General features: G+C 35.3%; 8 protein-coding genes, 3 long non-coding RNA genes and 1 pseudogene across 93 annotated transcripts; 4 read left to right on the top strand and 8 right to left on the bottom strand.

Moving 5' to 3' along the window:
* Nucleotides 1-1,333: 1,333 nt before the first annotated feature.
* Nucleotides 1,334-12,084, top strand: LOC103935952. Of its 28 annotated transcripts, none has more exons than XR_007259068.1 (20): nt 1,334-1,787; nt 1,926-1,984; nt 2,973-3,015; nt 3,308-3,436; nt 4,096-4,395; nt 4,865-4,961; nt 5,073-5,299; nt 5,415-5,476; nt 5,611-5,699; nt 5,956-6,050; nt 6,419-6,484; nt 6,579-6,643; nt 7,178-7,655; nt 7,866-7,978; nt 8,405-8,515; nt 8,708-8,833; nt 9,568-9,633; nt 9,777-9,972; nt 10,559-10,616; nt 11,413-11,773. XR_007259068.1 is itself a non-coding variant. In XM_048586203.1 (14 exons), the coding sequence occupies exons 9-14, from the start codon at nt 8,433-8,435 to the stop codon at nt 11,888-11,890; spliced, it is 612 nt and encodes a 203-aa protein (XP_048442160.1). In that variant the 5' UTR covers nt 4,119-4,395; nt 4,865-4,961; nt 5,073-5,299; nt 5,415-5,476; nt 5,956-6,050; nt 6,419-6,484; nt 6,579-6,643; nt 7,866-7,978; nt 8,405-8,432; the 3' UTR covers nt 11,891-12,084. The 28 variants fall into 28 exon arrangements, 5 of the variants coding, with proteins under 5 accessions (XP_048442160.1, XP_048442157.1, XP_048442161.1 ...); XR_007259069.1 differs by having other exon boundaries at nt 7,125-7,655; XR_007259061.1 differs by having other exon boundaries at nt 5,956-6,070; nt 7,846-7,978.
* A 303-nt stretch (nt 12,085-12,387) lies between these two features.
* LOC125478343 (receptor-like protein 19) lies at nt 12,388-15,879 on the bottom strand. The gene has a single exon (XM_048586488.1). It carries the CDS (start codon nt 15,877-15,879, stop codon nt 12,388-12,390), a length of 3,492 nt encoding a protein of 1,163 aa, XP_048442445.1.
* A 14,228-nt stretch (nt 15,880-30,107) lies between these two features.
* LOC125467982 (uncharacterized protein At2g27730, mitochondrial-like) lies at nt 30,108-32,539 on the bottom strand. Of its 4 annotated transcripts, XM_048586206.1 has the most exons (4): nt 32,318-32,537; nt 32,038-32,115; nt 30,411-30,439; nt 30,108-30,301 (listed from the first exon to the last, which is right to left on the bottom strand). In XM_048586206.1, coding segments are annotated over exons 1-4 (267 nt in total). In that variant the 5' UTR covers nt 32,477-32,537; the 3' UTR covers nt 30,108-30,300. The 4 variants fall into 4 exon arrangements, with proteins under 4 accessions (XP_048442163.1, XP_048442164.1, XP_048442162.1 ...); XM_048586207.1 differs by lacking the exon at nt 30,411-30,439; XM_048586205.1 differs by lacking the exons at nt 30,108-30,301; nt 30,411-30,439 and adding an exon at nt 30,441-30,683 and having other exon boundaries at nt 32,318-32,539.
* A 4,291-nt stretch (nt 32,540-36,830) lies between these two features.
* LOC108865727 (receptor-like protein 19) lies at nt 36,831-53,064 on the bottom strand. Its single transcript, XM_048586388.1, has 2 exons — nt 50,380-53,064; nt 36,831-37,220 (listed from the first exon to the last, which is right to left on the bottom strand). The coding sequence occupies exons 1-2, from the start codon at nt 52,946-52,948 to the stop codon at nt 36,919-36,921; spliced, it is 2,871 nt and encodes a 956-aa protein (XP_048442345.1). The 5' UTR covers nt 52,949-53,064; the 3' UTR covers nt 36,831-36,918.
* LOC108865975 lies at nt 38,635-88,822 on the top strand. 28 transcript variants are annotated; one of them, XR_007259144.1, is made up of 14 exons: nt 38,644-39,012; nt 39,655-39,692; nt 39,807-39,883; nt 40,388-40,459; nt 40,730-41,062; nt 42,151-42,224; nt 43,752-43,785; nt 45,271-45,719; nt 47,130-47,173; nt 47,317-47,504; nt 47,724-47,830; nt 48,090-48,147; nt 48,942-49,005; nt 49,332-49,655. XR_007259144.1 is itself a non-coding variant. In XM_048586393.1 (5 exons), exons 1-5 carry the CDS (start codon nt 44,777-44,779, stop codon nt 88,474-88,476), a joined length of 660 nt encoding a protein of 219 aa, XP_048442350.1. In that variant the 5' UTR covers nt 44,593-44,776; the 3' UTR covers nt 88,477-88,822. The 28 variants fall into 28 exon arrangements, 6 of the variants coding, with proteins under 6 accessions (XP_048442350.1, XP_048442348.1, XP_048442351.1 ...); XR_007259146.1 differs by lacking the exons at nt 48,942-49,005; nt 49,332-49,655 and adding an exon at nt 49,024-49,294 and having other exon boundaries at nt 38,645-39,012; XR_007259141.1 differs by lacking the exon at nt 49,332-49,655 and having other exon boundaries at nt 38,645-39,012; nt 48,942-49,294.
* Nucleotides 63,375-66,047, bottom strand: LOC103929502. 4 transcript variants are annotated; one of them, XR_007259176.1, is made up of 4 exons: nt 65,820-66,047; nt 65,449-65,551; nt 64,198-64,292; nt 63,375-63,684 (listed from the first exon to the last, which is right to left on the bottom strand). It is a non-coding gene; the product is annotated as an uncharacterized LOC103929502 (long non-coding RNA). The 4 variants fall into 4 exon arrangements; XR_007259177.1 differs by having other exon boundaries at nt 65,449-65,548; XR_007259178.1 differs by having other exon boundaries at nt 63,375-64,292; nt 64,949-65,551.
* Nucleotides 71,848-109,373, bottom strand: LOC103929503 (peptidyl-prolyl cis-trans isomerase CYP40-like). Of its 3 annotated transcripts, none has more exons than XM_048586396.1 (7): nt 109,105-109,373; nt 74,948-75,082; nt 74,794-74,838; nt 74,155-74,648; nt 73,967-74,059; nt 73,384-73,488; nt 71,848-73,208 (listed from the first exon to the last, which is right to left on the bottom strand). In XM_048586396.1, exons 4-7 carry the CDS (start codon nt 74,551-74,553, stop codon nt 73,152-73,154), a joined length of 654 nt encoding a protein of 217 aa, XP_048442353.1. In that variant the 5' UTR covers nt 74,554-74,648; nt 74,794-74,838; nt 74,948-75,082; nt 109,105-109,373; the 3' UTR covers nt 71,848-73,151. The 3 variants fall into 3 exon arrangements, 2 of the variants coding, with proteins under 2 accessions (XP_048442353.1, XP_048442354.1); XM_048586397.1 differs by having other exon boundaries at nt 71,848-73,151; nt 109,105-109,370; XR_007259153.1 differs by lacking the exons at nt 71,848-73,208; nt 109,105-109,373 and adding an exon at nt 75,267-75,675 and having other exon boundaries at nt 73,230-73,488.
* LOC125478294 lies at nt 83,127-88,431 on the top strand. 12 transcript variants are annotated; one of them, XR_007259167.1, is made up of 12 exons: nt 83,128-83,393; nt 83,625-83,675; nt 84,224-84,280; nt 84,438-84,579; nt 84,708-84,818; nt 84,928-84,991; nt 85,090-85,171; nt 85,476-85,575; nt 85,799-86,295; nt 86,439-86,635; nt 87,224-87,281; nt 88,079-88,431. It is a non-coding gene; the product is annotated as an uncharacterized LOC125478294 (long non-coding RNA). The 12 variants fall into 12 exon arrangements; XR_007259165.1 differs by having other exon boundaries at nt 83,128-83,397; XR_007259175.1 differs by lacking the exon at nt 84,224-84,280 and having other exon boundaries at nt 83,127-83,397; nt 85,458-85,575; nt 86,252-86,295.
* On the bottom strand, nt 89,086-92,187 carry LOC125478342 (receptor-like protein 19). The gene has a single exon (XM_048586487.1). It carries the CDS (start codon nt 92,185-92,187, stop codon nt 89,086-89,088), a length of 3,102 nt encoding a protein of 1,033 aa, XP_048442444.1.
* Nucleotides 105,421-109,415, bottom strand: LOC125478341 (annotated as a pseudogene).
* A 16,631-nt stretch (nt 109,416-126,046) lies between these two features.
* LOC103929504 lies at nt 126,047-131,363 on the top strand. Of its 10 annotated transcripts, none has more exons than XR_007259160.1 (12): nt 126,047-126,319; nt 126,551-126,601; nt 127,152-127,209; nt 127,367-127,508; nt 127,639-127,749; nt 127,859-127,922; nt 128,021-128,102; nt 128,407-128,506; nt 128,730-129,226; nt 129,370-129,566; nt 130,155-130,212; nt 131,011-131,363. It is a non-coding gene; the product is annotated as an uncharacterized LOC103929504 (long non-coding RNA). The 10 variants fall into 10 exon arrangements; XR_007259159.1 differs by having other exon boundaries at nt 126,047-126,323; XR_007259158.1 differs by having other exon boundaries at nt 126,047-126,601.
* Nucleotides 131,364-131,799: 436 nt separating this feature from the next.
* Nucleotides 131,800-135,039, bottom strand: LOC103929524 (receptor-like protein 19). The gene has a single exon (XM_009338733.3). The coding sequence runs from the start codon at nt 135,037-135,039 to the stop codon at nt 132,001-132,003; it is 3,039 nt and encodes a 1,012-aa protein (XP_009337008.3). The 3' UTR covers nt 131,800-132,000.
* Between the last annotated feature and the right edge of the window lie 9,140 nt (nt 135,040-144,179).

Here is a 144,179-nt window from a genome sequence, read left to right as displayed (position 1 = left end):
TGTGCAAAAACATAAGTGTACTAAAATGTTTACCAAAATATTTTCTTTATTGTATGAGATACTTATAAAAAATTGGTGATGGTAAATACCTCCAACTAAAGCTAATTGATTTGAATTTCAAATGATATTAAAATGTACAATATTTTACCTAAAATGTAATTCTGGACACCATAAAAATTTAAAAGAAAGGGACATTAAATGCATATGCTAGATTAAATATAATCTAAGGATTAAAATCAACTTTTGATCTTGTATAAGACATTTTTCTTATTTAAAGATTAAAATCTAGTTTTCTAAAAAAAATTATATACTCCAACATTTATTGTTTTAGTCAGTTAAAAGGTTGAGGTTGTTGTAACTCAAGTAATTAATAACGTTATTCTATATGCAAACCGTGTATCAAAAAAGAAAAATATAGGGTTTTTTAGTGTTGTATAAATGCAATTTGTGCCGAAAAGCAATTATTTATTTGATTACTTCTAGTGCTGAACGTAATAATTCACAATTTCTGGTATCTTTAATAGTTTTGAACAATTCTAATTTGAAATGACGTTATCATGCCACTCAGTCACCACATAAAATGTTTAGTTGTTGAGCTAATGCTGGGTTATGCTAGTTGGCGAAGGCATAGTATCCGTCCTTTGTGTCCAAGTTCAAATAGCCTGTGCAATTTGGGGATGATCGGAGATAGTCGGAAACTCAGGTTTCCGTTCATCGAAACTAGAGCATGTGGCGGTGCGTGGGGGACTTTTGCCAATTGGATTTTTGGACAATGAGATGTCCTCAATGTTCTGGATCTGGTTTCAAGGTCCATTTGTTGAACATTATACAACGGTTCGATTACTTTGATTTAAAGGAAATTGTACTAGCATTCGAATTTAGTTGATGGCAATCTAACCGTTGGATCGATATGAAATTTTATATGTTATCATGTGTAGTATATGAGGACCGTAGAGACTTACGGATCGAAAATCTGATGTACGAATCTTTCGCATTGAAAAATCTTAGATTGTAGACTCTTGTACGATAGTCGATAATCCAACTATTGGATTGTCATCAAATTTTAGTATGTTATTGTACGTATTAGTTAAGGACCTTAGGAATCTACGGATCGGAAATCCGATGTATGGATTTTCCGGATTGAAGGAAATTGTAGATTATTTACCTTTGCAGTAGACGAAGATCTGCCTGTTCGATCATTATGAATTATCATATGTTGTTGTAGGTATCATTTGAGAACCTTAGAAATTTACAAATCGAAAATCCAACATCCAGATTTTCCCGAATTGAATTTGTAAGTTTGTCAAATTTATCAAATTATATATACATATACTAAAACCTAGTTTTTCGGTACTGTTTTGCACGGTTAATAAACAGTGAAATGTCGGAAACGCCCTTATTCTCTTCTCTGTTCTCCTTTGTTTTTCCTCCTTGGCACAGTGGATTTACTAATTTGTCCATGCTGCCCACGCGTTGATCATCGTCGACTGCTCCTTCCGTTTCCACTTATTTCTCTCACAAAGCTGGGCTTTTCATTTGCTTCCGGTCGTCCTCCATTTGCTACACAAACTCCAGTTCTCTCTCCCTATTTTGCACGAACCAGAACATATGCTCTCTATCCGTTCCGATTCGAAGAAATTCCTCAAGGGTTGTTCATGTTGTTCTCCTCACAACAAAACCAAAATTCCTTGAATTCGCCAAGTCCAATTCCACTCTGCCATACCCAGGAAAGCTTGCCTCCATTCTGATTTGAAGAAATTTTAAACCCAGAAAGCTTGGGTTTCCTGGTGAGTTCTCGGACATATTTGTTTCGGTTTGGTTTTTGGGTTCTCTTTTTTTTTTGTTCAAATTTTTGGGATTTTAATTTTAAAAATCTGGGTTTTTTGGTTCAATGGTTTGGTCCGTCTTATTGGCCTTCTCACCAGAGATCTCTGCCATCATTGTTCCACCAAACTCGCCAATAGCGTCCGCTCTTTCGAACCAGGTACGACTTCTTTCACTTTTTGTTTGTTTCCGGAAAAATGTAAGGCTCGAAAGTGTGTAGAGTTGTAGAACTAAAAAAAAAAGAAAAAAAGTCTCAATCTTTATGTTGTCCTGTACACAAAGAAATTGAATTTTTGATTTTGTGTTTCGGCATACCCTTACTGGAATTTTGTGATTTGGAAATTATAGAAGTTAGTACCCAGATAAAATTTCAGATTGGGGTTTTGAACATTGTTCTAGGTTATGGATTAGAACAAAAAGTTACCTTCTAGAAGAGACTTAAAGTTATGTAGTTTTCAGTGTATAAATTGGCTTTTAAACATTGTTCTGGGTTATGGGTTATTACCAAAGATTTACCTTCAAGAAAAATTACATTTGATTTATAAGAGGAGATCTTTGAAAATGAGGTCTCAGCTGGCCATGATTCATCATTATCTTAGAAGAATGGACGCGCTGACATATTTCTTAAACAATAATGTGTGACTTTTAAGCGAACAATTTCACCTTTTGTTTTCATGTCAAATCAACTTGCCTCACATATATGGTTCTGTTGTTAACATATATATTTTCTTCCAGTGGTTCTCAACAATGCTTTTATGTTACACCAGGGAAAATCTATTTGACGATGGGAATCATCTGAATCAGTTCTTGGATGATGATCCAACAATATCTCATTCATGGTTTGGATAGTTATTAAGAATATGATGGGATAATCGAGTTGAGTTCATGAATTAAACTAGGTCGGGTTAATTACACTTTCGCAGATATCTTTTTGACTTAATGTCAATTACTTGACGTTTATCATAGGCTTTATGTCCACAAAAACTTTTTGTTTTTTATATTGATGCTTTAGCAGTTCCCGTTGTCTACTCTATTCATGTATAAATTGTATCTATAATTTCAAAATACATGTTATTCATGAGAATGTATGATATTTATAAAATACTTTATGTTAGAGTCTAATTCTTTTTCCCTTCCCTTCACTGCAGTCCCGGCAAAAGTCCTTGCAGACTTGCAGCAGATGCAAACTCGGTACATAACTAAAATTGTTTAATATCAGGCCTTTCTTGGTTAGTGATTCTGGTATAGCTGATTAATGTGAATATCAATTATGTGTTTTGTGCTTCTGGGTTTGTGCTTAGAGCATTGTATTTTCTATATGTAAATTTTCTCCTTCAGTTCTATATGCATGTAGTTTCTCCCTTTTTCGTCTCAAGTATTTGGTTGGTTTTATTTAATAATTTTCTCGAATATAGAGAATCTTTGCACCAATATATTATTCTTGGATTTCCTGATGATTTCAAAATGAAATGTTTGCCAACAGTGTCACATGGTATCATGGATTGCTCAAAAAAGTCTCAAAGACGTGGAGAGATTTGTGACATAGCTCCGACTATGCGAACGATGAAGCTAGAAAACAATGGTGCAGAATTTGCTGTTTGTTCTTGCTAAGGTTTGTAATCCGATGACTAATAAGTATGTTCCCATATTCGGCATTTCAAATATGTCTAGAAATAATGTTATTTTTACATAAGTTAGGTTTTCCATTTTTCACTTCTTGCTATGTTATTTCTTTTTGAGCAACCTATTTCAGTCACCCTTCCAAGTTTGGAAATTCTTGAGTTGTGCAAATTGTACATTAGAGGGAATCCCTTGATATATTTTAGTTAGTTCTTACTAAAATTCGTGCAAAATGTTTTTGTTATCTTGAAGTAAAAAACCTTTTTAAGGTTGTAATTGGTTTTTCACGTGTGTAAATAATGTGTATCATGTATCTACATCATAACTTTCTACGTGTTTTATATGGTTTAGAAACCCGCAACAACGCGCGGGTACTAATAGCTAGTTATCATATATACTAAAACCCGTAGGGGTTGGTCACTGGATGACCAGTGATTTCCGATTTTGTCCTCGCCTATTCTTCTTTTATTTCAACTTTGCCCCTTTTGCTTTGCTGTCAGATTTATTTATCATATATACTAAAACCCGTAAGGGTTGAGTACTGTGGATGACCAGTGTTGTTCCAATTTTGCCCTTCAGTTGTTCTTTTAAGTCTTACTTTTTTGTCAATTACACGGTAAAATGACGGTTTTGACCCTGGATTGCCAATAGAAGTCTCTCGACTCCCTCAGAAACGAAATCCAAAAAGGAAAAACCATGCTCTGCAACACGATTGACGATTTCGATTCCGCTTTGTGGATGCCTCTGGAACTCTCCAGTCCTGCGTCCGTTCATCATATCGCTGGACCTTCCACTTCCAGTGCATCTTCATGGTTTTTTTCATCTCTCTTTCTCAAATTTCTGCTTCCGCCGTTCTCAAACTCACCTCTCTCACTCTCAAGCGTTCAGTCTCTCTCGCTCTCAAACGTTGCTGATCTGTCGAAACCCATATTCCTTTCCTCAAAATCCAAGGTACGGACTTCATGCAGCACTAAGTTTTTGGGATTTTTTTTATATTTTAGTTTTGGATTCGTAATTTTTTGCTCGGTAGATGAGAAAATGTGATTCCGTGTTTTAGTTTTGGTGTTTTTGTGATTTTGGGTTCGTAGGTGTTTCAAATTTTGGATGTTTGTTTGTAGGTTGCAAAACCCTTTGTTCTCAACGTAAGTAATTTAAAATTCTGGGGTTATTCTATTGAAAGTTTCAATTTATAGTTTAGTTTAGTTTTTTTATAATCAGAGTTGAGTTGGTATTTTGTTTGTGTTTGATTATATTGAAATCGGAGTTTCAGAGGACTTCTGTTTGGGTTTGATATTTTCCCACGATGTATAAAATGAGGGAGGGCAAAGCATTTAATGCACCAGATTATATTGGTTGTTTTTGTTATTTCAAGCTACGTATTGTAATTGGGAGATTAATCTGTTAATTTGTGTTTATGTAGAAATTGGAAGAAGCAAAGAACATGTATGCTTTTAGCACCACCACCTACACTGGATTCCAATGAACTATATCCGAAGAAGCATCTGAAAAATTCAAAGGTATGCATAGTAGTCAATTGCATTTGTGTTTTGCAGCTCATGGAATGCTTTTTGCAAGCTTAGATTCAGCTCATGAAAGTTCTTATTGCTGTGGTTGTGTTGTGGTTGCAGCTTATGGAATGATTTTAAAAAAATCAGGCCATAATCAGTTTGTACAGGAATACCAGGAAATCAGGGATTAGGATTAATCTCCCTGTTAACATGTGGCCAGTAACATGTCCAGGGCAAGCTTTGAATGCACCTGATGACTTGCCTAAGAATGTCACACGGACTTTGAATCAGGGCTCAATTCCCATGAGCATGGATTTTCATCCTTCACAGCAGACTCTACTTCTTGGGTTGTATTTTTTAAGTAGCTACTTATATTTATTTGTATACCTTTGGCTCTACAGTTTTTCCCTAGATGCTTGCTGCTCATAATTGACTGTTGATTGTTCTCTGTATATGCTTCAGTTGGTACCAATGTGGGGGACATAGGGCTGTGGGAAGTTGGATCTACGAAGATCCTCTGCATGGTAGTTAATAGATACTTTTCTATTTGAAAGTTCTTATTGTTGTGGTTGCTGTGTATTTACTTAGATTAATTATAAATTAGAGGTGGTTAAAAATTCAAAATTTTATTGATGCATGTTTTCTTCTTTCTTCCCAGCTATCAATTTGTTGTCTGAGGAGAATCTGAATAGATCAGATAGTACATGAAGAAAATGATTTTGGTAACGAAGAAGAAAGAAGAGTGAAGTAATGAGATATGAAGAGAACTTTGCCACTAAGATTAAAATAGAGATTGTAGTGAGCAAAGTCTAGGTATGAAGAGTCTGAGTTACATAATTGTTAATGGCTTTGAACCTTTCTAATTTTGTAAACCGTTAATACTATCTTAAAATTTAAATTATGAATCCTTATAATTGAAATGTCAATGATTCGAAGCTCATGACTGAATTATTACAGTTTTGTAAGATTTATTGATTACCTTTTTTCGAACTGTCTCTCGCAGCGGAATCACCGCCACCAACAGCTATGGCTACACAGTTCGTCGTCATCCAGTATTCCTCCAAAATTCCACCATCTCTCTTTCTTCTCTCCTACTCAGTGCGTCTCTATTCTTCCAGGTCCACCAATATCTATATCCCAAATGACTCTTTATATGTATCTATTTGTTAGAGAAGGCTTTTGCCTTTTGGGTTCAATTATATCTGCTGTCTGCATTGGATTTGATGTCTTCTTGGTCCCTATTTTTTTTTTTTTATCCAGCAATCGAGCTTGCATTATCACTTAAGAAATTAGCAAATGAAAGCTGCTTCACTTGCACACTGTAAAACATTCATTGTTATTGTATGATGTCTTTTTAATATAAGATGATTAGGCTTAGGTGATTATATTTTGTACCATCAATTGGTTCGTGTTGTGAATTAACAGTCTTACTATACTATGTTCATCCTTGAATTTACGACTAACAGGTTGCTGAGAAGAACAAAGATGTGCAATTAATAGATTTTGTTGAAATCAAGTTTTTAGCTGAGCAGGTCAGTCTTGATCTCTTCCCTTATTTTTCATCAGTTGGAAAGGTTCTACAGGGACGCTTGCATGATTTTTGATGTTCTGCTTTTACCTTTTTAGGTGGAAGCCTATCAGGAAAATATCTGAATATTTTGCTCAACTAAGGACACTTCACAAAGGGCACAGTAGGAACCCGTAATTCAATTTCATTGTCATCTTTATCACATGTTTAGTGTTCATCTTTTGAATATAACATTACTTATCTGATTTCATTTTCTGTTCCTTACTTGAGTTTCTCAAAACCTAATGCAAACAACTAATATGGCTAATCACATGTTTAGTGTTCATCTTTTGAATATAACATTACTTATCTGATTTCATTTTCTGTTCCTTACTTGAGTTTCTCAAAACCTAATGCAAACAACTAATATGGCTAAAATTAGTCCCTCATGTATTTTCCTCATCTGAATTGGGGTTTTTAAAGTTTATCAAGAAATTTGATCTGGGATTCTGAATTTTTTTTACAACTCAGAAATTTGTGGAGTTATTCTTAGGTTTTATCAAGAAGTTTGATCTAGGTTTCATATATTTTGTGACTCACATTGTTTTTTAGCATTTTTTTTTTTCTGATTTCTGCTTTCTTTTGATTTATGCGCCTGCATCAAGCTTCTGCCTTTCTATATTGATGAAATACTGATGGAAATGAGTTTCTTGCCAAGGCTCACAAGGCACTGAAATGCCCCTGCAAAGCTGACTTACAAAGTGGGCCCTATGGACTTTAGTTTTCAGAGGCTTTTCTCTGTTATCTTAAAAGCACGGTGGAAGAAAAGGGATCAGGCTGTGTCCATCCATTTGTAGTTTTGCAGAATTGTATTAAAGTTAATCCTTCTAAAGACAATTTAGAAGAAGATGCGATTAACAAAGATGACGACTACACCACTTTTTCTCTTTTCCTCATAACAAACAATGACCATTGATTTTTTTTCCTTTTCTTTCTTTTTGAAAAATACATGTCAATGAAAAAAAAAAAAGATCCGGATTGTTAGTCATTTATATATTTTCTTTTAACCACTAAGAACAACAACAAAAAAGTGATCTTTATTGTTTTGTGAGTGTGAAATGGTATCTTTAGATTTTCATGAAGTTGTGTTTTGCTTCCATGACTCAGAGGGTGGATATGGCGGCAGACAAGGACAGGTAAATAAATTGGTCTCACTATCTGCCGTTTTGGCTTAGCCAGTGTCCATATATCTTTGTTTAACTCAGTTAATGTTAGTTGTGATAGCTTGACTAGGCTTATACAACATTACTTATCTACTCTATTAGATAGTGCTTTGCATTCTTTTCCTTACAATTGATAGCGTGTTCTTTGACTTACAATTGACAGCGCGTTCTTTGATTTCCCAGATGCCACATCTTGCAACGAATTATGCTGCAGTTAATGCACTTATAACTCCTTGGTGGTGAGGCGAACTCTACAAATTTTTGCAGTAAATGAAACTTCCAAGCAGCGGCTTCAGGTTAGATATCACATTCAGTTGTATGGTTCTATAGTTTGAGGACATATATGTACGAGGATCATATCATTACCTTTGATATACTTTTACCGTGAATTACTTCTTGAATACATGATGGTGGAGAAATTGATGTCCGGCCTTGCTACACTGCGGTTTCTGGTAGTCTTTCTCTGTTCTGTTAGTTTCTGTTAGCCTCTCTATCTATCACACTTAAATGGTGGAGAAATGTACTTCTATTATTCATCTATTTTGAGGAAAATTGACGACACAATCATTTTATCTATTTTGATGGGCCCATTTTGATAAAAATGGGATTACGGAAGCTAAGAAAGCTACTGATGCACATATGCTATCGCTAATTTTTTGTGTTTGATTTGTGATTTTGAAAATAGTGGTTATTTCTAAGTGCGTGTTACTGTTTGGTTTAAGGCTTCTAAATCTAAGGTAGCTGCTAAGAATGGCCCAACTGCTGCTACAAAGAAGAAAGAAGTCTCAGATGAAAGCTCAGATGAGAGTAGCGATGATTCGGAAGATGATGATGTGAGTTTTTGGTTTTCCAACCTGGTGCCATAATTTTTTTTTTCCGTTGGGGTTGTTGCATGGGACATTCACCTGAAGATTGAGTCACTCATATCTGTATATTTGGGATACATTGTGTTGTGTATTTATTCTTTGTTAGATTGAGAAAGATACTTTTTGGTCGATAGTGATCCTCAACTTTTGTGTCCACAGGAAACCCCTGCAAAGGTTACTGCGCAAAAAGGCTGCTCAGTTGCAAAGAAAGGCTCATCAGTGGCTGTTAAGAAGGCAGACACTAGCAGCTCTAGATCTAAAAAGAGCTCTGAATCTGAAGATGAGGTGTGTGCTCATGCTTAAATATTTGTATCATCTGAAGGATATTCCTTTGATGATTGTTGAATCCTAATCTTTCTGAGCATGGTTAGGAAGTTATGAAAAAAGTAGAAAGGATGTTCCCTTGATGATTGTTCAGAGAAGAATTCTGGTGATAGTTCATAGAAAGTGAAGGTTTATGTTTTTTTTTAAATTCCAGTTGGAATGTGTTGCAATAATATCAGTCTTTGTGAGATCAAATGAATAACACCTACCTCTTTGCCTCTTTCTACATGTTTTATATAGTTTCAAAACCCGCAGCACCGCGCGGGCAAGCTTGCTAGTATATACTAAAACTCAGTTCCCTAACACTGTTCATTAACAGTGAACTCCACAGAATGCCCCAAAATTGCTCTTGGTTGTCCGGGTTTTCCACTTTTTGGCCAGTGAAATGGCGTCTATCATCGCTGATCCTTCTCCTTCGATTTCTTCGTTGCTTTTTCTTTCCATTCGCTTCTCTCTCTCCATCCTCAGCTTCTGCAAATTGTCTAATGTTTTTTCTCTTCCACGCTGGTGTTGTTCTTGGTGTCCACCCTTTGCAAGTTTCTCCGTCCGATTATTCACCTTTGTTTTTCTTCCGGAAAATTGCTCGATTCATGAATGGTGGAGGGGCTACAGATTTCTGCCTTTTTCAATTCGATTGAATTCTGTTTTTTGCTTGCGTAGTCTAACGTGTTCGGGTGATTTTTGCATTTTTTTAGTGTACGTGATTTCGTTTTTTAGGTGGTTCTCAATTGGATTCCACAGTAAAACCCAGAAACTTAGAGGTATGAAAATTTCAATTTTTTTGGATTCTTAATTTATTTTCAGTGTTAATTTTTGATTTATTTTCAGTATTAATTCCTGAATAAATTATTATTTTTGATAAACCCACTTAGAATCTGATCTGGGTTTTGCTTCGATTCCATAGTAAAAACCTTGAAACTTAAAGGCATGAGGCACCTCCACGCCTCCCAATCTGCCGACGTTAGAGCGCTCACCACATGTTCGTCATTAATCCTCAAACAGTCGAACCCACTTCTCTCTCCCTCTCCATCTCCGTATGCGTTTGCACTGTCGCACAATCTGTATGTCGTTAGAAACTACTTGAGCAGCCACGATCTCAGGTGATTTACTCTTTTGTGTGTATTGGGTTGGTGAGTTATTGATAAAATCTGAAATGACTTAGATTTGATTTGGGTTTTGCATGTTTGTAGTTTTTAAAATTATGGTTTGTTTTTGGGACTGGAATTTGGATTATACATGATTTAAAAAAAATTCATATATATCTGATTTGAGTTTAATTTGGGAAAATTATTATCTATGTTGTATATTTCGAAACTCAGTTATTGGTTGAATACACTCATTGGTTGAAGCCTGAAAGTAAAAGACTGCTCCAAGGCAAGGGAGAAGTGTCGCTTCTTCAGTGTTGGGAAGCTTTCTTTAAATAATGGTGTCAATGACCCTGAGTTGGTCTGTTTTGGTTTTGGTTATTTTTTTTCAATTGGTTTGGGATTTTTTTATGTTTGGAGTTTTTTGTTGTAATATTGTTTTCAATTCATCTGGAATTCAGTTTATGTTATGGGTTGCCATGTTTCTGCATTTAATTTGGTGTTTGGATGTTTATGTTATAGTTGTCATCGATTTTCTTAAAGAATTAATCCAAGTGATGACGCCATTTTTGATATATGTTTAAATGTTAACACTTTACAGATTTTCAGTTTCTAAACAATGAGATGATGCGACTGTTCAAAGTGCTTTTGTCATTAAGGTGAGTGATTTTTGTTTTTTGCTTTTAGCCTTTTGTGATTAAGAAAGTTTAGTCATTTGTGTACTGACTTATTAATTGGTGAGAAGATGAAACATTTTGCTGCTGGTTGCTAACAAAGTAATACAATCTCACAAAAGAGTTTTCGTTTTTTTTTCTTTGTTTGCTTGAATTATGTATTGTTTTTTTTATAAAAAAATTCGTATATAGTTTTGGAAATTTTTATTTGGTTAGAGAAAGGGGAAGAATATAGGAAGAGGGGAATTACATGCTTTAATAAAAATGCTGCATTCTTATTTGTGTAATTGGATACAGGGTTGAAAAAGGAGTTGAGTGTTGTTGTTTGTGTCTTCATAGTTTCGTCAAGATTTGAAAAACAGTGAAAAGATATTAAATTTATGGATGGAAGTAAAGCAAACAAAATTTTAACAAAAAATGCGACTGGGATGAGAGAGTATTGTAAGAGTTCATTATGGTAAAATATTGTTGTGCATGACAGTATTAAATAATCAGTTTGATAAATTAAAATGGTGTGATTAAATAAGATTATCTGTTGAGTGTACCTATATATGCTGAATAAATTGTTAATGAGTTTTCAATTTCATGTTATTATTTGCTCTGATGATTTTGTTTCGCTTTTGTATGTTTAAAATTGTCATGCTCTGTGTATTTGAGAATTTTTTTTTTAATTTAAATTTTATTTCTGTGTATGGTCCAATAAACTTCTGGTTCCCTAATCATTTGACTTAATTTTATTTCCACTTCTAAAAGTTTTTCCTGTAATTTTCTGTCATAAAAGGATTGTTTTGTTGCAAAAAGCAAGGCCAATTTGTTTAGGGCTTGAAGATTTCTACATTCACCGGGTTTATCTTCGACTTCAGGTACTTTGTTCCATTAACAACTTAAAGTCAGTTGCAACCACAGAGATTGGGTAAAATAAGCTGATTATCTGCCTATTTCATGAGGATATCAATAGGGACTATCTACCCAATCTTTTGTGTGTAAATAGTATGTAAATACACATCAAATATTATCTTTTGTATGTAAATTTGTAAAAGATGTGAATATTAGAACAATGGCAATAGAACTGCCAATCCATACCGTTGTAAATAGATTTCTGTATGTATATAAATAGTATTGCATATCATGTGCATTTAGAATTTTCTGCATGTTTTATACAGTTTTAAAATCCGCAGCATCGCGCGGGCACTATTGCTACTCATTTCCTAGGCTTGAAGAATTTCAAAGTTGAGCAAAAGTACAAGTTGCTCCTTTAGACAAAGATTTAGGATTTGAGCCAGCGTATGCGTATGACTCTGTATGAACTTGCTCCTGGAAATTCTTCCGGTTTTTTACCCAGTTAAATAGGGGTTTTCGGGCACAAACTTGTGTGTGAATTTTGTTTTTATGGACCCTTATTTATTGTTGTGTGAACGAACTTCATGTATGATTGTTTGAACCTTGGATTGCATCTACTACATATTAGAATTTTGGCAGTTAAAACTGTTTCTAATATCTATCTGTTGTTAAATTTGGGTTTACTTTCCATAGAATTATGAATTCTTGTTCTATTATTCCATACATAGCAAACGATTCTGCCCGGTACCAGTTTCACTTCATCTTACAGTACAATGCCGCCTCTCAGCTGGGTTTGTACCTTTTGTGGAACTAATATACCATATTACAACAGGAAGACATAACATTAAAAAGGAGTACAAAGAAATAATATAAAACAAGCAAAAAACAACACCAAATGCATAACCTTATAGCGGACTTATGAATTTCCTATCATCAGCTTGATGGTTTTAACAATCTCAACAAACCATTCACGCTTCCTTGTGATCACCACATCAGAAAGAACAACTCCCACCACCAACCCACTTCCGAGACCAGCCAAAACAAATTTCCAATCAAATTCAAACGAGCCTGAATCATTTTCTTCGGTTTTTGAAGGCGACTGGCGAGGAGCCTTAGGATCTCCGCATTTCTTTGGCAAAGGATCTCCACACAATCCAGGGTTTCCTTCATATGAACTGCTACCCATTGAAATAAGTTGGGTTCCATGCGGTATTGGACCTGTCAAGCTGTTGTTAGAGACAATGAATGTTTCAAGGAATGTAAGCTGCGCGAGGCTTTGAGGGATTTGTCCTGAAAGCTTGTTTTGTGAAAGGTCCAGTGATTCAAGCCACGTTAAACTCCCGAAAGATGATGGGATGGGACCAGTTAGGAGGTTACCAGATATATTGAATGATATCAGCCCTTTTAGGTTCCCAATAAATTCTGGAATCCTCCCTTCAAATTTGTTGCTTGAGATGTCAATCGCTACAAGGGCTTCTTGAATCTTCGGATAATATCTCTCCACACCTTTGCTAGTTATCGTGATTGAGTAATATTCCTCAAATAATTTACTAACGCTATTATTAGAATAGATATTTGAATATACCTCCATATATGTTGACTGGTGTCGAGGGACACCCCTCATGACATTCCCGGAAAAGATCTTTTGAGATGGAAATTTGCCTCTGAAACTATTAAAAGATAGATCCAGAATTCGTAACTCAGGGAAATATTCAACATTGTCCTGATGAGGTTCCTCCATCAGACCGTAGAACGCGTTCTGGTGCATTTTCAAAACTTTTAACTCCGGAAGAGCTCCCAACCAAAAGGGAAAAACATCGCTGAATTTATTGTATGACAGATCAATAAACTCAAGTTTCATGCAGTTCCCCAACGACCTTGGTAGTTGCCCTCGCAATTGGTTATGACTAACATCAATCACCGTCAGACTGCTTGTGCTGGTGTATATTTCAGGAAGAAAGCCGCTGAAAGAGTTGTTTCCAAGATATAAACCTAGCAGATCATCGCTGAAGTTTCCGAGACAGGGGGGAAGCATTCCACTCATATTGTTGTTGGAGAGGTCAAGGAACCGAAGAGAAGTCAGACTGCAGATCAACGGTGAAATTGCTCCATTTAGATTGTTATTCTTGAGCACTAAAACTTGTAGGTTAACCCAAGGAAAGGCATCTGAAGGCTGGACAATGCTTGAAAGGAAGTTGTCAGAAATGTCCATCTCCGCCAAAGTCTCTGTGCTTGTGTTCAACATCCATTTTGGTACTTCATGCAAATTGTTGGAGGAAAGGTCCAAGGACACCAATGTTTTTTGATACTGCAGGAAACTTGGGAACTCTCTTATGTTGCACGAACTCAATCCCAGAAATTCTAACTTTGGAAGTAGGCTTGCATTCGTACTTTCTGTTTCTGTGAAAATTTTCAAATTGGTACGAGATAATTGTAAATCGGCGAGCCCTTGTAACTTATGAAACACCATGCGGAACTCCACTGTACCAGTCAGATTATTATCAGATGCATCAAATAACTCGAGATTGATGAGATTGGATAAGGAATTAGGTAATGGACCGGTTAACTGATTCGAAGACAGATCAAGTATTATGAGGTGGGTGAGATTTCCTAGAGAAGGAATTGGACCGGTTAAATGATTAAAAGACAGATTAAGTGATATGAGTTGGATGAGATTTCCTAGAGAAGGAATTGGACCGGTTAACTGATTCGAAAACAGATAAAGTTCTGTGAGGTGGGTGAGATTTCCTAGAGAAGGAATTGGACCGGTTAACTGATTCGAAAACAGATAAAGGTATGTGAGGTGGGTGAGATTTTCTAGAGAAGGAATTGGACCGGTTAACTGATTCGAAAACAGATAAAGTTCTGTGAGGTGGGTGAGATTTCCTAGAGAAGGAATTGGACCGGTTAACTGATTCGAAAACAGATAAAGGTATGTGAGGTGGGTGAGATTTTCTAGAGAAGGAATTGAACCGGTTAACTGATTTGAAAACAGACAAAGGTATGTGAGGTGGGTGAGATTTCCTAGAGAAGGAATTGGACCGGTTAACTGATTCGAAGACAGATCAAGGCCTGTGAGGTGGGTGAGGTTTCCTAGAGAAGGAATTGGACCGGTTAACTTATTCGAAGACAGAACAAGGCCTGTGAGGTGGGTGAGATTTCCTAGAGAAGGAATTAGACCGGTTAACTGATTCAAAGACAGATCAAGTTCTGTGAGGTGGATGAGGTTTCCTAGAGAAGGAATTGAACCGGTCAACTGATTTGCAGACAGATAAAGGTATGTGAGGTGGGTGAGATTTTCTAGAGAAGGAATTGAACCGGTCAACTGATTTGCAGACAGATAAAGGTATGTGAGGTGGGTGAGATTTTCTAGAGAAGAAATTGAACCGGTTAACTGATTTGAAAGCAGAGAAAGGTATATGAGGTGGGTGAGATTTCCTAGAGAAGGAATTGGACCGGTTAACTGATTCGAAGACAGATCAAGTTCTGTGAGGTGGGTGAGGTTTCCTAGAGAATGAATTGGACCGGTTAACTGATTTGAATACAGATCAAGTTCTGTGAGGTGGGTGAGGTTTCCTAGTGAAGCCGGGATGTAACCGCTAAACTGATTAGAGAAAAGTGACAGGACTTCGAGCTTGTTGAGACTACTGAGAGCCGAGGGAATGGGGCCACTAAAAGCATTCATTCCAAGATGGAGCTCCTTCAGTTGGGTGAGGTTTGCCAATGAACTAGGGACTGGACCGCTAAAGTTATTTCCTGAAAGGTCTAAATGTATGAGCTGCCTAAGATTACCAAGTGAAGATGGATCCAAACCCGAGAACATGCAGTCTGCCAATTCCAGCGTGTTTAATAAATCAAGCTTTTCGATTGAAGAAGACAAATCAAGGGACGACAAGTTGGCCAGCTGATAAATTTGGGAAGGGATTTGGCCAGAAAAGGAAGAACTAGAGAGATTAAGATGCATGAGCCCAGGGAAATTCCCAATGCTACTAGGAATTCGAGAGGAATTGAAGTTGTTGTCAGCAAGGTTCAGCACTTGAAGATGAACAAGCCGGAAAAGGCTGCTGTTGGAGTTGATAGAGCCCAGGAGACAACTGCTACTAAGATCAAGGCCAATAACATGACCCGTCCTCTCATCACACACAATGCCATCCCATGCACAGCAGCTGACGTTTCGTCCCTCAGCTAGTTTCCATTGCAAAATCTTTGGATAAGCATCATCAGAATACGAGGCAGATCTGTTAATGATGAAGCTTTCCTTGAATTGCAGCAAGGCAGACCTCTCCTCGTCATGACAAGATTGCTGCAATGAGGAAACTGATGAGCTAACAACCACGAGATGAAGCAACACAACTTTTGAAAGTGTATAACACATATTGGAAACAAACAAGCACCGGCGGAATCCCATTGTGTTTTGTTCTGCACTCTTCGATATTAGCATGAGAGTGAGGTTGTGAGAGAGGTTTTTTTATAGACCGGTCGTAGGGGTTCCGCAAGTTAGTGTGTAAAACTTTTCTAATATCCCATCCAAGTTTCCCATCAAAATGGCCCCATACAGCATGTCAGCAAAAAGTAAATACAAAATAAATCAGCAACCCTTTTTCCTTTTATTCAAATAAATAACTCAATTTCTAGTAGACTCAAATTTGATGGCTAGTTCGAGGCAAATAATAGAACCACTTGCCCAAGCGTTTGCGGCACGGTCAGCACTTTTTTTTATTTTTTTAATAACCGGTCATTATCATGTGAAAGGGTTACGTGTTGTAGTGATGCATCCTCATGCGAAAGTGGAACGTACTTAAACTTCTCCTACACAAAAAGCAAATAGCCTAATTGACCATAAATGTAAACATAAATATTTAAATTTTCACCGGATGAACTAACTTAAAGATTTAAATTTTTATAAACGAAGAAATATACAATATTTTTCAGCCTAAGAAAGTTTTCACAGGGCATGCTAGAAATTTTCCATTATTAAACAAATACATGTTAAAATTGTAATTTGATTATGCTCTCCTTGTTCATGTGATTCTGCAAGGTGCGAGTGAAAACCATCCTCTCGGTGAATTAGTACAAGCTTGTCGTGAGTTGTTAGAGAGAGATTGAAATTGTGAACTCTGTCATGTTTATCATGAATTGAATTTTGTGGTTGATGAACAGACTAATTAACTTGAATTTGTCGTATTTTCTTGGTCTAGTTTATTCGAACAAGCTCCTACCTCTTGTCGACATATCTTAGTGTTGGACGCTGCTGGAATATCTAGACTTTGTGATGGTTTGCTTTAGTTTTCTCTTATGAGTGTTTAACCTTGTTTGCTTTAGTTATATCTTTAATAACATTAGTCACCTAAACAATGTTATAACATTAGTCACCCGAGTGTTGTAGAAACAGACGAATATGTTTCAAATTATTGGTGCTAAAATCAGACAGTCCATATATCATCCCAATATTTGTCCCGAATGTTTCTTTCGCTCAATGCCAAGAGATGTGATGATTACATGCCTATCATTCAGTAAGAAGCTATTACAACTCCACCTACGAGAAATCTAAACATTGAGTTAGAAGCTATTGCTGAATTAGAGTAACAATGATAGTTTCTTATAAAAAGAAATAATCCTGTTATGAAAAGTGTACAATTAAAATTCTAAAGTGTTAATAATAGTTTTTTATTAAAAAAAAAAAAAAGAATTTTCTTCAAGGTAGGACTTGCCTAACTTTCCATGAGCTTTCGCTTCGACGTGTTTATTAGTTGAACCATTCAAGAAGTCCAAGTGAAGTGGACTCTACCATTGACCCGCAAGAGGTGCTACCATGACTATCCCATCCAAGTTTCCCATCAAAATGACCCCTTACAGTATGCATGTCATCAAAAAAGACTAGGATTCTCTTCTCATCCTTTTTCATCTTATCCTCTCACATTTTTTTATTTTATCTTTTTTTTATTATAAAAAATTAATATAAGATGTTGACGTGACCGTTCAAATAGGAGGAGAGGGAAAGAAAGAAAAAAGAGAAGAGAACCCTACTCCAACAAAATATAAATACAAAATAAACCCCCTCTTCCTTTTATTCAAATAAATAACTCAATTTCTAGTAGACTCGAATTTGATGGCTAGTTCAAGGCAAATAATAGAACCACTTGCCTAAGCGTATGCGGCACGGTCAGCACATTTTTATTTTATTTTATATATTTTTAATTTTTTTTAATAACTTGTCATTATCACGCGGCATTCAAGTTGGTGCCTAAAACTTTTCTAATATCCCATCCAAGTTTCCCATCAAAATGGCCCCATACAGCATGTTAGCAAAAAGTAAATACAAAATAAATCAGCTACCCCTTTTTCCTTTTATTCAAATAAATAACTCAATTTCTAGTAGCCTCGAATTTGATGGCTAGTTCGAGGCAAATAATAGAGCCACTTGCCCAAGCGTTTGCGGCACGGTCAGCACATTTTTTAATTTTTTTAATTTTTTAATAACCGGTCATTATCATGTGAAAGGGTTACGTGCTGTAGTGATGCATCCTCATGCGAAAGTGGCACGTACTATCCTTGTTAAACTTCTCCTACACAAGAAGCAAATAACCTAATTGACCATAAATGTAAACATAAATATTTAAATTTTCACCGGATGAACTAACTTAAAGATTTAAATTTTTATAAACGAAGAAATATACAATATTTTTCAGCCTAAGAAAGTTTTCACAGGGCATGCTAGAAATTTTCCATTATTAAACAAATACATGTTAAAATTGTAATTTGATTATGCTCTCCTTGTTCATGTGATTATGCAAGGTTCAAGTGAAAACCATCCTCTTGGTGAATTAGTACAGGCTTGTCGTGAGTTGTTAGAGAGAGATTGAAATTGTGAACTCTGTCATGTTTATCATGAATTGAATTTTGTGGTTGATGAACAGACTAATTAACTTGAGTTTATCGTATTTTCTTGGTCCAGTTTATTCGAACAAGCTCCTTCCTCTTGTCAACATATCTTAGTGTCGGACATTGTTGGAATATCTAGACTTTGTGATGGTTTGCTTTAGTTTTCTCTTATGGGTGTTTAACCTGGTTTGCTTTAGTTATATCTTTAATAACATTAGTCACCTAAACAATGTTATAACATTAGTCACCCGAGTGTTGTAGAAACAGAGGAATATGTTTCAAATTATTGGTGCTAAAATCAGACAGTCCATGTCACATCCCGGCCCTGGACGGATCATTTCCCGGGCCCGCTCCACCACCGTAGCACAATATTGTCCGCTTTGGGCCCCAACCACGCCTTTACGGTTCTGTTTCTGGTAACTCACACGAGAACTTCCCGATTGGTCACCCATCCTAGGTGTGCTCTCGCGCGCTACTCGCTTAACTTTGGAGTTCCGATGGAACTCGAAGCCAGTGAGCTCCCAAAAGGCCTCGCACTAGGTAGGGATCAAAATGTACATATAAGGATCACTCCTCTGGGCAATATGAGATGCCACTTTCCATATATCATCCCAATATTTGTCCCGAATGTTTCTTTCGCTCAATGCCAAGAGAAGTGATGATTACATGCCTATCATTCAGTTAGAAGCTATTACAATTCCGCATGCGAGAAATCTAAACATTGAGTTAGAAGCTATTGCTGAATTAGAGTAACAATGATAGTTTCTTATAAAAAGAAATAATCTTGTTATGAAAAGTGTATAATTAAAATTTTAAAGTGCTACTCAGATCAAGGCCAATCACATGACCCGTCCTCTCGTCACACACAATGCCATCCCATGCACAGCAGTTGCCATTTCGTCCTTCAGCTAGTTTCCATTGCAAAATCTTTGGATAAGCATCATCAGAATACGAGGCAGATCTGTCAATGACGAAGCTTTCCTTGAATTGCAGCAAGGCAGACCTCTCCTCGTCATGACAAGAGTGCTGCAATGAGGAAACTGATGAGCTAACAACCACGAGATGAAGCAACACAACTTTTGAAAGTGTATAACACATATTGGAAACAAACAAGCACCGGCGGAATCCCATTGTGTTTTGTTCTGCACTCTTCGATATTAGCATGAGAGTGAGGTTGTGAGAGAGGTTTTTTTATAGACCGGTCGTAGGGGTTCCGCAAGTTAGTGTGTAAGACTTTTCTAATATCCCATCCAAGTTTCCCATCAAAATGGCCCCATACAGCATGTCAGCAAAAAGTAAATACAAAATAAATCAGCAACCCCTTTTTCCTTTTATTCAAATAAATAACTCAATTTCTAGTAGACTCGAATTTGATGGCTAGTTCGAGGCAAATAATAGAACCACTTGTCCAAGCGTTTGTGGCACGGTCAGCACTTTTTTTTATTTTTTTTAATAACCGCTTCATTATCATGTGAAGGGGTTACGTGCTGTAGTGATACATCCTCATGCGAAAGTGTCACGTACAATTCCTGTTAAACTTCTCCTACACAAGAAGCAAATAGCCTAATTGACCATAAATGTAAACATAAATATTTAAATTTTCACCGGATGAACTAACTTAAAGATTTAAATTTTTATAAATGAAGAAATATACAATATTTTTCAGCCTAAGAAAGTTTTCACAGGGCATGCTAGAAATTTTCCATTATTAAACAAATACATGCTAAAACTGTAATTTGATTATGCTCTCCTTGTTCATGTGATTCTGCAAGGTGGGAGTGAAAACCATCCTCTTGGTGAATTAGTACAGGCTTGTTGTGAGTTGTTAGAGAGATAATGAAATTGTGAACTCTGTCATGTTTATTATGAATTGAATTTTGTGGTTGATGAACAGACTAATTAACTTGAATTTGTCGTATTTTCTTGGTCCAGTTTTTTCGAACAAGCTCCTGCCTCTTGTCGACATATCTTAGTGTCGGACACTGCTGGAATATCTAGACTTTGTGATGGTTTGCTTTAGTTTTCTTTTATGGGTGTTTAACCTCCTTTGCTTTAGTTATATCTTTAATAACATTAGTCACCTAAACAATGTTATAACATTAGTCACCTGAGTGTTGTAGAAATAGATGAATATGTTTCAAATTATTGGTGCTAAAATCAGACAGTCCATATATCATCCCAATATTTGTCTCGAATGTTTCTTTCGCTCAATGCTAAGAGAAGTGATGATTACATGCCTATCATTCAGTTAGAAGTTATTACAACTCCACCTGCAAGAGATCTAAACATTGAGTTAGAAGCTATTGCTGAATTAGAGTAACAATGATAGTTTCTTATAAAAAGTGTACGATTAAAATTTTAACGTACTAATAATTGTTTTTTATTAAAAAAAAAAAAAGAATTTTCTTCAAAGTAGGACTTCCCTAACTTTCCATGAGCTTTCGCTTCAACGTGTTTATTAGTTGAACGATTCAAGAAGTCAAGGTGAAGTGGACTCTACCATTCACCAGCAAGAGGTGCTACCATCACTATCCCATCCAAGTTTCCCATAAAAAAAATGACCCCTTACAGTATGCATGTCAATAAAAAAGACTTCTCTTCCCATCTCTTTTCATCTCATCCTCTCATAATTTTTTATTTTATCTTTTTCTTGTTATAAAAAATTAATATAAGATGTTGACGTGACCGTTCAAATAGGAGGAGAGGAATAGAGAGAGAAAAAAAAAAGAGAACAGAATCCTACTCCAACAAATATAAATACAAAATAAACCCCCTCTTCCTTTTATTCAAATAAATAACTCAATTCTAGTAGCTCGAATTTGATGGCTAGTTCAAGGAAAATAATAGAGCCACTTGCGCGTATGCGGCACGGTCAACACATTTTTTTTAAAATTTTTAAATATTTTTTTAATAACCTGTCATTATCATGTGGCATTCATATTTAATAATACATTATCATATGAAGAATGCTTTACACATAATAATGCAGTATTGGACAAGAAATGTCACGTGATGGTGAACAAGGACGAAGCCTTTACCAAGTGTGCTAGCTTAAAGATTTAAATTTTTATAAATGAAGAAACATACAATATTTTTTTTCACATTATCAGCTAACCTAAGAAAATTTTCACATGGTGAGCCAAAAATATTCATTATTAAACAAATACATGTAAAATTGGAATCTAATTTTGTTCTCATTGGCCATATAGTTCTTCAAGGTGTGAGTGAGAACTATCCTCTTGGTGAATTGGAGGCTTGCTGTGAGCTGTTAAACAAAGATTGGAATTGTGAACTTGGTCATATTTACGATGAGATGCATTTTGTGGTTGAGGAATTAGCTAACTTGAATTCTCTTGGTCTAGTTTATTTCGCTCAAACTCCTGCCTCTTGTCATCTCTTGGTGTTAGATGTTGCTAAAATCTTTATACCTTGTGATGTTTTGCTTTAGTTTCTCTAATACGTATTAAAATTTAAACGACGCCAAACTTGAAACAAATATGTCCGAGAAGTGATTAGAAAAAGAGTGTAAGAAAAAGAGATGGCTTATGAATTGTCAGATGAGAATTGTTATTAGCACTCAAAAATCTCATTCTACACTCCCCACATATGTATTTTCTTTCTAATTATAGAAAGTTTAGAGTTCAAAATAAGATTTTTAAAGTGCTAATAAGAATTACATTGTAAGATATAATCTTATATAATTAAACTAAGATAATTAGACTTAGTGGCTAAGTATATAGTACACTACATTAAAAAATTAATGAAAAATATATGTAAAATTTTCTTTTTTCACCAAAAGTTAATTTGTATATTGCATTAATTTGAATATTGGTACAAATGATAGGAAAGGGATCCTCTCTGGATCCCTTCCTTCTAATCCACTAAATTAAGGAATTCATATCGTTGAAAATTGATTTAACGGCCGAAGTTATTATAACTTTTAAAGTAGACCCTTATTTGTAGTCATTTAATCAAATTTCAACAGTACGAGTCTTCTGATTTGGTGGATTAGAAAGAAGGGATTCGAAAATGATTCCTTTCCCACAACATAAGATCTTATACAAAACCTATGTGCTATTCTAAGTAAATAGAACCTATAATAAAGCTAATTACATTTACATCCCACAATCAATTTATCCCAAAAATTGATAATTTTAGAAGCTACAATCACTCTCAATCAAATCGTGTGATTTCTTTTCCTTCAACATTTAGCCCGTGGTAGCTTTTAACGTGGCTACAAACAGTACAAATGGTTGATACGTAATTCTGCCAGACTGGAAGCACCAAAGCTGGTTAAAACCTGAAATTATGGAGTGAAGGGCCTCCATAGATTGCTGACACTTGGAGCATGGGGTGGCGCGCCTCCATACATGGCTAACACTTGGAACATGGAGTGAAGGTCCTCCATAGCTTGCTGTCCTTGAACTTAGGGTGTGAATGACCTCCATGGTTAGCTGACACCTAAAACATGGTGTGAAAGGTCTCCATAGTTGGCCGCCAGAACATACGAAGTGAGATTCTCTCTCTTCTCATTCATATTCTCTTCTTTCTCCTTTTCTCACACGCTTACTTTTTATCTTATTATTTTTATTAAAAAATTATAAAATATTAACGTGATTTAATGATAATGTTTATGTACGGTGGACAACCTTAAATATTATTATCATTTATCATGACAGCCGTAAAATAAAAAAATAGGACAAAGGAACCTAGGAAGAGCCACCAGTACTGACAACTCAGGGTGGAAAGTAGCTAGAAAAATGGGTTTTGCACAGACCGTATGCATGTTATTAATATGGACATGAAAGCCACACAAAAAGAACTTGTGAAAATGAGACTCTATTAGTCAGTCAACACCAACTCATCACACTCATGAGCCAAGTCGCACAATTGAAAACAAAGTGACCGTGTTACATAAGGTAAATATTGTACAATTATTCAATTTTTTTGCAATTTTTTTGCAATTTTTCGGTGGAAATAATTCAATATCAGTTCACATTCAATTACATCTTCACCATCTAGAGTAATGATTTGTCCAAGAACACCATCATTGATGGGTGGTGGGGTTCCATATTGACTATCGTGAGGTCTTTCTTGTAGTCAATATATTCATAAGTTTTTTCTCAATTTATTCTTTCATGAATTGTTGAGAATGAAGAAATGGTCATTAAAATTCAAAATCTAATAAATCAAATAATTCACAATGCATTCATAAATTAATGAGTTTTTGACTCCTGAATATCCAACCAATTAAATAATTATTTATAACATATTTTATTTTTCTGTAACAAATAAGAAAGTAATTGTTAGCGTTTTTCTAGAATTTTCCGTAAATTTCTATGAAATAAATAGTCAATTATCTTGCACAATCATGTTGTGAAGGATGATGCACGCCATCGTGATGGAACGAGCGCCGCTTCATCAAACAATCTTACAGCCCTTCTTACCAAGTGCTCAACGAGTTTGGAGGAAACAAAAACATCACTCCACATCCTTTCTGCACCTCTCTTAACATCTTGCGAAATCATTTTCCATTTTACTTTGTGAACGTGACACTATTTTGACAAATGATGTCACGGTTCTATTGATTTCATACGCGACTGGAGGACAACTTCCTCACAACACATTGTTGAACATGGAGATTGACCATGGGCATTGAGGTCATTTTAAAAATAGCAACTCAATTTCTAGTAGACTTGAATTTGATGGCTAGTTCAAGGCAAATAATAGAACCACTTGCCTAAGCGTATGTGGCACGGTCAACACATTTTTTTTTTAAGTTTTTTAATTTTTTTTTAATAACCTGTCATTATCACGCGACATTCATATTTAATAATACATTATCATATGAAGAATGCTTTACGCATAATAATGCAGTATTGGACAAGAAATGTCACGTGATGGTGAACAAGAATGAAGCCTTTATCGAGTGTGCTAGCTTAAAGATTTAAATTATTATAAATGAAGAAACATACAATATTTTTTTTCACATTATCAGCTAACCTAAGAAAATTTTCACATGGTGAGCCAAAAATTTTCATTATTAAACAAATACATGTAAAATTAGAATCTAATTTTGTTCTCATTGGCCATATAGTTCTCCAAGGTGTGAGTGAGAACTATCCTCTTGGTGAATTGGAGGCTTGCCGTGAGCTATTAAACAAAGATTGGAATTGTGAACTTGGTCATATTTACGATGAGAGGCATTTTGTGGTTGAGGAATTAGCTAACTTGAATTCTCTTGGTCTAGTTTATTTCGCTCAAACTCCTACCTCTTGTCATCTCTTGGTGTCAATTGTTGCTAAAATCTTTATATATTGTGATGTTTTGCTTTAGTTTCTCTTTGTTAGGTGTTAGCCCCATTTGTTTACCAAGAAAAATACGTATTAAAATTTAAACGACGCCAAACTTGAAACAAATATGTCCGAGAAGTGATTAGAAAAAGAGTGTAAGAAAAAGAGATGGCTTATGAATTGTAAGATGAGAATTGTTATTAGCACTCAAAAATCTCATTCTACACTCCCCACATATGTATTTTCTTTCTAATTATAGAAAGTTTAGAGTTCAAAATAAGATTTTTAAAGTGCTAATAAGAATTACATTGTAAGATATAATCTTATATAATTAAACTAAGATAATTAGACTCAGTGGCTAAGTATATAGTACACTACAAGAAAAATTAATGAAAAATATATGTAAAATTTTCTTTTTTCACCAAAAGTTAATTTGTATATTGCATTAATTTGAATATTGGTACAAATGACAGGAAAGGGTGTAAGAAATAGAGATGGTTAATGAATTGTAATATATAATCTTATATATAATTAAACTAAATAATTAGGCTTAGTGGCCAAGTACATATTGTGCGCAACATTTGAAAATTAATGAAAATTACATGCAAAATTATTTTTTTACACTAAAAGCTACCTAGGCTTTAAGTCATGGTACTTTTTATGTGGCTCTGCAAATGATAGTGAACTCGTTCCATATAAGTTCTTCTTCTATATTGAACCTAGCCATAAGCAAATTTATCGTTTCATTTAGTTATATCTTGTTGTGTCTATGGCATTATTGGACCCCATGAGCAAATTTGTCGTTTCATCTAGTTATCTAGTTATATCTTTAATAACATTAGTCATCTAAACAGTGTTATAACATTAGTCACCCAAGTGTTGTAGGAACAGACGAATATGTTTCAAATTATTGGTGCTAAAAGCAGACAGTCCATATATCATCCCAATATTTGTCCCGAATGTTTCTTTCGCTCAATGCCAAGAGAAGTGATGATTACATGCCCTATCATTCAATTAGAAGCTATTACAACTCCGCCTGCAAGAAATCTAAATATTGAGTTAGAAGCTATTGCTGAATTAGAGTAACAACAATAGTTTCTTATAAAAAGAAATAATCCTGTTATGAAAAGTGTACAATTAAAATTTTAAAATGCTAATAATAATTTTTTATTATTAAAAAAAAAAAAGAAGGAAATCAAAGATTTTTCTTCAAAGTAGGACTTCCCTAACTTTCCATGAGCTTTCGCTTCAACGTGTTTTATTAGTTGAACGATTCAAGAAGTCCAAGTGAAGTGCACTCTACCATTGACCCGCAAGAGGTGCTACCATCACTATCCCATCCAAGTTTCCCATCAAAATGACCCCTTACAATATGCATGTCAACAAAAAATAAATAAAAAATAAATCAGTCAACCCATTCTTCCTTTTATTCAAATAAATAACTTAATTTCTAGTAGACTCGAATTTGATGGCTAGTTCAAGGCAAATAATAGAACCACTTGCCTAAGCGTATGTGGCACGGTCATCACAATTTGTTTTTATTTTAATTTTTTTTTATATTTTTTAATAACTGGTCATTATCACGTGACATTCATATTTAATAATACATTACACATAACAATGCAGTTTTGGATAAGAAATGTCACGTGATGGTGAACAAGGACGGAGCCTTTACCGAATGTGCTAGCTTAAAGATTTAAATTTTTATAAATAAAGAAACATACAAAAAGAATTTCACATTATTAGCTAACCTAAGAAAATTTTCACATGGTGAGCCAAAAATTTTCATTATTAAACAAATACATGTAAAATTGGAATCTAATTTTGTTCTCATTGGCCATGTAGTTCTTCAAGGTGTGAGTGAGAACCATCCTCTTGGTGAATTGGAGACTTGCCGTGAGCTGTTAAACAAAGATTCGAATTGTGAACTTGGTCATATTTATGATGAGATGCATTTTGTGGTTGAGGAATTAGCTAACTTGAATTCTCTTGGTCCAGTTTATTTCGCTCAAACTCCTACCTCTTGTCATCTCTTGGTGTCAGATGTTGTTAAAATCTCTATACCTTGTGATGTTTTGCTTTAGTTTCTCTTTGTTAGGTGTTAGCCCCATTTGTTTACCAAAAAAAAATACGTATTAAAATTTAAACGACGGCAAACTTGAAACAAATATGTCCGAGAAGCGATTAGAAAAAGAGTGTAAGAAAAAGAGATGGCTTATGAATTGTAAATGGGAATTGTTATTAGCACTCAAAAATCACATTCTAAACTCCTCACATATGTATTGTCTTTCTAATTATAGAAAGTTTAGAGTTCAAAATAAGATTTTTAAAGTGCTAATAAGAATTACCTTGTAAGATATAATCTTATATAATTAAACTAAGATAATTAGACTTAGTGGCTAAGTATATAGTACACTACATTAAAAAATTAATGAAAAATATATGTAAAATTTTCTTTTTTCACCAATAGTTAGTTTGTATATTGCATTAATTTGAATATTGGTACAAATGGTAGTAAAGGGATCCTCCTCCCAGGGCGGGCCCTGAGGTAGCCCAAGTAGGCACCCGCCTAGGGCCCCCACTTCGGAAGGGCCCCAATAAAAATTTTATATCCTGTAATTAACATATAAATACAAAAAAAAAATATCATAATTTATTTGTTAGTGCAATGGAAATGTTGGCTTCATTTTTCTTTGGGGTCTGAATGACGCACATTCAGACAGACTAAATGGAATTCAAATTTATCCATCAGTGTCTAAAAAAACATGTCACGAAGAATACCAATAATCTAAGCAAAGCGATTCACACAAAAGTTATGTACAATATCATTATTCATGATTACTAAACAAAGGAAATGTTTTTCAATATCAGTCCTCACTCTGCAAAAGAGATACGAGACAGTATATAGAGTTAAATGAACCCGATTGTGGTTGCGATAGTTTGGTTGTAGAGTTCATACCGCATGTAGAAATATGACTCCTTAAATTAATCGGTTGTTTACAACATATAGGGATAAACGTAACCTGCCTTTCCGTTGCTGTTTTTTGTTTGCTTGTCTCGTATTTTATTTTACTTTTTTTTTAGTGGTGTGACGAAATGTATATCAAAACAAGAAGAAATCAAACTATTCTATTTCCGTAAAAATACCCAAATATCAATGAAGTCATTTACAACAGAAGACTCATATATAACCAAAACATTGCTTTTATACTAAAGGATATTTGTGTCAATTGAAATGACTTTTTGACTACATATGATATTTTTTTATAAAAAAAGATATTTTTAAAATTACAAGTCGATTTTTTGCTATATTTGATAAATACTTGTGTACATGTACCTTGAACGTTTTTCTCATATGTTAGGAGTCACCGGATATGCGGAATCAATTAGGAAACGTTTAATAGGAAGATATATAGAGGTCCCATAATTAAATCTGAAGTATTCAGCAGCTCATGTGCAAGAAAAGTTTGGGTTTTCCGTATGCAGGAGGTGGAATTTGCCCATGTGTCACGTCATTGCAACGGAGTAGCCTTAACATCCTAAACGATATCAGAAGGGTGCTCGTTGAAAAAATGTACTTTGAGACGAGGACCCTCCAAATATCGTTCAGGATGTTTTCCTACAAGATCTTGAGTACATTCCTTCTAAGTTCCTATTAAAATATCATTTCCACTTAATAAAAAAATAAAAACTTCTTAAATGAACTAATGAAGGTACTCAATAGGAAAAAATTGAAGCAATAGTCCCCAAACTAAGAACTCGTGAGTATTGATTCCTGAACTTATTATAATGTGAAACGATGATCATTTTGGCTAACTCCGTTAGAACTAACATAGTTAGCAAAACGAATCATTGCTTCACATTACCTCACGGATTGTTAGTTTAGGAACTAAAGCTCTGATTAAGCTAGAATTCAGGTACCATTGCTTCGGGAACAAAATTATCCTAAAAATTGAAAACTTTATGCAGAAACCACAATAAAAATTTGATTAGGAGTTCAATACCAAGACAAACAATTCATCTATAAAGTTTAAGAGAAGTGATTTTCACATACAATTTTTCTTCCGTTACACAACTATGTTTATTTCTAGCCGTAGAATCAATGGACATAAATAAACCGGCTGCGCAGAAGGATACGAGGGTGTGAAAATTGTTTCCCAATTTTAATCATTTCACAAAAACCGACACCCACTATCAACACAAAACCCCAAACACAGGACATGTATATCACTCAATGTATTAAAAGCGTGAGGCGTGAGGCGAAGCCTCATGGAACCTAAAATTTAAATATATATTATATGCAAATATATTTATAACAATATAATACTTTGTAAAAACAAATATAACTATAACTAAATCAAAGATAATATCATCTTCTTTATTACTAAATCTAGTTGTACTTGGAAACTATGTCATATAGTCTCAAAATGTTATAATTATTTATTTTATTGTAAGCAATTACAGAGAACTTCAAGAAAAATAAGGATGCGTGGTCACAATTATAGGAAAATTTCAAGCAAAATAAAGGCTTAATGTTGCAATTATAAGTAATTTAAAAGGAAATAAAGGCTGAGTGAAGTAGTTATAGGGTATTTAAAATGATATAAAGCAATAGTTATGGGAATTTGAGGAAAATAAAGGGTTGAGTAGAGTATTTATAGGGTATTTAAAATGAAATAAATGGGCTAGAGTATTTATAAGGTATTTAAAATGAAATAAATGACGAAAATAAAGAGTTGAGTGGAGTATTTATAGGGTATTTAAAGACAAAAATTAAAAAACAAACTCAGCCTAAAAAAACCCTAGCCACTGTCTTCATCTCCATCTCCATCTCCTTTGCTAGTTTCTTGGTCTGCAACTCAAAAACAGCCCTACAACTAAAAGAAATTCAGATTTCTGCAACCTAAAAAAGAAAAAGGGGCGCCCAGTTGACGCCTCAGGTGCCTAGACGTGCCCCGACAAGCCTAAGCGAGTATTTCGCCCACTCCCACAAAACAGAGGCGAAAATGGTGAAGCCCCGCCTCCAAGGGCGCCTAGGCGCGCCCCAAGGCGAGTTTTTTAAAACATTGATATCACTATACCTAATTCAACCATAGCACCAGTAACACATAAAATTCACAAGGATCAACTACGTTTAGTCAAAACTATCCAAAACTTAGCAGGCTTAAAACGTTTTATTACATACGAAACAATTAGGCAATTCGTCAATATTCATTCCAGCAGAAAATAAGCAAATCAACCAAAAGCAAACAAACAAATCACTAAGAAACAGTATGCGATGCAAGCTGAATTTTGAATGAGATCCTATTTCCGTTACCCGCAGCATAACATATGTAAGTTTCATCATAAATGTGGAACTTTATGAACCAAAGTACGCCACGAACACGATATGAGCAGAAAATGACACTCTCAACAGACTCAATGGAACTGAGTAAAAACAATCACATAAAAGACAGGAAGATCATAGAAAATCCAAGTTATCCCATTAATGTTTAAGAAAAGATGCCATGAAGAACACCGATACTCAACGCAGAGCGATTCTCATAGAAGTTATATACACTGTTATTATTCATGATTACTTCCAAAGGAAAAACTTTTCAAGTACTGCCAAAGTGCCCATCACCATTTCAGCTTTTAATGTGTCCCATCAGCCTTCTGCAAAAGAGAATCGACCGTGTATGCGGAATTGAAATAATGAATGAAATCCAGTCATACTATAGGAAGAATGTCTTAGAAGTAATAACTGATTAAAATTAGAATATACCAGTCAAAACTCATCACTAGCACAAGTATCTGCTTGAAGTAACATTTTATGAATTAGAAGATACTCTTCAGTTGAAATGGGGAAGTAGAAACTTCAATTACATTACACAGACTTTAACATTAGGTGATACACAATCAATCCAATAGATACGCTATCATCTTCACAAATTGTAAAGGGAGTCAAGGACAAGAAAACATAACAGACTCGTTCCAAGACTTCATCACTGCAGATTCAATGCAAGAATTGAAACAAAAGCTTCCCTGAAAACAAGAACTGGAGAACAAGACATCATCAAGGCAGATTTTAAAATGCTCCATATTCATGAAAAATTTAAAGAAGATGCATGAGTAAAAAAAGTATTATATGAACTCATACATAACAGTTTATCTCATATCCAGACATGTATCAGAGAAACCTCATTATAGCATGGCCCATACATAAAAGTAACCGTAAATGATATTACATGCATACATCTCTATTTTAAAAAACAAATGCATTCTACTCTAGCATTTGTGGTTAAAATTTCGTGATAGATGCAACAACAAAATATTCTACCACATCAAGTGAAAAGGACATGTGGTGTAATTTGTTAGTATTCAAGCAGAATCGATAGGCCATCAAACAGGCCACATAGGTTTATGCAAAGGACTGCCTCCCAAGGATACTCTACACTTTGTAATAAAACAAATGATCTAGTTTTCAAAAAAATGCAGACTTTTCACTATAAACCTATGTTCCGTAACTTTTTACCCTTGAGGTCATCTGTAAGACTAACATAGAACCCAAGAGCCAGCAATTCTCTCTCATTCATCTAGAATAAGCAACCAATTTGAAGTTATCGAAAGCGCTTGTTGAAGGAGCTGCAATCTATCTTTCTTTTTATTATTCTTTTTTAAGTGATTGAACCCATTCATAAATAAGCAACTAGATGCAGAGAAAAATGTAGCTTTCCCGAATGGATGCCATGTACTTCAATAATGACATTTTAAGATCAGATTGCAGGAAACCTCAATGATAAGTATAGACGTTCTCACTGGTAAGCCTAAGTCTCAAAGTTGGTTAAGAAAAACAGATTGACAAAACTGTGATGTAGGTCATGGTCATCCGTGCCAATGGGCCAAGGAGACCAAAAATAAGACAACCTTGAAAAGCTTGATAAGCTAGTCAGTCTATTCTAGACAACCAGGTGATACTATTCAATTAAACCTCAAGCCGGCATAAATTAATACCAGTCCTCCAATCCCAACCTCATCATTTTGATCACTCAGACGGAACTCTCTTATTATGCATTTACTCAATACCGTGTCCTTTCCTCCAGTAATGTCCGAGCACATTATATTATAACACTAACTCGAGTGATCAAACATCGCGATGCTACGCCTCACTTTCTGAAATTGAACACTTTCCAAATGTCATTTTTATATGTGTGTGCGTTCTTGCTTACTAAAATGCACAATTCACTACGACATACAGCAAGAAACCACACATTTCTTGTAATTACGCAACAACAGTTTTCAAATATCTCGTAATTACGCAGACACCGCAAGAAATCACAGATCTCTGTAAATTTGTGCCAGTCTCATTCAGTGCAAAATCCACATATCCTCAATAAAGAATTAATCCGTACCTTATCAGCATTTTCTTTCGCTTTCTCGGCCTTTACCTTCTCAGCCTTCTGCTTCTCCAATCTCTCCCTCTCCTTTCTCTTCACCCAAAAAAAAAAAAAACAAAGCCAGAACAAGTTGATTCGATCACAGTAATTCAAAATATCATTTCTGATCGGACAAAACATAATAATAACATAAACACAGATTCAAATCTGATTGCAAAATTAGTATTATAAAACAAAGTTTTGAAAAAAAATAAAAAAAATTAGAAGAGAGGAGAGAGAGCTTGGGGTTGCGTACCTGGATGTAGACATTCTCGGCGAAGCGCTCCTCCTCGCTGAGGATTTTGCCTTTGCCTGCGCTCAAGTAGCGAGTGGCTCCCCGAGACGACTCCTTGGAGCGAGTGATCAACGCTCGAGTTAGCACCGCCAGGCTCCCACCGGATCTCATTGCCGCCATCGCATTTTGCTTTCTAGTTTGTTCGTTTGTTTGTTTCTACTGCTAATAGAAAATTAGTAACAGAGCAACTTATTAGGTTTAAGATCTATTTTAATTTCTTACAATATTTTTAAAATATTTCACTTTCATACCTTAAGTACTATTTTATTTCAAAATAATACCTCCGTTACATTTTTTATTCATTGATCCGTTAAAAACTGACGTGGTTGTTACATATATGTCACGTGGCTGCCAAATCCCTGTCACGTGGCAAAAAAATATTTTTTTAAATTTCCTTTTAAAAAACATGAATTTTTTTTTAAAAAAAAATAATAATAATATTTGAAACCCATCCCTAAACCTGCACCTCCTGCAAGAAGAAGAAGAGGGAGAAGAAGAAGGAAAAAAAAAAAAAAAGTTGAAACCCATCCCATCCCATCCCATCTCCCCGCAACCACCCCCACATCCCTAAACCTGCAACAACAACAATAACAACAACAAGAAGGAGAGAAAGAGAAAAAAAAAGGCCAAACCCAATTCCCACCCCCAACCCCAAAAACCTACAAAGAAGAAGAAGAAGAGGAAAATAAAAATAAAAATAAAACCCAAAAATCGTCTTCCCTGACCCACCCCCTTCTCCCATCCATCATCACCCATCCCAAAATCCCACCCGGGCCACCCCTTTCTTCCATCCCCCATCACCCACCCCTAAAAATCCAACCCGAGATTAGTTGGATCTACCACAAAATCAGTCCAACAATCATCTCAAATTCAAACTCCCCATCTCAAAGTATTTTCGAAACTTACCTGCATTGAAAACCTCAAAAATATGGAGGTCCCGGGGGGGGGGGTCATGGTTTGTGTGGGTTGGGTCTTGCAGCCACGTGGCATATATGTGGCAGCTATGTCAGCACTTAACGAATTAATGGATGGAAAATGTAACGGATGTATTATTTTGAAATAAAATAGTATGTAAGGTATGAAAGTAAAATGTTTTGAAGATGTTGTAAGAAATTGAAATAGACCCCAAACCTGAGGTATGAAAGTGTAATTTACCCTATATAGTTTGTTCGTTTGTATTTTTCTAGTTTGTTCGTTTGTTTGTTTGTACCGCTATATCAAATTCAAAACTTCTCATTTACGAGTTAAAAAAAAAAAAATCAAAGATTAGTTGTTTAATAAAATGTTGGAGCTGCTACTCCCAAGTCTCAACCAATAACATTTGACAAGTGTTAAAAAAAAATTGAAAAATTAAAACTCAAAAAGACAACTTAAATATTTGTCAAGTTGTTATTGAGTAAGAGCAGGAACTCCTGCATTTTTTTTAAGCAATCAAGCTTTGTAGAAAGAAAAATACCACTCAAACTGTATTACGGCATGAAATAATCAATTGATCTCAAATACAATCAAACCCTCCATAAATTAAAAGGAAAACTAATGAAAATGACTTGAAAACTTTGAGTTTTAATGATAAGGACAAAATAAATGGTAAAGTGAATAGTACCAAGATTGACTTTTTAGTGTAAAAATGTGGTTTTTCGTTAAAGTGAACAGTATCATAGGCTTTTCGTTAAAACTCTCTAAATTAAATGGTGTTTAGAACAAGAAAAATCTATTAATTTAGTGCATATTAAATAATCAATTAATTAATAGTTTTTTTCTCTCTGTCAATAATCGATAGCTTATTAATTTATTAATGTATTCTTTATTGGAAAGGGATCCTCTCCGGATCCCTTCCAACAAGTCCACCATGGCCACAAATCCGAGCTTTTAAAATTTGATCAAACGGCTACAAACAGGAGCCCACTTTAAAATTTATAACATTTTTAGCCGTTGGATCAAATTACCAAAAGAAAAAGCTTGTCTCACTAGTGTAAAATGGCAGGTTTGTGACAATATTAACCCTAACTATACCTCACAATTTTTATTTGATTACACTAGCATCCCTTGATGCTTTCTCTATGAGTAATGTTAGGGAGACTAAATTTGTAAACTAAATGATATGTCACGAATAGGAATGAGCACATTTATTAACTCTTAAGTAATAAATCAATCATCAACTTCTATGTCATTTAGTTTCTAAAATTTTATCTACAAATTTACTCTCCTTACCATTACCTTTTCCATGTTCACACAAATCCCTTGTGGTTTATAATAATACCCCTTGAAGTTTCATATTGTTTCCATGAAGCCCATTCCGTGAAAATTTCATCCAAAAATGGATTATATCATTAAAAAATTCTCCACAAATTTCTTATAGTTAATCACATAGATTTCACATAACCGCTCACATTCATTGTTTTTTCCACAAAACATTCATTGTTTTTTCTACAAAACTCCCTGAGCTTTTGTAAATAAGAACTCCTAAAGGTTTAAGATGCTTTCATATATAAATCATTAATTATAATATAGCGTGACATAAGTTGTTCAAGAGCAAAAAGAAAATCTTTTAAAGTGAAAAAAAAAAAAATTTAGCTATTGCTATTGATGCTAGAAAATGGTTAGTCATCAAAGAACTTGTGTGGACACAAGTAGTTGAAGCGGGTCAGATGAACCATATCTTAAGAGATAGATTGGTTCACCTGTAATCAAGCTACATCCACTGTGGTGTATTGGTATTTATGTGTGTATTACAATAGTTTTAGTCCTTACATATGTAAGGCAACCCATTTCTCAAAGAAGGTCATCTTTGTGGCCTCATAGCAAAGGTGATGTGGCCTCTCCCAATCCAAATATATATATATATATATATATATCTTAGTTCCCGAGTCAAAATAAGAGTGTAAATAGTGTCGTTTGTTCAAAAAAAAAAAAAAAAATACAGGCATTCATCCAACAACAGGATTGAAAACATGCCTGCCCTTATTTGTTGTTTATATGACATTTGTAGATCCAGTTGTCTTGGGTATGACTTCCATGCAAGCAAAGATAATCCAACTAAGTACTTCTTCACACACATAAATTAATTTCACAGTTCGATTGAATTCGTAACTTCAAGTTTAGTAGCTGTCAGACCAAAGTTCACCTTAGAAAACGCGATCACTTCATGTTTCATACTTAATATTCGATTTATGGTCCAAGTCCGACATGGAAAATGCTAATAAAGTGGAAAGCTCGTGCAAATTTGCAACCAAGTCCAAAGTCCACAATCTCTACTTTTAATTGAGTCCAAATTCTTCAGCCCAATTCACATACAACCCAAAACCCAACCCACAAAAATTGAAAAATATTGTGGGGAAATAGGAAAGGCCCTTTCTTAGTTTCCCAATTTTCCTGGAAAATTTGGATGTGCGGGAAAACTTGTTTAGGGCTGCTCTCACACGCAGACCCATCTCAATTTCTCTTATCATTCACCCCTCAAAAACCCAAATCCCAAAATTGCCCAAAAGATTTGTGGTATTTGCGAACAACGGCAACGGTTGGAGCAGGTTTCGAATTCCAAGGAGAGGGTAGAAGAGAAAGGAAAAGATGAATCAACTGGATTCGACGGTGGTGGCAATGTCGATGATTTGGGGAAGAATCAACGGCCTTTATTCGGCAACACCAGATAGGGGTGATCTCCTACTGGACCCAGATCCTAACAACGTCTTGGCTGTCAGATTGACTAGGCTACGAGTGTGCAGGTGCTGTCCATCGCATTGGCTATACTTGTTGCTGCTGGTAAGTATTCCTTTCATTGCTGCTGTTCTTCTCTTCATTATCATTACCCTTCTTTGGCTCACTCTTCTTCCAATTTTACCCCCAAACTTCTGGAAAAACAAATTAGGGGTTTTTGAACTTTAATTCTTAAAAAAAGATTAAACTTTAATAAAAATCTGGTGTTAGAGTACATATACATTTTAGTCCTTTATTAGGTGCATAATTCAAATTTATATTGTATTTTTTTAATATTTAATAGATATCTTATTTAATGTCGTCACATAAATTTCAAATTTATTATTATAAATATTTTAATTTTTTAATTTTGTTTAACTTCTTCTAATTAGTGTACCTAAACATTTGTATCATAATTTATTGAGTTAGTATGGTGAAATGTCTGTACTTAAATATATTGTAATGAATTAATGACACATAAGAAAATATGTGAATTAGTGGCACATAATACATATTAGATAACTCAGATATTTCATATGTCGAGTTGCTGTGTTTTTGCTTGACTAGCATATTTGGCAGTTAAACTGTTTCTAATATCTATCTGTTGTTAAATTTGGGTTTACTTTTGATAGAATTATAAAAGTCTTGTTCTATTATTCCATACATATCAAACGATCCTGCCCGGTACCAGTTTCACTTCATCTTACAGAACAATGCCGCCTCTCAGCTGGGTTTGTACCTTTTGTGGAACTAATATACAAGCAAAAAACAATATAAAACAAAAGGAAGACATAACATTAAAAAGGAGTACAAAGAAATAATATAAAACAAGCAAAAAACAACACCAAATGCATAACCTTATAGTGGACTTACGAATTTCCTATCATCAGCTTGATGGTTTTAACAATCTCAACAAACCATTCATGCTTCTTGGTGATCACCACATCAGAAAGAAAAACTCCCACTACCAACCCACTTCCGAGACCAGCCAAAACAAATTTCCAATCAAATTCAAACGAGCTTGAATAATTTTCTTCGATTTTTGAAGTCGATAGGCCAGGAGCCTTAGGATCTCCACATTTCTTTGGCAAAGGATCTCCACACAATCCAGGGTTTCCTTCATATGAACTGCTACCGAATGAAATAAGTTGGGTTCCATGAGGTATTGGACCTGTCAAACTGTTGTCAGAGACAATGAATATTTCAAGGAATGTAACCTACGTGAGGCTTTGAGGGATTTGTCCTGAAAGCTTGTTGTGTGAAAGGTCCAGTGATTCAAGCCATCTTAAATTCCCGAAAGATGATGGGATGGGACCAGTTAGGAGGTTACCAGACATATTGAATGACACCAACCCCTCTAGGTTCCCAATAATTTCAAGAATACTCCCTTCAAATTTGTTGCTTGAGATGTCAATCGCTACAAGGGCTTCTTGAATCTTCGGATAATATCTCTCCACACCTTTGCTAGTTATCGCAATTGAGTAATACTCATAAAAGATTAGCTCAAGACTAGGAGCCTCCATAGTTCTGTCTACCTTCATATATGTTGGCTGGTTTCGAGTGACACCCCTCATGACATTCCCGGAAAAGATTTTTTGAGATAGAAACTTGCCTCTGAAACGATTAAAAGATAGATCCAGAATTCACAACTCAGGAAAATATTTAACATTGTCCTGATTAGGTTCCTCAATTGGACCGTAGAACTGATAGGAGTATATTTAGGCGACTTAACTAGCTTATTCTTGTGCATTTATGCTATTATTTCTTAGTTAATGTCGCATTACAACTCAATTTCGTGTGTTTGTAGGTCCTATGGGGTAAAGTATCAAGAAAGGGCATTTTGGTGCATTTTGGAGCGATTTTGGACACTATGTGGATAGCTTACATATGAGCCAACATGGATGGACGAATTTGGACTTCAAGAGGCTAGAAATGTGATAAGAAGAGGAAGGAATAAGCTTGGGACAAAGTGGATAAGGTAGGAGCTCAAAAGAGGAAACATTATCCAAAACCTTATCTAACCTTATCCAACACTATCCAAAACATTATCCAAACCTTATCTCATCTTATCCTATCCAAACCTTATCATGTCTTAATCCTAATTGCATGGGGACCTAAATGGATAATTCTAGAACCTATTTCTAGAAGCATCCTATTCTAGAAGGCCCAAATCTGCCACAAAACCTATTTTTTCTAGAAGCCCTAGAAAAGTGGCGCCCCAAACCTTTCTAGAAGGCCTTGCCTTGCCTTGCAAGCCAAGAAACCCTCTCCCCTAAATCTGCCGCACCTCCCTAGGCCCAATTCCTTTGGGATTCTGATTTCCAAGGCCTAATCCTTGTGGATTTGGGTATACAAATCCTTTTATAGAACTATGTGGGCCAAAACCTCCTCCTAAGTGGATTTGACAACCCATGGCCGAATTCTAGGGCCCTAATCCAATTGTAGAAATAAATAGTGTTTGGGTCTGAATTTCATTTTATTTACGGGCATGCCATTCCTTTAAAAAATGGGCTTTGTGGGTTTGGGCTCCGGATGGGGTTTTATTTGCTTGGTTGGAATTGTATTGGGCAGATGGGAATGGGGTTTGGGCACACAATCACCCGCAGAGAGGAGTCACCTGCAGATTAGAAAGAGATGAGAGCTGACAGAATAAAGAGAGAGTGAGGGCCGCCAATTTTGATTCGGGGAGAGATGGCTGTGCTTCGGGTGGTTGGGGGAGGACAGGGGGACTGACATATTGGAGAGAGATGGGTGCTAGGGCTTTCGACTCAGTGAGAGAGAGATTGATCTAGGTCCTCTGCCATAACCTATGGGGTTTCCTCTGATTTTAGAGAGAGAAAGAGAATGAGGGGGAAGGCATGGTTGTGTGCAGTTTGTGGGGTTAGCCGGTCAGGAAGGGGTGACTGAGGGAGGTATGGGTGACTTTGAGGGACCGACAGATTGGAGAGAGATGGGAGCTAGAGGTATGGATGAGTTTATTGTTTTTAATTCATTGTTTACTGTTTGATTTGCCATCTGCTTTCTTCAAATTGTCATAGATATTTTTTTTCCTTCTTTAAAGTTGTCATAGATTTTTTTAGGTGGTTTAGTTCATCGGCAGTCTATTGTTTTCCCTGGTAGAAAGGTCCAGGCTTGCTATATCCTCCGACTCACTCCACTCTGTCTCTGTCTTTGTGATTCTGGGTTCTGTTCTGCCATTTTTTCTTCTCAAAGAAACCTAATTGCAGGTTCCTTTTCCATTTCCAAGCTTTTGTTATGCTCTGTGCTGCTGTATTTTCTATTTTTAATGAGGCTCGATTGAAATATACATCAGTTTGATTGAAATATGCATCAACTTGAATGATTATGCTGCTGTGTTTTGAAGAATAGCAACTTTAATAGGTCTTAAGTCTCTAATTCATTGAACTATTGCATTTATTGTGAGGTATTTAATTTTTACATTTATTTTCATGTTGAAGATATAGATTTTCATTCTGTCGCTGGAGTTAACTTTCCTTTTAAGTGAAGTATTTAATTTTTTTTTGTTTCGTCAGCAGATCATTTGTTCGTATTTTTCATTGCAACCTTTTATGTGTATAAATATGCATGTGATTTTTTTTTTCCAGGAAAATAATTGCAGAAATGGAAGGTACTTGCCACCAAGGTGCGTTTGGGTTTCTAATGTCTATAAAATTAGATTTAATAATTGCAAGCGAATTTTCCCTAGAAACAATCAGATTATTGGATCTAAGTTGCTAATTGTTTTAATTTTGTATAGGCTGCAATAAAATCTGCACCCACAACTAGAGGAGTCAAGAACCCTAACCATTACCACCCTGGAACCGTCGCTCCTTGGTGAGTTTTCAACACAATATACTTCAAATCCTCTGAATCGTGATCTTGAATTTACTATGTTGCATTTCGTTATCTGAACTCTGTTCTTTCATTTATAAATCCGTTTGATTGAAAATTAGTCCATTCGGACCGTTTTCCACCCAAACAACCACTATATAGTTTGACGAATGCATTTAATCTTTCTGGCAACGCCAGTTATTTCTCTCTCAGCAACCTACAAGGGGATTTGATTGCATCATATTGGTTTGGTCACTCATCTCTTTGTCCTTTTTTCTATAAAATTTTGTGCGATGTGGATGTGGGTTATTCTCAATGTTTAGATGGTAATTATTTGACAACTTCTGCAAAATTTTGTGTTTGATATAATAAAGCTTTTTCAAACTCAATGTAAGCAAAAGTTTTGCAAATTAGAAGTGATAAAAATCTCTGTTTCATATAGCTACACTACTACATAGCAGTATTTGATCAAACTATAATACGTTTTTTTTTACAACGGTGATGCAGAAGGGTTAGCGTTGGAGTTGGAAATAAGTAGGACTTTGTATGGATTATTCTCTCCCTTCCCTGCATTAGAAGGTAAGTATTATTCCAAAATGTTCGGTATAAGTGAAGTTCAGATTTTTGAACCGTAGCTTTTTAATTTGACAAGTTCCAAAAATTTTCATTGAAATTGAAGCATTTTGAGGATCTCTTTTGAGTTTTATTGTTGTATTATTGTTTTATTCTCACCTATTTTTGTTTCTACCAATTTTTCTTATATATATTTGATTTAAGAATATGGATATTGAAAGTTTTGTTAATTTTTTCTCATCCCTCTTTTACAAAATTCGGTGAAATGCATTGCAGGTCATCAGTGCCATTTTGCCTCCAAAGTTTCCAAGCTAACTGAATCACGTCCCTCAGGCCCGTTTCTCCTCCTTGACTCGCTGTGAAGAAGCTCAACTTCTCAGGGTTCGGTTTTTATTGTTAGAACTTTCGTTTTTTACATATGTTTGTGATTAATGGTTTTCTTTTGAAAAAATGCTAATGGAAAAGTGAATTTGAGTTATGATTTGTGATTTTTATTCGTTGCTTACTAAGATTTTTGTCCATTTTCTCCACCTCTCTCTCACAACGGAATCACCATCACCACCCAACAAACCCAAGAGGGGGAATTTCGATTACTATTCTTGGAGGGAGGTAAAGCTGCTATCTTTCTCTACAAAGCGTTGGATTTTTTTTAAATTTGGGTTCCATATTTTTTTTCTCTATTGGTTTAGCTTATGTCAAATTTCACTACGTCTTAAGGTTCACTTATGCCTTATAATTGGTAATATTTTCAGTGTGGCTGTGTACAACATTACGTGGTGTTCATGCACAGCCGTTTTGTTATTGGTTTTGGTTATTTGTTATTATGTTTCATTCCACTTTGATATCCTTTAATAGAAAATGCTAAAATCCTAACTCATTCCCATTCAATGACATCTTAAGTTGTTGTAGAAGCAAATGATCCAATAATTACATATTTAATCAGAACTCCATGAGTGTTTTTTTCAATGATTTGTTGATTTTGTGTGATTTCGGTTGGATGGCTATCATAAAGCGAATCCTCAACTTTGTTCGTGTATATTGAGAGTAAATTAGAGAGCTAAAAGGTAGTAAAGTTAGAATATTTATGTTTAATGTTGTTTTGAGTTTGGATTCATTTTGTTTGTTTGATATTACAAATTCAGTGATAGGGAATTGGCACTTTTCTCCATTTTGAACAGCGTTTAACTCATTTCTAATTTTCTGTTTGGTTTCCAAGAGAATCAAGGGAAAAAAGGATAGAAGATTAATGAATTCACTAAATTGAGTGCTTTAAGTCCATTTTTGATTGAAGTTATTCCCTTTGCTTTCATTTCTGTTTTTTTTTCTTTTGGGTTTCCCAGCACGTTGAGGATGGTAAAATAAATTATTTTGATTTTGGAAATCTACTTTGTTTTTCATCTTTAGTTCTTGGGAGAACCGAAAATGTGATTTCTTGCATGGTGGTTGTATTTGTCTATCATTTGAAAGCAATTGAAACAGATAGAGAGAGAAAAGGGAGAGGAAAAGGATTTGGTCATCATTTAATTCTTCTACTATTTCATAGATTCAAAATGTGTTTAGTATCTCACTTAATTGGTGTACCTTTGCTCATTTAACTCAAATTTAATATGATTTGGTCCTCCAATTTCTCTAAATTGCTAACGGATTTATTTTCTTGGGAAGTTTCATGAACTCTGGTTGTGGGATGATGCTTGCAGGTGAACTATATGCATGGTTTTTTGCGATGAGTTAGGAAGATCCACCTGAAAACAGCATAGAAGATAAAGAACTGGTATGTTGCTTTGTCATAAAAAAAAATTTTGGTAGATTTGTGTATGCCCTGTTGGGAACTAATTCTGTGTGGAATTTTGTTGTATGGGCTATGGAGTAAATACATGTTGCATGACGTGACTTATTTGAGTTCATTAAAGGGTCATGGCGATGCCCATGAAAAGCTGCATATCATGCTTCTTATGAAAACTTTCCCTTCATCTTTAGATTAGCAAATAGAAGAATGAATTCAGAACAATAGGATTTTGATTGCTTTTTCTTTGCTCATTTGATTCGCTGGGTTTACAGATTTTAAAGGTTCAACATCGACCTGATGTTCATTTCTGAAATACACGAAATTTCCTTTTTATTTTTCTGGGTATAAATTATCTGTGAAACTCTGGTTTGATTTGACTTTTGAAAGAAGAAAAGAAAAGGATAACTGAGAGATTGGTTTTTGAAGAAAACCCATCTGGATATGGAATAAGATCCTTTGACTAGACCTAAGAGTCATACGCCAAGATTTTGAGTTGTTTATTGGGGCCATGAGACCCATTGGTACCTAAAATGTGTACTCCATTGACGGACACCTTTTGAAAATTTAAATTCAACCAAAGGAATTTCAACATTTGTGCTTCGGAAGTTAGCTACTTGAACATTTGACATATATTTTATCCTTTTCCATAATTCCTGTTGGATCAGTACTCCCCATCAACATGCAAGTCTTGGCACTAGAATTTTTTCCTCTTTTAAGACTGGTATTTTCCTTTTTCTTCAGGAATGACAAACGATGTTGCAAATATGATTCTTCTAGAGGAATATAAGAAGACATCATCTTAAACGTAGTGAAAGGAGCTGCAAATACAAAACATGAAGGAACGAAACCCATCAAGGAACTAGAAATAGTAAAAGGAAAAATAAATTTGATAGGAAGTTATATAATCCATGGACATGTATCAAAACAATCATATGGCAGCCATTTGAAAAGAAATAAATATCAGCTTACCTTTGGCTGCTGCACGCCTATTGAAGAAAACACCATGAGTATTTTCCTGATTATTCATCAGTAACTCCATAAAATAATCTTTCAGCACCCCTCCATGGCATAAAAGGGCAATTAAATTCCTATTGCACATACAATGCAGTAGGACTAAGATACGATCACATTATATGAACTTTAATTAGTTTTCATGACATAGTTTCAATTTCTTTGCTTTGCTTTGGAAATTTGTGCATTGATCTTCGGAGCACTTAATCAATTTAGGTTGCAGTTTAACTATTGAGGATTCTTAATGTATTTTGATTTTACCAGGATTCCATTTTTGTGATTGCCACCCTTAGTCGGTGGTATTATCTTTACAATGGATTTAAATTGCGGATTTAGAGAATCTGATAATAAAACTAAATTATATGTTCCATGCTTTTCATTTTCATTTTGGGTTTTGCTTTGTTTGGAAATTTGTGTCTTTATCTTTGGTCAAATGTAGGCAATAATGTGAAAGTTGATGTTTTGAGACTTACCCTTTGTTTGCTACTGCCTTTAATGTAGGGGTTCTGAGCCATACATTTCAATCAAGCCTTTGGTATGTCCTGAACTTCTATACGTTGTTTCCCCATGCTTTCCGTTTAAACCAGTGCGATTTTAGAATTTTTTTAGCTGAACCTTTGGTTTCTTCGTCTTATATTATATGTTTGTCCCTTGCTTTGTTTCTCATTCTTGGTTGTCTCTATCACCTTTGATTGTCCAAAGGTCCGATAGTACTTTGTTTTTTTGGGGTTTAAATAATGTCTATGCAATTCTATTATTTTTTTGAAAATTTCTTGCTCTCTGTGTTTGTAAAGCAAAATAAACTGGTTGGAGTATCTTCTAAAGGGCTCCTGCAATCTTTATAATTACTCTGTTGTTTCCGTTAGTTATGGGTATCTGACTTTCTTTTTAATTTCTATATATGTCGTTCCAATGGAATCAAGTGCCAAAATTAGAATAAACATCTTTTAGTCAAGTTGGAGACTTATCCATATAATGTTTGGTTCAGGGATCCTTATACAAACATAATCTTCTGATGTATTTCAATCAGTGTGAAAATCGTCTTAACTATACAATTGATGCGTTATAGTCTTAGTTTATTGAATCCGTTTGTTAACGGTTTGAATTCTTACTGTGAATCTCACTCATTTTTTGCAGTTAACACTGTCAAATTGCTTTTTGGTTCTGTTTTCTATATTTGTTATCTAAGTTTTGCAAATCTTCTACATTTACTTTATTAATCTGAGTTTTTAAGATTTTTGACGGTGTTGTTTTTCAACCTACAAGCTAAAAGATATTTCAAAAAAACATAAATATTAACGTTTTATTTAATTTTTGATCCAGGGTAAATAAAATGGTATACGAGATTGATCGAAGAGAGCAACAAATTCTAGGAGGAGTGTTGGTAAAAAATTTAAGGGAACTGGTTAAGGCTCAACACGATGAACGAAATCGAGGGACATTAGTGAGATATTATGACACTGCCCCGGGACCCGGTACAAAGAGAGTAGCGAAAATAGAACAAACAAGAATGGGTTAGCGTGTTTATGGTAGGGGTGCAAACAAAAACAAGTTGGTGGTCCATACCACATATCCACCTGCAAATTGTAGTAATCTACCAAAAGAAAAGGTTTTGTTGGATAAAAAACCTTGGCAACATTTTTTGGGGTTTTTCAGTGGGATTTACAACTTTAGTGGCTGGAAAATACTTGGAGTTTTGTTGCTCTTGCTTGCCTCTGCTGCTCATATGCTTTTACAATCACTGTGATGCCTTAATTGATCTTTGGTTCACAATCTCAATGCATGCATGCAATTAACTTTGGGGTAGTCTCCATCCCCACTATACTTTCACTAATGTGTGACCCTTGCACAGCTTATTCATCTTCAGTGATATCCATCTAAATGATCTATATGTCTTTCTGTCCATGCTATTCATGTATACCCTGCATTACGATAATTCTAATGCATTTTCTACATTGCTCAGAAAGTTGATATTAGTAGTCATGGTTGTTTAACACAAGAATATCCTTCTCTTGCACAGGTTCAAAATTGATGTTATTGTGGAAGATAAGACGAATCAACACAATTTCCTCATAATAGGAAGACATGCAGAAAAAATACTTCATGTTTCTTGCCACACTTTGGTGATGCAAGAAGGATATGAGGATCCTTTTGTGGCGCCACCAATTCTTACAAATTTGGTGGGCCAATCAAAGACATTTCAAGTCTCTTTTGGAAATCAGAACATCAACTTCGGAAAGACAGATTTCATCGTTCACGGATTGCTTGAAGATAAACCACTGTCCAAGCCAGCAAACCCCTCAATCAAACCACAAACACCCGCTCCCACCGCAGCAAAAACAATTATCAACCAAGTCACTCCAGCCCCATTGACGCCTTCCCAACCATTGGATAACAACCCCGATCAATTGCAGCCGCTAAGACTTCAAAAACAACGTTGTTCCTTGATCAACCAAACACATCTGCCAGGTAAACTTTTCCTTCCGACTAATGCTCTCATCTGTCAATCTTATTAATCGTACTTCCGTCTCTTGGTTATATGTTTGCAATCATGAAAAGGTGTCCACCGCTCTTTTGCACTCTTTTCCATAACCATCACGATTATCTTTACCCTTATCAATTTTGCCTTCATTCGCAACAAAAAACCTCGCACCGAGCAAACAACCACAACAAATGCTGCCATAATTGTTGCAAAATTCCACAATCTGGTTGTCCCCAAGATCGAACCTGCCGACAAAGTTCCAATTGCCACCCTAAGAACAAAAATTGAGCCCAAAAAAACCAAACATAGGTAAATTACAATTTATTTTTTGCACGCATGCTTGAATAACGTTCATAATGGCTGTCTTTGTTACATTATGATTTATGTTTTTTGCTATAGTGTGGAAAATGTCCGATCTCAGAAAAAGTGAACAGCCATGCTCTCTGTGATCGAATGATGCACACCATGCTGCATATTTTTTTGTTTTAACATCTATGGTTGACGACTTACTTGCTCAAACACAACTTTTCCTATGTTTTGCTAACTGCTAAGTGAGGTATGTAGGTTGTAGAGCGTATATTTTGCCGTCTTAACTGCAGGCTCAAAATATGTGAAAACTGCAGCTTGATTCTGTTTCTTCAGTTTCTTATGAATCTGTTTTTTTGCCTTTAAATAGTTGTCGTTCCAAAATTAGCTACTTGAACAAGTCTTCAACACTTTCTATTTTATATTTCCTGTTGAACAACCTGCCTACACTGCAGGACACATGTTATATTTGTGAACTAAATGTTTCTTCTGTTAAGGAAACAGAAATTTTTTGGAAACCATCTCTTTCTAATCAAACACGTACAGTTTCTTACCACTCATTGTGCAATGTGTTTATATGCGTTTGAAACAATTGGTTCCCGCAGCAACGTGCGGGCGTAATTTCTAGTATATACTAAAACCCAGTTTCCCTAACACTGTTCATTAACTGTGAACTCCCCAGAATGCCCCAAAATTGCTCTTGGTTGTCCGGGTTTTCCACTTTTTGGCCACTGAAATGGCGACATTGCCCTTGGTGGCCACGCGTCTATCATCGCTGATCCTTCTCCTTAGATTTCTTCGTTGCTTTTTCTTTCCGTTCGCTTCTCTCTCTCCATCCTTAGCTTCTGCAAATTGTCTAACGTTTTTTCTCTTCCACGCTGGTGTTGTTCTTGGTGTCCACCCTTTGCAAGTTTCTCTGTCCGATTATTCACCTTCGTTTTTCTTCTGGAAAATTGCTCGTTCATGAACGGTGGAGGGGCTACTGATTTCTGCCTTTTTCAATTCGATTGAAATCTATTTTTTGCTTGCGTAGTCTTAATGTGTTTGGGTGATTTTTGCATTTTTTTAGCGTACGTGATTTCGTTTTTTAGGTGGTTCTCAATTGGATTCCACAGTAAAACCCAGAAACTTAGAGGTATGAAAATTTCAATTTTTTTGGATTCTTAATTTATTTTCAGTGTTAATTTCTGATTTATTTTCAGTATTAATTGCTGAATAAATTATTATTTTTGATAAACCCACTTAGAATCTGATCTGGGTTTTGCTTCGATTCCATAGTAAAAACCTTGAAACTTAAAGGCATGAGGCACCTCCACGCCTCCCAATCTGCCGACGTTAGAGCGCTCACCACATGTTCGTCATTAATCCTCAAACAGTCGAACCCACTTCTCTCCGTCTCCGTATGCGTTTGCACTGTCGCACAATCTGTATGTCGTTAGAAACTACTTGAGCAGCTGCGATCTCAGGTAATTTACTCTTTTGTGTGTATTGGGTTGGTGAGTTATTGATAAAATCTGAAATGACTTAGATTTGATTTGGGTTTTGCATGTTTGTAGTTTTTAAAATTATGGTTTGTTTTTTGGACTGGAATTTGGATTATACATGATATAAAAAAATTTCATATATATATGATTTGAGTTTAATTCAGGAAAATTATTATCTATGTTGTATATTTCCAAACTCAGTTATTGGTTGAATATACTCATTGGTTGAAGCCTGAAAGTAAAAGACTGCTCCAAGGCAAGGGAGAAGTGTCGCTTCTTCAGTATTGGGAAGCTTTCTTGAAATAATGGTATCAATGACCCTGAGTTGGTCTGTTTTGGTTTTGGTTATTTTTTTTCAATTGGTTTGGGATTTTTTATGTTTGGAGTTTTTTGTAGTAATATTGTTTTCAATTCATCTGGAATTCAGTTTATGTTATGGGTTGCCATGTTTCTGCATTTAATTTGGTGTTTGGATGTTTATGTTATAGTTGTCATCGATTTTCTTAAAGAATTAATCCAAGTGATGATGCCATTTTTGATATATGTTTAAATGTTAACACTTTACAGATTTTCAGTTTCTAAACAATGAGATGATGCGAGTGTTCAAAGTGCTTTTATCATTAAGGTGAGTGATTTTTGTTTTTAGCTTTTAGCCTTTTGTGATTAAGAAAGTTTAGTCATTTGTTTACCGACTTATTAATTGGTGAGAAGATGAAACATTTTGCTGCTGGTTGCTAACAAAGTAATACAATCTCACAAAAGAGTTTTCGTTTTTTTTCTTTGTTTGCTTGAATTATGTATTTGTTTTTATAAAAAAATTCGTATATAGTTTTGGAAATTTTTATTTGGTTAGAGAAAGGGGAAGAATATAGGAAGAGGAGAATTACATGCTTTAATAAAAATGCTGCATTCTTATTTGTGTAATTGGATACAGGGTTGAAAAAGGAGTTGAGTGCTGTTGTTTGTGTCTTCATAGTTTCGTCAAGATTTGAAAAACAGTGAAAAGATATTAAACTTATGGATGGAAGTAAAGCAAACAAAATTTTAACAAAAAATGCGACTGGGATGAGAGAGTTTTGTAAGAGTTCATTATGGTAAAATATTGTTGTGCATGACAGTATTAAATAATCAGTTTGATAAATTAAAATGGTGTGATTAAATAAGATTATCTGTTGGGTGTACCTATATATGCTTAATAAATTGTTAATAAGTTTTCAATTTCATGTTATTATTTGCTCCGATGATTTTGTTTCGCTTTTGTATGTTTAAAATTGTCATGCTCTATGTATTTGAGAATTTTTTTTTTTAATTTAAATTTTATTTCTGTGAATGGTCCAGTAAATTTCTGGTTCCCTAATCATTTGACTTAATTTTATTTCCACTTCTAAAAGTTTTTCCTGTAATTTTCTGTCATAAAAGGATTGTTTTGTTGCAAAAAGCAAGGCCAATTTGTTTAGGGCTTGAAGATTTCTACATTCACCAGGTTTATCTTCGACTCCAGGTACTTTGTTCCATTAACAACTTAAAGTCAGTTGCAACCACAGAGTTTGGTTATGATTGGGTAAAATAAGCTGATTATCTGCCTATTTCATGAGGATATCAATGGGGACTATCTACCCAATCTTTTGTGTGTAAATAGTATGTAAATACACATCAAATATTATCTTTTGTATGTAAATTTGTAAAAGATGTGAATATTAGAACGATGGCAATAGAACTGCCAATTCATATTGTTGTAAATAGATTTCTGTATGTATATAAATAGTATTGCATATTGTGTGTTTAAAATTTTCTGCATGTTTTATATAGTTTTAAAATCCGCAGCATCGTGCGGGCACTATTGCTACTCATTTCCTAGGCTTGAAGAATTTCAAAGTTGAGCAAAAGTACAAGTTGCTCCTTTAGACAAAGATTTAGGATTTGAGCCTGCTCCTGGAAATTCTTCTGGTTTTTTACCCAGTTAAATAGGGGCTTTCGGGCACAAACTTGTGTGTGAATTTTGTTTTTATGGACCCTTATTTATTGTTGAGTGAACGAACTTCATGTATGATTGTTTGAACCTTGGATTGCATCTACTACATATTAGATAACTCAGATATTTCATATGTGAGTTGCTGTGTTTTTGCTTGACTAGCATCTTTGGCAGTTAAAACTGTTTCTAATATCTATCTGTTGTTAAATTTGGGTTTACTTTCCATAGAATTATGAATTCTTGTTCTATTATTCCATACGTAGCAAACGATTCTGCCCGGTACCAGTTTCACTTCATCTTACAGTACCTTTTATGGAACTAATACACCATATTACAAAAGGAAGACATAACATTAAAAAGGAGTACAAAGAAATAATATAAAACAAGCAAAAAACAACACCAAATGCATAACCTTATAGCGGACTTATGAATTTCCTATCATCAGCTTGATGGTTTTAACAATCTCAACAAACCATTCACGCTTCCTTGTGATCACCACATCAGAAAGAACAACTCCCACCACCAACCCACTTCCGAGACCAGCCAAAACAAATTTCCAATCAAATTCAAACGAGCCTGAATCATTTTCTTCGGTTTTTGAAGGCGACAGGCGAGGAGCCTTAGGATCTCCGCATTTCTTTGGCAAAGGATCTCCACACAATCCAGGGTTTCCTTCATATGAACTGCTACCCATTGAAATAAGTTGGGTTCCATGCGGTATTGGACCTGTCAAGCTGTTGTTAGAGACAATGAATGTTTCAAGGAATGTAAGCTGCGCGAGGCTTTGAGGGATTTGTCCTGAAAGCTTGTTTTGTGAAAGGTCCAGTGATTCAAGCCACGTTAAATTCCCGAAAGATGATGGGATGGAACCAGTTAGGAGGTTACCAGATATATTGAATGACATCAGCCCCTTTAGGTTCCCAATAAATTCAGGAATCCTCCCTTCAAATTTGTTGCTTGAGATGTCAATCGCTACAAGGGCTTCTAGAATCTTCGGATAATATCTCTCCACACCTTTGCTAGTTATCGTGATTGAGTAATATTCCTCAAATGATTTACCAACACCATGATTAGAAAAGATACTTGAATCTACCTTCATATATGTTGACTGGTCTCGAGTGACACCCCTCATGACATTCCCGGAAAAGATATTTTGACATGGAAATTTGCCTCTGAAACTATTAAAAGATAGATCCAGAATTCGTAACTCAGGGAAATATTCAACATTGTCCTGATGAGGTTTCTCCATCAGACCGTAGAACGCGTTCCGGTGCATTTTCAAAACTTTTAACTCCGGAAGAGCTCCTAACCAAAAGGGAAAAACATCGCTGAATTTATTGTATGACAGATCAATAAACTCAAGTGTCGTGCAGTTCCCCAACGACCTTGGTAGTTGCCCTCGCAATTGGTTATGACTAACATCAATCACCGTCAGACTGCTTGTGCTGGTGTATATTTCAGGAAGAAAGCCGCTGAAAGAGTTGTTTCCAAGATATAAACCTAGCAGATCATCGCTGAAGTTTCCGAGACAGGGGGGAAGCATTCCACTCATATTGTTGTTGGAGAGGTCAAGGAACTGAAGAGAAGTCAGACTGCAGATCAATGGTGAAATTGCTCCATGTAGATTGTTATTCTTGAGCACTAAAACTTGTAGGTTAACCCAAGGAAAGGCATCTGAAGGCTGGACAATGCTTGAAAGGAAGTTGTCAGAAATGTCCATCTCCGCCAAAGTCTCTGTGCTTGTGTTCAACATCCATTTTGGTACTTCATGCAAATTGTTGGAGGAAAGGTCCAAGAACACCAATGTTTCTTGATACTGCAGGAAACTTGGGAACTCTCTTATGTTGCACGAACTCAATCCCAGAAATTCTAACTTTGGAAGTAGGCTTGCATTCGTACTTTCTGTTTCTGTGAAAATTTTCAGATTGGTACGAGATAATTGTAAATCGGTGAGCCCTTGTAACTTATGAAACACCATGCGGAACTCCACTGTACCAGTCAGATTATTATCAGATGCATCAAATAACTCGAGATTGATGAGATTGGATAAGGAATTAGGTAATGGACCGGTTAACTGATTCGAAGACAGATTAAGTTCTATGAGGTGGGTGAGATTTTCTAGAGAAGGAATTGGACCGGTTAACTGATTGGAAGACAGATCAAGTATTATGAGGTGGATGAGATTTTCTAAAGAAGGAATTGGACCGGTTAACTGATTCGAAAACAGATAAAGGTATGTGAGGTGGGTGAGGTTTCCTAGAGAAGGAATTGGACCGGTTAACTGATTCGAAAACAGATAAAGGTATGTGAGGTGGGTGAGATTTCCTAGAGAAGGAATTGAACCGGTTAACTGATTCGAACACAGATAAAGGTATGTGAGGTGGGTGAGATTTTCTAGAGAAGGAATTGAACCGGTTAACTGATTCTCATATAGAATAAGGTCTGTGAGGTGGGTGAGATTTCCTAGAGAAGGAATTGAACCTGTTAACTGATTCGAATACAGATAAAGTACTGTGAGGTGGGTGAGATTTCCTAGTGAAGCCGGGATGTAACCGCTAAAATGATTAGCGAAAAGTGACAGGACTTCGAGCTTGTTGAGACTACCGAGAGCAGAGGGAATGGAGCCACTAAAATCATTCATTCCAAGATGGAGCTCCTTCAGTTGGGTGAGGTTTGCCAATGAACTAGGGACTGGACCGTTAAAGTAATTTTCTGAAAGGTCTAAATGTATGAGCTGCCTAAGATTACCAAGTGAAGATGGAACCAAACCCGAGAAGTCGCAGTATGCCAAATCCAGCGTGTTTAATAAATCAAGCTTTTCGATTGAAGAAGGCAAATTTCCGAATAAGCTAGTGGAGCTAGGATACGGTGAAGTGAGAGTCCTGCAAGACAAATCAAGGGACGACAAGTTGGCCAGCTGTGAAATTTGGGAAGGGATTTGGCCAGAAAAGGAAGAACCAGAGAGATTAAGATGCATGAGCCCAGGGAAATTCCCAATGCTAGTAGGAATTCGAGAGGAGTTGAAGTTGTTGTCAGCGAGGTTCAGCACTTGAAGCTGAACAAGCCGGAAAAGGCTGCTGTTGGAGTTGATAGAGCCCAGGAGACAGCTGCTACTAAGATCAAGGCCAATAACATGACCCGTCCTCTCATCACACACAATGCCATCCCATGCACAGCAGCTGACGTTTCGTCCCTCAGCTAGTTTCCATTGCAAAATCTTTGGATAAGCATCATCAGAATACGAGGCAGATCTGTTAATGATGAAGCTTTCCTTGAACTGCAGCAAGGCAGACCTCTCCTCGTCATGACAAGATTGCTGCAATGAGGAAACTGATGAGCTAACAACCACGAGATGAAGCAACACAACTTTTGAAAGTGTATAACACATATTGGAAACAAACAAGCACCGGCGGAATCCCATTGTGTTTTGTTCTGCACTCTTCGATATTAGCATGAGAGTGAGGTTGTGAGAGAGGTTTTTTTATAGACCGGTCGTAGGGGTTCCGCAAGTTAGTGTGTAAAACTTTTCTAATATCCCATCCAAGTTTCCCATCAAAATGGCCCTATACAGCATGTCAGCAAAAAGTAAATACAAAATAAATCAGCAACCCCTTTTTCCTTTTATTCAAATAAATAACTCAATTTCTAGTAGATTCGAATTTGATGGCTAGTTCGAGGCAAATAATAGAACCACTTGCCCAAGCGTTTGTGGCACGGTCAGCATTTATTTTTATTTTTTTATTCTTTTAAATAACCGCTCATTATCATGTGAAAGGGTTACGTGCTGTAGTGATACATCCTCATGTGAAAGTGGCACGCACAATTCTTGTTAAACTTCTCCTACACAAGAAGCAAAATTGACCATAAATGTAAACATAAATATTTAAATTTTCACCGGATGAACTAACTTAAAGATTTAAATTTTTATAAATGAAGAAATATACAATATTTTTCAGCCTAAGAAAGTTTTCATAGGGCATGCTAGAAATTTTCCATTATTAAACAAATACATGCTAATATTGTAATTTGATTATGCTCTCCTTGTTCATGTGATCCTGCAAGGTGCAAGTGAAAACCATCCTCTTAGTGAATTAGTACAGGCTTGTCGTGAGCTGTTAGAGAGAGATTGAAATTGTGAACTCTGTCATGTTTATCATGAATTGAATTTTGTGGTTGATGAACAGACTAATTAACTTGAGTTTGTCGTATTTTCTTGGTCCAGTTTATTCGAACAAGCTCCTGCCTCTTGTCGACATATCTTAGTGTCGGACGCTGCTGGAATATCTAGACTTTGTGATGGTTTGCTTTAGTTTTCTCTTATGGGCATTTAACCTCGTTTGCTTTAGTTATATCTTTAATAACATTAGTCACCTAAACAATGTTGTAACATTAGTCACCCGAGTGTTGTAGAAACAGACGAATATGTTTCAAATTATTGGTGCTAAAATCAGACAGTCCATATATCATCCCAATATTTGTCCCGAATGTTTCTTTCGCTCAATGCCAAGAGAAGTGATGATTACATGCCTATCATTCAGTTAGAAGTTAGTACAACTCTGCCTGCGAGAAATCTAAACATTGAGTTAGAAGCTATTGCTGAATTAGAGTAACAATGATAGTTTCTTATAAAAAGAAATAATCCTGTTATGAAAAGTGTACAATTAAAATTTTAAAGTGCGAATAATAATTTTTTATTAAAAAAAAAAAGAAAAAAAAAAAGAATTTTCTTCAAAGTAGGACTTCCCTAACTTTCCATGAGCTTTCGCTTCAACGTGTTTATTAGTTCAACGATTCAAGAAGTCCAAGTGAAGTGGACTCTACCATTGACCTGCAAGAGGTGCTACCATCACTATCCCATCCAAGTTTCCCATCAAAATGACCCCTTATAGTATGCATGTCAATAAAAAAGACTAGGATTCTCTTCTCATCCCTTTTCATCTCATCCTCTCACATTCTTTTATTTTGTCTTTTTTTTGTTATAAAAAATTAATATAAAATGTTGATGTGACCGTTCAAATAGAAAGAGAGGGAAAGAGAGAGAGAAAAAAAAAAAAAAGGAATCCTACTCCAACAAAATATAAATACAAAATAAACCCCCTCTTCTTTTTAGTCAAATAAATAACTCAATTTCTAGTAGACTCGAATTTGATGGCTAGTTCAAGGCAAATAATAGAACCACTTGCCTAAGCGTATGCGGCACGGTCAGCACTTTTTTTTTATTTTTAATTTTTTTAATTTTTTTTAATAACCTGTCATTATCACACGACATTCATATTTAATAATACATTATCATATGAAGAATGCTTTACACATAATAATGCAGTATTGGACAAGAAATGTCACGTGATGGTGAACAAGGACGAAGCCTTTACCGAGTGTGCTAGCTTAAAGATTTAAATTTTTATAAATGAAGAAACATACAATATTTTTTTCACATTATCAGCTAACCTAAGAAAATTTCCACATAGTGAGCCAAAAATTTTCATTATTAAACAAATACATGTAAATTGGAATCTAATTTTGTTCTCATTGGCCATATAGTTCTCCAAGGTGTGAGTGAGAACTATCCTCTTGGTGAATTGGAGGCTTGCCATGAGCTGTTAAACAAAGATTGGAATTGTGAACTTGGTCATATTTACGATGAGATGCATTTTGTGGTTGAGGAATTAGCTAACTTGAATTCTCTTGGTCTAGTTTATTTCGCTCAAACTCCTACCTCTTGCCATCTCTTGGTGTCAGATGTTGCTAAAATCTTTATACCTTGTGATGTTTTGCTTTAGTTTCTCTTTGTTAGGTGTTAGCCCCATTTGTTTACCAAGAAAAATACGTATTAAAATTTAAACGACGCCAAACTTGAAACAAACATGTCCGAGAAGTGATTAGAAAAAGAGATGGCTTATGAATTGTAAGATGAGAATTGTTATTAGCACTCAAAAATCTCATTCTACACTCCCCACATATGTATTTTTCTTTCTAATTATAGAAAGTTTGGAGTTCAAAATAAGATTTTTAAAGTGGTAATAAGAATTACATTGTAAGATATAATCTTATATAATTAAACTAAGATAATTAGACTTAGTGGCTAAGTATATAGTACACTACATTAAAAAATTAATGAAAAATATATGTAAAATTTTCTTTTTTCACCAAAAGTTAATTTGTATATTGCACTAATTTGAATATTGGTACAAATGATAGGAAAGGGATCCTCTCTGGATCCCTTCCTTGTAATCCACTAAATTAAGGAATTCATATCGTTGAAAATTGATTTAATGGCCGAAGTTATTATAACTTTTAAAATAGACCCTTATTTGTAGTCGTTTGAACAAATTTCAACAGTACGAGTCTTCTGATTTGGTGGATTAAAAAGAAGGGATTCGAAAATGATTCCTTTCCCACAAGGTAAGATCTTATACAAAACCTATGTGCTATTCTAAGTAAATAGAACCTATAATAAAGCTAATTACATTTACATCTCACAATCACTTTATCCCAAAAATTGATAATTTCAGAAGCTACAATCACTCTCAATCAAATTGTGTGATTTCTTTTCCTTCAACATTTAGCCCGTGGTAGCTTTTAATGTGGCTATAGACAGTACAAATGGTTGATACGTAATTCTGCCAGACTGGAAACACCAAAGCTGGTTAAAACCTGAAATTATGAAGTGAAGGGCCTCCATAGATTGCTGACACTTGGAGCATGGGGTGGCGCGCCTCCATACATGGCTAACACTTGGAACATGGAGTGAAGGTCCTCCATAGCTGGTTGTCCTGGAACTTAGGGTGTGAATGACCTCCATAGTTAGCTGACACCTAAAACATGGTGTGAAAGGTCTCCATAGTTGGCCGCCAGAACATACGAAGTGGGATTCTCTCTCTTCTCATTCATATTCTCTTCTTTCCTCTTTTCTCATATGCTTACTTTTTATCTTATTATTTATTAAAAAATTATAAAATATTAACGTGATTTAACGATAATGTTTATGTACGGTGGACAACCTTAAATATTATTATCATTTATCGTGACAGCCGTAAAAGAAAAAATAGGACAAAGGAACCTAGGAAGAGCCACCACTTTGACAACTCAGGGTGGAAAGTAGCTAGAAAAATGGGTTTCGCACAGACTTTTCGCACAAACCGTATGCATGTTATTAATATGGACATGAAAGCCACACAAAAAGAACTTGTGAAAATGAGACTCTATTAGTCAGTCAACACCAACTCATGACACTCATGAGCCAAGTCGCACAATTAAAGTGACCGTGTTACATAAGGTAAATATTGTACAATTATTCAATTTTTTTGCAATTTTTTTATATTTTTGGGTGGAAATAATCCAATATCAGTTCACATTCAATTACATCTTTGCCATCTAGAGTAATGATTTGTCCAAGAACACCATCATTGATTGGTGGTCGGGTTCCATATTGACTATCGTGAGGTCTTTCTTGTAGTCAATATATTCATAAGTTTTTTCTCAATTTATTCTTTAATGAATTGTTGAGAATGAAAAAATGTTCAAGTAAATAACTCAATTTATTCAAATAAATAACTCAATTTCTAGTAGACTCGAATTTGATGGCTAGTTCGAGGCAAATAATAGAACCACTTGCCCAAGCGTTTGCGACATGGTCAACACTTTTTTTTTTTTAATTTTTTTTTAATAACCGGTCATTATCATGTGAAAGGGTTACGTGTTGTAGTGATACATCCTCATGTGAAAGTGGCACGTACTATCCCTGTTAAACTTCTCCTACACAAGAAGCAAATAGCCTAATTGACCATAAATGTAAACATAAATATTTAAATTTTCACCGGATGAACTAACTTAAAGATTTAAATTTTTATAAACGAAGAAATATACAATATTTTTCAGCCTAAGAAAGTTTTCACAGGGCATGCTAGAAATTTTCCATTATTAAACAAATACATGCTAAAATTGTAATTTGATTATGCTCTCCTTGTTCATGTGATTCTGCAAGGTGCGAGTGAAAACCATCCTCTTGGTGAATTAGTACAGGCTTGTCGTGAGCTGTTAGAGAGAGATTGAAATTGTGAACTCTGTCATGTTTATCATGAATTGAATTTTGTGGTTGATGAACAAACTAATTAACTTGAGTTTGTCGTATTTTCTTGGTCCAGTTTCTTCGAACAAGCTCTTGCCTCTTGTCGACATATCTTAGGGTCGGACACTGCTGGAATATCTAGACTTTGTGATGGTTTGCTTTAGTTTTCTCTTATGGGTGTTTAACCTCGTTTGCTTGCCAAAAAACAAATACATGCTAAAATTTAAACAAGGCCAAACTTGATGCAAATATGTACACGAAGCGATGAGAAAAAGGGTGTAAGAAATAGAGATGATTAATGAATTGTAATATATAATCTTATATATAATTAAACTAAATAATTAGGCTTAGTGGCCAAGTATATATTGTGCGCTACATTTGAAAATTAATGAAAAATACATGCAAATTTTTTTTTTTTATTTTATTAAAAGCTACCTAGGCTTTAAGCCATGGTACTCTTTACGTGGCTTTGCAAATGGCAGTGAACTCGTTCCATATAAGTTCTTCTCCTATATTGAACCTGGCCATAAGCAAATTTATCGTTTCATTTAGTTATATCTTTTTGTGTCTATGGCATTATTGGACTCCATGAGCAAATTTGTTGTTTCATCTAGTTATATCTTTTATAACGTTTGTCACTCGAGTGTTGTAGAAACAGACGAATATGTTTCAAATTATTGGTGCTAAAATTAGTAAGTCCATATATCATCCCAATATTTGTCCCGAATGTTTCTTTTGCTCAATGCCAAGAGAAGTGATGATTACATGCCTATCATTCAGTTAGAAGCTATTACAACTCCGCCTGCAAGAAATCTAAACATTGAGTTAGAAGCTATTGTTGAATTAGAGTAACAATAATATTTTCTTATAAAAAGAAATAATCGTGTTATGAAAAGTGTATAATTAAAATTTTAAAATGCTAATAATAGTTTTTATTATTTAAAAAAAGAAAAGAAGGAAACCAAAGAATTTTCTTCAAAGTAGGACTTCCCTAACTTTCCATGAGCTTTCGCTTCAACGTGTTTTATTAGTTGAACGATTCAAGAAGTCCAAGTGAAGTGGACTCTACCATTGACCCGAAAGAGGTGCTACCATCACTATCCCATCCAAGTTTCCCATCAAAATGACCTCTTACAGTATGCATGTCAACAAAAAAAAGATTAGGACTCTCTTCCCTCTTTTTTCCATCCCCTTTCATCCCCTCCTCTTATATTCTTTTATTTTGTCTTTTTCTTGCTATAAAAAATTAATATAAGATGTTAACGTGGCTTAACCGTGACCGTTCACATAGAAGGAGAGTGAGAGGAAGAGAGAAAAAAAGATGAAAGAAAATCCTACTTCAACAAAAAATAAATACAAAATAAATTAGTTTTATTCAAATAAATAACTCAATTTCTAGTAGACTCGAATTTGATGGCTAGTTTAAAGCAAATAATAGAACCACTTGCCTAAGCGTATGCGGCACGATCAGCACAATTCTTTTTTATAAATTTTTTTATATTTTTTTAATAACCGGTCATTATTACGTGGCATTCATATTTAATAATACATTACACATAACAATGCAGTATTGGACAAGAAATGTCACGTGATGGTGAACAAGGACGGAGCCTTTATTGAGTGTGCTAGCTTAAAGATTTAAATTTTTATAAATGAAGAAACATAAAATACTTTTTTCACATTATCAGCTAACCTAAGAAAATTTTCACATGGTGAGCCAAAATTTTTCATTATTAAACAAATACATGTAAAATTGGAATCTAATTTTGTTCTCATTGACCATATAGTTCTTCAAGGTGCGAGTGAGAACCATCCTCTTGGTGAATTGGAGGCATGCCGTGAGCTGTTAAACAAAGATTGGAATTGTGAACTTGGTCATATTTATGATGAGATGCATTTTGTGGTTGAGGAATTAGCTAACTTGAATTCTCTTGGTTCAGTTTATTTCGCTCAAGCTCTTGCCTCTTGTTATCTCTTGATGTCAGATGTTGCTAAAATCTCTATACCTTGTGATGTTTTGCTTTAGTTTCTCTTTGTTAGGTGTTAGCCCCATTTGTTTACCAAAAAAATACGTATTAAAATTTAAACGACGCCAAACTTGAAACAAATATGTCTGAGAAGCGATTAGAAAAAGAGTGTAAGAAAAAGAGATGGCTTATGAATTGTAAGATGAGAATTGTTATTAACACTCAAAAATCTCATTCTACACTCCTCACATATGTATTTTCTTTCTAATTATAGAAAATTTAGAGTTCAAAATAAGATTTTTAAAGTGCTAATAAGAATTACATTGCAAGATACAATCTTATATAATTAAACTAAGATAATTAGACTTAGTGGCTAAGTATATAGTACACTACATTAAAAAATTAATGAAAAATATATGTAAAATTTTCTTTTTTCACCAAAAGTTAATTTGTATTTTGCATTAATTTGAATATTGGTACAAATGATAGGAAAGGGATCCTCTCTGGATCCCTTCCTTGTAATCCATTAAATTAAGGAATTCATGTTGTTGAAAATTGATTTAACAGCTAAAGTTATTATAACTTTTTAAGTAGACCCTTATTTGTAGTTGTTTGATCAAATTTCAATAGTACGAGTCTTCTGATTTGGTGGATTAGAAAGAAGAAATTCGAAAATGATTCCTTTCCCACAAGGTAAGATCTTATACAAAACCTATGTGCTATTCTAAGTAAATAGAACCTATAATAAAGCTAATTACATTTACATCCCACAATCACTTTATCCCAAAAATTGATAATTTCAGAAGCTACAATCACTCTCAATCAGATCGGGTGATTTCTTTTCCTTCAACATTTAGCCCGTGGTAGCTTTTAACGTGGCTACAGACAGTACAAATGGTTGATACGTAATTCTGCCAGACTGGAAGCACCAAAGCTGGTTAAAACCTGAAATTATGGAGTGAAGGGCCTCCATAGATTGCTGACACTTGGAGCATGGGGTGGCGCGCCTCCATACATGGCTGACACTTGGAACATGGAGTGAAGATCCTCCATAGCTGGCTGTCCTGGAACTTAGGGTGTGAATGACCTCCATAGTTAGTTGACACCTAAAACATGGTGTGAAAGGTCTCCATAGTTGGCCGCCAGAACGTATGGAGTGGGATTCTTTCTCTTCTCATTCATATTCTCTTCTTTCTCCTTTTCTGACATGCTTACTTTTTATCTTATTATTTCTATTAAAAAAATTATAAAATATTAATGTGATTTAACGGTAATGTTCATCTACGAGGGAAGAAAATGAGAAAGAAATTAGAAAAGAAGATAATCCTCCTCCCTAGGTGGACAACATTAAATATTATTATCATTTATCATAACTGCCGTAAAAGAAAAAATAGGACAAAGGAACCTAGGTAGAGCCACCAGTACTGACAACTCAGGGTGGAAAGTACCTAGGAAAATGGGTTTCACACAGACTTTTCGCACAGATCGTATGCATGTTATTAATATGGACATGAAAGCCACACAAAAAGAACTTGTGAAAATGAGACTCTACTAGTCAGTCAACACCAACTCATGACACTCATGACTCTACTAGTCAGTCAACACCAACTCATGACACTCATGACTCTACTGACTCTACTAGTCAGTCGCACAATTGCAAACAAAGTGATCGTGTTACATAAGGTAAATATTGTACAATTATTTGATTTTTTTGCCAAGAACACCATCATTCATGGGTGGTGGGGTCCCATATTGACTATCATGAGGTCTTTCTTGTAGTCAATATATTCATAAGTGTTTTCTTAATTTATTCTTTCATGAATTGTTGAAAATGAAAAAATGTTCATTAGAATTCAAGATCTAATAAATGAAATAATTCATAATGCATTCATAAATTAATGAGTTTTTGACTCCTGAATATCCAACCAATTAAATAATTATTTATAACATATTCCATTTTTCTTTAACAAATAAGACAGTAATTGTTAGCGTTTTTCTAGAATTTTACGTAAACTTTTATGAAATAAATAGTCAATTATCTTCTACACTCATGTTGTGAACGATGATGCACGTCATCATGATGGATCGAGCGCCACTTCATCAAACAATCTTACAACCCTTCCTACCAATTGCTCAACGAGTTTGGAGGAAACAAAAACATCACTCCACATACTTTCTGCACCTCTCTTAACATCTTGTGAAGTCGTTTTCCTTTTTACTTTGTGAACGTGACACTATTTTGACAAATGATGTCACAGTTCTATTGATTTCATATGTGACTTGAGGAGAACTTCCTCACAACACATTGTTGAACATGGAGATTGATCGTGGGCATTGAGGTCATTTTAAAAATAGCAACTCAAGCCACTCAAGAGCCAAATCATTCGGTTGTTAACACATCTATACGAGAGGTATAATCTATTTTATATTGTATTTTTGTTTTTCAATTCTAGTTTTTGATAATGAAAGTGAAGTTCATTAAATTGGTTGATAATGTAGGTGGGAAAGGGCAGGGGAATGGGAAGAGGGAGAGGCATGAGAATAGTAGTATCTAGCTCACAGTCCACTCTACAAGTTTAAATGGTACAATCAATAGTTCTTTAGTTTTTGTATTGTTTATTCTTTACTCTTTTTTTTCAACAATAATTATGTAAATTGTGATAAAAGGAGTATGATTTGGATTTTATAGGGTGGCTAAGCGTACGCTGCTATCATTTGGTTTTTAATAGGTACAAGGCTGCATTAGTATGACATCCCACATTGCCCAGGGGAGTGATCCTTAAATGTATATTCCCATCCTTACCTAGCACGAGGCCTTTTGGGAGCTCACTGGCTTCGGGTTCCATTGGAACTCCGAAGTTAAGCGAGTAGCGCGCGAGAGCACTCCCAGGATGGGTGACCCATCGGGAAGTTCTCGTGTGAGTTCCCAAAAACAAAACCGTGAGGGCGTGGTGGGGGCCCAAAGCGGACAATATCGTGCTACGGTGGTGGAGCGGGCCCGGGAAGTGGTCTCGCCCGGGCCGGGATGTGACAATTAGTGTCACTTCCCAAGTAGTGCCACCACAATCACAGTCTACCAGCAAAAGATACAAATCACCTGCAAAGAGAGACAAGTCCTGGAAGCCTTGAGTATGGAGGGAGTTTGTAGTTTGGATGTCACTGCACAAATGGAAGAAAACAAGCTACAACCATCTCTTTTCTTCTTTTTTGTGAATTAGAACAGTTGGACATCGATTTTGTAGTTGAACATTTAGAGTTTGATCTTGTTTTTAAACATGTGGATATTGTTTTTTGATGTTGAACATTTGAATATTTTGCAAGTTATAATGCTGATCATGTTGAAAATCTCATGTAATGGAACATGGTATCTCTTTTTGGTAATTCTATGATTTAGCCTTGTCTGTAGATATATCATACTTTGAACCATCCATTTCATTTATATTCAAAAGTGCAAAATGTACAGTTTCTTTCCAAAAACTAACGGAAGGGAAAAAGTCAGGGACCGTTTGTGATGATTTACTTGAATTTGGCGCCAAATTGTTTTTAATAATGGATGAAGATTTGATTTCACTGCCAAAATCAACAACACATGAGTATTTTTTTTTTTTTTTAGGAAAATGAGAGAAAAGGTGAAAAAGCAAGTGGAGAATTTGATTTGACAAAAATACTGACAACTTATCAAAGTTTTTTAAACCAAAATGATAAATGGTAGACAATCTCAGAAACCATTTATAGTGATTTTAAATCTCAAAAACTAAAATGATACGTTCTCAACTTATTCTTAATTTGAGCATGTAGTTGATACAACAGATTTGCATAAAATGATGTTTTGTACAAAACTACCAAAGAGTACCTGTGCGTTGTTGTGGAGTTTGAAAACATTATTGAATATGTAGATGTCTCGAAAAATATATGTGCCACAGAGCGGTATTTATATACATATATTACATCCATGTGTTAAGGAAGTGCTATTTACGTTCATATATTACATGGAAAAAATTGGGAATGCTGGTATGCCATCCTAAAGGATTGTCTTTCAAAAGCTATGGCTGTATCCCAGAGATTGTTTTATGTTTACAACTATACAAAGTTAAAACAATCCAGTTTTGTTTCCACAAAAGACACCCAAATCTGTAACTCCGTTAATGACGTCTCCTTCATTTTGTACGACAAGGTTGAACCGAAAATCAAAAGAAGAAGGAAATTAAAAACAGCATTTGATCACTTATGAATTGAATCACACTAAATTGCATATGAATTGAATTGAATGAAAATCTAAAGATGAAGGAAAATTTGTGATAATTTCGGTACACAAACTTTCACTATGCCGGATTTCATTTGTAGGCACCAAAACAAATTCATAAAATTAAGTTGGGTTTCTCATATTCTCTATTGGATCTTCACTATGCCAGATTTCTAAATTTTACTTTAGGCGGGATTAATATGCACATCTCTAGCAGTATATAGTTCCCCTAAATTGATTTTTACTCAACATTTCACAGTATTAATGTAAATATGAGAAAACATAACCATCCTTAATCACAAACAGAGCATAACTCCAGTGTCATGTATGTCACAATGCAGAATTCACTCAACTGAATGCGTTTCTAGTTGATTATATATCAAAACTAAATAAAACTATGAAGTATATGAAGATAAAATACATACCTGTCTAACAAAATCCCAGCATAAGGAGGCACATGGAAGTACTTAACGTGTGTTGCAACTGCCTAGCTGCTGAAACTCTTTCGGACCAAAGGACCCTGTAGACTACTCATTAGCAAATACATCATGGTGTGTGTGCTGGATAATTCACGCTAATAAAACCACAAAATCAATGAAAAATTTCACTCCGAAACTTGATCTGCTTTCATTGAAATAGAATCCAAGATCGTATGTGTTATTGCTAAATAAAAAATAAAAAATAAAAAAAAAAGAGAAAGTAAAATTCCACATCAAGCAGCAGGTATATAAATGCTCTTCTATGTAGATTCACCTATTAGCTCTGTAGTAACTCACACACACCATGCATATATAATGAATCACTTTCTTTTTAGCAAACAAAAAGAATATCGCGTGTTATGTGTAATAAGACGTCCAACACCAATTAATATTTAGCAGAAATGTAAAGGTTGTTCATGTAAATTAAAGAGTTATGAATTAATTATCAAATATAGTCATGATCAAGCCCTCCTCTTTAATTTTATGATTTATTGTGCTTTTTTTATCATGATAATGAGATACTCTCATAGAAATTAGGGTCCACAAATTAGTTTAATGGTTAAAAACAACAAACTAACTCACATCAATAACAGTAAACTTTCAAAAGTGCTTTGTGTGTAAAATATGTACACCAAGTGAACATCGAAGCAGCTATACATACATGTATATATATAAATAGAGGTAGAAATATTCGGACCTTAGCAGACCCTCTGGAGAGAAGACCGGGTTCATAAGGAAGACCATTACAAAGATGCCACCGAACCGGTGAAGACTAACAAACTAAAAGGTTGTTGACATCAATGTAGCCATATAAGAGAGGGTTTTGGGTTAACATTTTGCTGTGTTAACTTTTGATTGAATAACCGGTTGCTTGATACAATTGCTGTATGTGAGTTGTTTGCTTTTATGCTTTGATTGAATCAACTAAATTAGATAGTGCTGCATTTCTAGATGACCTCTCAAGCTTCCGCATCACAACTAAATTACATATATTCGATGCAGATGGCAATTTTAACTTTCTGAAATTGTGGAGTAGTGGTTTCTGAAGCTAACCATATAAGAAAATACGATTGGACAAAGTTGCATTCAAATTGAAAAAAGGAAAATAAGTCAGGGAACTGAATTTGTAAGGAGATCAAAGACATTTCGATCTGGTCATTTACATACAGCAATAGTAAAAATTACAGAAAACTATACCATCTCGCTTCGTTCATCTCGTGCAGGTGCTGAAATAGCACTTGGTTCGCGAGTTGGCGGTGCACAATCAGAGTCTGGAACTGTTGGAGCACTTGGTTCCCTGCTGCAGACAAACATCAAAACCCACAACCAAGTTCACCAAAAATGCACAGAAAAAACACCGCTACCAAACTCCCAAATTTAATCCAAGTATTCTACAAAATCTAGAAAGAAAAATACTAAATCTCAAATAAAAACGCCAAAAAACTCCATAAGTTTAATGAAGAACCCTCCAAAGCTCAGAAATTTAAAAGAATTTTTTTTTTACAAAATCATGAAAAATTTACTAAAATTCAATCGTGTTAAATCACAAATTTGAATAAGATCTTCACATGCAATGGGCCTAGAAGGTATCTCGGATGATGATGAGTCATTTGAGACCAACATCGAGGCCAGACATCACAGGAATCGTCGGCGATTCCGATTACAAAAGTCCGCAACTTCGTGTTCTTGGATGAAGCAGCACGCTTGATTTAGGTTAGAGAAGTCAGCGGAAAGGGTAGAGGTTTGTGAAATTTCGAGAAGCTGGTGGTTCTTCAACCAGGATCCTCGCCGGATCCATTCCCTTGGAATCAAGCAATCGTGTCCGTTTATCGTATATCGTGCGGCTATTTTTCGTTAGGTACTATTTATATTTGAATATTAAATTTTAAATTTTAAATGATTTCTGACCGCATGATATATGATAAACGGACACAATTGCGTGATCCCTAGGATCCCTAGGGAATGGATCCGGCAAGGATCCTGGTTCGTTCGTGAAATCACGAGATTCAATGAGGTTTCTTAGGCCTCCTCAGTCGGGAAGAATAGCTTTATTTTTGGTAAAACAAAAAAACAAAAACAAAAACAAAAAAAAAATGAAAAAAAAAAAAAAACACTACTGTTAGACCATCTTCAACTCTTAGATAAAAATTTTAGTAAGCTTTTTGTTAAACATACAAGTCCTAAACATTTACTATTTTTAGAGAAACTGACTTAGGCATCGGAGATCTACTAGTCAAACCCCCAACCTCGTGAGACATGAGGTTTGGGTCTTTGATCAAAAGTGTTAATTGTTTTGTCGATACAAATTCGTCAAGACTGAAGACGGCGGATTTTCACTACCACAAATTGTTGATTTCATTGAGAGTTTGATTCAAATACTAGAAGAAGGCTCTCGCAATTTTTTTGGAATTTTCTGTTACGTTTAATTTCTCGTACGCTCCTAGTCATTGAAACTATTTCTAGTAAAATTCCTTGATTAGTCATTGGAGAAAGAATACACACACCTGGACACTTGTTCTGCCACCTCATTCTCACAACATTACTGTATCTAAATGAGTGTATCAAGTTAAATACAAGGCATATGGCAGTTTGGATCGATATAAAGCACGACTTGTTGGTAAAGGGTTTCTTCAACAACATGGTATTGACTACCATGAAACATTCAGTCTGATCGCTAAATCAACAACTATCTGACTCATTTTATCTCTAGCTCCCCAGTTCAATTGGTTGATTACTCAATTGGATGTCTCCAATGCCTTCCTTCACGGTACACTTCATGAAGATTTGTATGTAGATCAACCTCAAAGATTATAGGGTAAAGTACAAAAAACTACCTCAACTATTGGGGTCACGACAGTTTCATACCTCATCTTTTAAAATTGATAATATCATACCGCATCTTACGAATTTGTGACAATGTCATACCTCTGTCAAATTTTCTGTTAGTTTTTCTATTAAATGCTGACGTGGCAAGAGACGGGGACCACTTTCTATTAAAAAATTAATAAAATATTATTAAAAACTAAAAAAAATATTTAATATTTTTTAAATATTAAAATAATAAATAAAAGTAAAATTAAAAAAAAAATGGTAAAGTACAAAAAACTACCTCAACTATTGGGGTCACGACAGTTTCATACCTCATCTTTTAAAATTGACAATGTCATACGCATCTTACGAATTTGTGACAATATCATACCTCCGTCAATTTTTCTGTTAAGTGCTAATGTGGCTTGATTCGGGACTTACTTTCTATTAAAAAATGATTAAAAACTAAAAAACAATTATTTAATATTTTTTAAATATTAAAATAATAATAAAAAACAGAAAAAAAAAAAAAAAAAAAAAAAAAAAAAAAAAAACCTCATTTCGTCCCTCCTCTCTCTCCTCTCCCCATCTTCATCTTCTTCCCCCGCCTGCAAATCCCAACCAAAAAAAAAAAAAAAAAAACCAATTTGTCTTCCCCCCACACCCACACCCACACTCACACTCTTCTCCCTCCTGCAACCCAGAAAAAAAAAAGAAAAAAAAAACCCAGATCCCGTCGCCAGGAAGATGGGTGAGCAGAGAAGGTGGAGGATGGGTGCGGAAGAGGATGTGGAGAATAGATGAAAGTGGTGGATTTGGGGTTTGATGGGTTTTCAAAAGTTCTTCTTCTGTCTTCTTCTTCCATAGGGGAGTTGATGGTTTAAAAAAACAAAAAAAAAAATTCCTTCCTCCTTTTTTTCCTCTTCTTTTTCTTCTTCTTCTTCCTTCTCCTTTTTCTTCTTCCGCAGGGGGGTGTTGATGGGTTTTCAAATTTTTTTTTTATTTTTTCTTCCTCTTCTTCTTCTTCTTCCTCCTTCTCCTTCTCCCTTCTTCTTCTTCCGCGCCAACAGGGGGGAATTTTTTTTTTTCCTTCCTCCTTTTTTTCCTCTTCTTCTTCTTCTTCCTCCTCCTCCTCCTTCTCCTTCTTGTTCTTCTGCAGGGGGGTTGTTGGGTTTTCAAAATTTTTTTATTTTTTTTATTTTTTTGGGTTTGCAGGTGGGGGGAAAAAAATGAAGATGGGGAGAAGAGAGAGGAAGGGGGAGGGGGAGGGGAGGGACGAACTGATGGTTTTTTTTTTCTCTGCTTTTTATTATTATTTTAATATTTAAAAAATATTAAATATTTTTTTTTTAGTTTTTAATAATTTTTTAATAGAAAGTATGTCCCAAATCAAGCCACGTGAGCACTTAACAGAAAAACTAACAGAAAATTTGACGGAAGTATGACATTGTCACAAATTCGTAAGATGCGGTATGACATTGTCAATTTTAAAAGATGAGGTATGAAACTGTCGTGATCCCAATAGTTAAGGTAGTTTTTTGTACTTTACCCTTTTTTTTTAATTTTACTTTTATTTATTATTTTAATATTTAAAAAATATTAAATATTTTTTTTAGTTTTTAATAATATTTTATTAATTTTTTAATAGAAAGTGGTCCCCGTCTCTTGCCACGTCAGCATTTAACAGAAAAGCTAACAGAAAAATTGACGGAGGTATGACAGTGTCACAAATTCGTAAGATGTGGTATGACATTGTCAATTTTAAAAGATAAGGTATGAAACTGTCGTGACCCCAATAGTTGAGGTAGTTTTTTGTACTTTACCCAAGATTATAGATCCTCTCAGACCTCATTTTGTGTGCAAGCTTCACAAGTCTATATATGGTCTCAAACAAGCGACGCGAGCTTGGTACGAGGAGCTCTATCGTAGTCTTGTAGCTCTCGGATTCCGTTCCTCTATAGCAGATCCTTCACTCTTTGTCAAGGTTGATCACTCACTCACTCACTCACTTTTATGCTTGATTATGCTGATGGTATTCTGATTACAGGTAACTCTTCTTTTCATTGTGAATTTTTTATCAACAAGCTCAATACTCAGTTTGCTATGAAGAATCTTGGTCCGTTGCACTTTTTTCTTGGTATTCAAACTCATCGAACAGCGGACACGCTCTTCTTGGTTCAAACCAAGTATGTCCAGGACCTCCTAACAAAAGCCAACATGCTAGATTCCAAACCATGTGCATCGCCTTCATCTGCTTCTAAACTTGCTCCTTCAAGGCCCTATCATGTACATCATTGGATGGTGTTTTGCAACACCTTACATGGACAAGGCCTAACATCACCTTTTTCATTAATCAAGTTTGTCAACATCTTCAGATCCCAGAACAACTCATTTCACAGCCCTCAAGCGGATTCTCCGTTATCTTAAGGGGACTCCAGATCATGGACTTCTTCTCACCAAAGGCTCTCCAAATATCACTGCTTTTTCGAATGCCAAATAGGCTGGTTGTCCCATTGATAGTCTTTCTACATTTGGGTTTTGCATATTCTTTGGAAACAATCTTATTTCATGGAGTTTGAAGAAGCAACCAATTGTTGCTCGGTCTTCAACCAAAAGTGAATACCATTTTCTAGCCCAAACAGCTGCTGAAGTATCATGGATTTGCTACCTCCTCAATGACCTTCACTTCTATCTCCATAATCCACCGCTGCTCTTATTTGACAATCTATGTGCTCTTGCTCTTGGTGCCAATCCTATTTTTCACGCAAGAGCAAAGCACCTCGAGATCAACTATCATTATATAAATACTAATGTTTCACTCTTTACGATTCGAGGTTTAGGTCTACCGTTCCTTTCTTCTTCAAAGATAGCAAGAGAGCTTGTAAACAATTCAAACTCATTTTCTAATATACAAAGATGGTTCTTTTCCTCAGCTTTGTTTTTCATCACTACCTAGCACAGGACTGTCGTTGAGGAAACGCATAACCTTATAATAAACTCACAGAATGTTTGGAGTTGCTTTTTTAGAACAGCAAAAAACGAGTGCTTTTTTAGCCCAATCAGTCCTTTGCATCTGCTACTATCTTTTATTTTATTTTAATTTGTAACATTACTTCATCGATTTTTCGTAAACGTTAAGATTAATCATAACAATGAAGTTTGATTTGGCTATATGTTTGCATTGGCTGTTATATTCCATGGATTGAGAAGTCGATTTGCTCCAACAATATCATTAGATCTCATGCGTATCTGAACAGAATCTCTTAATTCCATAACAGGCCGTGGACCAGCGATATCAGTTATCGAATTTGATTGCAGTATCTCTCACCAATAAATGGAATGTTGGGTTGCAACTTTAATTTGAATCTCTTCTCTTCTAATCTATGATCCTTATTCACAGCTCTGGTTTTAGACTACACTTCCCATAGTCTCCGTAAATTCGTACTAGCTAGCAGATTATTTCTGCCCCTTCTTTTCATGTTGTAATTTGCTAGCTACAGAAAAAGATCCTCGCCGGATCCCTTTCTTAGGAATCTCATGATCTCACCCGTTCATCGTATATCGTGCGGTCAATTTTCATTAGATACTATTCATATTTAATTTTAAATTTTAAAATTTTGAAATGATTTCTGAACGTACGATATACAATGAACATATAAAATCACGGGATCCCTATGATCACTAGGAAAAGATCTGGCAAGGATACTTTCCCAGCTAGCAATTGCCCAAGGAATATTATTCTTCATATTTTATGGATTAAAGATTCTATAAAAAAAAAAAAAAATTGTACAATTGTTTTATAACATGATTTCCACTGTGTCCATGATCCTATCATATATTATCACACATAATAATAGACCTGGCATTTTAGACCCAACATGTTAACCCAACCCCACTAATCCGTTAAATTAGCATTCGGGTGGATACTTAACGGGTCGGGTCACACATACATAGGCTGGCATTTAGACTGCACAGGTACCTGTCGTGCTTCCTTTACACACAAAAGGTAAAGCAATTTTTAGCACAAAAAGAAAAACAGAGAGAAGTTGGAGAAAAGAACATGCTTCCAGTTTTTTATTTTTATTTTAATATAAGCGAGAATCAGAAGGAGAATTAGACATGTTTACTTACTTGGAATAGAAGAAGTCGTGAATCAAGTTTTAGGAAAAAAAGGAATGGGAATGTGATCAACTAGTTCCACAGTTTATCTCATCCCTAATTTTTCAAGGAACTCACACTTTTTATTTCCATATGTGCTAAACAAGAAAAGTTTCAATACCCATGTTTTAATTAACCAAAATCAGTAAAGAATCACAATAGTTCTAACTCTTATTCTTGGTAAGTAAACAGTTAACTTACAATTTACCTTGCGATATTTCAACTTTTGTAAACTTAATTGTAAATTTGAAATTTATTTTAATTTTAATATCTATGCTAGAGAATGTGTCTGCTAGAGGGAAAGATATCAATGGAAGCAGATGAAAAAAGAAAGGAAATAATCTAGCTTGTTTCCTCCTCCTCAATGTCCTCATTGATACTGGAATGCAAACGAGTAAGTTTACATACTCCTACTTAAACAAGGAGTCAGGAGTCCATCTTACTAGTATAAATACCTCCTTCATGAACAATACAAGGCACGCAATACTTTGAGCTCTAAGTCGAATTCAACTGTACGAGTTTACTTTGACTATCGGAGGGTTTTTAGCCTGTACCACATCATTGTCTTTTCGCCTTTAAGGATTTCGCAATTAGTTTGTCGATTACAATCGTAATTCCAAGGAGTGGAAATTTTTGCTAGAACAATGGCGTCGAAATCGAATTACAACATTCCAGGGGAAATTCCTGAAATTGTGTCCTTGTATACATTTGACAATGGACCTAAGAGAAGAAGCAGTGAAAAAGCAAAGAGTAGTAAAACAGAAAACAACTAGGAAACGGGCTCCTCATCAGCCAATGAAAAGAAAAGCAGCTCTAATGAACGACATGCCACTACTACAAAGTGAATGTCCGAATCTTTTAGCAAGGAAAAAACGACATCAAAAGCCTGAGTTTAATTTTAGATACAATAAAATTGTAGGACCGATTTTAATCTTAATGCATTGACATGTTGAAGTATTATAAAATTTAACATATTTTTGCTTTTGTTTCTTTTTATTTGCAAATTCTCTTTGACAAGTGTTTCAACTAGTGAATGTTTAGTTTGAATATTTTAGAATATATATTTGGTTTAATTTAATAAACATTTTACAATTGTTGTGGAATCAGTTAATATTTATGTTCAAAATGGGTCTTACATAAAGTAGAGCTCTCTCTCTCTCTCTCTCTCTCTCTCTCTCTCTTAAATAGGTATTGATTAGTTCAGATGTTGCGGCATGTACCCTGCATAAATCGACCAAACCAAATCAAACCATGCAAATTCTTTGGTCTGGTTTTTGTTTTTTATGTTAAACCAGACGAAATCGAACCGTGCCCACCCATATGTTCACCAAGTGAAACCGTGAAAGGACCAAACCGTCATTCTCTATAAAAAAAACCTCACCTTTTTGTACAACCAAAAACTGATCTGCATATTATCCTTCGAATGTGTTTACTTTTATCAAAGAGACCATGCGTGACACACACAGGGTCCTCGTTGCTGCTGTAAAGTATCCCCTTCATTGCTTCTGTTCTTCTCTTCATTCTCATTACCCTTCTTTGACTCACTCTTCTTCCAGTTTTACCCCCAATTTTCTGGGAAAACAAATTCTATACTCTTGCCATTTATTGTTTTAGTCAATTACTAGCAGTTTTAGCCCGCGCGTTGCCGTGGGTATAGCAAATGAATTTTAAGTACAATTAGCGTTAGGATAAGGGACTAAATGTGTTGAAGCATTGTGCGTAGATTTAAAATAAGTATTTGTATAATATATAGTAGTTGTTGACAAAGCTATTTTACATATAAAGAGTTGTTCAAACATTCGACAACTAAATCTCTTCTTAATGTTTAGCTTAGACGAAGTAGTAAACACATCCTCCACAAATACAGAGAACTTAATCGTACAACCCAAAATAAAACAAAAATGCTTCAAACTTTCCTTCATTTACGGCATTTTCTAGACAACCAAAAAAAACCCAGAAAACAAAAACCACAGAAAATGATCAATTGGGAGCTACATTAAAAGACACAGAAGAGAGGAAGAGGATTAGAGATTCATGTTTCTTACTCACATTTGAGTCAGTTTCTATCCCATGCAAAAAAAAAAAGGACACAACTACTTTAATTAAAAAATGTAATAAACAGCAACCAGAAGGCTCTATGAATTCTTGCCAATTAAAGATTATTACCTGGCCTTGGCGAAACAAAGCCATCACATTAGCTTCCCAATCACGCAATGCAAAGTCTGTGTCCAACAATGCTCCTTCTAGGTCTCCTAATTTCAACCTGCAGGCCTGAACAGAAAACTCACCTATCAATCAAGTGGATAAAGGGAAATGTATTTCTTTTTAGTTGATGACATTAAAATCAATGTACCACAAAAGAATACAGAATACTCATGAACATATTCAAGTTAGCCTTCAGAGAAGTATTAAAGCGAGGCCTGATTACTATATTCATAGTTGTCTTTTTGGTTTCACTCATTTCAAGGATTCTTCATAGCAACTCAGAACCAACAGTAATTTCAACTTTGTCTAACAGGCTTAATTTAAGTATGATTAAGTTACTATCATACAATTTCGATGTCAATCACTGCCACTTATAAATGTACACTTTCTGCAATAACCATAGTTCAACAACTTGTCATTTACACAGCTTAACTGAAATTGGTTTACTTATCCAGACAATAAGTTTGCTTTCATTTCAAGAGGGTTTCCAAGAGAATTCATTTAACATCCAGTGCTTTCAAATTTGATAAATGAAAATTCTTACTGAGCTATTAGTAAAGAGGAGCTCGTCGCAGCATATATCCACGTACCACAAAACCTTGCGATACTTTCTGAGGGCCATCTTGTAGTCTTGCTTCTGTATAAAGATTAAAAAGCATACTATTGGCATTCGTGAATGAAATGTACGACATAATTACCAAAGTTGTGATATTAAATGAAATAACTCATTACCTTGAACGGTTCATTTCCAATGGCCTTAATAGCGTCCACAGTCGTGACCCACCAAGAAATGTTCTCTAGTTTTGTATCAAGATCAACAGGCCAATCAGGATAAACCTCACCATCTTTGAAGAAGTTACACACCCCATCATCTGCTCCCTCAAGAAGCTGCCCACAATCCACAATAACTTCTTGGATAGGCAAGTCTCCGCCCTTCGTGTTCACATTCTCAACTGAACGAACCACACCCATGCCCTTGATCACCTTCCCAAACGTAATTCCCATCCAGATGAGAAGTCCAAGTGGTGGTAATGAAAAACTGAGATGGAGGGGAGGGAGAGAGAGGGAGAGAGAGAGAGAGAGAGAGAGAGAGAGAGAGAGAGAGAGAGACCTTGTAGTGCAGAGGAGCATTGCAAAAAATAAAAATAAAAATAGATACAAACCTGGTTAGAAAGCTAGAATAACCATCTTTCTGGTGTTTTAATTTTTAAACCATTGAGCCATAGCTGATGCATGTGTAAAAGTACGAGTAATTTACTCAATTTTAAGGAAAAATGTCTACAAAAATATCTAATTTCAAAAAAAAAAAAAAAAAAAAAAAAAAAGGAAACGCGGACCAAAATAATTAAAGTTGGATAAACTCATTCATACCTCAATTTAATTTGCAGCTTAATTTTCTTGTTGAAAAACCTTGAACTGCAAAATCAGATTACATTCATCAACAAAAAGCAATGAATGTCAGAATGATAAAGCCACAAATCTCAGTTACAACTACAATAAAACAAATCTCAGCCACAAATCTCACCCCTCGACGAAACACTCAGAGAGTGAGCAAGCACACTTCCTCTATTCATGAAACCTCGTACAAAGTTCCAGTTTTCAATCTAAGATCTTCCCAGCGGCGTGGTTGGCGGTGGTGGCCGTAGATCCATCTCTGGCACTGGTATTGGCAGGTGATGAGGAACAAAGTCATCAGAAACTCCCAAATTTATCCATTCTTAATTGAAATCCAGAAAGAAAAAAAATGCAAAATTTAAGCAATGTAGAGAAAACCCAGATCCCACCCCAAACCAACGCAAAAATGAAAGAGGAAAAAAAAGGGATATTCAAGGAATCCAACATACCGTAACCGGAGCGAGTACGCTTTCCGACGGCTATATTCATCGCCGACGGCAGCGGTTGCTAGCCGTCATTATACCTCCAGTACGCATCCGCCATGTTTGAGTCTTGTGACCGTCACTACTTGCTTAGTTTGTGGGCTCCATGGCGAGAGACATGGCAGCGCGCCGAGGAGAGGAAGATTATGGTTTCAGTAGAGGAGAAAGAGGAACTGAGAGGGAGGAGAGCGGAAACACGAGTCAGTCGGGTTACCATCTGCTTTCCCTTCCACGCACTTTTCATCTTCCTCGACTTTCCACACAGCCGTCGTCCCCATCGAATGCAACCCATCCCATGGTCGGCCAACACGTGTATAGGAGGGCAACCAAACTTACGGACAAATTTACCCTCCTAACTTTTTAGAATTACCTTTCCAACCGAGCTCAAATCTAATCGTTTTTATTGTAACTAGCGTGAAATCGAGTGGCAAAGGTTGATTGCAGCTCTCCTCAATTTTAGAATGGAGAAAGATGTAGAGTTTGTTGTGGCTCAAGCAAAAAGCGTTATTCTGTAATCAAACCAAGTATTAAAAAGGAAAAATATAGGTTTGTTTAGTGTTATATAAATGCAATTTGTGTTGCAAAAGCAATTATTTGTGTGATCTACGAATCCTCCATTTCGATATCAAACCCCACAATATTTTGCTAGACCAAAACTTCACACCAAAAATCTCTGATTTTGGTCTGGCCAAGTTATGTTCCAAGCATCAAAGCATAGTGTCAATGACTACAGCGATGGGGGCCATGGGCTACATTGCACTCGAAGTGTTTTCTAGGAATTTTGGAAATGTGTCTTACAAGGCAGATGTTTATAGTTTTGGAATTCTGCTGCTTGAGATGATAGGAGGAAAGAAGAATATTGGTTCAACCACAGAGGACACGACCAATGAAATTTCTATCCAAAATGGATTTATAACCTTCTAGAGGAAGGAGATGACCTACGAATCCATATCAGGGAAGAAAGGGATGGTAAGATTCCAAAGCAACTTGCAATTGTAGGGCTCTGGTGCATCCAGTGGTACTCGGTGGATCATCCTTCCATGAAAACGGTTGTTCAGATGCTAGGAGGAGGAGAAAACTTGAGGATGCCTCCTAATTCTTTTGTTTCTGCAGGTCCTACACAAACATCATGGGCAGGCATCCCCAAAAGGCGCCTCCTAGAGTTAGAAGCAATTGCTAAATTAGAGTAAATATGTAGATGTATACCACCAACCGGTAGTTCATAGATGAATTCAAGCATAAACATTTGTTAGTGTATAAGCCATGAGCTGATTACATTGGTAGTAATGTCTTTGTATGTAGTGACATGTATTGTAATTGTCGATGTCTAGTGACATGTATTTGAATCCTAGAATCTAGCTAGATGTGTGGCTGAGATCTCATTGGTGTAATGGTGAGAATCCAGCTGCATAACTAAGTGTTATGCAGTGCACGATTTCGTGTGCAAGAGAGAGAAATAGAAGTATATCCCTCTGTGTATTTTGCAGGGAGAACTATCCATCATTCTCTCAACTTCTTCAGTGACTGTTCTTCATTCTTTCAGTTTTTTGTATACACACACATCCAAACTTTAACAACATTTACAGACGACAGTTCTTTACTAATTAAATCACTTTAAAGTGAGAATTTAATTATTATAACATTATTGCACTTTCTTAACAATTTGATATTCACCTAGTTGATGATGAACATGTTAGCTCGATGTTAGAACACATTGGGTTCGATTTATTTTCTTTAATATCACCTACAGTCACGGACGCCTCTTGTGGGCACAGAGAAGGCCTGAGAAGCAATTGCAGACATTCAACATCTCTTCCAAGCATTTCGATGACTTTGTACATCGAAGGGCGATCACTTGGTTTCGTTTGAATACACCATAATGTGGTTATAATTAACCATCTTTCTATTCCTCCTCTGTAACTCATTTTCAGACACCAATCGTTAGATTTCACTTCATATTTATACGACTTTAGGCCTTAACGACTATACATTGCACTGCCATTGTTGAAAAGGTCTACTGGTTTTATCTATTTTACTGTAACATGTTTTGTGAGGTTGAATTCTGTAACACTATATTTTTTACGTGGAAACTATATATATATGTATCACTTATCTTGCTGTATAGCATATCATCCCCACCCAAGTTTTTCTCTTCGCATTTAGTATGGTATACCAAAACTTGCCTAACAAAGCCAATTAATTCATAAGCAAAACTAATTATTCGGCCGAACTTTACTTCGAATGCTAGTCAGATGAAACAATATGAATTGTAAACTAAATACAATAGTTTTGGATGTAGTTGGACATGCGTGGGTGCTTGGTGAATCAAGAAACTTCATGGATCTGGGATACCCCACGGTCAACACGCATACAATATAAGTTAGGAATGAAGATTGTCGTATCAGTTGGCTATACCAAAAGAGTTTTTGGCATCTGGAGGATTATTCTTACATAGAAAATTCCAAAGATGAGAAAGTTGAACTAATCAAATTTTAACAAGTTTGAAAAATCAACTATTTATATATAAGAGGATCCTGATTAATGTGTTACGTTGATTTGAAGAACGGTCTTGAAGTTATGGAGTGAGACATTCATTTAAAATTAGCAAAAGAATGTAACAATTAGAAAAATGGTTGTCTAAATGGTGGGGTACTTTTACTTTTTAAGTCTTTAAGGAACAAGAGTAACAGGTTCCAAGTTGGAATAATGCAATATTCACACAATTAGGACAAAGAAAGAAGTCTTACCTTGTAAGCGATAGAGATTCTTGCGTATGACTTACGACATCCCACACTTTTTCTGCGATAGTGGGCCTTGGTGATACAAAATTACAAGGGGGATTTGTGTGTGTAGCCGATCTAGAGGTCATACACCAGATTAGGATTTCCTCTGTTACATAACTCCATGAGTCCCATAAACTCATAATGGTTTGAACCAGTTCAATGACACTTCAACGTCTGACTAATGTTGTAAGAGGTTTGCAACAGCCAAATATCACCAGTTTGAGATAAAACACAGATGAAAGAAATTTTTCATATTTTATTTTACTTTTTTTACTGGTATGATGAAATGTATGTCAAAACAAATCAAACTATTCTATTTCTGTAAAAATACCCAAATATGAATGAAATCAATTGCAATCAAAGACTCATAACCAAAGCATTGCTTTTATACTAAAAGGTATGTATCGATTGAACTGACTTTTTGGCTACATATGATAATTTTTTTTTTATTAAAACTGATATTTTTAAAATTATGGGTCAATTTTTTGTCATATTTGATAAATACTTGCGTACATGTGCCATCAACGTCTTTCTCATATGTTGGGAGTTACCGGATATGCTGGAATCAATTAGGAAACGTTTAATTAGGAAGATATAGAGGTCCCACAATTAATTCTGAAGTATTGAGTAGCTCCATGTGCAGGAGGTGGAATTTGCCCATGTGTCCCGCCATTGCAACGGAGTGGCCTTAACATCCTGAACGACATCATAAAGGTACTCGTTCAAAATATGTATTTTGGGATGAGGACTCTGCAAATATCGTTCACGATGTTTTCCTACAAGATCTTGAGTATATTCCTTCTAAGTTCCTATTATCATTTCCACTTAATAAAAAAATAAAAACTTCTTAAATGAACCAATGAAGGCGCTCAATAGGAGAAAATTGAAGCAATAATCCCCGATCTCAAAACTAGTGAGTATTGATTTCTAAACTTACTATAATGTGGAACAATAATCATTTTAACAGTCCCTCTAAACCCTTTATTTTGAATGGAAGTTCTAACATAGTTAGCAAAAGGAATCATTGCTTCACATCACCACACGGATTGTTAGTTTAGGAACTAAAGCTTTGATTAAGCTAAAGTTCAAGAACCACTGCTTTAGTTACCTCACTAAACAAAATCATCCCAAAAATTCAAAACTGTGATAGCCCGTTCCGGATTTTCAAACCGTAGAGGTGAAATAATGATTTTGCCCCTAGCATGTTGGTTTCGTTGTGTGGTTGTTTTGGGTTTTGTTTGGCTGGTTTTGGACGACACACACTCTCCCACACCCCCTCACCCTTTTCTCTGCGCTGTCCCGAGCTCTCTCTCTCTCCCATTCCTATTCTCTTTGTACGGACGACAACCAAAACCATCCAAACCTTCACAGATCGAGGAAGCAAATTACATATTCGTGCTCGTGAGGTCCTTGGGAGTTCAACCATACCCATTTCAGGTAAGGATACCTTCGTTTTCACGTCGAACTTGGGATACCTCGATTTGGTCATTGTTCATGCACACGTTAATTCTTGTGTTTTTGGGAATTTCAAGCTTGTAGGAAGCTTGGTAAGGTCCTTAGGAGGCTCGGGGTGGTTCGTTTGAAGGTTTTGGACGTCGGGATCGTGAGTTACAAGCTTGGCCGGAGTTGGTGGTGTTTTCTTGTCGAGATTCCGTGGGTTTTAGTGCTTGAAAGTGGTATGGATTTGTTTCTCTTGTTGTAAGCTTTATTTTGGTACAAATTTTGTGAAATTTGGTTGAAAAACGAAGAAGTTACAAGGTTTTAAAGTTTTCCCGATTTTCCGGCGCCTGAGCTTCACCGGAGAAGATGACGGAATATTCCGTCAGTTTGGACGGCATATTCCTAACGGCGTTAACGGAATCCATTAGAGTTAAAGGAATATTCCTGATGGCGTTAACTGACGCCGTCAGTGTGCTAGGCACGTGCCTGCGCGTGGCCGGCGCGTGGTGCCGCGTGCGGCGTTGAAAAATTATTTTAAAAATATGGGGATGTTCCTGATTTTGAGTAGATCATGTTGGTGCATTCATACACCCCATTTGAGCTTTGTATGAAAAGTTATTTCGTGATGTTGGTTATGTGCTTTAAAATTAACGTTTTTATAGTTGTTTCGCATATAGGTGAGACCTATCCCGAGGACAAGCGCGGTCACTCGAGGCAAGGGGGTTACGACCCTTCTACATACCAGTGAGTGGGCTTTTGGTTTTCCGTATATACCTATATACTTATACTTTTCCCAGAAAGTGAAATGAAACGTTTATACGTTTATATGCCATGCTTATTGTTTGCCATTTATTTATGCATTATTAGTCGCATATGTATATATGTTTGGTGCTGCAGACGCACAGGTAAGTGTCAGGTGAGTTATGATTTATGTTTATGTTCAGTAGTGATTTGAGATGCATAGAGAGCTCATAACCTGCACCCCCGGTGTTAATGCTCCTGCCCAGAGTTGGGCACAATCCTTCACGTGATGTTCACCTCCCGCACCACACGCTCATCTTGGATCCAAGTTAGGTGCACAGTCCTGTCGTACAGACCACTTTAGGTGGTTCCGACTCGTAGGTGACCTGCGATTATTCGCCCAGCCTTCACGTGATCGTAGCACTTGAGAGCGTACTTATATTACACCCAGTCTTGTCGTACAGACCGCTTTAGGTGGTTCCGACTCGTATGCAGGTATAGTTAGTGAGATGGAGATTTGAGCTCTAGATTCAGCCGTACAGGTCACGTTAGGTGACTCCGGCTGACAGATTACGTGGCATTGATTTGACATTCCTGAGCACTTGCATTCTATTTAGAGACATTTGACATGGCATATTTCCGAGCATGATTTATATATATATATATATATGTATATTATGTTTTCTGGGAAGTATACAGATTTTACGGCGAGTGGTTAGAATCTTGTTTATAAAATGGTTTTTGAAAAGCTTTGTTTTTGCCCACTCATACTTTTTGTTTTGCGCCCCTCCAGGTTCTAGTTGGCTAGCACTTTTGGTGGCTCCCTAGAGGATTTCCCGGCATATCTGACAGATTATAACCAATGTAGGACCACCTTTGGGTGTGTTTATGTAATGTTGTTTCTTCTGGACTGCATTAGGTCTTTGTGCTCTGAACTTTATTTTTCACACTTACGCTTGCACATGTATGTTCTTACTTTGTGTAAAGCTGGTTTTTTTTATTTATTTATTCGTACTTTTATTATTATTTTATTAGCTTCCGCACTGTGCACATGGTTACGTCACTTCCACGTGACAGCCAACATGCCCTGATCTCGATCGGGGTGTGTCAAAAACTTTATGCAAAAACCACAATAAAAAATTGATTAAGAGTTTAATACCAAGACAAATAATTCATCCATAAAATTTAAGGTAAGTGATTTTCACACAATTTTTCTTCCGTTGCGCAACTATGTTTATTTCTAGCCGTAGAAATAAGTCCACCAAGGCCACAAATCCCTTCCAATAAATCCACCAAGGCCACAAATCCGAGCTTTTAAAATTTGATCAAACGGTTACAAATAGGAGCTCACTTTAAAATTTATAATAATTTTAGCCGTTGGATCAAATTACCAAAAGAATAAGCTTGTCTCACTAGATATGCGCTGAAACTTTAGTCCACAAATCATCTCCATAACGTAAAATGGCAGGTTTGTGACAATATTAACCCTAACTATACCTCACAATTTTTATTTGATTACACTAGCATCCCTTGATGTTTTCTCTGTGAGTAATGTTAGGAAGACTAAATTTGTAAACTAAATAATATGTCACCAATAGGAATGAGTACATTTATTAACGCTTAAGTAATAAATCAATCAATCATCAACTTCTATATCATTTAGTTTCCAAAATTTTGTCTACAAATTTAGTCTCCCTATCATTACCCTTTCCGTGTTCACACAAATCCCTTTAGGTTTATAATAATACCCCTTGAAGTTTCATATTGTTTCCATGAAGCCCATTCCGTGAAAATTTCATCCCAAAATGGATTATATCTTTAAAAAATTCTCCACAAATTTCTTATAGTTAATCACATAGATTTCACATAACCCCTCACATTCATTGTTTTTTCCACAAAACTCCCTAAGCTTTTGTAAATAAGAACTCCTAAAGTTTTAAGATGCTTTCATATATAAATCATTAATTATAATGTAGTGTGACATAAGTTGTTCAAGAGCAAAAAGAAAATCTTTTAAAGTGAAAAAAAAAAAAACTTTTAGCTATTGCTATTGATGCTAGAAAATGGTTAGTCATCAAAGAACTTGTGTGGACACAAGTAGTTGAAACAGGTCAGATGAACCATATCCTAAGAGATAGTTTGGTTCACCTGTAATCGAGCTACATCCACTATGGTGTATTGATATTTGTGTGTGTATTACAATAGTTTTGAGTCCTTACATACGTAGGGCAGCTTATTTCTCAAGGAAGGTCATGTTTGTGGCCTCATAGCAAAGGTGATGTGGCCTCTTCCAATCCAAAAAATTTTCGTATGTTATTGTATGTATTAGTTAAGGACCTTAGGAATCTACGGATCGGAAATCCGATATACGGATTTTCCGGATTGAAGGAAATTGTAGATTATTTACCTTTGTAGTAGACGAAGATCTGACTGTTCGATCATTATGAATTACCATATGTTGTTATAAGTATCATTTGAGAACCTTAGAAATTTACAAATTGAAAATCCAACCTCTGGATCTTCTCGAATTGAATTTGTAAGTTTGTCGAATTTATAAAAAAATAAAAAAAGACTAAATGTGACATAGAGGACTATTTTTAGTTTTTAATCTTACGTATTATTGCAAAAATTATCTTATTTAGGGATTAAAATAATGTTCTTTTATTTATCAAATTATACATATACTAAAACCCAGTTTCGTAGGCACTGTTTTTCACTGTTCTGAACAGTGAAAGGGCGGAAATGCCCTCGAGTTTCTTTTTTGGATAGCTAGGGTTTCATTTTTTATACAGTAAAAAGTCTCTTTTGCCCTTCCCGGTCACGCGTCTTTCATCTTTGTTTTTCTACTGTACCTTTCCTCTTTGTTTTTCACCTTCTTGCTGTGCGATTTTCTCCCTCTTCATCGTTCCCTCTTTTGCTGCCAAATCTTTGCTCTTTCTTCGCAGAATAGTTGTTAGAAGAGATCCTGACTTTAATTTTATTTTGGATTTGGTTTCGGGTCTTCTCCGGTGTGCAACCCTTTGTTTGATTTTATTGGGCGTTTTGTTTCCGGTCTTCTCCGGTGACGAACCCTTTGTTGGCCAGCGTTTTGTTCTCATCTTGCCATCGTCGATTTATGAAGAGCATGTTTGTAGGTTGATAAATTATGAAATCTATGAAAACTGGGCAGATTGATAAATTACATACGTGCTCTTTATTTGTAGAATTATGTACTTTATTTGATGCATGTTTGTAGAGCCAGTTTTAAACAAAAACACCTAAAAAATTCTCCCAGCAAGTAGTTAGCAATATTCCTGACTTTTCCCGTTCTGAAAACAATTAGATGCATACAAATTTATTCCTGCTTATTGTTGTTTTACAGCATAACCAGCTTTTCTGTATAGCATGGCCTCCAATCATCATTCATTTGAAGGTACACCATTCTTCCACTATCTTTTATTTATTTTGATAAAATTATCTCTCATATGTTTAACTTATTAACAATAACACGGTTTCATGTACTAACTAGCTACCAGGGTGATTGCTTTTTGTATGATTTCCATTATTTGAAGTATCTGAGTAGATTTTTGTTCGAATTAGAAAAATCAATTTAAACTCAAACTTCTTTACAAGCTTGAGAAGAGATTTTAGTCTTATAATAGTTAATAATTAAGAAACAATTAGAGTCATACATGTACTACACATATTGCTAACTATCCTAAACCAAAAGTGTTGTCGTTACTGCTTAAACATACCAATCAGTCTACATTCTGTGAATTCATATGATGACTGAGCAGTTTAACCCTCAATTATAATCTCATTTGTAAAGCTTTTGCTATCCCAACTAATACACACCTGTAATTTTGTATTTACACCATGCTAAAACATTATCTTTTTCATATGGTCAATCAAAATTTTATCTGATGTACATTCCAAAAGACAAACGTGCAAAAATTTGATCACATCGTGTAAAATTTCCAGAAAAAGGTCATTCCCAAATCATGCAAAACCAGCCTTCTTTCCTGCACAAAAAAATGGGTAAACACAATCTATCCTTATTTTATTCATGATATCAAGTAATTAAAACTAAAATATCTTTTTTATGAACACCAATCAGCTTCTTTGCCCGCTAGGTCCATTGTTCATGTCTTTATAGAGATTTAATACTCCTCAATTTGGGATTTCTGTGTTGTAGATTTTGCAACAGGGGTTGCATGGGAAGCAGGGAAGCTGTTGGTGATGGAGAGGGTGAAGGTTGCTCCACCTAAGGCCATGGAAATGAGGATAAAGGTCAAATATACCTCAGTTTATCATATTGAACTCTACTTCTGCCGAAGGTCTGCAATAATATCTACTACATACATATAATATACATAATATATATATATATATATATATATATATGATTTTATATGATTAAGCTTTGAGAATTGCAGATTTGTAAACTATGAGTAGAGTTTTCCAGGCACATTTACTTCGAGTGAATACATTGTTGTTCATTCTGGCCGTCTTTCCAAAATCAAGCCCCTTGCTCAGTTGGACAAAGTTTGCATCCTTAGTTGTGCCATACCAACAGGTTTGGTGTCGTACTCAATGCTTTAGAGCCTTGAATTATGCATCCTCAACTGATACTACATATTGAATCGTTTGCATTATTACTGAATATTTTGTTTTTTTACTTTCAGGTTTGGGTTCCCCTCTCAATGTAGCAAAACGAAAAATTATCCTCAGTTGTTTATTGGCCTCGCTGTAAGTTTGGACAAACTTTGTTGATCCCAAATTCTTTGTTCTAATAAATTGCATTTACTTTTTTTTTCCGTATTTATACTGATACATGGATGATCTAGGCTACTAAAGGTGGAAAAATTTCTGAGGTGCCAGAGTATTGGGTGGAGTCGGTGGACTTGAAGCCCAAGAGGTTTGATGAAGGTATTTATCTTTTAGTTTTTATTTTTTATGACGTTTAGGTTTGGTTTAACAGGTAGTTTAGTGGGAAAACATAGAAACATATTTTTGCTTAAACATTCTTTCCCTGGCCATAACTAAGAAATTCGGAGTAAATGAATATGTGAATTTGAGTGACAATGACAAACCAGTGCACAAGATGAAAAATGATTCACTATTCTTATTGTGTGTTGGACATGAATCAACATAGATAGTTAAGTTGTAACTTTAACTTATATTTTTATTTTCTTCTGCTTCTCATCTACCCAAGTCTACAATGTACATACAGCTAAGGAAAAGACCGAGACATCAACCAGTGCAGAAGCTCCTGATAGGACTAATTGCAGATAGCACTACAAATGAGCACTACAATTTTAAGCTTGATGTTGGTATGTGATTTCCACTCCACTCCATCTCATCTCTTTTTTTTTTTTAATGTTAGTTTAATTTTCAAACCTTTTGTACGTATCAAGTAATTCTCCATATAATTGAATAATGGCCTTTTTTTGTTTCTCTTTTTCACTCTTCCATCAATTCATTAGTTAGATAGATTGAAAAAATTTAGTTTTTTTTTATATTCAATTCTTTCTGATTCCAATTCTTAATATATAGCAAGAGAAAAATTCTGGACAAAGCAAAAAATAACATGATGACCAAGAAAAAGATGGTCATTCCCAAACAAGCAAGACCAAAAGATTGACCAGGAAAAATCATAAACACTGAGCAGATGTGTGGTGCCAAGCTTCTGATATGAACATGAATATTTTTCGTATTTGAACGATTTTAATATTGTGAACTTCTGTACATGAATATAGCTTTCATAACATCTCTATCTTTATAACAACCACTTGCAAGTTTCTCTATCTTGGTGTCCACCCTTTGCAAGTTTCTCTGTCCGATTATTCACCTTCGTTTTTCTTCCAGAAAATTGCTCGATTCATGAACGGTGGAGGGGCTACAGATTTCTGCCTTTTCAATTTGATTGAAATCTGTTTTTTGCTTGCGTAGTCTAATGTGTTCGGGTGATTTTTGCATTTTTTTAGCGTATGTGATTTCGTTTTTTAGGTGGTTCTCAATTGGATTCCACAGTAAAACCCAGAAACTTAGAGGTATGAAAATTTCAATTTTTTTGGATTCTTAATTTATTTTCAGTGTTAATTTCTGATTTATTTTCAGTATTAATTCCTGAATAAATTATTATTTTTGATAAACCCACTTAGAATCTGATCTGGGTTTTGCTTCGATTCCATAGTAAAAACCTTGAAACTTAAAAGGCATGAGGCACCTCCACGCCTCCCAATCTGCCGACGTTAGAGCGCTCACCACATGTTCGTCATTAATCCTCAAACAGTCGAACCCACTTCTCTCTCCGTCTCCGTCTCCGTATGTGTATGCGCTGTTGCACCATCTGTATGTCGTTAGAAACTACTTGAGCAGCCGCAATCTCAGGTAATTTACTCTTTTGTGTGTATTGGGTTGGTGAGTTATTGATAAAATCTGAAATGACTTGAAGATTTGATTTGGGTTTTGCATGTTTGTAGTTTTTAAAATTATGGTTGGTTTTTGGGACTGGAATTTGGATTATACATGATTTAAAAAAAAATTCATATATATATGATTTGAGTTTAATTCAGGAAAATTATTATCTATTTTGTATATTTCCAAACTCGGTTATTGGTTGAATATACTCATTGGTTGAAGCTGAAAGTAAAAGACTGCTCCAAGGCAAGGGAGAAGTGTCGCTTCTTCAGTATTGGGAAGCTTTCTTGAAATAATGGTGTCAATGACCCTGAGTTGGTCTGTTTTGGTTTTGGTTATTTTTTTTCAATTGGTTTGGGATTTTTTTATGTTTGGAGTTTTTTGTTGTAATATTGTTTTCAATTCATCTGGAATTCAGTTTATGTTATGGGTTGCCATGTTTCTGCATTTAATTTGGTGTTTGGATGTTTATGTTATAGTTGTCATCGATTTTCTTAAAGAATTAATCCCAGTGATGATGCCATTTTTGATATATGTTTAAATGTTAACACTTTACAGATTTTCAGTTTCTAAACAATGACATGATGCGACTGTTCAAAGTGCTTTTATCATTAAGGTGAGTGATTTTTGGTTTTAGCTTTTAGCCTTTTGTGATTAAGAAAGTTTAGTCATTTGTTTACCGACTTATTAATTGGTGAGAAGATGAAACATTTTGCTGCTGGTTGCTAACAAAGTAATACAATCTCACAAAAGAGTTTTCGTTTTTTTTTCTTTGTTTGCTTGAATTATGTATTGTTTTTTTATAAAAAAATTCGTATATAGTTTTGGAAATTTTTATTTGGTTAGAGAAAGGGGAAGAATATAGGAAGAGGAGAATTACATGCTTTAATAAAAATGCTGCATTCTTATTTGTGTAATTGGATACAGGGTTGAAAAAGGAGTTGAGTGCTGTTGTTTGTGTCTTCATAGTTTCGTCAAGATTTGAAAAACAGTGAAAAGATATTAAACTTATGGATGGAAGTAAAGCAAACAAAATTTTAACAAAAAATGCGACTGGGATGAGAGAGTTTTGTAAGAGTTCATTATGGTAAAATATTGTTGTGCATGACAGTATTAAATAATCAGTTTGATAAATTAAAATGGTGTGATTAAATAAGATTATCTGTTGGGTGTACCTATATATGCTTAATAAATTGTTAATAAGTTTTCAATTTCATGTTATTATTTGCTCCGATGATTTTGTTTCGCTTTTGTATGTTTAAAATTGTCATGCTCTATGTATTTGAGAAATTTTTTTTTTTAATTTAAATTTTATTTCTGTGAATGGTCCAGTAAATTTCTGGTTCCCTAATCATTTGACTTAATTTTATTTCCACTTCTAAAAGTTTTTCCTGTAATTTTCTGTCATAAAAGGATTGTTTTGTTGCAAAAAGCAAGGCCAATTTGTTTAGGGCTTGAAGATTTCTACATTCACCAGGTTTATCTTCGACTCCAGGTACTTTGTTCCATTAACAACTTAAAGTCAGTTGCAACCACAGAGTTTGGTTATGATTGGGTAAAATAAGCTGATTATCTGCCTATTTCATGAGGATATCAATGGGGACTATCTACCCAATCTTTTGTGTGTAAATAGTATGTAAATACACATCAAATATTATCTTTTGTATGTAAATTTGTAAAAGATGTGAATATTAGAACGATGGCAATAGAACTGCCAATTCATATTGTTGTAAATAGATTTCTGTATGTATATAAATAGTATTGCATATTGTGTGTATTTAGAATTTTCTGCATGTTTTATATAGTTTTAAAATCCGCAGCATCGCGCGGGCACTATTGCTACTCATTTCCTAGGCTTGAAGAATTTCAAAGTTGAGCAAAAGTACGAGTTGCTCCTTTAGACAAAAATTTAGGATTTGAGCCAGTGTATGCGTATGACTCTGTATGAACTTGCTCCTGGAAATTCTTCCGGTTTTTTACCCAGTTAAATAGGGGTTTTCGGGCACAAACTTGTGTGTGAATTTTGTTTTTATGGACCCTTATTTATTGTTGTGTGAACGAACTTCATGTATGATTGTTTGAACCTTGGATTGCATCTACTACATATTAGATAACTCAGATATTTCATATGTGAGTTGCTGTGTTTTTGCTTGACTAGCATCTTTGGCAGTTAAAACTGTTTCTAATATCTATCTGTTGTTAAATTTGGGTTTACTTTCGATAGAATTATGAATTCTTGTTCTATTATTCCATACATAGCAAACGATTCTGCCCGGTACCAGTTTCACATCATCTTACAGTACCTTTTATGGAACTAATACACCATATTACAAAAGGAAGACATAACATTAAAAAGGAGTACAAAGAAATAATATAAAACAAGCAAAAAACAACACCAAATGCATAACCTTATAGCGCACTTATGAATTTCCTATCATCAGCTTGATGGTTTTAACAATCTCAACAAACCATTCACGCTTCTTTGTGATCACCACATCAGAAAGAACAACTCCCACCACCAACCCACTTCCGAGACCAGCCAAAACAAATTTCCAATCAAATTCAAACGAGCCTGAATCATTTTCTTCGGTTTTTGAAGGCGACAGGCGAGGAGCCTTAGGATCTCCGCATTTCTTTGGCAAAGGATCTCCACACAATCCAGGGTTTCCTTCATATGAACTGCTACCCATTGAAATAAGTTGGGTTCCATGCGGTATTGGACCTGTCAAGCTGTTGTTAGAGACAATGAATGCTTCAAGGAATGTAAGCTGCGCGAGGCTTTGAGGGATTTGTCCTGAAAGCTTGTTTTGTGAAAGGTCCAGTGATTCAAGCGACGTTAAATTCCCGAAAGATGATGGGATGGGACCAGTTAGGAGGTTACCAGATATATTGAATGACATCAGCCCCTTTAGGTTCCCAATAAATTCAGGAATCCTCCCTTCAAATTTGTTGCTTGAGATGTCAATCGCTACAAGGGCTGATTGAATCTTCGGATAATATCTCTCCACACCTTTGCTAGTTATCGTGATTGAGTAATATTCCTCAAATAATTTACTAACACTTTGACCGATAAATGAATCTACCTTCATATATGTTGACTGGTTTCGAGGGACACCCCTCATGACATTCCCGGAAAAGATCTTTTGAGATGGAAATTTGCCTCTGAAACTATTAAAAGATAGATCCAGAATTCGTAACTCAGGGAAATATTCAACATTGTCCTGATGAGGTTCCTCCATCAGACCGTAGAACGCGTTCTGGTGCATTTTCAAAACTTTTAACTCCGGAAGAGCTCCCAACCAAAAGGGAAAAACATCGCTGAATTTATTGTATGACAGATCAATAAACTCAAGTGTCGTGCAGTTCCCCAACGACCTTGGTAGTTTCCCTCGCAATTGGTTATGACTAACATCAATCACCCTCAGACTGCTTGTGCTGGTGTATATTTCAGGAAGAAAGCCGCTGAAAGAGTTGTTTCCAAGATATAAACCTAGCAGACCATCGCTGAAGTTTCCGAGACAGGGAGGAAGCATTCCACTCATATTGTTGTTGGAGAGGTCAAGGAACTGAAGAGAAGTCAGATTGCAGATCAACGGTGAAATTGCTCCATTTAGATTGTTATTCTTGAGCACTAAAACTAGAAGGTTAACCCAAGGAAAGGCATCTGAAGGCTGGACAATGCTTGAAAGGAAGTTGTCAGAAATGTCCATCTCCGCCAAAGTCTCTGTGCTTGTGTTCAACATCCATTTTGGTACTTCATGCAAATTGTTGGAGGAAAGGTCCAAGATCAACAATGTTTCTTGATACTGCAGGAAACTTGGGAACTCTCTTATGTTGCACGAACTCAATCCCAGAAATTCTAACTTTGGAAGTAGGCTTGCATTCGTACTTTCTGTTTCTGTGAAAATTTTCAAATTGTTACGAGATAATTGTAAATCGGTGAGCCCTTGTAACTTATGAAACATCATGCGGAACTCCACTGTACCAGTCAGATTATTATCAGATGCATCAAATACCTCGAGATTGATGAGATTGGATAAGGAATTAGGTAATGGACCAGTTAACTGATTCGAAGACAGATAAAGGTATGTGAGGTGGGTGAGATTTTCTAGAGAAGGAATTGGACCGGTTAACTGATTGGAAGACAGAGAAAGTCCTGTGAGGTGGATGAGGTTTCCTAGAGAAGGAATTGGACCGGTTAACTGATTCGAATACAGAGAAAGTCCTGTGAGGTGGGTGAGGTTTCCTAGAGAAGGAATTGGACCGGTTAACTGATTCGAATTCAGAGAAAGTCCTGTGAGGTGGGTGAGATTTCCTAGAGAAGGAATTGAACCGGTTAACTGATTCGAAGACAAATCAAGTGCTGTGAGGTGGATGAGGTTTCCTAGAGAAGGAATTGAACCGGTTAACTGATTCGAAAACAGATAAAGGTATGTGAGGTGGGTGAGATTTCCTAGAGAAGGAATTGAACCGGTTAACTGATTCGAAAACAGATAAAGTTCTGTGAGGTGGGTGAGGTTTGCTAGAGAAGGAATTGGACCGGTTAACTGATTAAAAAACAAAGAAAGTTCTGTGAGGTGGGTGAGATTTCCTAGTGAAGCCGGGATGTAACCGCTAAAATGATTCTGGACAAGTGACAGGACTTCGAGCTTGTTGAGACTACCGAGAGCGGAGGGAATGGAGCCACTAAAAGCATTCGCTTCAAGACGGAGCTCCTTCAGTTGGGTGAGGTTTGCCAATGAACTAGGGACTGGACCGCTAAAGTTATTTCCTGAAAGGTCTAAATGTATGAGCTGCCTAAGATTACCAAGTGAAGATGGAACCAAACCCGAGAACTTGCAGTGTGCCAATTCCAGCGTGTTTAATAAATCAAGCTTTTCGATTGAAGAAGGCAAATTTCCGAATAAGCTAGTGAAGCTAAGATACAGTGAAGTGAGAGGACTGCTTGTATTAAATTCAGGAAAATGACCAGTTAGACCATCGTTGGAAGACAAATCAAGGGACGACAAGTTGGCCAGCTGTGAAATTTGGGAAGGGATTTGGCCAGAAAAGGAAGAACTAGAGAGATTAAGATGCATGAGCCCAGGGAAATTCCCAATGCTAGTAGGAATTCGAGAGGAATTGAAGTTGTTGTCAGCAAGGTTCAGCACTTGAAGATGAACAAGCCGGAAAAGGCTGCTGTTGGAGTTGATAGAGCCCAGGAGACAGCTGCTACTAAGATCAAGGCCAATAACATGACCCGTCCTCTCATCACACACAATGCCATCCCATGCACAGCAGCTGACGTTTCGTCCCTCAGCTAGTTTCCATTGCAAAATCTTTGGATAAGCATCATCAGAATACGAGGCAGATCTGTTAATGATGAAGCTTTCCTTGAATTGCAGCAAGGCAGACCTCTCCTCGTCATGACAAGATTGCTGCAATGAGGAAACTGATGAGCTAACAACCACGAGATGAAGCAACACAACTTTTGAAAGTGTATAACACATATTGGAAACAAACAAGCACCGGCGGAATCCCATTGTGTTTTGTTCTGCACTCTTCGATATTAGCGTGAGAGTGAGGTTGTGAGAGAGGTTTTTTTATAGACCGGTCGTAGGGGTTCCGCAAGTTAGTGTGTAAAACTTTTCTAATATCCCATCCAAGTTTCCCATCAAAATGGCCCCATACAGCATGTCAGCAAAAAGTAAATACAAAATAAATCAGCAACCCTTTTTCCTTTTAATCAAATAAATAACTCAATTTCTAGTAGACTTAAATTTGATGGCTAGTTCGAGGCAAATAATAGAACCACTTGCCCAAGCGTTTGCGGCACGGTCAACACTTTTTTTTATTTTTTTTTAATAACCGGTCATTATCATGTGAAAGGGTTACGTGTTGTAGTGATGCATCCTCATGCGAAAGTGGAACGTACTTAAACTTCTCCTACACAAAAAGCAAATAGCCTAATTGACCATAAATGTAAACATAAATATTTAAATTTTCACCGGATGAACTAACTTAAAGATTTAAATTTTTATAAACGAAGAAATATACAATATTTTTCAGCCTAAGAAAGCTTTCACAGGGCATGCTAGAAATTTTCCATTATTAAACAAATACATGTTAAAATTGTAATTTGATTATGCTCTCCTTGTTCATGTGATTCTGCAAGGTGCGAGTGAAAACCATCCTCTCGGTGAATTAGTACAGGCTTGTCGTGAGTTGTTAGAGAGAGATTGAAATTGTGAACTCTGTCATGTTTATCATGAATTGAATTTTGTCGTTGATGAACAGACTAATTAACTTGAGTTTGTCGTATTTTCTTGGTCCAGTTTATTCGAACAAGCTCCTACCTCTTGTCGACATATCTTAGTGTCGGACACTGCTGGAATATCTAGACTTTGTGATGGTTTGCTTTAGTTTTCTCTTATGAGTGTTTAACCTTGTTTGCTTTAGTTATATCTTTAATAACATTAGTCACCTAAACAATGTTATAACATTAGTCACCCGAGTGTTGTAGAAACAGACGAATATGTTTCAAATTATTGGTGCTAAAATCAGACAGTCCATATATCATCCCAATATTTGTCCCGAATGTTTCTTTCGCTCAATGCCAAGAGATGTGATGATTACATGCCTATCATTCAATAAGAAGCTATTACAACTCCGCCTGCGAGAAATCTAAACATTGAGTTAGAAGCTATTGCTGAATTAGACTAACAATGATAGTTTCTTATAAAAAGAAATAATCCTGTTATGAAAAGTGTACAATTAAAATTTTAAAGTGTTAATAATAGTTTTTTATTAAAAAAAAAAAAAAAAAAAGAATTTTCTTCAAAGTAGGACTTGCCTAACTTTCCATGAGCTTTCGCTTCAACGTGTTTATTAGTTGAACCATTCAAGAAGAACAGGTGAAGTGGACTCTACCATTGACCCGCAAGAGGTGCTACCATGACTATCCCATCCAAGTTTCCCATCAAAATGACCCCTTACAGTATGCATGTCATCAAAAAAGACTAGGATTCTCTTCTCATCCTTTTTCGTCTTATCCTCTCACATTTTTTTATTTTATCTTTTTTTTTATTATAAAAAATTAATATAAGATGTTCACGTGACCGTTCAAATAGGAGGAGAGGTAAAGAAAGAAAAAAGAGAAGAGAACCCTACTCCAACAAAATATAAATACAAAATAAACCCCCTCTTCCTTTTATTCAAATAAATAACTCAATTTCTAGTAGACTCGAATTTGATGGCTAGTTCAAGGCAAATAATAGAACCACTTGCCTAAGCGTATGCGGCACGGTCAGCACATTTTTTTTATTTTATATTTTTTTAATTTTTTTTAATAACTTGTCATTATCACGCGGCATTCAAGTTGGTGCCTAAAACTTTTCTAATATCCCATCCAAGTTTCCCATCAAAATGGCCCCATACAGCATGTCAGCAAAAAGTAAATACAAAATAAATCAGCAACCCCTTTTTCCTTTTATTCAAATAAATAACTCAATTTCTAGTAGACTCGAATTTGATGGCTAGTTCGAGGCAAATAATAGAACCACTTGCCCAAGAGTTTGCGGCACGGTCAGCACATTTTTTTATTTTTTTATTTTTTTAGTAATCGGTCATTATCATATGAAAATGGTTACGTGCTATAGTAATGCATCCTCATGCGAAAGTGGCACGTACTATCCTTGTTAAACTTCTCCTACACAAGAAGCAAATAACCTAATTGACCATAAATGTAAACATAAATATTTAAATTTTCACTGGATGAACTAACTTAAAGATTTAAATTTTTATAAACGAAGAAATATACAATATTTTTCAGCCTAAGAAAGTTTTCACAGGGCATGCTAGAAATTTTCCATTATTAAACAAATACATGTTAAAATTGTAATTTGATTATGCTCTCCTTGTTCATGTGATTCTGCAAGGTTCAAGTGAAAACCATCCTCTTGGTGAATTAGTACAGGCTTGTCGTGAGTTGTTAGAGAGAGATTGAAATTGTGAACTCTGTCATGTTTATCATGAATTGAATTTTGTGGTTGATGAACAGACTAATTAACTTGAGTTTATCGTTTTTTCTTGGTCTAGTTTATTCGAACAAGCTCCTTCCTCTTGTCAACATATCTTAGTGTCGGACGTTGCTGGAATATCTAGACTTTGTGATGGTTTGCTTTAGTTTTCTCTTATGGGTGTTTAACCTGGTTTGCTTTAGTTATATCTTTAATAACATTAGTCACCTAAACAATGTTATAACATTAGTCACCCGAGTGTTGTAGAAACAGACGAATATGTTTCAAATTATTGGTGCTAAAATCAGACAGTCCATGTCACATCCCGGCCCGGGACGGATCATTTCATGGGCCCGCTCCACCACCGTAGCACGATATTGTCCGCTTTGGGCCCTGACCACGCCTTTACGGTTCTGTTTCTGGTAACTCACACGAGAACTTCCCGATTGGTCACCAATCCTAGGTGTGCTCTCGCGCGCTACTCGCTTAACTTCGGAGTTCCGATGGAACTCGAAGCCAGTGAGCTCTCAAAAGGCTTTGCGCTAGGTAGGGATCAGAATATACATATAAGGATCACTCATCTGGGCGATATGAGATGTCACAGTCCATATATCATCCCAATATTTGTCCCGAATGTTTCTTTCGCTCAATGCCAAGAGAAGTGATGATTACATGCCTATCATTCAGTTAGAAGCTATTACAACTCCGCCTGCGAGAAATCTAAACATTGAGTTAGAAGCTATTGCTGAATTAGAGTAACAATGATAGTTTCTTATAAAAAGAAATAATCTTGTTATGAAAAGTGTATAATTAAAATTTTAAAGTGCTAATAATAGTTTTTTATTAAAAAAAAAAAGAAAAAAAGAATTTTCTTGAAAGTAGGACTTCCCTAACTTTCCATGAGCTTTCGCTTCAACGTGTTTATTAGTTGAACCATTCAAGAAGTCCAAGTGAAGTGGACTCTACCATTGACCCGCAAGAGGTGCTACCATCACTATCCCATCCAAGTTTCCCATCAAAATGACCCCTTACAGTATGCATGTCAATAAAAAAGACTAGGATTCTCTTCCCATCCATTTTCATCTCATCCTCTCACATTTTTTTATTTTGTCTTTTTCTTGTTATAAAAAATTAATATAAGATGTTAACGTGACCGTTCAAATAGGAGAAGAGACAAAGAGAGAGAGAGAGAAAAAAAAAAAAGAGAATCTTACTCCAACAAAAAATAATACAAAATAAACCCCCTCTTCCTTTTATTCAAATAAATAACTCAATTTCTAGTAGACTCGAATTTGATGGCTAGTTCAAGGCAAATAATAGAACCACTTGCCTAAGCGTATGCGGCACGGTCAGCACATTTTTATTTTTTTTATTTTTTTAATAACCTGTCATTATCACGCGACATTCATATTTAATAATACATTATCATATGAAGAATGCTTTACACATAATAATGCAGTATTGGACAAGAAATGTCACGTGATGGTGAACAAGGACGAAGCCTTTACCGAGTGTGCTAGCTTAAAGATTTAAATTTTTATAAATGAAGAAACATACAATATTTTTTTCACATTATCAGCTAATCTAAGAAAATTTTCACATGGTGAGCCAAAAATTTTCATTATTAAACAAATACATGTAAAATTGGAATCTAATGAGAACAAATACATGCTAAAATTTAAACAAGGCCAAACTTGATGCAAATATGTACACGAAGCGATGAGAAAAAGGGTGTAAGAAATAGAGATGGTTAATGAATTGTAATATATAATCTTATATATAATTAAACTAAATAATTACACTTAGTGGCCAAGTATATATTGTGCGCTACATTTGAAAATTAATGAAAATTACATGCAATTTTTTTTTATTTTTATTAAAAGCTACCTAGGCTTTAAGCCATGGTACTCTTTACGTGGCTTTGCAAATGGCAGTGAACTCGTTCCATATAAGTTGTTCTCCTATATTGAACCTGGCCATAAGCAAATTTATCGTTTCATTGAGTTATATCTTTTTGTGTCTATGGCATTATTGGACTCCATGAGCAAATTTGTTGTTTCATCTAGTTATATCTTTTATAACGTTTGTCACTCGAGTGTTGTAGCAACAGACGAATATGTTTCAAATTATTGGTGCTAAAATCAGACAGTCCATATATCATCCCAATATTTGTCCCGAATGTTTTTTTTGCTCAATGCCAAAAGAAGTGATGATTACATGCCTATCATTCAGTTAGAAGCTATTACAACTCCGCCTGCAAGAAATCTAAACATTAGTTAGAAGCTATTGTTGAATTAGAGTAACAATAATATTTTCTTATAAAAAGAAATAATCCTGTTATGAAAAGTGTATAATTAAAATTTTAAAATGCTAATAATAATTTTTATTATTTAAAAAAGAAAAGAAGGAAACCAAAGAATTTTCTTCAAAGTAGGACTTCCCTTACTTTCCATGAGCTTTCGCTTCAACGTGTTTTATTAGTTGAACGATTCAAGAAGTCCAAGTGAAGTGGACTCTACCATTGACCCGAAAGAGGTGCTACCATCACTATCCCATCCAAGTTTCCCATCAAAATGACCTCTTGCAGTATGCATGTCAACAAACAAAAAGATTAGGACTCTCTCCCCTCTTCTTTCCATCCCCTTTCATCCCCTCCTCTTATATTCTTTTATTTTGTCTTTTTCTTGCTATAAAAAATTAATATAAGATGTTGACGTGGCTTAACCGTGACCATTCACATAGAAGAAGAGTGAGAGGAAGAGAAAAAAAGATGAAAGAAAATCCTACTTCAACAAAAAATAAATACAAAATAAATCAGTTTTATTCAAATAAATAACTCAATTTCTAGTAGACTCGAATTTGATGGCTAGTTTAAAGCAAATAATATAACCACTTGCCTAAGCGTATGCGGCACGGTCAGCACAATTCTTTTTTATAAATTTTTTTATATTTTTTTAATAACCAGTCATTATTACGTGGCATTCATATTTAATAATACATTACACATAACAATGCAGCATTGGACAAGAAATGTCACGTGATGGTGAACAAGGACCGACCCTTTACCGAGTGTGCTAGCTTAAAGATTTAAATTTTTATAAATAAAGAAACATAAAATATTTTTTTCACATTATCAGCTAACCTAAGAAAATTTTCACATGGTGAGCCAAAATTTTTCATTATTAAACAAAAACATGTAAAATTGGAATCTAATTTTGTTCTCATTGGCCATATAGTTCTTCAAGGTGCGAGTGAGAACCATCCTCTTGGTGAATTGGAGGCATGCCGTGAGCTGTTAAACAAAGATTGGAATTGTGAACTTGGTCATATTTATGATGAGATGCATTTTGTGGTTGAGGAATTAGCTAACTTGAATTCTCTTGGTTCAGTTTATTTCGCTCAAGCTCCTGCCTCTTGTTATCTCTTGATGTCAGATGTTGCTAAAATCTCTATACCTTGTGATGTTTTGCTTTAGTTTCTCTTTGTTAGGTATTAGCCCCATTTGTTTACCAAGAAAAATACGTATTAAAATTTAAACGACACCAAACTTGAAACAAATATGTCCGAGAAGTGATTAGAAAAAGAGTGTAAGAAAAAGAGATGGCTTATGAATTGTAAGATGAGAATTGTTATTAGCACTCAAAAATCTCATTCTACACTCCCCACATATGTATTTTCTTTCTAATTATAGAAAGTTTAGAGTTCAAAATAAGATTTTTAAAGTGCTAATAAGAATTACATTGTAAGATATAATCTTATATAATTAAACTAAGATAATTAGACTTAGTGGCTAAGTATATAGTACACTACATAAAAAAAATTAATGAAAAATATATGTAAAATTTTCTTTTTTCACCAAAAGTTAATTTGTACATTGCATTAATTTGAATATTGGTACAAATGATAGGAAAGGGTCCTTGTAATCCACTAAATTAAGGAATTCATATCGTTGAAAATTGATTTAACGGCTGAAGTTATTATAACTTTTAAAGTAAACCCTTATTTGTAGTCGTTTGATCAAATTTCAACAGTACGAGTCTTCTGATTTGGTGGATTAGAAAGAAGGGATTCAAAAATGATTCCTTTCCCACAAGGTAAGATCTTATACAAAACCTATGTGCTATTCTAAGTAAATAGAACCTATAATAAAGCTAATTACATTTACATCCCACAATCACTTTATCCCAACAATTGACAATTTCAGAAGCTACAATCACTCTCAATCAAATCATGTGATTTCTTTTCCTTCAACATTTAGCCGGTGGTAGCTTTTAACGTGGCTACACACAGTACAAATGGTTGATACGTAATTCTGCCAAACTGGAAGCACCAAAGCTGGTTAAAACCTGAAATTATGGAGTGAAGGGCCTCCATAGATTGCTGACACTTGGAGCATGGGGTGGCGCGCCTCCATACATGGCTAACACTTGGAACATGGAGTGAAGGTCCTCCATAGCTGGCTGTCCAGGAACTTAGGGTGTGAATAACCTCTATAGTTAGCTGACACCTAAAACATGGTGTGAAAGGTCTCCATAGTTGGCCGCCAGAATATACGAAGTGGGATTCTCTCTCTTCTCATTCATATTCTCTTCTTTCTCCTTTTCTCACACGCTTACTTTTTATCTTATTATTTTTATTAAAAATTTATAAAATATTAACGTGATTTAACGGTAATGTTTATGTACGGTGGACAGCCTTAAATATTATTATCATTCATCATGACAGCCGTAAAAGAAAAAATAGGACAAAGGAACCAAGGAAGAGCCACCAATACTGACAACTCAGGGTGGAAAGTAGCTAGAAAAATGGGTTTCGCATAGACTTTTCACACAAACCGTATGCATGTTATTAATATGGACATGAAAGCCACACAAAAAGAACTTGTGAAAATGAGACTCTATTAGTCAGTCAACACCAACTCATGACACTCATGAGCCAAGTCGCACAATTGAAAACAAAGTGACCGTGTTACATAAGGTAATTATTGTACAATTATTCAATTTTTTTGCAATTTTTTTTATTTTTCGGTGGAAATAATTCAATATCAGTTCACATTCAATTACATCTTCACCATCTAGAATAATGATTTGTCCAAGAACACCATCATTGATGGGTGGTGGGGTTCCATATTGACTATCGTGAGGTCTTTCTTGTAGTCAATATATTCATAAGTTTTTTCTCAATTTATTCTTTCATGAATTGTTGAGAATGAAAAAATGTTCATTAAAATTCAAAATCTAATAAATCAAATAATTCATAATGCATTCATAAATTAATGAGTTTTTGACTCCTGAATATCCAACCAATTAAATAATTATTTATAACATATTTTATTTTTCTATAACAAATAAGACAATAATTGTTAGTGTTTTTCTAGAATTTTTTTAATTTTTATATTTTTTTAATTTTTTTTAATAACCTGTCATTATCACACGTCATTCATATTTAATAATACATTATCATATGAAGAATGCTTTACACATAATAATGCAGTATTGGACAAGAAATGTCACGTGATGGTGAACAAGGACGAAGCCTTTACCGAGTGTGCTAGCTTAAAGATTTTAATTTTTATAAATGAAGAAACATACAATATTTTTTTCACATTATCAGCTAACCTAAGAAAATTTCCACATGGTGAGCCAAAATTTTCATTATTAAACAAATACATGTAAAATTGGAATCTAATTTTGTTCTCATTGGCCATATAGTTCTTCAAGGTGTGAGTGAGAACTATCCTCTTGGTGAATTGGAGGCTTGCCGTGAGCTGTTAAACAAAGATTGGAATTGTGAACTTGGTCATATTTACGATGAGATGCATTTTGTGGTTGAGGAATTAGCTAACTTGAATTCTCTTGGTCTAGTTTATTTCGCTCAAACTCCTGCCTCTTGTCATCTCTTGGTGTCAGATGTTGCTAAAATCTTTATACCTTGTGATGTTTTGCTTTAGTTTCTCTTTGTTAGGTGTTAGCTCCATTTGTTTACCAAGAAAAATACATATTAAAATTTAAACGACGCCAAACTTGAAACAAATATGTCCGAGAAGTGATTAGAAAAAGAGTGTAAGAAAAAGAGATGGCTTATGAATTGTAAGATGAGAATTGTTATTAGCACTCAAAAATCTCATTCTACACTCCTCACATATGTATTTTCTTTCTAATTATAGAAAGTTTAGAGTTCAAAATAAAAATTTTAAAGTGCTAATAAGAATTACATTGTAAGATATAATCTTATATAATTAAACTAAGATAATTAGACTTAGTGGCTAAGTATATAGTACACAACATTAAAAAATTAATAAAAATTATATGTAAAATTTTCTTTTTCCACCAAAAGTTAATTTGTATATTGCATTAATTTGAATATTGGTACAAATGGTAGGAAAGGGATCCTCTCTAGATCCCTTCCTTGTAATCCACTAAATTAAGGAATTCATGTCGTTGAAAATTGATTTAACGGCTGAAGTTATTATAATTTTTAAAGTAGACCCTTATTTGTAGTCGTTTGATCAAATTTCAACAGTACAAGTCTTTTGATTTGGTGGATTAGAAAGAAGGGATTCGAAAATGATTCCTTTCCCACAAGGTAAGATCTTATACAAAACCTATGTGCTATTCTAAGTAAATAGAACCTATAATAAAGCTAATTACATTTACATCCCACAATCACTTTATCCCAAAAATTGATAATTTCAAAAGCTACAATCACTCTCAATCAGATCGTGTGATTTCTTTTCTTTCAACATTTAGCCCGTGGTAGCTTTTAACGTGGCTACAGACACTACAAATGGTTGATACATAATTCTGCCAGACTGGAAGCACCAAAGCTGGTTAAAACTTGAAATTACGGAGTGAAGGGCCTTCATAGATTGCTGACATTTAGAGCATGGGGTGGTGTGCCTCCATACATGGCTGACACTTGGAACATGGAGTGAAGGTCCTCCATAGCTGGCTGTCCTGGAACTTAGGGTGTGAATGACCTCCATAGTCAGCTGACACCTAAAACATGGTGTGAAAGGTCTACATAGTTGGCCGCCAGAACGTATAGAGTGGGATTCTTTCTTCTCATTCATATTCTATTCTTTCTCCTTTTCTCACACGCTTACTTTTTTATCTTATTATTTTTATTAAAAAATTATAAAATATTAACGTGATTTAACGGTAATGTTCATGTACGAGGGAAGAAAATAAGAGAGAAATTAGAAAAGAAATAATCCCACCCCCTAGGTGGACAACCTTAAATATTATTATCATTTATCATGACAGCTGTAAAAGAAAAAATAGGACAAAAGAACCTGGGAAAGAGCCACCAGTACTGTACAATCAGGGTGGAAAGTAGCTAGAAAAATGGGTTTCGCAGAGACTTTTCGCACAGACCATATGCATGTGATTAATATGGACATGAAAGCCACACAAAAAGAACTTGTGAAAATGAGACTCTACAAGTCAGTCAACACCAACTCATGACACTCATGAGCCAAGTCGCACAATTGCAAACAAAGTGATCGTGTTACATAAGGTAAATATTGTACAATTATTCGATTTTTTTGCTATTTTATTTTATTTTTCGGTGTAAATAATCTAATATCAGTTCACATTCAATTACATTTTCACCATCTAGAGTAATAATTTGTCCAAGAACACCATCATTGATGGGTGGTGGGGTCCCATATTGACTATCATGGAGTCCCATTTTTTAATTCCTTTTTTAATAGAGCACGTCATGAAACTGTAAAGTGTCTCGCTTTCCTACATTTCTCTTGGTTTCTCAAGGAAACAGAACTTCACACGCATTTTTTAATTAGCCTATCACACATCCTTCTTTATTTCTAAACAATGAGTTGAATAAATCAATAAAAACAATGAACATGATTAAAGATAGGTGTATAAGAGGAAAAAAAAATAGTATGTGTTTTATCATTTTCCTTTCTTAAAAGCCACGTTCTCAACTTATTCTTAATTTGAGCAATGAAGTTGATACAACAGATTTGCATAAAATGATGTTTTGTACAAAACTACCAAAGAGTACCTGTGCGTTGCTGTGGAGTTTGAAAACATTATTGAATATGTAGATGTCTTGAAAAATATATGTGCCACAGAGTGGTATTTATATACATATATTACATCCATGTGTTAAGGAAGTGCTATTTACGTTCATATGTTACATGGAAAAAATTGGGAATATTGGTATGCCATCCTTAAGGATTGTCTTTCAAAAGCTATGGCTCTATCCCAGAGATTGTTTTATGTTTACAACTACACAAAGTTAAAACAATCCGGTTTTGTTTCACTAAAGACACCCAAATCTGTAACTCCATTAATGACGTCTCCTTCGTTTTGTACGACAACGTTGAACTGAAAATCAAAAGAACAAGGAAATTAAAAACAGCATTTGATCACTTATGAATTGAATCACACTAAATTGCATATGAATTGAATTGAATGAAAATCCAAAGATGAAGGAAAATTTGTCATAATTTCGGTACACAAACTTGATCTGCTTTCATTGAAATAGAATCCAAGATCGTATGTGTTATTGCTATAAAATAAAAAAAAATAAAAAAAATAAAAAAAATCAAAATTCCACATCAAGCAGCAGGTATGTAAATGCTCTTCTATGTAGATTCACCTATTAGCTCTGTAGTAACTCACACACACCATGCATATATAATGAATCACTTTCTTTAGCAAACAAAAAGAATATCGCGTGTTATGTGTAATAAGACGTCCAACACCAATTAATATTTAGCAGAAATGTAAATTAAAGAGTTATGAATTAATTATCAAATATAGTCATGATCGAGCCCTCCTCTTTCATCACTACAATTCAAACTCATTTTCTAATATACAAAGATGGTTCTTTTCCTCAGCTTTGTTTTTCATCACTACCTTGCACAGGACGGTTGTTGAGGAAATGCATAACCTTATAAGAAACTCACAGAATGTTTGGAGTTGCTTTTTTAGAACAGCAAAAAACGAGTGGTTTTCTGCTTTGTGTCCTCAACTTTGAGTAAGCATCTGCTACCATCTTTTATTTTATTTTAATTTGTAACATTACTTCATCGATTTTTCGTACACGTTAAGATTAATCATAACAATGAAGTTTGATTTGGCTATATGTTTGCATTGGCTGTTATATTCCATGGATTGAGAAGTTGATTTGCTCCAACAATATCATTAGATTTCATGCGTATCTGAACAGAATCTCTTAATTCCATAGCAGGCCGTGGACCAGTGATATCAGTTATCGAATTTGATAGCAGTATCTCTCACCAATAAATGGAATGTTGGGTTGCAACTTTAATTTGAATCTCTTCTCTTCTAATCTATGATCCTTATTCACAGCTCTGGTTTTAGACTACACTTTCCATAGTCTCCGTAAATTTGTACTAGCTAGCAGATTATTTCTGCCCCTTCTTTTCATGTTGTAATTTGCTAGCTACGGAAAAAGATCCTCGCCGGATCCCTTTCTTAGGAATCCCATGATCTCACCCGTTCATTGTATATTGTGCGGTCAGTTTTCGTTAGATACTATTTATATTTAATTTTAAATTTTAAATTTTGAAATGATTTCTGAACGCACGATATACGATGAACGGATAAGATCACGGGATCCCTAAGATCCCTAGGAAAAGAACTGGCAAGTATCCTTTCCCAGCTAGCTACTGCCCAAGGAATATTATTCTTCTTATTTTATGGATTAAAGATTCTATTAAAAAAAATATATATATACAACTGTTTTATAACATGATTTCCACTGTGTCCTACCATGTGTGATCCTATCATATATTATCACACATAATAATAGACCTGGTATTTTAGACCCAACATGTTAACCCAACCCCACCAATCTGTTAAAAGTGGATACTTAACAGGTCAGATCACACATACATAGACTGCCATTTAGGCTGCACAGGTACCCTGTCGTGCTTCCTTTACACACAAGGTAAAGCAATTTTTAGCACAAAAAGAAAAACATAGAGAAGTTGGAGAAAAGAACATGCTTCCAGTTTTTTATTTTTATTTTAATACAAGCGAGAATTAGAAGGAGGATTAGACATGTTTACTTACTTGGAATAGGAGAGGTCGTGAATCAAGTTTTAGGAAAAAAAAAAAGAATGGGAATGTGATCAACTAGTTCCACAGTTTATCTCATCCCTAATTTTTCAAGGAACTCACACTTTTTACGTTTCCATACGTGCTAAACAAGAAAAGTTTCAATACCGATGTTTTAATTAACGAAAATCAGTAAAGAATCACAATAGTTCGAACTCTTATTCTTGGTAAGTAAACAGTTAACTTACAATTTACCTTGCAATATTTCAACTTTTGTAAACTTAATTGTAAATTTGAAATTTATTTTAATTTTAATATATATGCTAGAGAATGTGTCTGCTAGAGGGAAAGATATCAATGGAAGCAGATGAAAAAAGAAAGGAAATAATCTATCTTGTTTCCTCCTCCTCAATGTCCTCGTTGATACTGGAATGCAAACGAGTAAGTTTACATACTCCTACTTAAACAAGGAGTCAGGAGTCCATCTTACGAGTATAAATACCTCCTTCATGAACAATACAAGGCACGCAATACTTTGAGCTCTACGTAGAATTCAATTGTACGAGTTTACTTTGACTATCGGAGGGTTTTTAGCCTGTACCACATCATTGTCTTTTCACCTTTAAGGATTTCGCAATTAGTTTGTCGATTACAATCGTAATTCCAAGGAGTGGAAATTTTTGCTGGAACAATGGCGTCGAAATCGAATTACAACATTCCAGGGGAAATTCCTGAAATTGTGTCCTTGTATACATTTGACAATGGACCTAAGAGAAGAAGCAGTGAAAAAGCAAAGAGTAGTAAAACAGAAAACAACAAGGAAACGGGCTCCTCATCAGCCAATGAAAAGAAAAGCAGCTCTAATGAACGACATGCCACTACTACAAAGTGAATGTCCGAATCTTTCAGCAAGGAAAAAACGACATCAAAAGCCTGAGTTTAATTTTAGATACAATAAAATTGTAGGACCGATTTTAATCTTAATGCATTGACATGTTGAAGTATTATAAAATTTAACATATTTTTGCTTTTGTTTCTTTTTATTTGCAAATTCTCTTTGACAAGTGTTTCAACTAGTGAATGTTTAGTTTGAATATTTTAGAATATATATTTAGTTTAATTTAATAAACATTTTACAATTGTTGTGGAATCAGTTAATATTTATGTTCAAAATGGGTCTTACATAAAGTAGAGCTCTCTCTCTGTCTCTCTCTCTCTCTCTCTCTCTCTCTCTCTTAAATAGGTATTGATTAGTTCAGATGTTGCGGCATGTACCATGCATAAATCGACCAAACCAAACCACAACAAATCAAACCATGCAAATTCTTTGGTCTGATTTTTGTTTTTTATGTTAAACCGGATGAAATCGATCCATGCCCATCCATATGTTCACCAAGTGAAACCGTGAAAGGACCAAACCGTCATTCTCTCACCTTTTTGTACAACCAAAAACTAATCTGCATATTGTCCTTCGAATGTGTTTACTTTTATCAAAGAGACCATGCGTGACACACACAGGGTCCTTGTTGCTGCTGTAAAGTATCCCCTTCATTGCTTCTGTTCTTCTCTTCATTCTCATTACCCTTCTTTGACTCACTCTTCTTCCAGTTTTACCCCCAATTTTCTGGGAAAACAAATTCTATACTCTCGCCATTTATTGTTTAAGTCAATTACTAGCAGTTTTAGCCCACGTGTTGCCATGGGAATGGCAAATGAATTTTAAGTACAATTAGTGTTGGGATAAGGGACTAAATGTGTTGAAGCATTGTGCGTAGATGTAAAATAAGTATTTGCATAATATATAGTAGTTGTTGACAAAGCTATTTACATATAAAGAGTTCAAACATTCAACAACTAAATCTCTTCTTAATGTTTAGCTTAGACGAAGTAAACACATCCTCTACAAATACAAAGAAAACAAAAACCACAGAAAATGATCAATTGGGAGCTACATTAAAAGACACAGAAAAGAGGAACAGGATTAGAGATTCATGGTTCTTACCCACATTTGAGTCAGTTTCTATCCCATGCAAAAAAAAAAAGGACACAACTACTTTAATTAAAAAAATGTAATAAACAGCAACCAGAAGGCTCTATGAATTCTTGCCAATTAAAGATTATTACCTGGCCTTGGCGAAACAAAGCCTTCACATTAGCTTCCCAATCACGCAATGCAAAGTCTGTGTCCAACAACGCTCCTTCTAGGTCTCCTAATTTCAACCTGCAGGCCTGAACAGAAAACTCACCTATCAATCAAGTGGATAAAGGGAAATGTATTTCTTTTTAGTTGATGACATTAAAATCAACGTCCCACAAAAGAATACAGAATACTCATGAACATATTCAAGTTAGCCTTCAGAGAAGTATTAAAGCGATGCCTGATTACTATATTCATAGTTGTCTTTTTGGTTTCACTCATTTCAAGGATTCTTCATAGCAACTCAGAACCAACAGTAATTTTCATTTTGTCTAACAGGCTTAATTTAAGTATGATTAAGTTACTATCATACAATTTCGATGTCAATCACTGCCACTTATAAATGTACACTTTCTGCAACTGAAATTGGTAAACGGAATTGGTTTACTTATCCAGACAATTACACTGCTTAACTGAAATTGGTTTACTTATCCAGACAGTACGTTTGCTTTCATTTCAAGAGGGTTTCCAAGAGAATTCATTTAACATCCAGTGCTTTCAAATTTGATAAATGAAAATTCTTACTGAGCTTGTCTTCTGCAAAGAGGAGGTCGTCTCTGTTTAATCACAAAGATAATGTCATAAGATGATCAAAGAAAGCAAGGGACACTCTGTAGTGCAAAGCAACTGGTTTACCATAGTTGTGATCTATTTCTTCCAGCTCGCAGCACATATCCACATACCACAAAACCTTGCGATACTTTCTGAGGGCCATCTTGTAGTCTTGCTTCTGTATAAAGATTAAAAAACATACTATTGGCACTCGTGAATGAAATGTATGACATAATTACCATAGTTGTGATATTAAATGAAATAACTCATTACCTAGAACTGTTCATTTCCAATGGCCTTAATAGCGTCCACAGTCGTGACCTCACCATCTTTGAAGAAGTTACACACCCCATCATCTGCTCCCTCAAGAAGCTGCCCACAATCCACAATAACTTCTTGGATAGGCAAGTCTCCGCCCTTCGTGTTCACATTCTCAACTGAGCGAACCACACCCATGCCCTTGATCACCTTCCCAAACGCAATTCCCATCCAGATGAGAAGTCCAAGTGGTGGTAATGAAAAACTGAGAGCCATTGGTGTCAAGGCCTTTATTAGCCATAGACAACATTCCTTTTCTCTCATGCTTTATGTCAAAGTTTTCATCTTCAAACTTCAACCCGTAAATTGACTCTCCCCCACTGCCATTTCCAGCCGAAATGTCTCCACCTTGTATCATAAAGCCTTTGATAACGCGGTGGAAACAAACACACTGCAACCAAATGCAATGCAATTCTTATTGCAACTCCACCTCATTAACAAAATTACACATTCTTGCAAATGGACAAAGAAATTAACAAAAACCGGTCAATGTAACAATTAAAAAAACAAAAACCCACCAACGTAACAAAAAAAAAAACCAAAAACCCACCAGTGAAACAATGAGAAAACAAAGACCCAGAAACAAAAATTGAATCTTTGGAGAGAGAGAGAGACCTTGTAGTGCAGAGGAGCATTGCAAAAAATAAAAATAAAAATAGATACAAACCTGGTTAGAAAGCTAGAATAACCATCTTTCTGTTATTTAATTTTTAAACCATTGAGCCATAGCTGATGCATGTGTAAAAGTACGAGTAATTTACTCAATTTTAAGGAAAAATGTCTACAAAAATATCTAATTTCAAAAAAAAAAAAAAAAAAAAAAAAAAAGGAAACGCAGACCAAAATAATTAAAGTTGGATAAACTCATTCATACCTCAATTTAATTTGCAGGTTAATTTTCTTGTTGAAAAACCTTGACCTGCAAAAAGCAATGAATGTAAGAATGATAAAGCCACAAATCTCAGTTACAATTACAATAAGACAATAAAGTAAAAATAAAAGAGCATACCGTGTTCACCCCTCGACGAAACAATCAGAGAGTGAGCAAGCACACTTCCTATATTCATGAAACCTCGTACAAAGTTCCAGTTTTCAATCTAAGATATTCCAGCGGAGTGGTTGGCGGTGGTGGCCGTAGATCCATCTCTGCCACTGGTATTGGCAGGTGATGAGGAACAAAGTCATCAGAAACTCCCAAATTTATCCATTTCTTAATTGAAATGCAAAATTTAAGCAATGTAGAGAAAACCCAGATCCCACCCCAAACCAACGCAAAAATGAAGGAGGAAAAAAAAGGGATATTCAAGGAATCCAACATACCGTAACCGGAGCGAGGACGCTTTCCGACGGCTATATTCATCGCCGACGGCGGCGGTTGCTAGCCGTCATTATACCTCCAGTACGCATCCGCCATGTTTGAGGCTTGTGACCGTCACTACTTGCTTGGTTTGTGGGCTCCATGGCGAGAGACATGGGAGCGCGCCGAGGAGAGGAAGATTATGGTTTCAGTAGAGGAGAAAGAGGAACTCAGAGGGTGGAGAGCGGAAACAGGAGTTAGTAGGGTTACCATCTGCTTTCCTTTCCACGCACTTTTCATCTTCCTCGACTTTCCGCACAGCCGTCGTCCCCATCGAATCCAACCAAACTTACGGACAAAATTACCCTCCTAACTTTTAAGAATTACCTTTCCAACCGAGCCCAAATCTGATCGTTTTTATTGTAAATAGTCGAGTGGCAAAGGTTGACTGCAGCTCTCCTCAATTTTAGAACGGAGAAAGATGTAGAGTTTGTTGTGGCTCAAGCAAAAAGCGTTATTCTGTAATCAAACCAAGTATTAAAAAGGAAAAATATTGGTTTGTTTAGTGTTACATAAATGCAATTTGTGCTGCAAAAGCAATTATTTGTGTGATCTACGAATCCTCCATTTCGATATCAAACCCCACAATATTTTGCTAGACCAAAACTTCACACCAAAAATCTCTGATTTTGGTCTGGCCAAGTTATGTTCCAAGGATCAAAGCATAGTGTCAATGACTACAGCGAGGGGGACCATGCGCTACATTGCACCCGAAGTGTTTTCTAGGAATTTTGAAAATGTGTCTTACAAGGCATATGTTTATAGTTGTGGAATTCTGCTGCTTGAGATGATAGGAGGAAAGAAGAATATTGGTTCAACCACAGAGGACACGACCAATGAAATTCCTGTCCAGAATGGATTTATAACGTTCTAGAGGAAGGAGATGACCTATGAATCCATATCGGGGAAGAAGGGGATGGTAAGATTCCAAAGCAACTTGCAATTGTAGGGCTCTGGTACCCGGTGGATCATCCTTCCATGAAAACGGTTGTTCAGATGCTAGGAGGAGGAGAAAACTTGAGGATGCCTCCTAATCCTTTTGTTTATGCAGGTCTTACACAAACATCACAGGTAGGCATCCCCAAAAGGCGCATCCTAGAGTTAGAAGCAATTGCTGAATTAGAGTAAACATGTAGATGTATACCACCAACCGATAGTTCATAGATGAATTCAAGCACAAACATTTGTTAGTGTATAAACCCTTAAGCTGATTACATTAGTAGTAATGTCTTGTATTTAGTTGTGTAATCACTTGAGTTATAAATTACCAAGTGTAGTGACATGTATTGTAATTGTTGATGTCTAGTGACATGTATTTGAATCCTAGAATCTAGCTAGATGTGTGGCTGAGATCTCATTGGTGTAATGGTGAGAATCCAGGTGCATAACTAAGTGTTATGCAGTGCACGATTTCGTGTGCAAGAGAGAGAAATAGAAGTATATCCCTCTGTGTATTTTGCAGAGAGAACTATCCATCATTCTCTCAAATTCTTCGGTGACTGTTCTTCATTCTTTCAGTTTTTTGTACACACACACATCCAAACTTTAACAACATTTACAGCCGACAATTCTTTACTAATTAAATCACTTTAAAGTGAGAATTTAATTATCATAACATTATTGCACTTTCTTAACAATTTGATATTCACCTAGTTGATGATGAACATGTTAGCTCGATGTTAGAACACATTGGGTTCGATTTATTTTCTTTAATATCACCTACAGTCACAGACGCCTCTTGTGGGCACAGAGAAGGCCTGAGAAGCAATTGCAGACATTCAACATCTCTTCCAAGCATTTCGATGACTTTGTACATCGAAGGGTGATCACTTGGTTTCGTTTGAATACACCATAATGTGGTTATAATTAACCAACTTTCTCTTCCTCCTCTGTAACTCATTTTCAGACACCAATCGTTAGATTTCACTTCATATTTATACGACTTTAGGCCTTAACAACTATACATTGCACTGCCATTGTTGAAAAGGTCTACTGGTTTTATCTATTTTACTGTAACATGTTTTGTGAGGTTAAATTCTGTAACACTATATTTTTTACCTGGAAACTATATATATGTGTCACTTATCTTGCTGTATAGTATTTCATCCCCACCCAAGTTTTTCTCTTCGCATTTAGTATGGTATACCAAAACTTGCCTAACAAAGCCAATTAATTCATAAGCAAAACTAATTATTCGGCTGAACTTTACTTCGAATGCTAGTCAGATGAAACAATATGAATCGTAAACTAAATACAATAGTTTTGGATGTAGTTGGACATGCGTGGGTGCTTGGTGAATCAAGAAACTTCATGGATCTGGGATACCCCACGGTCAACACGCATACAATATAAGTTAGGAATGAAGACTGTCGTATCAGTTGGCTATACCAAAAGAGTTTTTGGCATCTGGAGGATTATTCTTACATAGAAAATTCCAAAGATGAGAAAGTTGAACTAATCAAATTTTAACAAGTTTGAAAAATCAACTATTTATATATAAGAGGATCCTGATTGATGTGTTACGTTGATTTGAAGAACGGTCTTGAAGATATGGAGTGAGACATTCATTTAAAATCAACTATTTATATATAAGAAGATCTTGATTAATGTGTTACTGATTTGAAGAACGGTCTTGAAGTTATGGAGTGAGACATTCATTTAAAATTAGCAAAAGAATGTAACAATTAGAAAAAATGGTTGTCTAAATGGTGGGGTACTTTTACTTTTTAAGTCTTTAAGGAACAAGAGTAGCAAGTTCCAAGTTGGAATAATGCAATTTTCACACAATTAGGACAAAGAAAGAAGTCTTACCTTGTAAGCGATAGAGATTCTTGCGTATGACTTACGACATCCCACACTTTTTCTGCGAGAGTGGGCCTTGGTGATACAAAATTACAAGGGGGATTTGTGTGTGTAGCCGATCTAGAGGTCATACACCAGATTAGGATTTCCTCTGTTATGTAATTCCATGAGTCCCATAAACTCATAATGGTTTGAACCAGTTCAACGACACTTCAACGTCTGACTAATGTTGTAAGAGGTTTGCAACAGCCAAATATCACCTTAGTCTGAGATAAAACACAAATGAAAGAAATTTTTCATATTTTATTTTACTTTTTTACTGGTATGACGAAATGTATGTCAAAACAAATCAAACTATTCTATTTCTGTAAAAATACCCAAATATGAATGAAATCAATTGCAATCGAAGACTCATAACCAAAGCATTGCTTTTATACTAAAAGGTATGTGTCGATTGAACTGACTATTTGGCTACATATGATAATTTTTTTTATAAAAACTGATATTTTTAAAATTATGGGTCAATTTTTTGTCATATTTGATAAATACTTGCGTACATGTGCCATGAGTGTCTTTCTCATATGTTGGGAGTTACCGGATATGCTGGAATCAATTAGGAAACGTTTAATTAGGAAGATATAGAGGTCCCACAATTAATTCTGAAGTATTGAGCAGCTCCATGTGCAGGAGGTGGAATTTGCCCATGTGTCCCATCATTGCAACGGAGTAGCCTTTACATCCTGAACGACATCATAAGGGTACTCGTTGAAAATATGTATTTTGAGACGAGGACTCTCCAAATATCATTCAGGATGTTTTCCTACAAGATCTTGAGTATATTCCTTCTAAGTTCCTATTATCATTTCCACTTAATAAAAAAATAAAAACTTCTTAAATGAACCGATGAAGGCACTCAACAGGAGAAAATTGAAGCAATAATCCCCAAACTCAAAACTTGTGAGTATTGATTTCTAAACTTACTATAATGTGGAACAATAATCATTTTAACAGTCCCTCTAAACCCTTTATTTTGAATGGAAGTTCTAACATAGTTAGCAAAAAGAATCATTGCTTCACATCACCACACGGATTGTTAGTTTAGGAACTAAAGCTTTGATTAAGCTAAAGTTCAAGAACCACTGCTTCAGTTACCTCACTAAACAAAATCATCCCAAAAATTCAAAACTTTATGCAAAAACCACAATAAAAAATTGATTAGGAGTTCAATACCAAGACAAATAATTCATCTATAAAATTTAAGGTAAGTGATTTTCACACAATTTTTCTTCCGTTGCACAACTATGTTTATTTCTAGCCATAGAAATAAGTCCACCAAGGCCACAAATCCGAGCTTTTAAAATTTGATGATAGGAGCATATTCATGCGACTTAAATGGCTTGTTCTCGTGCATTTACGTTATGTTTCTCTAGTTATTTTAGTCCTTTATGCTTCTTTTGTGTGTTTTCAGGTTCTAAGGGCAAGGTATGCAAAAGGATGCCTTTTGGAGCATTTTGGAGCAAATTAGAGATTGGAATGGATATCATATGCTTGGAGCCAAGAGGATGGACGAAATTAAAGGCTTGAAGTAGGAAAGTTAAATCCTAAAAGACCTCATGTTTAAGCATCATTGAAAACTCCTACGCATTTTAGAACACAAAAACAACATTCCTTGCAACCTTAGGACATTGTCGTGTGTTTCCTTGTGTCTCCGTTCCTTGCCATGCAAGGAAGGGTTTTGTTCCCTATTTTTAAACACTTAAAGCATTCACTTATCATATCATTCACTTAACATATCATTCAATTATCATATCATACATTTATCACTTATCACTTCCATTCACTTATCACTCACCACATATCATTCATTTATCACCACATATCATTCATTTATCACTTATCAAACCATTCACTTATCATAACATACACTTATCACTTATCACTTATCACTTCCATTCACTTATCACTCACCACATATCATTCATTTATCACTTAACATATCATTCACCATTCACTTATCATAACCATACAAAGTTCACTTATCATACTCATAATTATCTACACATTTCAACCATTTAAACATATGCATTTCAACTCACATGCACACCCACCTCTTTCCAACATCTCACATGCATTTCCACCTTCCTACTTCATCATTTCACCACATTCTCCCTCTTTAATTCCACATGCATTCACTTCATCATTCCACCATTCATTCTTTATTCCACAAACAAGTCACATGCATTTCCACCTTCCTACTTCATCATTTCACCACATTCTCCCTCTTTAACTCATTTCATTATTCATTCACTTTGCATTCATCACTTCCACCCCACATGCACCCTTTATTCTTCATCATTGCAACCATGGCACATTTACACCAACAAAACAACTCCCATGCCATGGCCTACTCATATTCCCATTTCCTTTCCAACATCTCACATGCATTTCCACCTTCCTACTTCATCATTTCACCACATTTTCCCTTTTATTTCCACATGCAATTCTTCATCATTGCAACCACAAACACCTTAAACAAATAGCCATATACATCTCCACTCCTCCTATAAATACCCTTGCATTCATTCATTCAAAAATCATCTCATTTCATACACAACACCACACCACACCACAAACACTTCCATTCCCTCTCCTAGCCGTGGGTTTTCTTTCTATCTTCCATTTTCTCCACCACTCCTCATCCATTTCCATAATCCCCCAATCCATTCAACACACCAACAACATCCCTTAGTCCTTGTGCCACAATAAAGAGGAAGATAAGAGGGCCTAAACGTTCATACAATTCAAGTTTGAGTTGTTGGAATGTTTACGCGTTTCTTTGATTTCAATGTTTAAATTCAATTCTCTTTGTTTTGTAATATGAGGAATGGAAGAGAAGAGTGCCTAAACGTTCATACAATTCAAGTTTGAGTTGTTGGAATGTTTAGGTGTTTCTTTGATTTCAAAGTTATGAGGAACTAAACCCTTTTTGGCTAGGGGTGATTTCAATACCATGATTATTTATGTAATATGAATTGATGAATTCCGGTTATGAACTCTTGATTCGTGAATGCAATTGGCTTAACTATTTGATGATTAACTTATTTGTGTTTGTTGATTAAGGGTCGACACTTAATTATCATGCATGAATATGTGGCTAAAGTTTAAGAAGGTTTCACATAATCGTTACTAACGTATACTTGAAAGTAGTGAAGGTCGCTTGTCACGATCGCGTTAAGTTTAATTCTTAGCATGAGTAACATGATGTCATAGTTGCAAGTGCTTTGTCAATGCTTATGGTTTTCATTATTCTTAATGATCTTCGATTGTATCTCTATTATGATGACATGTAGGGAACTTTTGAGAATGTTTTGGGTTGTCGAATGATGCCATCCAATCCAATAATATAAGGAAAATCTAAGGGTTAACTAGTGATGTCACGGTTAATTTGGGGCATTGTCGTTCATAATTCAATGAAGGAATAACTGGAAATTGATTCATATGCATAAATATCATGTGTGGAGAAAGAACCTCTAGCTAATTCACCAACCATCTTATTTCATCAATTACATTCTTGTTTCGTTATTTCAATTTTCATCAAACCTCAATCCCCCTTTTGCTTTAATGTGCAATATAGTTAGAAATCAATTTAGTTTGTGTTTTTAAAGCATTTTGATTCTTTTGGTTTGTCTTAGTGTTTTAACGTTTAGTTTCACATTCTTTAAGTCTAGTTTAACGTTTTATATTGTTTTTACGTTTTAGTTTAAATTCGTCCAAATCCAATTCCCCCCTATTTCGTTGAAGTCTTAGTCTTAATCTTTCTTATTTTTAGTTTTGCTTTCTTCGAGCATTAAATAGTGTTTTATATTGTGTTTTTATGTTTTTAAGTCAGTTTAGAAGGTTTTAGCAAGCCCTCCTAATCCCCGGTCTAGAACGATCCCTCACTTATCCATTCTACTACAATTGTCAAACGAGGGTTTAATTTGAGTGTCAAGTAATTCTCGCATCAAATTTTGGCGCCGTTGCCGGGGATTAGCAACTTTGCTAATCTCTTGGATTGTTTTATTTTCGTTTGTGTGTATATATTTTTAGTTTTATTTTAGACCAAGACATGGCACTTGATAGTGCTTCTCTTTTGTCACAGCTTATGGAAGAGTACCAAACGCAAAGAGTTGGTACATTTGATCATAATCAATCAAGGAACGACGTGTTTTCCAATACTTACAATTCGGATTGGAGTGATCATTCAAACTCTATATGGTGGGAACCTCAACATATTCAACAAGAAGGATATTGGCGGCCTTATGAGGAGTTCTATACGACACCTATGCATCCACCACAACCTCATATTCAATATGCCCAACCAAACTCAAGTTCGTCAATAGATTATAATCAAAAGCTTAATGAATTACTTTGTTTGGTGCAGGGCTCACAAAACCAAGTCGAGGAGGCTCAACAAAGGGAAGCCTCACGGCAACAAAGTGTAAATGAGGTGAGTGCTATTGCTGAAATTCAATCACAACTTGCTAATCTTACTTCTCTTGTTTCTCAGGTTGTGATTGGTCCAAAAGCACAAGAACACCAAGTTTGTGGCGTGTGCTCAATTCAAGGGCATCCATCCGACAAGTGCCCTCAACTAATCGAGAATGGTGGGTGGGAATCTGCCAATGCAATTGGTTTCCAAGGACAAAATCAAAACAACCCATACTCGAACACTTACAATGCCGGATGGAGGGACCAACAACCCCAACAACCTTCGGCATCATCTCATTCAGGTACGTCCTTGGAAAGTGATCAAGCTATGCAATTACTAACCTCTATTTCGCAGGGGTTGCAAAATCAAAACAACCGGATAGCAAATAACGAGAAGGAGATGATAGATATGGAGGAGCAAATTGGGCAGATTATGGAGTTCATGAAACAAATTCAAGAGCAAGAAGTGGATGAGGAGATGCTAATTGAGGAGGAGGAAAAAGACATGCACACGGCAAGGGAAGAACAACCCTTGCTGCAGCCCCCTAAGCCCTCTAAACCACCCACCACAAGTAAGGACGTCCCAATTCCATGTTATTCTGATGTTATTCCACCCAATGTCCCTTTTCCTAGCAGGTTTTTGATTCCCAACCAAGAAGAGAGTAAAAAGGACATTGTGGAAGCCTTCCCAAAGGTTCAAAATGTTATTCCAATTCTTGGTGCAACACAGCAAGTTTTAGATGGTGTTGAATTCTTCAAAGGACTTTGTACACCAAGAAGAATGATTCAAGAGAAGGTAGTGGCTGGAGAAGATGTAGAAGGCATCAAAGAGGACATTAGACAAGGACCAATTCTCACATGCAATCTGGCCAAGTCCAATATCCCTGAAACTTTAAAGGGAGTGGTGTTTATTCTTGAGTTTATGTCAGAGCACACAGGTAAGCCGCCTCCCCGAATTTCAATTTTCTTTTATACTAATATGTTGTTAATGATCCAGGCACCCACTTTAGAATTTGAACCATTACCGGATCATCTCAAGTATCACCCCCCATTCAGAGATAAATTCCATGTCATGGGTCCTAAATGAGCCTAAGAAGGTCTCGTCCGGCTGCAAGACGTAAAAGAAAGCGCTTCGTGGGAGGCAACCCATGCATCCGAATAGAGAAGAACTTGGAAACCCCTTTAAGAGACTTATTTTTATTCCTTTCCTTTTCTTTACTGCCTTTACTTTGCTTTCTTTATCGTATTTGTTTATTTGCTTGCTCTTTTGTGACTTTATGCTTAAAACATTGAGGACAATGTTTGATTTAAGTGTGGGGGGGGGGGGGTAAACAATTTGTTTTTGCATGAATTTCGTGGGATTTATTCACCTATCACTTAGAATGTTGTTTCTTGCTGTTTTAAGCGTTTTTAGAGTGTTTTAGTGTGTTTTATAGTGTCTTGGAATAAAACTCCGAAAATTTGAATTTGAAAAAATTCTTTTGAAAAACCCAAAAAGATGTGTTTTTAGAGTCATTTGAGTCATTTTGGTGTTTGTTTATGTCTTAGGCAACTCAATACAGTAAATAAAACAAAGCTTGTTCATTGATTTTTCGATAAATTACAATTGTATCTAAACATGGCAGAAAGATGGAGTCTTCACAAAGGTTGTGTACGCGAGGCCCCACTACGTGGCAACACTTTCGGAGCAGAAGGCATCGGAACAGGAGGTCTCGGAGCAGAAGGCATTGGAGCAAGAGGCATTGGAGCGGAAGGCATCAGAGCGGGAGGCACCGAAGATAGATCATTCAAGGCCCCAAACCTTGGTGGAGCGCTGGATGACCCAGGAAAAAGGTGCCTCTGGAAGAAAGCTGCAAGCCTTTGACGGTCATCAAGCTCAAGTTTCCTCTTCATGCCTGTCGAATAATTGTTGGCAAGCACGTGCAAACTTCGGTTCTCGTACTTAAGTTGTTTGATCTCCTGCTTAAGACTCTCCACCTCCGCCATCAAGGATTCAACCTGACGGGAGCGAGCAAGAAGGCGTTGGCCCATGTTGGACACAGAGCCAGCGCACTGAACACTCAGAGCCAGGGATTCTTGAACGGCCAACTCATCGGACCGTCCTGAAAGCAGCTGACTGTCTTTGGGAGTAAGGAGGTTCCGAGCCACTATCGTAGCCGTTGTGGGATCCGTCATCACAGAGTCCTCATCTGTAAGAGGGCCATGGGAAGATAAGAAAGACGGGCACCATACCTTACCCTGACGAGGCGCGACCGGATCACTGCTTAGACTCAAATCTAAGCAAAGGTTCGATGGGTTAGATGAGCTAGCCATTGTTCACGAAGTTAAAAGAGAAGGGTTGGATTGAGTGAAATCTCGACGGTCCGGAGACGATTTCTGGGCAAATTTTCAAGTGTGCATGCTAGAGGTGATCGATCACCTCTATTAAATGAGAGGCGTTCACCGATTCAGAAATGAAGAGACACCACTCTTCAAAACCGAAATTTCCGGCGTAAAGATCGCCAGCTCGTCAGACGCAATCCCAGCTTTTCAGAAGACGCGTGGAATGCGAGAAATCAGCTGCACACTTTAGCCGACAAACGTGGGAGACAAAGCCGAAAGCTCCCGGCTTTCCAGAAAGCGTGTGTATATTTGTCGAAAGCTCCCGGCTTTGCAGAAAACGCGTGCCACTTGTCAAAAGATCTCAGACAGAGCCGCATCCGCATTACTACGTGTCATTCAGAAAGCGAAGGGCATCGCTCAGAAATCGAAGGGGCGACTGCTCAGAAATCGAAGAGGCGCATTCAAAGATCGAAGAGTCGTCACTATTTCAAAAAGCCGGATTTGCGGGATCAAAACGTTTGTCGACAACGGTAAAAGAACAGTACCACCACTTGCTATTGAATTCCCTATATATGTCGACCTTCATTTTTTATGGCAAGACAGAACTGAAGAAAATGCCCAACTCTTCCTCACCTCTGAGGGCGCACTCCCAGCAAAGCCTTTCGAAATACTCCATTCTTTCTTCTTCCCCAAAGATGATACCAGATGCCTGGAGTACAGATGACCCAGGAGGAAACAGCACCACAAATACATGTGCTGATTCATTCACCGCTTCTTCAAAAGCAAAGGTATCTCATATCATCAAGGTCAAAAGCAAAAGTATCTCATATCATGCTTTTTCCCTGTCCTTTTCTTTGTCCTTGTTCTTACTCGCATGGCAAAGTGAAAGAAGCAATTAGCCGGCACTTGGAGTCAGTCTTCCGATCTGGAACCAACTGCCTGGAACCCTTCCCTGATTGCTTACCTAGCGTTGCTCTCGAGTAGTCATCTTCAACGGTTGATACACTACCAGAGAAGGGACCACTTCTGCAAAGGGGAGCAAGTAAGGCTAGTGAAAATGATACATTGAAGCATGTGGAGACAAGCTGCAACTGCATATGCTGAGCTATCCTCTAACCCTCTTCAATACGAATTGGAGAGATTGAACAAAGAAACAGATAAAAGGAGGAAGCTCAGACCTTCGGGGGAGACCAAAGGAAGCCTGCTGCCCAGTTCAAGAGTAGCACAAAGGAAAATCAACGATGGGAGCAGCGCAGTTCAAGAGTAAGCCTGTGGAATCACAAAGATCCAAGCCTCAATACAATTACCAAGGAGAAGATGAAACTTACACTCTATAACCAGATTTGCGTCTCTAAACTCTTCTCTTTGTTAATTACATTCTGCCATGTTTAATATGTTTTGCTTTCTGTGTGTTTACTTATGTTTTGTGTGAATCTAAGCTTAAAACATTGAGGACAATGTTTGATTTAAGTGTGGGGGAGTTACTAAAGTGTTTTGATGCAAATTCGTAGGGTTTTATCCACCATAACTTCAAATGTTGTTTCTTGCTGTTTTTAAGTTGTTTTTAAACTGTTTTAGTGTGTTTTGACTTAAAAATTCGAAAATCCCATAAAAATTTAAAAAATTGTTTTGAAAAACCTAAAAAGAGTGTTTCGAGTCGTTTTTGTGTCGTAGGTCACCTTCCAACACAATGATAAGGATTTGGTTTCTAATTGCATGACTGTTAAAAAGAGTTATAAACATAGAGAAAAGTTTGATTTACTCTTGGTATATGCTTGGTTAGGGTTATAATGTATGACTTCACATACAATCATAAAAGAAAAATTCGTTTTTTGTAACATGCCTGAAGGAAGGAACTCAAACAAACGCTACAGCCCTCAAAGACTTGAGCCTATAACGTTCTTTGGAGAGTTAAAATCTGTGCATTATTGTTTTCCAAAGTCGTTGCATGATCTCATTATTCTTTGCTTGGTTACTACTTAGAAAGCGTTTCATCATATAGTTCCAAATGCTAGAACTCATGCCCATTTCATTCAAAGCATGTTATTGATTTGCATAACACATATTCAAGAAGAAGTTGTGTAGTGACCACCACCAAAGCCAAATTGCCATATTTCCCAATTTTATTTGTTTTGTAGGATTTAACCCCGTTGAGCATTGTGTAGCCTATTTTCTTTGTTAACCCGCAATTATCCTCACCTAGCCTAGAATATGACCATCCTTACCCTTGTTCTTGAAGCATAATAAGCAATGATTTCCTTTTGATTAAGTATTGCAGAAAATAAGTGTGGGGGAAAGAGTGTTTATGTGAGTTGATGTGCCATAGGCACGGCCAAAAAGAAAAAAAAAAAAAAAAAAAAAAAAAAGTTGAAAAGTATTGTTTGTTGAAGTAAGGACCCAAAACAATAAATTAGGCCCTAAGAGTTGTTGAATCTCCCCCTTATGTCTAAAAGTTGATTTCTGCATACCAAGTGAATTCTAAGCCTTAATTTCATTACTTTGCTTGCTATTGTTTAAAGAACTTTTGTTTATCCCTACCTTTCCTTGTGAGCCAATACCTCAAACCCCGTTACAACCCTTGACTTCTATCTTGAGTGTTGTGCATTTCAATTGTGGAGTTTGAATTTGGTATGAGCATATGGTGTCACTGGTTCTCGCGTCTAAGTAGTAGCATTCCATTCATGAGATCATATCTAAACATGCTTATTAACTCCAGAAATTGCGTTCTTTGTGATACATATATGTGAGTGTTCGTTTTCATGTTTACATCAATCTTCTCACATATGACTAGATTAGGGTATGTTGTTAGAAATTCTGAGTGAAAATCGAGTGCATATCTTGTAAGGAATTGAGCAAATTCTCTAAGGCATGTTACTACATTCAAAACATGATTTTAAATGCTTAATTGTGAACTAGTATATGGTGACTATGATTAAGAATGTACTTAAGTGTGAAGATGACTAAAATCTGTGAGAATGATGATTTTTAACATGTCATGTGCATTGGAAATCCCTAAGACAGTTGTTGGAAGGTTTAGGTTGTGTTTTACTTGTTTTGTTTCGTTTCGTGTTGTTTTGTTTTTCTTTCTGTTTTGCTCGAGGACTAGCAAAAGATAAGTGTGGGGGTATTTGATAGGAGCATATTCATGCGACTTAAATGGCTTGTTCTCGTGCATTTACGTTATGTTTCTCTAGTTATTTTAGTCCTTTATGCTTCTTTTGTGTGTTTTCAGGTTCTAAGGGCAAGGTATGCAAAAGGATGCATTTTGGAGCATTTTGGAGCAAATTAGAGATTGGAATGGATATCATATGCTTGGAGCCAAGAGGATGGACGAAATTAAAGGCTTGAAGTAGGAAAGTTAAATCCTAAAAGACCTCATGTTTAAGCATCATTGAAAACTCCTACGCATTTTAGAACACAAAAACAACATTCCTTGCAACCTTAGGACATTGTCGTGTGTTTCCTTGTGTCTCCGTTCCTTGCCATGCAAGGAAGGGTTTTGTTCCCTATTTTTAAACACTTAAAGCATTCACTTATCATATCATTCACTTAACATATCATTCAATTATCATATCATACATTTATCACTTATCACTTCCATTCACTTATCACTCACCACATATCATTCATTTATCACCACATATCATTCATTTATCACTTATCAAACCATTCACTTATCATAACATACACTTATCACTTATCACTTATCACTTCCATTCACTTATCACTCACCACATATCATTCATTTATCACTTAACATATCATTCACCATTCACTTATCATAACCATACAAAGTTCACTTATCATACTCATAATTATCTACACATTTCAACCATTTAAACATATGCATTTCAACTCACATGCACACCCACCTCTTTCCAACATCTCACATGCATTTCCACCTTCCTACTTCATCATTTCACCACATTCTCCCTCTTTAATTCCACATGCATTCACTTCATCATTCCACCATTCATTCTTTATTCCACAAACAAGTCACATGCATTTCCACCTTCCTACTTCATCATTTCACCACATTCTCCCTCTTTAACTCATTTCATTATTCATTCACTTTGCATTCATCACTTCCACCCCACATGCACCCTTTATTCTTCATCATTGCAACCATGGCACATTTACACCAACAAAACAACTCCCATGCCATGGCCTACTCATATTCCCATTTCCTTTCCAACATCTCACATGCATTTCCACCTTCCTACTTCATCATTTCACCACATTTTCCCTTTTATTTCCACATGCAATTCTTCATCATTGCAACCACAAACACCTTAAACAAATAGCCATATACATCTCCACTCCTCCTATAAATACCCTTGCATTCATTCATTCAAAAATCATCTCATTTCATACACAACACCACACCACACCACAAACACTTCCATTCCCTCTCCTAGCCGTGGGTTTTCTTTCTATCTTCCATTTTCTCCACCACTCCTCATCCATTTCCATAATCCCCCAATCCATTCAACACACCAACAACATCCCTTAGTCCTTGTGCCACAATAAAGAGGAAGATAAGAGGGCCTAAACGTTCATACAATTCAAGTTTGAGTTGTTGGAATGTTTACGCGTTTCTTTGATTTCAATGTTTAAATTCAATTCTCTTTGTTTTGTAATATGAGGAATGGAAGAGAAGAGTGCCTAAACGTTCATACAATTCAAGTTTGAGTTGTTGGAATGTTTAGGTGTTTCTTTGATTTCAAAGTTATGAGGAACTAAACCCTTTTTGGCTAGGGGTGATTTCAATACCATGATTATTTATGTAATATGAATTGATGAATTCCGGTTATGAACTCTTGATTCGTGAATGCAATTGGCTTAACTATTTGATGATTAACTTATTTGTGTTTGTTGATTAAGGGTCGACACTTAATTATCATGCATGAATATGTGGCTAAAGTTTAAGAAGGTTTCACATAATCGTTACTAACGTATACTTGAAAGTAGTGAAGGTCGCTTGTCACGATCGCGTTAAGTTTAATTCTTAGCATGAGTAACATGATGTCATAGTTGCAAGTGCTTTGTCAATGCTTATGGTTTTCATTATTCTTAATGATCTTCGATTGTATCTCTATTATGATGACATGTAGGGAACTTTTGAGAATGTTTTGGGTTGTCGAATGATGCCATCCAATCCAATAATATAAGGAAAATCTAAGGGTTAACTAGTGATGTCACGGTTAATTTGGGGCATTGTCGTTCATAATTCAATGAAGGAATAACTGGAAATTGATTCATATGCATAAATATCATGTGTGGAGAAAGAACCTCTAGCTAATTCACCAACCATCTTATTTCATCAATTACATTCTTGTTTCGTTATTTCAATTTTCATCAAACCTCAATCCCCCTTTTGCTTTAATGTGCAATATAGTTAGAAATCAATTTAGTTTGTGTTTTTAAAGCATTTTGATTCTTTTGGTTTGTCTTAGTGTTTTAACGTTTAGTTTCACATTCTTTAAGTCTAGTTTAACGTTTTATATTGTTTTTACGTTTTAGTTTAAATTCGTCCAAATCCAATTCCCCCCTATTTCGTTGAAGTCTTAGTCTTAATCTTTCTTATTTTTAGTTTTGCTTTCTTCGAGCATTAAATAGTGTTTTATATTGTGTTTTTATGTTTTTAAGTCAGTTTAGAAGGTTTTAGCAAGCCCTCCTAATCCCCGGTCTAGAACGATCCCTCACTTATCCATTCTACTACAATTGTCAAATGAGGGTTTAATTTGAGTGTCAAGTAATTCTCGCATCATTTGACCAAACAGTTACAAATAGGAGCTCACTTTAAAATTTATAATAATTTTAGCCGTTGGATCAAATTACCAAAAGAATAAGCTTGTCTCACTAGATATGCGCTGAAACTTTAGTCCACAAATCATCTCCATAGCGTAAAATGGCAGGTTTGTGACAATATTAACCCTAACTATACCTCACAATTTTTATTTGATAACACTAGCATCCCTTGATGTTTTCTCTGCGAGTAATGTTAGAAAGACTAAATTTGAAAACTAAATGATATGTCACCAATAGGAATGAGTACATTTATTAACGCTTAAGTAATAAATCAACCAATCATCAACTTCTATGTCATTTAGTTTCTAAAATTTTGTCTACAAATTTAGTCTCTTACCATTACCCTTTCCGTGTTCACACAAATCCCTTGAGGTTTATAAAAATACCCCTTGAAGTTTCATATTGTTTCCATGGAGCCCAGTCCGTGAAAATTTCATCCCAAAATGGATTATATCTTTAAAAAATTCTCCACAAATTTCTAATAGTTAATCACATAGATTTCACATAACCCCTCACATTCATTGTTTTTTCCACAAAACTCCCTAAGCTTTTGTAAATAAGAACTCCTACAGTTTTAAGATGCTTTCATATATAAATCATTAATTATAATATAGCGTGACATAAGTTATTCAAGAGCAAAAAGAAAATCTTTTAAAGTGAAAAAAAAAAACAAAAACTTTTAGCTATTGCTATTGATGCTAGAAAATGGTTAGTCATCAAAGAACTTGTGTGGACACAAGTAGTTGAAACAGGTCAGATGAATCATATCCTAAGAGATAGGTTGGTTCACCTGTAATCGAGCTACATCCACTATGGTGTATTGAGATTTGTGTGTGTATTACAATAGTTTTGAGTCCTTACATACGTAGGGCAGCCTATTTCTCAAGGAAGGTCATGTTTGTGGCCTCATAGCAAAGGTGATGTGGCCTCTTCCAATCCAAAAAATTTTAGTATGTTATTGTACGTATTAGTTAAGGACCTTAGGAATCTACGGATCGGAAATCCGATATACGGATTTTCCGGATTGAAGGAAATTGTAGATTATTTACCTTTGTAGTAGACGAAGATCTGACTGTTCGATCATTATCAATTACCATATGTTGTTGTAGGTATCATTTGAGAACCTTAGAAATTTACAAATTGAAAATCCAACCTCCGGATCTTCCCAAATTGAATTTGTAAGTTTGTCGAATTTATAAAAAAAATAAAAAAAGACTAAATGTGACATGGAGGACTATTTTTAGTTTTTAATCTTACGTATTATTGCAAAAATTATCTTATTTAGGGATTAAAATAATGTTCTTTTATTTATCAAATTATACATATACTAAAACCCAGTTTCGTAGGCACTGTTTTTCACTGTTCTGAACAGTGAAAGGGCGGAAATGCCCTGGAGTTTCTCCTTTGGATCGCTAGTGTTTCCTTTTTTACACAGTAAAACGTCTCTTTTGCCCTTCCCGGTCACGCGTCTTTCATCTTTGTTTTTCTACTTTACCTTTCCTCTTTGTTTTTACCTTCCTTGCTGTGCGATTTTCTCCCTCTTCATCGTTCCCTCTTTTGCTGCCAAATCTTTGCTCTTTCTTCGCAGAATAGTCGTTAGAAGAGATCCTGACTTTAATTTTATTTTGGATTTGGTTTCGGGTCTTCTCCGGTGTGCAACCCTTTGTTTGATTTTATTGGGCGTTTTGTTTCCGGTCTTCTCCGGTGACGAACCCTTTGTTGGCCAGCGTTTTGTTCTCATCTTGCCATCGTCGGTTTATGAAGAGCATGTTTGTAGGTTGATAAATTATGAAATCTATGAAAACTGGGCAGATTGATAAATTACATACGTGCTCTTTATTTGTAGAATTATGTACTTTATTTGATGCATGTTTGTAGAGCCAGTTTTAAACAAAAACACCTAAAAAATTCTCCCAGCAAGTAGTTAGCAATATTCCTGACTTTTCCAGTTCTGAAAACAATTAGATGCATACAAATTTATTCCTGCTTATTGTTGTTTTACAGCATAACCAGCTTTTCTGTATAGCATGGCCTCCAATCATCATTCATTTGAAGGTACACCATTCTTCCACTATCTTTTATTTATTTTGATAAAATTATCTCTCATATGTTTAACTTATTAACAATACACGATTTCATGTACTAACTAGAAAAATCAATCATCATTGCTTTTTGTATGATTTCCATTATTTGAAGTATCTGAGTAGAGTTTTGTTCGAATTAGAAAAATCAATTTAAACTCAAGCTTCTTTACAAGCTTAAGAAGAGATTTTAGTCTTATAATAGTTAATAATTAAGAGACAATTAGAGTCATACATGTACTACACATATTGCTAACTATCCTAAACCAAAAGTGTTGTCGTTACTGCTTAAACATACCAATCAGTCTACATTCTGTGAATGCATATGATGACTGAGCAGTTTAACCCTCAATTATAATCTCATTTGTAAAGCTTTTGCTATCCCAACTAATACACACCTGTAATTTTGTATTTACACCATACTAAAACATTATCTTTTTCATATGGTCGATCAAAATTTTATCTGATGTACATTCCAAAAGACAAACGTGCAAAAATTTGATCACATCGTATAAAATTGCCAGAAAAATGGTCATTCCCAAATCATGCTAAACCAGCCTTCTTTCCTGCACAAAAAAATGGGTAAACACAATCTATCCTTATTTTATTCATGATATCAAGTAATTAAAACTAAAATATCTTTTTTATGAACACCAATCAGCTTCTTTGCCCGCTAGGTCCATTGTTCATGTCTTTATAGAGATTTAATACTCCTCAATTTGGGATTTCTGTGTTGTAGATTTTGCAACAGCGGTTGCATGGGAAGCAGGGAAGCTGTTGGTGATGGAGAGGGTGAAGGTTGCTCCACCTAAGGCCATGGAAATGAGGATAAAGGTCAAATATACCTCAGTTTATCATATTGAACTCTACTTCTGCCGAAGGTCTGCAATAATATCTACTACATACATATAATATACATAATATATATATATATATATATATATATATATGATTTTATATGATTAAGCTTTGAGAATTGCAGATTTGTAAACTATGAGTAGAGTTTTCCAGGCACATTTACTTCGAGTGAATACATTGTTGTTCATTCTGGCCGTCTTTCCAAAATCAAGCCCCTTGCTCAGTTGGACAAAGTTTGCATCCTTAGTTGTGCCATACCAACAGGTTTGGTGTTGTACTCAATGCTTTAGAGCCTTGAATTATGCATCCTCAACTGATACTACATATTGAATCGTTTGCATTATTACTGAATATTTTGTTTTTTTACTTTCAGGTTTGGGTTCCCCTCTCAATGTAGCAAAACGAAAAATTATCCTCAGTTGTTTATTGGCCTCGCTGTAAGTTTGGACAAACTTTGTTGATCCCAAATTCTTTGTTCTAATAAATTGCATTTACTTTTTTTTTCCGTATTTATACTGATACATGGATGATCTAGGCTACTAAAGGTGGAAAAATTTCTGAGGTGCCAGAGTATTGGGTGGAGTCGGTGGACTTGAAGCCCAAGAGGTTTGATGAAGGTATTTATCTTTTATTTTTTATTTTTTATGACGTTTAGGTTTGGTTTAACAGGTAGTTTAGTGGGAAAACATAGAAACATATTTTTGCTTAAACATTCTTTCCCTGGCCATAACTAAGAAATTCGGAGTAAATGAATATGTGAATTTGAGTGACAATGACAAACCAGTGCACAAGATGAAAAATGATTCGCTATTCTTATTGTGTGTTGGACATGAATCAACATAGATAGTTAAGTTGTAACTTTAACTTATATTTTTATTTTCTTCTGCTTCTCATCTACCCAAGTCTACAATGTACATACAGCTAAGGAAAAGACCAAGACATCAACCAGTGCAGAAGCTCCTGATAGGACTAATTGCAGATAGCACTACAAATGAGCACTACAATTTTAAGCTTGATGTTGGTATGTGATTTCCACTCCACTCCATCTCATCTCTTTTTTTTTTTTTAATGTTAGTTTAATTTTCAAACCTTTTGTACGTATCAAGTAATTCTCCATATAATTGAATAATGGCCTTTTTTTGTTTCTCTTTTTCACTCTTCCATCAATTCATTAGTTAGATAGATTGAAAAAATTTAGTTTTTTTTATATTCAATTCTTTCTGATTCCAATTCTTAATATATAGCAAGAGAAAAATTCTGGACAAAGCAAAAAATAACATGATGACCAAGAAAAAGATGGTCATTCCCAAACAAGCAAGACCAAAAGATTGACCAGGAAAAATCATAAACACTGAGCAGATGTGTGGTGCCAAGCTTCTGATATGAACATGAATATTTTTCGTATTTGAACGATTTTAATATTGTGAACTTCTGTACATGAATATAGCTTTCATAACATCTCTATCTTTATAACAACCACTTGCAAGTTTCTCTATCTTGGTGTCCACCCTTTGCAAGTTTCTCTGTCCGATTATTCACCTTCGTTTTTCTTCCAGAAAATTGCTCGATTCATGAACGGTGGAGGGGCTACAGATTTCTGCCTTTTCAATTTGATTGAAATCTGTTTTTTGCTTGCGTAGTCTAACGTGTTCGGGTGATTTTTGCATTTTTTTAGCGTATGTGATTTCGTTTTTTAGGTGGTTCTCAATTGGATTCCACAGTAAAACCCAGAAACTTAGAGGTATGAAAATTTCAATTTTTTTGGATTCTTAATTTATTTTCAGTGTTAATTTCTGATTTATTTTCAGTATTAATTCCTGAATAGATTATTATTTTTGATAAACCCACTTAGAATCTGATCTGGGTTTTGCTTCGATTCCATAGTAAAAACCTTGAAACTTAAAAGGCATGAGGCACCTCCACGCCTCCCAATCTGCCGACGTTAGAGCGCTCACCACATGTTCGTCATTAATCCTCAAACAGTCGAACCCACTTCTCTCTCCCTCTCCGTCTCCGTATGTGTATGCGCTGTTGCACCATCTGTATGTCGTTAGAAACTACTTGAGCAGCCGCGATCTCAGGTAATTTACTCTTTTGTGTGTATTGGGTTGGTGAGTTATTGATAAAATCTGAAATGACTTGAAGATTTGATTTGGGTTTTGCATGTTTGTAGTTTTTAAAATTATGGTTGGTTTTTGGGACTGGAATTTGGATTATACATGATTTAAAAAAAAATTCATATATATATGATTTGAGTTTAATTCAGGAAAATTATTATCTATTTTGTATATTTCCAAACTCGGTTATTGGTTGAATATACTCATTGGTTGAAGCTGAAAGTAAAAGACTGCTCCAAGGCAAGGGAGAAGTGTCGCTTCTTCAGTATTGGGAAGCTTTCTTGAAATAATGGTGTCAATGACCCTGAGTTGGTCTGTTTTGGTTTTGGTTATTTTTTTTCAATTGGTTTGGGATTTTTTTATGTTTGGAGTTTTTTGTTGTAATATTGTTTTCAATTCATCTGGAATTCAGTTTATGTTATGGGTTGCCATGTTTCTGCATTTTATTTGGTGTTTGGATGTTTATGTTATAGTTGTCATCGATTTTCTTAAAGAATTAATCCCAGTGATGATGCCATTTTTGATATATGTTTAAATGTTAACACTTTACAGATTTTCAGTTTCTAAACAATGACATGATGCGACTGTTCAAAGTGCTTTTATCATTAAGGTGAGTGATTTTTGGTTTTAGCTTTTAGCCTTTTGTGATTAAGAAAGTTTAGTCATTTGTTTACCGACTTATTAATTGGTGAGAAGATGAAACATTTTGCTGCTGGTTGCTAACAAAGTAATACAATCTCACAAAAGAGTTTTCGTTTTTTTTTCTTTGTTTGCTTGAATTATGTATTGTTTTTTTATAAAAAAATTCGTATATAGTTTTGGAAATTTTTATTTGGTTAGAGAAAGGGGAAGAATATAGGAAGAGGAGAATTACATGCTTTAATAAAAATGCTGCATTCTTATTTGTGTAATTGGATACAGGGTTGAAAAAGGAGTTGAGTGCTGTTGTTTGTGTCTTCATAGTTTCGTCAAGATTTGAAAAACAGTGAAAAGATATTAAACTTATGGATGGAAGTAAAGCAAACAAAATTTTAACAAAAAATGCGACTGGGATGAGAGAGTTTTGTAAGAGTTCATTATGGTAAAATATTGTTGTGCGTGACAGTATTAAATAATCAGTTTGATAAATTAAAATGGTGTGATTAAATAAGATTATCTGTTGGGTGTACCTATATATGCTTAATAAATTGTTAATAAGTTTTCAATTTCATGTTATTATTTGCTCCGATGATTTTGTTTCGCTTTTGTATGTTTAAAATTGTCATGCTCTATGTATTTGAGAAATTTTTTTTTTTTAATTTAAATTTTATTTCTGTGAATGGTCCAGTAAATTTCTGGTTCCCTAATCATTTGACTTAATTTTATTTCCACTTCTAAAAGTTTTTCCTGTAATTTTCTGTCATAAAAGGATTGTTTTGTTGCAAAAAGCAAGGCCAATTTGTTTAGGGCTTGAAGATTTCTACATTCACCAGGTTTATCTTCGACTCCAGGTACTTTGTTCCATTAACAACTTAAAGTCAGTTGCAACCACAGAGTTTGGTTATGATTGGGTAAAATAAGCTGATTATCTGCCTATTTCATGAGGATATCAATAGGGACTATCTACCCAATCTTTTGTGTGTAAATAGTATGTAAATACACATCAAATATTATCTTTTGTATGTAAATTTGTAAAAGATGTGAATATTAGAACGATGGCAATAGAACTGCCAATTCATATCGTTGTAAATAGATTTCTGTATGTATATAAATTGTATTGCATATCGTGTGTATTTAGAATTTTCTGCATGTTTTATATAGTTTTAAAATCCGCAGCATCGCGCGGGCACTATTGCTACTCATTTCCTAGGCTTGAAGAATTTCAAAGTTGAGCAAAAGTACGAGTTGCTCCTTTAGACAAAGATTTAGGATTTGAGCCAGTGTATGCGTATGACTCTGTATGAACTTGCTCCTGGAAATTCTTTCGGTTTTTTACCCAGTTAAATAGGGGTTTTCGGGCACAAACTTGTGTGTGAATTTTGTTTTTATGGACCCTTATTTATTGTTGTGTGAACGAACTTCATGTATGATTGTTTGAACCTTGGATTGCATCTACTACATATTAGATAACTGAGATATTTCATATGTGAGTTGCTGTGTTTTTGGCAGTTAAAACTGTTTCTAATATCTATCTGTTGTTAAATTTGGGTTTACTTTCGATAGAATTATGAATTCTTGTTCTATTATTCCATACATAGCAAACGATTCTGCCCGGTACCAGTTTCACTTCATCTTACAGTACCTTTTATGGAACTAATACACCATAATACAAAAGGAAGACATAACATTAAAAAGGAGTACAAAGAAATAATATAAAACAAGCAAAAAACAACACCAAATGCATAACCTTATAGCGCACTTATGAATTTCCTATCATCAGCTTGATGGTTTTAACAATCTCAACAAACCATTCACGCTTCCTTGTGATCACCACATCAGAAAGAACAACTCCCACCACCAACCCACTTCCGAGACCAGCCAAAACAAATTTCCAATCAAATTCAAACGAGCCTGAATCATTTTCTTCGGTTTTTGAAGGCGACAGGCGAGGAGCCTGAGGATCTCCGCATTTCTTTGGCAAAGGATCTCCACACAATCCAGGGTTTCCTTCATATGAACTGCTACCCATTGAAATAAGTTGGGTTCCATGCGGTATTGGACCTGTCAAGCTGTTGTTAGAGACAACGAATGTTCCAAGGAATGTAAGCTGCGCGAGGCTTTGAGGGATTTGTCCTGAAAGCTTGTTTTGTGAAAGGTCCAGTGATTCAAGCCACATTAAATTCCCGAAAGATGATGGGATGGGACCAGTTAGGAGGTTACCAGATATATTGAATGATATCAGCCCCTTTAGGTTCCCAATAAATTCAGGAATCCTCCCTTCAAATTTGTTGCTTGAGATGTCAATCGCTACAAGGGCTTCTTGAATCTTCGGATAATATCTCTCCACACCTTTGCTAGTTATCGTGATTGAGTAATATTCCTCAAATAATATATAAACACTGCGATTAGCATCGAAAGTTGTGTTTACGTTCATATATGTTGACTGGTTTCGAGTGACACCCCTCATGACATTCCCGGAAAAGATCTTTTGAGATGGAAATTTGCCTCTGAAACTATTAAAAGATAGATCCAGAATTCGCAACTCAGGGAAATATTCAACATTGTCCTGATGAGGTTCCTCCATCAGACCGTAGAACGCGTTCTGGTGCATTTTCAAAACTTTTAACTCCGGAAGAGCTCCCAACCAAAAGGGAAAAACATCGCTGAATTTATTGTATGACAGATCAATAAACTCAAGTGTCGTGCAGTTCCCCAACGACCTTGGTAGTTTCCCTCGCAATTGGTTATGACTAACATCAATCACCCTCAGACTGCTTGTGCTGGTGTATATTTCAGGAAGAAAGCCGCTGAAAGAGTTGTTTCCAAGATATAAACCTAGCAGACCATCGCTGAAGTTTCCGAGACAGGGAGGAAGCATTCCACTCATATTGTTGTTGGAGAGGTCAAGGAACTGAAGAGAAGTCAGATTGCAGATCAATGGTGAAATTGCTCCATTTAGATTGTTATTCTTGAGCACTAAAACTTGTAGGTTAACCCAAGGAAAGGCATCTGAAGGCTGGACAATGCTTGAAAGGAAGTTGTCAGAAATGTCCATCTCCGCCAAAGTCTCTGTGCTAGTGTTCAACATCCATTTTGGTACTTCATGCAAATTGTTGGAGGAAAGGTCCAAGATCACCAATGTTTCTTGATACTGCAGGAAACTTGGGAACTCTCTTATGTTGCACGAACTCAATCCCAGAAATTCTAACTTTGGAAGTAGGCTTGCATTCGTACTTTCTGTTTCTGTGAAAATTTTCAAATTGTTACGAGATAATTGTAAATCGGTGAGCCCTTGTAACTTATGAAACATCATGCGGAACTCCACTGTACCAGTCAGATTATTATCAGATGCATCAAATACCTCGAGATTGATGAGATTGGATAAGGAATTAGGTAATGGACCAGTTAACTGATTCGAAGACAGATAAAGGTATGTGAGTTGGGTGAGATTTTCTAGAGAAGGAATTGGACCGGTTAACTGATTGGAAGACAGAGGAAGTTCTGTGAGGTGGATGAGGTTTCCTAGAGAAGGAATTGGACCGGTTAACTGATTCGAATACAGAGAAAGTCCTGTGAGGTGGGTGAGGTTTCCTAGAGAAGGAATTGGACCGGTTAACTGATTCGAATTCAGAGAAAGTCCTGTGAGGTGGGTGAGATTTCCTAGAGAAGGAATTGAACCGGTTAACTGATTCGAAGACAAATCAAGTGCTGTGAGGTGGATGAGGTTTCCTAGAGAAGGAATTGAACCGGTTAACTGATTCGAAAACAGATTAAGGTATGTGAGGTGGGTGAGGTTTGCTAGAGAAGGAATTGGACCGGTTAACTGATTAAAAAACAAAGAAAGTTCTGTGAGGTGGGTGAGATTTCCTAGTGAAGCCGGGATGTAACCGCTAAAATAATTCTGGACAAGTGACAGGACTTCGAGCTTGTTGAGACTACCGAGAGCGGAGGGAATGGAGCCACTAAAAGCATTCGCTTCAAGACGGAGCTCCTTCAGTTGGGTGAGGTTTGCCAATGAACTAGGGACTGGACCGCTAAAGTTATTTCCTGAAAGGTCTAAATGTATGAGCTGCCTAAGATTACCAAGTGAAGATGGAACCAAACCCGAGAACTTGCAGTGTGCCAATTCCAGCGTGTTTAATAAATCAAGCTTTTCGATTGAAGAAGGCAAATTTCCGAATAAGCTAGTCCAGCTAAGATACAGTGAAGTGAGAGTACTGCTTGTATTAAATTCAGGAAAATGACCAGTTAGACCATCGTTGGAAGACAAATCAAGGGACGACAAGTTGGCCAGCTGTGAAATTTGGGAAGGGATTTGGCCAGAAAAGGAAGAACTAGAGAGATTAAGATGCATGAGCCCAGGGAAATTCCCAATGCTAGTAGGAATTCGAGAGGAATTGAAGTTGTTGTCAGCAAGGTTCAGCACTTGAAGATGAACAAGCCGGAAAAGGCTGCTGTTGGAGTTGATAGAGCCCAGGAGACAGCTGCTACTAAGATCAAGGCCAATAACATGACCCGTCCTCTCATCACACACAATGCCATCCCATGCACAGCAGCTGACGTTTCGTCCCTCAGCTAGTTTCCATTGCAAAATCTTTGGATAAGCATCATCAGAATACGAGGCAGATCTGTTAATGATGAAGCTTTCCTTGAATTGCAGCAAGGCAGACCTCTCCTCGTCATGACAAGATTGCTGCAATGAGGAAACTGATGAGCTAACAACCACGAGATGAAGCAACACAACTTTTGAAAGTGTATAACACATATTGGAAACAAACAAGCACCGGCGGAATCCCATTGTGTTTTGTTCTGCACTCTTCGATATTAGCGTGAGAGTGAGGTTGTGAGAGAGGTTTTTTTATAGACCGGTCGTAGGGGTTCCGCAAGTTAGTGTGTAAAACCTTTCTAATATCCCATCCAAGTTTCCCATCAAAATGGCCCCATACAGCATGTCAGCAAAAAGTAAATACAAAATAAATCAGCAACCCTTTTTCCTTTTAATCAAATAAATAATTCAATTTCTAGTAGACCTAAATTTGATGGCTAGTTCGAGGCAAATAATAGAACCACTTGCCCAAGCGTTTGCGGCACGGTCAACACTTTTTTTTTATTTTTTTTTAATAACCGGTCATTATCATGTGAAAGGGTTACGTGTTGTAGTGATGCATCCTCATGCGAAAGTGGAACGTACTTAAACTTCTCCTACACAAAAAGCAAATAGCCTAATTGACCATAAATGTAAACATAAATATTTAAATTTTCACCAGATGAACTAACTTAAAGATTTAAATTTTTATAAACGAAGAAATATACAATATTTTTCAGCCTAAGAAAGTTTTCACAGGGCATGCTAGAAATTTTCCATTATTAAACAAATACATGTTAAAATTGTAATTTGATTATGCTCTCCTTGTTCATGTGATTCTGCAAGGTGCGAGTGAAAACCATCCTCTCGGTGAATTAGTACAGGCTTGTCGTGAGTTGTTAGAGAGAGATTGAAATTGTGAACTCTGTCATGTTTATCATGAATTGAATTTTGTCGTTGATGAACAGACTAATTAACTTGAGTTTGTCGTATTTTCTTGGTCCAGTTTATTCGAACAAGCTACTACCTCTTGTCGACATATCTTAGTGTCGGACACTGCTGGAATATCTAGACTTTGTGATGGTTTGCTTTAGTTTTCTCTTATGAGTGTTTAACCTTGTTTGCTTTAGTTATATCTTTAATAACATTAGTCACCTAAACAATGTTATAACATTAGTCACCCGAGTGTTGTAGAAACAGACGAATATGTTTCAAATTATTGGTGCTAAAATCAGACAGTCCATATATCATCCCAATATTTGTCCCGAATGTTTCTTTCGCTCAATGCCAAGAGATGTGATGATTACATGCCTATCATTCATTAAGAAGCTATTACAACTCCGCCTGCGAGAAATCTAAACATTGAGTGAGAAGCTATTGCTGAATTAGAGTAACAATGATAGTTTCTTATAAAAAGAAATAATCCTGTTATGAAAAGTGTACAATTAAAATTTTAAAGTGTGAATAATAGTTTTTTATTAAAAAAAAAAAAAGAATTTTCTTCAAAGTAGGACTTGCCTAACTTTCCATGAGCTTTCGCTTCAACGTGTTTATTAGTTGAACCATTCAAGAAGTCCAAGTGAAGTGGACTCTACCATTGACCCGCAAGAGGTGCTACCATGACTATCCCATCCAAGTTTCCCATCAAAATGACCCCTTACATGCATGTCATCAAAAAAGACTAGGATTCTCTTCTCATCCTTTTTCGTCTTATTCTCTCACATTTTTTTATTTTATCTTTTTTTTTATTATAAAAAATTAATATAAGATGTTCACGTGACCGTTCAAATAGGAGGAGAGGTAAAGAAAGAAAAAAGAGAAGAGAACCCTACTCCAACAAAATATAAATACAAAATAAACCCCCTCTTCCTTTTATTCAAATAAATAACTCAATTTCTAGTAGACTCGAATTTGATGGCTAGTTCAAGGCAAATAATAGAACCACTTGCCTAAGCGTATGCGGCACGGTCAACACATTTTTTTTATTTTTTATTTTTCTAATTTTTTTTAATAACTTGTCATTATCACGCGGCATTCAAGTTGGTGCCTAAAACTTTTCTAATATCCCATCCAAGTTTCCCATCAAAATGGCCCCATACAGCATGTCAGCAAAAAGTAAATACAAAATAAATCAGCAACCCCTTTTTCCTTTTATTCAAATAAATAACTCAATTTCTAGTAGACTCGAATTTGATGGCTAGTTCGAGGCAAATAATAGAACCACTTGCCCAAGCGTTTGCGGCACGGTCAGCACATTTTTTTATTTTTTTTATTTTTTTAATAACCGGTCATTATCATGTGAAAAGGGTTACGTGCTATAGTAATGCATCCTCATGCGAAAGTGGCACGTACTATCCTTGTTAAACTTCTCCTACACAAGAAGCAAATAACCTAATTGACCATAAATGTAAACATAAATATTTAAATTTTCACCGGATGAACTAACTTAAAGATTTAAATTTTTATAAACGAAGAAATATACAATATTTTTCAGCCTAAGAAAGTTTTCACAGGGCATGCTAGAAATTTTCCATTATTAAACAAATACATGTTAAAATTGTAATTTGATTATGCTCTCCTTGTTCATGTGATTCTGCAAGGTTCAAGTGAAAACCATCCTCTTGGTGAATTAGTACAGGCTTGTCGTGAGTTGTTAGAGAGAGATTGAAATTGTGAACTCTGTCATGTTTATCATGAATTGAATTTTGTGGTTGATGAACAGACTAATTAACTTGAGTTTATCGTTTTTTCTTGGTCCAGTTTATTCGAACAAGCTCCTTCCTCTTGTCAACATATCTTAGTGTCGGACATTGCTGGAATATCTAGACTTTGTGATGGTTTGCTTTAGTTTTCTCTTATGGGTGTTTAACCTGGTTTGCTTTAGTTATATCTTTAATAACATTAGTCACCTAAACAATGTTATAACATTAGTCACCCGAGTGTTGTAGAAACAGACGAATATGTTTCAAATTATTGGTGCTAAAATCAGACAATCCATGTCACATCCCGGCCCGGGACGGATCATTTCCCGGGCCCGCTCCACCATCGTAGCACGATATTGTCCGCTTTGGGCCCCGACCATGCCTTTACGGTTCTGTTTTTGGTAACTCACACGAGAACTTCCCGATTGGTCACCAATCCTAGGTGTGCTCTCGCGCGCTACTCGCTTAACTTTGGAGTTCCGATGGAACTCGAAGCCAGTGAGCTCTCAAAAGGCCTTGCGCTAGGTAGGGATCAGAATGTACATATAAGGATCACTCCTCTGGGCGATATGAGATGTCACAGTCCATATATCATCCCAATATTTGTCCCGAATGTTTCTTTCGCTCAATGCCAAGAGAAGTGATGATTACATGCCTATCATTCAGTTAGAAGCTATTACAACTCCGCCTGCGAGAAATCTAAACATTGAGTTAGAAGCTATTGCTGAATTAGAGTAACAATGATAGTTTCTTATAAAAAGAAATAATCTTGTTATGAAAAGTGTATAATTAAAATTTTAAAGTGCTAATAATAGTTTTTATTAAAAAAAAAAAAAAAAAAGAATTTTCTTGAAAGTAGGACTTCCCTAACTTTCCATGAGCTTTCGCTTCAACGTGTTTATTAGTTGAACCATTCAAGAAGTCCAAGTGAAGTGGACTCTACCATTGACCCGCAAGAGGTGCTACCATCACTATCCCATCCAAGTTTCCCATCAAAATGACCCCTTACAGTATGCATGTCAATAAAAAAGACTAGGATTCTCTTCCCATCCATTTTCATCTCATCCTCTCACATTTTTTTATTTTGTCTTTTTCTTGTTATAAAAAATTAATATAAGATGTTAACGTGACCGTTCAAATAGGAGAAGAGACAAAGAGAGAGAGAGAAAAAAAAAGAAGAGAATCCTACTCCAACAAAAAATAATACAAAATAAACCCCCTCTTCCTTTTATTCAAATAAATAACTCAATTTCTAGTAGACTCGAATTTGATGGCTAGTTCAAGGCAAATAATAGAACCACTTGCCTAAGCGTATGCGGCACGGTTAGCACATTTTTTTTTTAAAATTTTTTTAATAACCTGTCATTATCACGCGGCATTCATATTTAATAATACATTATCATATGAAGAATGCTTTACACATAATAATGCAGTATTGGACAAGAAATGTCACGTGATGGTGAACAAGGACGAAGCCTTTACCGAGTGTGCTAGCTTAAAGATTTAATTTTTTATAAATGAAGAAACATACAATATTTTTTTCACATTATCAGCTAATCTAAGAAAATTTTCACATGGTGAGCCAAAAATTTTCATTATTAAACAAATACATGTAAAATTGGAATCTAATGAGAACAAATACATGCTAAAATTTAAACAAGGCCAAACTTGATGCAAATATGTACACGAAGCGATGAGAAAAAGGGTGTAAGAAATAGAGATGGTTAATGAATTGTAATATATAATCTTATATATAATTAAACTAAATAATTACGCTTAGTGGCCAAGTATATATTGTGCGCTACATTTGAAAATTAATGAAAATTACATGCAATTTTTTTTTATTTTTTATTTTATTAAAAGCTACCTAGGCTTTAAGCCATGGTACTCTTTACGTGGCTTTGCAAATGGCAGTGAACTCGTTCCATATAAGTTCTTCTCCTATATTGAACCTGGCCATAAGCAAATTTATCGTTTCATTTAGTTATATCTTTTTGTGTCTATGGCATTATTGGACTCCATGAGCAAATTTGTTGTTTCATCTAGTTATATCTTTTATAACGTTTGTCACTCGAGTGTTGTAGCAACAGACGAATATGTTTCAAATTATTAGTGCTAAAATCAGACAGTCCATATATCATCCCAATATTTGTCCCGAATGTTTTTTTTGCTCAATGCCAAGAGAAGTGATGATTACATGCCTATCATTCAGTTAGAAGCTATTACAACTCCGCCTGCAAGAAATCTAAACATTAGTTAGAAGCTATTGTTGAATTAGAGTAACAATAATATTTTCTTATAAAAAGAAATAATCCTGTTATGAAAAGTGTATAATTAAAATTTTAAAATGCTAATAATAGTTTTTATTATTTAAAAAAGAAAAGAAGGAAACCAAAGAATTTTCTTCAAAGTAGGACTTCCCTAACTTTCCATGAGCTTTCGCTTCAACGTGTTTTATTAGTTGAACGATTCAAGAAGTCCAAGTGAAGTGGACTCTACCATTGACCCGAAAGAGGTGCTACCATCACTATCCCATCCAAGTTTCCCATCAAAATGACCTCTTGCAGTATGCATGTCAACAAACAAAAAGATTAGGACTCTCTCCCCTCTTCTTTCCATCCCCTTTCATCCCCTCCTCTTATATTCTTTTATTTTGTCTTTTTCTTGCTATAAAAAATTAATATAAGATGTTGACGTGGCTTAATCGTGACCATTCACATAGAAGGAGAGTGAGAGGAAGAGAAAAAAAGATGAAAGAAAATCCTACTTCAACAAAAAATAAATACAAAATAAATCAGTTTTATTCAAATAAATAACTCAATTTCTAGTAGACTCGAATTTGATGGCTAGTTTAAAGCAAATAATATAACCACTTGCCTAAGCGTATGCGGCACGGTCAGCACAATTCTTTTTTATAAATTTTTTTATATTTTTTTAATAACCAGTCATTATTACGTGGCATTCATATTTAATAATACATTACACATAACAATGCAGTATTGGACAAGAAATGTCACGTGATGGTGAACAAGGACAGAGCCTTTACCGAGTGTGCTAGCTTAAAGATTTAAATTTTTATAAATAAAGAAACATAAAATATTTTTTTCACATTATCAGCTAACCTAAGAAAATTTTCACATGGTGAGCCAAAATTTTTCATTATTAAACAAAAACATGTAAAATTGGAATCTAATTTTGTTCTCATTGGCCATATAGTTCTTCAAGGTGCGAGTGAGAACCATCCTCTTGGTGAATTGGAGGCATGCCGTGAGCTGTTAAACAAAGATTGGAATTGTGAACTTGGTCATATTTATGATGAGATGCATTTTGTGGTTGAGGAATTAGCTAACTTGAATTCTCTTGGTTCAGTTTATTTCGCTCAAGCTCCTGCCTCTTGTTATCTCTTGATGTCAGATGTTGCTAAAATCTCTATACCTTGTGATGTTTTGCTTTAGTTTCTCTTTGTTAGGTATTAGCCCCATTTGTTTACCAAGAAAAATACGTATTAAAATTTAAACGACACCAAACTTGAAACAAATATGTCCGAGAAGTGATTAAAAAAAGAGTGTAAGAAAAAGATATGGCTTATGAATTGTAAGATGAGAATTGTTATTAACACTCAAAAATCTCATTCTACACTACCCACATATGTATTTTCTTTCTAATTATAGAAAGTTTAGAGTTCAAAATAAGATTTTTAAAGTGCTAATAAGAATTACATTGTAAGATATAATCTTATATAATTAAACTAAGATAATTAGACTTAGTGGCTAAGTATATAGTACACTACATAAAAAAAATTAATGAAAAATATATGTAAAATTTTCTTTTTTCACCAAAAGTTAATTTGTACATTGCATTAATTTGAATATTGGTACAAATGATAGGAAAGGGTCCTTGTAATCCACTAAATTAAGGAATTCATATCGTTGAAAATTGATTTAACGGCTGAAGTTATTATAACTTTTAAAGTAGATCCTTATTTGTAGTCGTTTGATCAAATTTCAATAGTACGAGTCTTCTGATTTGGTGGATTAGAAAGAAGGGATTCAAAAATGATTCCTTTCCCACAAGGTAAGATCTTATACAAAACCTATGTGCTATTCTAAGTAAATAGAACCTATAATAAAGCTAATTACATTTACATCCCACAATCACTTTATCCCAACAATTGACAATTTCAGAAGCTACAATCACTCTCAATCAAATCATGTGATTTCTTTTCCTTCAACATTTAGCCGGTGGTAGCTTTTAACGTGGCTACACACAGTACAAATGGTTGATACGTAATTCTGCCAAACTGGAAGCACCAAAGCTGGTTAAAACCTGAAATTATGGAGTGAAGGGCCTCCATAGATTGCTGACACTTGGAGCATGGGGTGGCGCGCCTCCATACATGGCTAACACTTGGAACATGGAGTGAAGGTCCTCCATAGCTGGCTGTCCAGGAACTTAGGGTGTGAATAACCTCTATAGTTAGCTGACACCTAAAACATGGTGTGAAAGGTCTCCATAGTTGGCCGCCAGAATATACGAAGTGGGATTCTCTCTCTTCTCATTCATATTCTCTTCTTTCTCCTTTTCTCACACGCTTACTTTTTATCTTATTATTTTTATTAAAAAATTATAAAATATTAACGTGATTTAACGGTAATGTTTATGTACGGTGGACAGCCTTAAATATTATTATCATTCATCATGACAGCCGTAAAAGAAAAAATAGGACAAAGGAACCAAGGAAGAGCCACCAATACTGACAACTCAGGGTGGAAAGTAGCTAGAAAAATGGGTTTCGCATAGACTTTTCGCACAAACCGTATGCATGTTATTAATATGGACATGAAAGCCACACAAAAAGAACTTGTGAAAATGAGACTCTATTAGTCAGTCAACACCAACTCATGACACTCATGAACCAAGTCGCACAATTGAAAACAAAGTGACCGTGTTACATAAGGTAATTATTGTACAATTATTCAATTTTTTTGCAATTTTTTTTATTTTTCGGTGGAAATAATTCAATATCAGTTCACATTCAATTACATCTTCACCATCTAGAATAATGATTTGTCCAAGAACACCATCATTGATGGGTGGTGGGGTTCCATATTGACTATCGTGAGGTCTTTCTTGTAGTCAATATATTCATAAGTTTTTTCTCAATTTATTCTTTCATGAATTGTTGAGAATGAAAAAATGTTCATTAAAATTCAAAATCTAATAAATCAAATAATTCATAATGCATTCATAAATTAATGAGTTTTTGACTCCTGAATATCCAACCAATTAAATAATTATTTATAACATATTTTATTTTTCTGTAACAAATAAGACGGTAATTGTTAGCGTTTTTCTAGAATTTTTTTAATTTTTATATTTTTTTAATTTTTTTTAATAACCTGTCATTATCACACGTCATTCATATTTAATAATACATTATCATATGAAGAATGCTTTACACATAATAATGCAGTATTGGACAAGAAATGTCACGTGATGGTGAACAAGGACGAAGCCTTTACCGAGTGTGTTAGCTTAAAGATTTTAATTTTTATAAATGAAGAAACATACAATATTTTTTTCACATTATCAGCTAACCTAAGAAAATTTCCACATGGTGAGCCAAAATTTTCATTATTAAACAAATACATGTAAAATTGGAATCTAATTTTGTTCTCATTGGCCATATAGTTCTTCAAGGTGTGAGTGAGAACTATCCTCTTGGTGAATTGGAGGCTTGCCGTGAGCTGTTAAACAAAGATTGGAATTGTGAACTTGGTCATATTTACGATGAGATGCATTTTGTGGTTGAAGAATTAGCTAACTTGAATTCTCTTGGTCTAGTTTATTTCGCTCAAACTCCTGCCTCTTTTCATCTCTTGGTGTCAGATGTTGCTAAAATCTTTATACCTTGTGATGTTTTGCTTTAGTTTCTCTTTGTTAGGTGTTAGCTCCATTTGTTTACCAAGAAAAATACATATTAAAATTTAAACGACGCCAAACTTGAAACAAATATGTCCGAGAAGTGATTAGAAAAAGAGTGTAAGAAAAAGAGATGGCTTATGAATTGTAAGATGAGAATTGTTATTAGCACTCAAAAATCTCATTCTACACTCCTCACATATGTATTTTCTTTCTAATTATAGAAAGTTTAGAGTTCAAAATAAAATTTTTAAAGTGCTAATAAGAATTACATTGTAAGATATAATCTTATACAATTAAACTAAGATAATTAGACTTAGTGGCTAAGTATATAGTACACAACATTAAAAAATTAATAAAAATTATATGTAAAATTTTCTTTTTCCACCAAAAGTTAATTTGTATATTGCATTAATTTGAATATTGGTACAAATGGTAGGAAAGGGATCCTCTCTAGATCCCTTCCTTGTAATCCACTAAATTAAGGAATTCATGACGTTGAAAATTGATTTAACGGCTGAAGTTATTATAATTTTTAAAGTAGACCCTTATTTGTAGTCGTTTGATCAAATTTCAACAGTACAAGTCTTCTGATTTGGTGGATTAGAAAGAAGGGATTCGAAAATGATTCCTTTCCCATAAGGTAAGATCTTATACAAAACCTATGTGCTATTCTAAGTAAATAGAACCTATAATAAAGCTAATTACATTTACATCCCACAATCACTT

The sequence above is a fragment of a genome, unplaced genomic scaffold (assembly GCF_019419815.1).
Source record: "Pyrus x bretschneideri cultivar Hongxiangsu unplaced genomic scaffold, Pyrus_bretschneideri_v1 Contig24, whole genome shotgun sequence".
Lineage (NCBI taxonomy): Eukaryota > Viridiplantae > Streptophyta > Magnoliopsida > Rosales > Rosaceae > Pyrus > Pyrus x bretschneideri.
This window is presented reverse-complemented; position numbering and strand designations above follow the sequence as displayed.

Bases quoted from the DNA above. Each gene is read 5' to 3' on its own strand.
- LOC103935952 (XM_048586203.1), top strand. From the start codon at position 8,433: ATGGCCCAACTGCTGCTACAAAGAAGAAAGAAGTCTCAGATGAAAGCT. The intron at 8,834-9,589 runs GTGTGTGCTCAT...TTCGTTTTTTAG, and splicing joins GCTCTGAATCTGAAGATGAG to GTGGTTCTCAATTGGATTCC. The intron at 11,495-11,809 runs GTACTTTGTTCC...TAAAATCCGCAG, and splicing joins GGGTTTATCTTCGACTTCAG to CATCGCGCGGGCACTATTGC.
- LOC125478343 (XM_048586488.1), bottom strand. From the start codon at position 15,879: ATGGGATTCCGCCGGTGCTTGTTTGTTTCCAATATGTGTTATACACTT.
- LOC125467982 (XM_048586205.1), bottom strand. From the start codon at position 32,476: ATGGCGGCAATGAGATCCGGTGGGAGCCTGGCGGTGCTAACTCGAGCG. The intron at 32,116-32,317 runs GTACGCAACCCC...TTTTGGGTGAAG, and splicing joins CCGAGAATGTCTACATCCAG to AGAAAGGAGAGGGAGAGATT. The intron at 30,684-32,037 runs GTACGGATTAAT...CTTGTTCTCCAG, and splicing joins CGAAAGAAAATGCTGATAAG to TTCTTGTTTTCAGGGAAGCT.
- LOC108865975 (XM_048586389.1), top strand. From the start codon at position 44,777: ATGGTAGGGGTGCAAACAAAAACAAGTTGGTGGTCCATACCACATATC. The intron at 44,860-45,270 runs GTTTTGTTGGAT...TCTCTTGCACAG, and splicing joins GTAATCTACCAAAAGAAAAG to GTTCAAAATTGATGTTATTG. The intron at 47,174-47,316 runs GTATGAAAATTT...TCGATTCCATAG, and splicing joins TAAAACCCAGAAACTTAGAG to TAAAAACCTTGAAACTTAAA.
- LOC108865727 (XM_048586388.1), bottom strand. From the start codon at position 52,948: ATGCTAATATCGAAGAGTGCAGAACAAAACACAATGGGATTCCGCCGG. The intron at 37,221-50,379 runs GTAACCTCCTAA...ACAGTTTGACAG, and splicing joins GATGTCATTCAATATATCTG to GTCCAATACCTCATGGAACC.
- LOC103929503 (XM_048586396.1), bottom strand. From the start codon at position 74,553: ATGCTCCTCTGCACTACAAGGTCTCTCTCTCTCTCTCTCTCTCTCTCT. The intron at 74,060-74,154 runs GTAATGAGTTAT...ATCTTTATACAG, and splicing joins TTGGAAATGAACCGTTCAAG to AAGCAAGACTACAAGATGGC. The intron at 73,489-73,966 runs GTAAGAATTTTC...TTTTCTGTTCAG, and splicing joins TCCTCTTTACTAATAGCTCA to GCCTGCAGGTTGAAATTAGG.
- LOC125478342 (XM_048586487.1), bottom strand. From the start codon at position 92,187: ATGGGATTCCGCCGGTGCTTGTTTGTTTCCAATATGTGTTATACACTT.
- LOC103929524 (XM_009338733.3), bottom strand. From the start codon at position 135,039: ATGGGATTCCGCCGGTGCTTGTTTGTTTCCAATATGTGTTATACACTT.